At 41.3% G+C, this 144179-nt stretch overlaps 2 protein-coding genes, 1 long non-coding RNA gene and 2 pseudogenes across 8 annotated transcripts; all 5 read left to right on the top strand.

The window, feature by feature from the left end:
* Positions 1 to 3998: 3998 nt before the first annotated feature.
* Positions 3999 to 5232, top strand: LOC102912757 (POU domain, class 5, transcription factor 1 pseudogene; annotated as a pseudogene).
* Positions 5233 to 41674: 36442 nt separating this feature from the next.
* On the top strand, positions 41675 to 43220 carry LOC143271020 (uncharacterized). Its single transcript, XR_013048279.1, has 4 exons — positions 41675 to 41812; positions 42341 to 42429; positions 42953 to 43056; positions 43187 to 43220. It is a non-coding gene; the product is annotated as an uncharacterized LOC143271020 (long non-coding RNA).
* Positions 43221 to 44636: 1416 nt separating this feature from the next.
* On the top strand, positions 44637 to 85368 carry Gprasp3 (G protein-coupled receptor associated sorting protein family member 3). 6 transcript variants are annotated; one of them, XM_076562809.1, is made up of 7 exons: positions 44637 to 44698; positions 48974 to 49072; positions 49925 to 50010; positions 78302 to 80354; positions 81515 to 81613; positions 82641 to 82760; positions 83045 to 85368. In XM_076562809.1, the coding sequence occupies exon 7, from the start codon at positions 83327 to 83329 to the stop codon at positions 84947 to 84949; it is 1623 nt and encodes a 540-aa protein (XP_076418924.1). In that variant the 5' UTR covers positions 44637 to 44698; positions 48974 to 49072; positions 49925 to 50010; positions 78302 to 80354; positions 81515 to 81613; positions 82641 to 82760; positions 83045 to 83326; the 3' UTR covers positions 84950 to 85368. The 6 variants fall into 6 exon arrangements, with proteins under 6 accessions (XP_076418924.1, XP_076418923.1, XP_006997983.1 ...); XM_076562808.1 differs by having other exon boundaries at positions 81498 to 81613; XM_006997921.4 differs by lacking the exon at positions 78302 to 80354.
* Positions 44694 to 47814, top strand: Gprasp2 (G protein-coupled receptor associated sorting protein 2). Its single transcript, XM_015990876.3, has one exon. It carries the CDS (start codon positions 44961 to 44963, stop codon positions 47457 to 47459), a length of 2499 nt encoding a protein of 832 aa, XP_015846362.1. The 5' UTR covers positions 44694 to 44960; the 3' UTR covers positions 47460 to 47814.
* Positions 85369 to 138832: 53464 nt separating the features above from the next.
* On the top strand, positions 138833 to 139298 carry LOC102914631 (small ribosomal subunit protein uS13 pseudogene; annotated as a pseudogene).
* The last annotated feature ends 4881 nt before the right edge of the window (positions 139299 to 144179 follow it).

Below are 144179 nucleotides of genomic sequence, written 5' to 3'. Positions count from 1 at the left end.
GCCACATTGGAAACAGCCAGGCATGGTGACTCACATCTTTAATCCCAGAAAGTGAGCCTTTAATCACAGGGAGTGATGTCAAAAAGCAGAAAGATATATAAGGCATGAGGACCATAAACTAGAAGGTTTTGGCTGGTTAAGCATTCAGGCTTTTGAGCAACAGTTCAGCTGAGAGCCATTGGGATGAGGATACAGAAGCTTCCAGTCTGAGGGAACAGGATCAGCTGAGGAACTGTCAAGGTGAGGAAGCTGTGGCTTGTTCTGCTCTCTGATCTTCCAGCATTCACCCCAATACCTGGCTCAGGTTGGATTTTATTAATAAGACCTTTTAAGATTCCTGCTACAATACATCATCCAATTATTTATAGACATATCTCTGAAATTTCTAATGTAGTCATTTGTAGCCATAAACTTTTCTTTTACTGCTGCTTTGTTGTACACTCTGGGTTTTGGTGTGTTGTATTTTAATTTAATTCCTGGAATTTATTTTTTTTTATTCTTGACATTTTTTGTGACTCTTCATCTCTACAAGTGTGTATATTTGCTATAGTTTCAGTTGTGGTTGGGTTCTAGTCATATTCCATTGTGGTTAAATACAGTATACAGAATTATTTCAATACTCTATAGTTGCTAAGACTTGGTTTGTGTCCTATTATATGATCTATGCTAGAAAAAGTTCCATGGAATCCTGAGAAGAATGTATATTCTGTAGTGTTTGGATGGATGTTCTACAGATGTCTTCCAGGTCCAATTTGTATATGGTGTCTTTTAATTTGGGAGTTTCTCTGTTTATTTTTGTCAGTATGACTGGTTAAGAATGAGGTGTTGCAATTACCCACTAGTGGTGTGTTAAGAGTTATTCTGCTTTTACTTTCAGTGGTGCTTTTCCTTTTCATGAAATTTTCTTGCACTAGTGTTTAGTACATATATGTTGAGAACTGGAATCCTTTTTATGAACTGTTCCCTTATTCAATAGTAAGTGTCCTTTTTAAAAATAAATCTCTTCAGACTAATTTTCCATTGAAGTCTGTTTTGTCCCACAATGTTTTTATTGATCTGTTTGCTTTCTAATGCTATTTGCTTGGAATGCATTTTACACATTCATTTACCCTAACATTGCATTTTTCTTTGATGGTAAAATGTATCTCCTAGATCAACAAATTGATGGATCCTGTTCTTAAGCTTATCTGCTAGTTGTGTTTTAATTTGAGAATTTAGTCCATTAATATTTGAAGTTTTGTTAAATAGTATATGTGAATTCCTGTTGTTTTATTGATTTTGTGGTGCTCACTTACTTAACTACTTATCTAACATATTCATTCTTTATTATCTTTATCTTTATCTTCAGTCTTAATGACTCTTTCTAGTAACATCTGTAGTGCTGATTTTGTGGTCTTGAATTGCTTCAGTTTGTTTTTTGTTTTGGAACATTTTTCTTTGCTTTGAAATTAAAACAGATTGTGTCTTTGTTACTTTCTTCTTGCTGTATAAAATACCCTGACAAAAACGCCTTAAAGGAGAAAGAGTTTACTTCTGTTTGTAGTTCCAAAAGCAAACAGTTCAACCATGGTGAAGATGATATAGCTGGGTGGTTGTGGTGCACACCTTTAATCCCAGCACTCAGGAGGCAGAGCCAGGTGGATCTCTGTGAGTTCGAGGCCAGCCTGGGCTACCAAGTGAGTTCCAGGAAAGGTGCAAAGCTACACAGAGAAACCCTGTCTTGAAAAACCAAAAGAAGAAGGAGAAGAAGAAGAAGAAGAAGAAGAAGAAGAAGAAGAAGAAGAAGAAGAAGAAGAAATAACAGCAAGCAAGGGATACACGATGACAAAAATAGGAGGCTAGTTGGTTACATTGCATCCACATAAGAAAGCAGAGAGAGAAGTAGGGCCTGGTGTAGCTGGAGTTATCTGGTCTTATGGTGGGGCCAGCAGCCACTCAGACCCAAATAAACACACAGACACTTATATTATTTAAACTGTATGGCCTAATGGCTCAGGCTTCTTGCTATCTAGTTCTTCTATCTTAAATTAACCCATTTCTATTAATCTATACCTTGCCACATGGCTCCAGGCTTACCAGTATCTTACATCTTGCTTCTCATGGTGGTGGATGGCAGCGTCTCCTGACTCAGCCTTGCACTTCCCAGCGTTCTCCTCTCTCTTTGTTCCACCTATACTTCCTGCCTGGCTACTGGTCAATCAGCACTTTATTTATTAACCAATCAGAGCAACACATTCACAGCATAGAGAACATCTCACAGCACTTCCCCTTTTCTTTTTTTTTTCCAAAAAGGAAGGTTTTAATGTTAACATAGTATAATTTCATATAACAAAACAATTATCAAGCAAGAATTACACCTACAATATTTAGTCAATCTATAATATCTAGTCTATTTGTATTTGGCAAAATTAAAGAAGATATCCTATCTATCCTATATTTGTGAGTCTAAGGTTTCCTATCTAACTTATCTTTTATCATAACTAAGAAAATTATAACTATCTATTCTTCAATGACATCAAAGACCTCAGAAGGATATAATATTATCTGAGAAACAGGAAAAGGATGCAAGCAACTTTCAGTAGTCTTGCAAGAGTAGACAGAGACAGCTGGCAGCCTGGACAGTCATCCAAAGTTCCTTTGTAAAGTTGGGGCATCTGTCTTCATCCCATAGGCCTAGAGTCTCTCAGTCACTTCTTTCTGTGTCCTGTAGAATGTCTGGCAGTTTCCTCTGTGAAGCAGGAACCGGAAGAACCATTTTGCCAAGCAAAGTTCAATGGTTACCTTCCTATGGGTCCTGCATGTCCAGTTGATACATTTTTTTCAAGCAGTCCAGACAAGAGCAATTTCTTGCCCAAATGGCTATTTTTGCCAAGAAGAAGATAAACTCCATATAGAATGTTTTTGATGTCCATCCTCCTCTCTGAAGTAAATCAGTGTTACCAGGAGCAGGCATGTCTCACTGTCCAGAAAGTCTAAATTTTTAAAACATTTTAAATGCTATATTCTCTAAGTCTTTGAAGTGTTTGAAGATTACCTACCTAATTGATTTATATGTATACCTAGAAAACTTAACATGACTATAAGTTTGAATATCATAGAAGACTAATTGTTAATCTGTATTTCTTAATTATCCACTACAATTTCAAATGAGTTACATAAACATAACACTTCAAATGAGAGTAGAAATATATATACAGTATAACAAAATTAAGTTTAAACTTTTATCAATAAACTAAAATCCATAGCAATGTAAAACATTTCTAAACAAGTTGTTGCTCTTTAAAAGTAGGTACATTAATCTACCCTTTTATTCTATGATATCTATACTATCCCCCTTTCTTCTTTAGAAAGAGATTGCATTTATAATCAACCTGTTTTAAATAAAAATATTTGTTTTTCTCTGTCCCACACCAGAGGGCTCTTTTGATATAGGACAGAAGAATCTTTCAACCTTTTGTGTGTGTGTGTGTGTGTGCGATATGCTTGGGTTTAGAGGAGTGAGCCAATTCCACCTCCAAAGCCAGCTTGGTATATTTGGGAATTTGGGCTTAGTTTCTAATACTACTTCCTGCTGGATGAGGGCACTGTATTCTTATGGGGAAATAAAGAAAATTTTAGGATTATGGAGTAGTCCGTGAGGCTGTATTGTCTGAGCCAGTTGCCTTGAAACTGTTCTGGATGTTGGATCATCTGGGCCATGGTGTCATCGGAGACCTTTCAGGGGGTCTTGGCTGGTCAAACCCAATGTATTTTAATCTGGAGCAAATCCATAGCCTCTTGCTTTCTGTGGAAACAAAAGCAGAGCCTCCTTTCCAAAGCAACATATCCTTACAGCCAAATTTTGAATACTTTAAAAATACATATTTGTTTACCTGAGCAGTCTTTACAATCAAATGTTCTTCTGCAATTAAAAATATCAAAGACGGGAGAGGTGTTAAGCAGTCCCTGGGTGAGCCCTCCTTCCGTCAGGCCCCCGACTTGGGGTGCCCGCCTTCCCCATGGCTGGACACCTGGCTTCAGACTTTGCCTTCTCGCCCCCACCTGGTGGGGGTGATGGGTCAGGAGGGCTGGAGCCAGGCTGGGTGGACCCTTGGACCTGGCTAAGCTTCCAAAGGGCTTCCAGCTGGGCCTGGGATCGGGCCCAGGGTCGGGCCAGGCTCAGAGGTGTTGGGGCTCTCCCCTTGCCCGCCGCCGTATGAGTTCTGTGGAGGGGTGGCATACTGTGGACCTCAGGTTGGACTAGGTCTAGTGCCCCAAGTTGGCCTGGAGACGTCGCAGCCTGAGGGCCAGGCAGGCGCAGGAATGGAGAGCAACTCAGAGCGGAACTCCCCTGCGCCCTGTACCGCCCACCCCAGTGCCGTGGTGAAGGTGGAGAAGGTGGAACCAGCTCTCGAGGAGTCCCAGGACCTGAAAGCCCTGCAGGAGGACCTAGAGCAGTTTGCCAAGCTGCTGAAGCAGAAGAGGATCACCTTGGGGTACACCCAGGCCGACATAGGGCTCACCCTGGGCGTTCTCTTTGGAAAGGTGTTCAGCCAGACCACCATCTGCCGCTTTGAGGCCCAGCAGCTCCGCCTCAAGAACATGTGTAAGCTGCGACCCCTACTGGAGAAGTGGGTGGAGGAAGCCGATAACAATGAGAACCTACCAGAGATTTGCAAAGCAGAGACCCTGATGCAGGCTGGCAAGAGAAAGCAGAGGAGCATTGAGAACCGCGTGCGGGGGAACCTGGAGAACATGTTTCTGCAGTGCCCCAAGCCCACCCTGCAGCAGATTAGCGTCATTGCCAAGCAGCTTGGGCTGGAGAAGGATGTGGTCCGAGTGTGGTTTTGTAACCGGCGCCAGAAGGGCAAACGGTCAAGCATCGAATATTCCCAACGAGAAGAGTATGAGGCGGCCGGGTCTCCTTTCCCAGGGGGGCCTGTATCCTTTCCACGGCCCCCAGGGCCCCATTTTGGTGCCCCAGGCTATGGGAGCCCACACTTCACCACACTCTACTCTTCAGTCCCTTTTCCCGAGGGTGAGGCCTTCCCCTCTGTTCCTGTCACTGCTCTGGGCTCTCCCATGCATTCAAACTGAGGTGCCAGCCCTGCTGGGGATGAGGTGAGCTGAGGCGAGGGGAAAAAAGATAGAGAACCCGGAGCCACCACAGCTTTGGGGTTAAGTTCCTTTACTGAGGAGGGATCAGAACCACAAAAAGGGCGGGGGGGAGATGAAGTTCAGTGATGCTGTTGATCGTGAGCTCATCACACTCATCATTTTGTTTTTAAATAAAAAACCTTGGGACACATGAGCTAGCTAAACTGTCTTCCTTTAGTTGCTAGAGAGCCTGGGGATAGAGAAACCCAGTAATGGATCCTCATACCCAGACGGTCCTCAAACAGAGGTGCCATTTAAACAGTTGGAGCTTACAAAGTGCCCAAGGGATCGTTGGGATTGGAACCTAACCTACAGAGGAAGACATTACCTGCTGGCCGAGGCTTTACTTGATCGAATCTGCCAGCAGATGGAATAGTCTCATCTCATAGCCACCGCTCACCAGTAGTGTGCTTCCCCGCGTCACTCTGGAAGTCCTAGTGGGCTCGAGCTAAGAAAAACCAAGTCCTCAGAAAAATTGTTTTTGTTTTTCTTTCTTCAAAGCAAGGTTTCTTTGTGTAGCCCTGGCTGTCCTGGACTGGAAGTCACTGGCTGGCCTTACACTCAGAGATCAGCCTGCTGCTGACCTCCTGAGTGCTGGGATTAAAGGTCTCATCATGCCCAGCTTAAAATTTTTTTTAAAAAATTCTATCTGTATGGGTGTCTTTGGGGCTTTTTTTGTTTTTTTTCTACATGTATGTCTGTGCACTGTGTGTAAAGGGACAGAGGAGGACATTGAGTTCCCCTGGAGTTACAGGTTGTGAGCAGCCATGTGGGTTCTGGGAACCAAACCTGGGTCCTCTGCAAAAGCAGCCATTGCTTTTTTTTATGCCCCCTAGACAAGGTTTCTCTTGTGTAGCCTGGCTATCCTGGAACTCTGTAGACCAGGACAACCTCTGCCTTTAGAGTGCTGGGATTAAAGGCTACATCCATTGCTCTTAACTGCTAAGCCATCTCTCCCACCTAGAAATCAAGTCTTGAAGTGTGTGTTGCTGCATGTCAGCCCCACCAGAACTCTACCCTTTGTATGTGGTGTTTTGTTTTGAAGACAGGACCTCCTGTAGACCAAGCTGGCCTGGAACACACAGTAGTATGCCACCACACTCAACTTTAAAACAGTATGTATGTGTGTGTGAATACTTGAGCGAGTGTCACAACATGAAGACAACTTGGGAACGTTGTTTCTCTCCTTTCGTAATGTGGGCCCTGTGGATTAATTAAGCACAGGTCATCAAGCGTGGCAGCAAGTGCCTCTACACACAGCCGTTTCACGTTTCACTCCCAACCCTGTGCTTTCTCAACACCAAGGTCCATTTGGTTCCCACAGGGGCTTCTGCTGTGGGGAATTCCATCTGCAGACCACACCAAGCCTAGGCTTCCCACCATTTGGAAAGCAGACTTAGACTCATAAGAATAAATACCCCTATGTGGATGAAAAAAAATATATCAAAGACAACACAATCCACATTCTCTGTGTGATATCCATCTTTATATGGCTTATTTTTATATTACTTTTACTTTCTCTTTAAATACTTTATTTTTTAAAAGTATCTGTTTCTTTATATAATTGCATATATTCCTTTTTCTCTCTCTTCCAAGCCTACATACATTTTTACACACATTGTAAACTATTTTATCTGAATCTGCCTTATTGTCAACCTACTGCTTTAAACTGTAGCATGACTAAGGCAGATTTGGCTGCTGACTCTGCCCAATTCAGCTTTTCAACATAGCAGTGGTATGTTTACCCCCATCTTTGTGTCTGGAAGCCATGTGTACCATCAATTCTCAGAAGCAGTGGGTCTATGTTTCTATCAAAACAGTGTGTAGCCCAGAAACCTCTTTTTTTTGTTTAGTCTATACTAGCAAAGGCTAAATCCACCATGCAGCATAATGTGCAGCTTGCAGATGCCTCATTTCTGCTGCAGGTCAAGCCCACATGTCACAAACCTGCCATAGAGTAGAGCAAATATGCAGGCTGCAGCTAACTTGAGAGAGACAAATAGGAAGCCTTTTTAGCTCCATTTTAGAACTTTTTTAAAAAGCTTTTTCATGTTTTAGGTGGAAACTGTTGCCCTATGTTCTGGCACCATTTGTAGCTGGATTTATCTTCAGTCCCGCTGGGGCTGGCAGCCACTCAGACCCAAATAAACACACAGACACTTATATTATTTAAACTATATGGCCTAATGGCTCAGGCTTCTTGCTATCTAGTTCTTCTATCTTAAATTAACCCATTTCTATTAATCTATACCTTGCCACATGGCTCCAGGCTTACCAGTATCTTACATCTTGCTTCTCATGGTGGTGGATGGCAGCGTCTCCTGACTCAGCCTTGCACTTCCCTGCGTTCTCCTCTCTCTTTGTTCCACCTATACTTCCTGCCTGGCTACTGGTCAATCAGCACTTTATTTATTAACCAATCAGAGCAACACATTCACAGCATACAGATATCTACAGCAGCCAGGCTATAGAGTCTTAAGGTCAGCTCCCTGTGACCCAATTTCTCCAGTGAGGCTCTACCTTGGAAAGGTTCCACAGCCTTCCCAAAGAGCACTACCAACTGGGAAACAATTGTTAAAACACATGCATCTATCTGTAAGAAGCATTTCTCATCAAACTGCAACAAATAATTTTGCTAAATAAAGTAATCTGTGTAAACAGAAGTGGAGCTTTTGTCCCACATTTTCCCAGCAGCCACTTCCCAAATTACCACACAGAGGCTTATATTAATTATAAGTGCTTAGCCAATTGCTCAGGCTTATTACTAACTAGCTCTTACATTTAAATTAACCCTTTTCTATTAATCTATGCATCACCACATGGCCTGTGGCTTACTGGTCTTCTAGCATCTTGTTCCTTGTGCAGCTGGTTTGTGTCTGCCAACTCTGCCCCTCTTCTTCCAAGTCCTCAGTTTGATTGAACTGCCTAACCTTATCCTGCCTTGCCATAGGTCAAAACAGCTTTATTATCAACCACTGAGAGCAACACACATTCACTGTGTACAGAAGAACCGTCCTACAGTAAATCTGCGTGGCAGTTATTATCTTCCAATGCTTGGAATACATTGTTCTGGGATCTCCTGGACTTTAGGATTTCTGTTACAGGATCTACTGTAGTTCTGATGGTTTTGTTTTTATATATGCAACTATGCTTCTTTCTTGTAGCTTTCAATATTTCTCTTTGTTCTTTCTGTTTAATGTTGTAAGTGAAGCATAACATAGGGAGGTTTTTCTCCGGTCTTGTTCATTTTATGTTCTAAATACGTTCTGATTCTGCATGGTCATTTCTTTATCTGATTTACAAAATTTTTATGCTATAGTTTTATTGAGTACACACACATTGTTTATTACTTTAGCCTGAAGTTCTTACATTTCTTCAATTCCCATGATTTATAAATTTGATCTTTTAGTGGTGTCACATAGAGCTTCTGTTATCTTCATATTTTTTATTATTTTATCTTGGTTGGTATCTAAATGCCCTAATTTATTAATTTTATCTACCTGATATCTTTGTCTTCTGCTTGATCCATTCTATTAGTGAAGCTTTCGATTTTTTAACTGTTTTACTTTTATGAAATTTCAAATGAATTTTTTAATTTAATTTTTTTCTTTCTCTCTCATGACAGGGTATCATATAATTCAGGCCAACCTCATACTCACTGAAGGGGACTCCCACACAGGAGGGGCTTCCTCCTGTACCCTGGATTAGGCACAAACCACATCCAAACACCTATTTTCACAGAGAAATCCTTTATTAAGCAGGCAAGAAAAGTTAACTTCTTTCTGACTCTGGCAGAAAAACAGCAGCAAATGACCTTACAGGTGTAATTTTTAAAAATTTTTATTGATTCTTTGTGGATTTTACATCATGCATTACAATCCCACTTGTTTCCTGTCTCCTTGCAGCGGCCCTCTGCCCTTGCAACTTCCCCCTCCCAATCAAAACCAAATTTAAAAGAAAAACCTAGCCAGGCGTGGTGGCGCACGCCTTTAATCCCAGCACTTGGGAGGCAGAGGCAGGCGGATCTCTGTGAGTTCGAGGCCAGCCTGGGCTACCAAGTGAGCTCCAGGAAAGGCGCAAAGCTACACAGAGAAACCCTGTCTCGAAAAAACCAAAAAAAAAAAAAAAAAAAAAAAAAAAAAGAAAAACCAAACCAAACCAAAACAAACAACAAGCAACAAAACAAAACAAAAGGAGGAGAATCTTGTCGTGGAAGCTGTAGTGTGGCCCACTGAGTCACACAGTCTCTTCATCTTTACTTGCAAGTGTTCATTGCCTTGAGTCATTGGTTTGCAAGTGTAACTTTTAAGAGGAGAAGAAGGGGATGTCTGTGTTAGAATGGGCTAGGATGCAGTGGTAAAGGAGATAGGGGACAGGGAGAACAGGGAGGGAACAAAGGAAAGAGTGGGGTTTTTTTGTCCCAGAGGAAAAAGGAACTGCCTCTGTATAGAGGGGAGGCAGATTTGGCAATAGGCAAATGGTGGTTTATAAAGGTAAAGGGGGAAACCTCATGTTAGTATGAGGTGTTTCATTTTAATTGGGCATGTTAATTAGGTGAGCCAAAGGGGGCTTCTTATTGCTGGACTTTGGTAGTCAGCCTCAGGAGGAAGAAGTGGCCAAATAAGGGGAATAGACCTTGGTGGCTAGGGTTAAGAATGTAATTTAACTTTAGCAAGGCAGAGGGAATGGGTGAAAAGGGCAAGGCCTGCCAGAGCCACATGTTCAAGTGGGCTAGTGTCCTTTCACTCACTGTGTAATTGAGGTTGGCCTTAAACTCCTGATCCTCCTCCTTCTACCTTCTAAATGCTGGGATTACAGACTTATGCCACCATGCCTAGCACTATCTTTTTCATATGTTACATTGACTTCCTTTATTTTCTTTTTTATTATATTTTTATTATTTAAAACAATTTAAATTTAAATATATTTTGATCATATTCCTATTATTATTATTATTATTATTATTCAGGATTATTTTAGCTATCATCAGTTTTTTGTGTTTCCATATGAAGCTGAGAATTGTCCTTTCAAGATCTGTGAAGAATTGTGTTGGAATTTTGATGACAATTACATTGAATCTGTAGACTGCTTTTGGTAGGATGGCTGTTTTTACTGTCTATTGTACAGATCCATGAGCATGGGAGATCTTTCCATTTTCTGATATCTTCTTCAATTATTTCTTCAGTGTCCTAAGGCTTTTAATCATATAAGTCTTTCACTGGCTTGGTTTGAGTTAACACAAGATACTTATATTACTTGAGGCTATTGTGAAAGGTATTATTTCTCTGATTTCTTTCTTAGCCCATTTGACATTTGTGTATAGGAGAGCTACTGATTTTTTGTGTATTAATTTTGTATTCAGCTACCTTGCTGAAAGTGTTTAGCAGTTGTAAGAGGTTCCTGGTGGAGTTTTTCGGGTCACTATGTATATTATCATATCATCTGCAAATAGCGAAAGTTTGACTTCTTCCTTTCCAATTTGTATCTACTTGATCTCCTTCAGTTGTCTTATTGCTCTAGCTAGATCTTCAAGTACTATGTTGAATAAATATGGAAAGAAAGAAGGGCAACCTTGTCTTGTTCCTGATTTTAGTGGAATTGCTTTGAGTTTCTCTCCATTTAAGTTGATGTTGACTATGGCCTTGCTGTAAATTGTTTAGGTATATCCATTGTATTCCAAATCTCTCCAGGACTTTTATCATGAAGGGGTGTTGGATTTTGTCAAAGGCCTTTTCTGCATCTAATGAGATGATCATGTGGTTTTTTTGTCTGTCAGTTTGTTTCAGTGGTGGATTACATTTATCGATTTATGTGTGTTGAACCATTCCTGCATCTCTGAGATGAAGCCTACTTGATCATGGTAGATGATCTTTTTGATGTGTTCTTGGATTCAGTTTGTAAGTATCTTATTGGCTATTATCTATGTTCATAAGAAAAATTGATCTATAATTCTCTTTCTTTGTTGTATCTTTATCAGGGTAACTGTGCCCTTGTAAAATGAATTAGGTAACATTACTTCTGTTTCTATGTGGTGGCATAAGAGGAGTATTGGTATTAATGATTCTTTGAAAATCTGATAGAATTCAGCACTAAAATCACCAAGCCCTGGGCTTTTTGTTGTTGTTGGGAGACTTTTAATGACTGATTCTATTTCACTAGGGATTATAGGCCTGTTTAATTGCTTGTCTTATCTTGATTTAACACTGGCAAGTGTATCTATAGAGATAATTATACATTTCATTTAGATTTTCCAAATTGGTGGAGTACAGGTCTATAAATCATGACATAATGATTCTTTGGATTCCTTCAGTGTCTGTTATTATATCTCCCTTTTCATTTCTGATTTTGTTAATTTGGATATTCTCTCTCTGTGTCTCTTAGTTAGTTTGGATAAGGTTTTATCTAACTTGTTGATTTTCTCAAAGAACCAACTCTTTGTTTCATTGATTCTTTGACTTGTTCTCTTTGTTTCTATTTTACTGATTTGAACCCCTAGTTTGATTATTTCTTGCAGTCTACTCCTCTTGGGCATGACTACTTGTTTTTGTTCTAGAGCTCTCAGATAAGCTGTGAAGTTGCTATTATGAGATCTCTCTGGGTTTTTGTTTTGTTTTGTTTTGTTTTGTTTTTTATGTAGGCACTCAGTACACTGAACTTTCCTCTTAGCACTGCTTTCATAGTGTCCTATAAGTTTGGGTATGTTATGTATTTATCTTCATTGATTTCTGAGAAGTCTTTGAATTCTTTCTTTATTTCTGTCTTGACTTATTTTTCTTTTTTCTTCATTTCTTTTGAGACAGGGTTTCTCTGTGAAGCAGTCCTGGATGCCATGGAACTTACTCTGTAGACCAGGCTGGCCTCAAACTCACAGAGATCCACTGGCCTCTGCCTCCTAAATTCTGGGATTAAGGGCATGTGCCACCACCACCTGGCTTGACCTATTTTTCATTCAGTAGAGAGTTGTTCAGTTTCCATGAGTTTGTAGGCTTTCTGTTACCTCTGTTGTTGTTGATATCCAGCTTTAATTTGTGGTGGTATGATGTAATGCTGGGCATTATTTCTATTTTCTTGTATCTGTTGAGACTTGCTTTGTGTCCAAGTATAAGGTCAATTTTGGAAATCATTCCATGAGATGCTGAGTAGAAGGTATATTCTTTTGTGTTTGAGTGAAATGTCCTGTAAATATCTGTCCAGTCTATTTGGTTTATAACTTCAGCTAGCTCCTGAATTTCTTTTTTTTTTAAATTTATTTTATTTTTTATTTTACAATACTATTCGGTTCTACATAATAGCCACAGATTCCCTTGTTCTCTCCCTTCCTGGCCCCCTCCCCTTCCCCCAGCCCACCCCCCATTCCCTCCTCCTCCAGATCAAGGTCTCCCCTGAGGACTGGGATCGACCTGATAGACTCAGTCCAGGCAAGTCCAGTTCCCTCCTCCCAGACTGAGCCAAGCGTCCCTGCATAAGTCCCAGTTTTCAAACAGCCATCTCATGCAATGAGCACAGGACCCGGTACCACTGCCTAGATGCCTCCCAAACAGATCAAGCCAATCAACTGTCTCACCTATTCAGAGGGTCTGATCCAGTTGGGGGCCCCTCAGCCTTTGGTTCATAGTTCATGTGTTTCCATTTGTTTGGTTATTTGTCCCTGTGCTTTATCCAACCTTGGTTTCAACAATTCTTGCTCACATAAACCCTCCTCTTTCTTACTAATTAGACTCCCAGCGCTCCACCCGGGGCCTAGCCGTGAATGTCTGCATCCAGATTCCTCAGTCCTTGGATGGGGTTTCTGGCCCAACTATTAGGGTGTTTGGCCATCCCATCACCAGAGTAGGTCAGTCCCAGCTGTCTCTCAGCCATTGCCAGCAGTCTTTTGTGGGGGTATCTTTGTGGATTTCTGTGGGCCTCTTTAGCACTTTGTTTCTTCCTTTTCTCATGTGGTCTTCCTGAATTTCTCTGTTTAGTTTTTGTCTGGATGACCTGTCTATTGATGAGAACAAGGTACTAAAGTCTCCCACTACCAGTGTGTAACATATGATTTTGTCTGTAGTGGTGTTTCTACTACAAACGTGTGTGTAGGTGTATTTGGAGTTTGAGTTCACAGAAGGGAGGAGAGCAGAGTGTTCAACCAGAATCTACTTAGTTATTTTCCTTGGAATGGGGGTAGAACAGTGAAGAGAGTTCACCTGAGAACATCTGCTACCGGGTTGGGAATGAGACTGGGTTATCGACACTGGAAGAACAGAAGAGAGGGGAAGCTCTACAGTCAGTCTCCCTGCTTCCCTGGTATGAATGGCCTGTGGGTTAGCAGGGAGTGCCTGCCAAAGTTGGGGACTGAGATAGGGCAGTATTGGGTGGGGAGATCTGTGGGATTCACAGGAGCTGTGGGCAGAGGGGAAAGGAAGGCTGAAGAAGGTGTTGCAGAGCTGGGGATGAGTTTGGGGGATTTGATTTGTAGGATCAGGAGAGATGAAGGTCTGTAGTTAGCACCTGCTTCCCTGGTTGGAGTGTTGTGTTGATTTTCTTATTTCATTTGGCTGTTTAGTTGGATTGTCTTTAACTCATTTGGGAGTTTATTTGTATCTTTTTTGGGCTTCATTAGCAATTTTTAAATCATTATTTAAAAGTTCTCAGCTCTAAAGATGAATGTAATCACAAAAAAAAATTTTTAGGAAAAGGGATGGGCTTAAGAATATGTATTATGATCCTGCCCCTGGACTTCCCTTCTGGACCAGAGGTGAGTGTCCGGGCTCAGCCTAGACCCCATCCCTGGGCACCAGCCACTCCAGGGAAGACCTGCCCAACTTGGCCCCAGGTTCTGGCCACCGGGCAGGTTCCCTTCTAGCCCTACCAGGAAGGCTCCCCTTCTCTAAGACCCTGGCAGACTCTGCAGTCTCCACACCCTGCCCCCATGCCCATCCGCCTGAGACACCAGCCACTTCCTGAGACTTAGAGACCGGCCCCCAGCTCCCATCCTGCCCCTGGACTTCCTGTCTGGACAAGAGCTCCCATCCTGCCCTGGAGTTCCCATTTGGACAAGAGAGCTCCCATCTGGACAAGAGAGAGAGACTTCCTGAATCTGTCGGCTCTGTCTGAACTGAGTGCGCTGATAAGACCAAGAAGGAACCACAAGGAGATGGGCACACGTCAAGGCAGAAGTACATACAACAAAATGAAGAGCAATACAGCATCACCAGAACCTAGCCCGCCTCCAACATCTAGACCTGAACATCAAAAATTGGAAGAAGCAGAAGAAAACAGCCTTATGAATAACATCATGAAGAAGGTAGAGGCTTATATAGAGGAAAAGACAAAAAAAATGGGAAGAACGCTATAAAAAAAACTAGAGGAAAGGACAAATAAAGTAGAAGAAAACAATAAAGCACTGAAAGAAAATCATGAAAAAGCAAAGAAACAAATGAAGGAAACAGTCCAAGACTTGAAAAGGGAAATAGAAAAAAATAAAGAAGACACAAACAGAGGGAATGCTGGAAATAGAAAATCTGAGTAAACAATCAGGAACTTCAGATGCAAGTATAACCAACAGAATGCAATAGATGGAAGAGATGATCTCTGGAATTGAAGATACAGTAGAAGAAATAGTTTCATCAGTTGAAGGAAACACTAAAGCCAACAAAGTCATGAACCAAAATGTCCAAGAAATTTGGGACACCATGAAAAGACCAAACCTATGAATAATAGGGATAGAAGAAGGAGAAGAATACCAACTCAAAGGCACAGAAAATATATTCAACAAAATTATAGAAGAAAACTTTCCCAACTTAAAGAAGGAAATGCCTATGAAGATACAAGAAGCCTATAGAACACCAAACAGACTAGACCCCCCCAAAAAGTCCCCTCGCCACATAATAATTAAACAACTAAATGTACAGAATGAAGAAAGAATATTAAGAGCAGCTAAGAAAAAAGGCCAAGTGACTTATAAAGGCAAACCCATCAGAACAACACCTGAATTCTCAACGGAGACTTTGAAAGCCAGAAGGACCTGGACAGACGTAATGCAGACACTAAGAGAACATGGATGTCAGCCTAGACGAATATACCCAGCAAAACTTTCAATCACCATAGATGGAATGAACAAGACATTCCAAGACAAAGCCAGATTTAAAAAATACTTATCCACAAACCCAGCCCTACAGAAAGCACTAGAAGGAAAATTCCAACCGAAGGAAGTCAGATACATCCTCGAAAACACAGGCAATAGATAAAGCCACAGCAGTAAACCCCAAAGAAGAGAAGTACACACACACTACCACCAAAGAAAAACAGGAATGAACAATCACTGGTTATTAATATCCCTTAATATCAATGGACTTAAGTCACCTATAAAAAGACATAGGCTTACAGAATGGATATGAAAGCAAGACCCATCTTTCTGTTGCATACAAGAAACAAATCTCAATTTCAAAGACAGATAGTACCTAAGAATAAAAGGCTGGGAAAAGACTTTCCAAACAAATGGTCTTAAGAAAGAAGCAGGTGTAGCCATCCTGATATCCAGCAAAATAGACTTCAAACTAAAATCAATCAAAAGAGATCAAGTAGGGCATTATATCCTCATCACAGGAAAAATCCACCAAGATGAAGTTTCAATTCTGAACATTTATGCCCCAAACACAAGGACACCCACATATGTAAAAGAAACATTACTAAAGCTTAAACCACATATAAAACCCCACACATTAATACTGGGAGACTTCAACACCACACTTTCACCAATGGACAGATCTCTCAAATCGAAACTTAACAGAGAAATAAAGGACTTAACTGATGTCATGACTCAAATGGACTTAATCGATATCTACAGAACAGGAGTCTAATTAGTGAGAAAGTGGAGGGTTTATATGAGTGAGAATTGTTGAGACCAAGGTTGGATAAAGCACAGGGACAAATAGCCAAATGAATGGAAACACATGAACTATGAAGCAATGGCTGAGGGGCCCCCAACTGGATCAGGCCCTCTGAATGGGTGAGACAGTTGATTGGCTTGATCTGTTTGGGAGGCATCCAGGCAGTGGGACCGGGTCCTGTGCTCATTGCATGAGTTGGTTGTTTGAAACCTGGGACTTATGCCGGGTCACTTGGCTTGGCCTGGGAGGAGGGGACTGGACTTGCCTGAACTGAGTCTACCAGGTTGATCTCAGTCCTTGGGGGAGGCTTTGCCCTGGAGAAGGTAGGAATGGAGGGTAGGCTGGGGGGAAGGAGAGGGGTGTGGGAGGGGGGAGAACAAGGGAATCCATGGCTGATATGTAGAACTGAATTGTATTGTAAAATAAAATAAAATTAAATTAAAAAAGAATATGTATTATTAAGCAAGGTCCTACAGTTTCAAGAAGAAAAATTCCACATTCTCTCTCATATGCAGATTCTAACCAATAGTGTGTGCATATATGTAAATAAATGTACATGTGGGTACAGTATAATATATAGAAAAGAGAACAGGAAAGGCTATATATTAAAGGATGAAGAAAGACTAAGTGCAGGTAATGGACACAAGTTATAAAAGAGGAGAGAAAACTGGTTTTCTAGTTTTTTTTTTTTTTTTTTTTTTTTTGGTTTTTCGAGACAGGGTTTCTCTGTGTAGCTTTGCGCCTTTCCTGGAACTCACTTGGTAGCCCAGGCTGGCCTCGAACTCACAGAGATCCGCCTGGCTTTGCCTCCCGAGTGCTGGGATTAAAGGCGTGCGCCACCACCGCCCGGCATGGTTTTCTAGTTTTAAATGTCAGGAATTTTTTTGTTTTGATAGTGAGTTAGTGCATTAGAATATATTTCATGATGGTGAAAGTTTAAAATTCATGATGGAGCTCCACAGCTTCCCTTCCGAATGACTACTATAACTAAAATAATTTATTGAGGTGTATTTTGGTTCTGGTTAATAATTTAAGTTTGCAAATTTTTTGCATTTTTTTACAATAAATAATATGTATACACACACATACACATATATATATATGTGCACACACACATTTACTGTAAACTTGATATTTTTCAAGGAGAATGTTGTACTTCCTTGATTTCTCACCTTTTTAAAATATTACTGCACTGGCTATATATTATTATTTTGTACATTGGGTTTTATCAGCTGTATTCTTTCAGTTGAAGTATTAACAATATTCAATTAGGGTTAGATTGTGATGAAGTTAAAATCTCATTTTATGTGCTCATTCCTGACTCCTATATTACTCCTAGAGTATAAAAGTAACTGCAGAACCAACCGTAACTACTAAATGAGCCCACTGTACAAATGTAATATTAGTCAGGTAAAAACTGCCATCACCTTAACTTTAACAAGAATTAGAGGATAAACAAAGATGTATATTAGGATATTAGTTACTAAGGTTAGTATGGGCAAGATTAAACTTTGGTATCAGATAAATTGAGAAAAGCAATTGAGCAGGAAAGGTAGCATACAGTGAGGATACTGTTATGGTCTACATAATTTCAATTATGAAATCTATGGAAGATTATAGTTAAGAAAGAGCAAGAATGGCATTAGGAAGAGAGAAAAGGAAAAGAGGTATGAATGAGAGAGAATGCAAATGAGTTGTGTGTAGAAAGACTTTCAGAGAGTATGCAAGAGTAAAGTGTGTGGATAAACATACAATCATAAACCATAACTCAGCAACATATAGACTAAAGCAAGAGCATTATGAAATATTTATGCAAGTAAAAGATTAAAAATAGCAAAAATTTTTATAACAAAAGATAAACTGTAACATGAATATACTAAATTACAAATACTACATCAATTAGTATTTCTTCCTGGGTGGAATAGGTTTTGAATTCTTTCACTCCTGTGATGTTTCATGTAGTAAAGTATGCTGATCTAGGATGTGCAATTTGCAATTCCAGTTCAAATTCATAAAACTAGGATATATATTTTTCTAGAGAAGTTCAGAAGGATTACCTTTGGGATTGAGCTTCTCGTCGAACTGCAAACTATAGTACTCGGTTCTCTCCTTGATCCTCTCTAGCTGGGCAGCACCATGTGTAAGAGAGTAGGGTATTATTTCTTGCTGCCACTTCCCACCAATCTCAGTGGCAGCCTCAGGTTGTTAATGTCACACTTGAACAATGGCCTTCACAGCTAGGAGCGATTCAGGCCTCTATGCCATGGAGGTTTGTAGAAACCTTAGTTCTATCTGTCATCCTTGGGCTCTGCAGCAGTCGCTTCCCTTATGATCATACGTGACATTGGCACATTGGGGGGAGAAGGGAAGAAGCCTTTCTGGAGGGTTCCCAGCGAGCTGCTGCAACTTTGATAAGGATTCAGCTTCATTCTCGCAGTGTCACACTTCATCCCTACTTCCACAGCCATGATTGGTCATAAGGAGATTCAGAGGGCTCTTGGGCCAGCTCAATTCCTGACTCTGCTGCCGTTCTTCCCTCAGGATGTTTCATAGAGTTAGTGTGTGTGTGGCGAGGGTGTGGGGTGGTGGATGCTGATGAGCCACTGTCTAGTAGTTCCAACTGATCTCTGCTGGAGTACCATGCATTGAAACTGAGGCTTAACTTTAATGTCTTCAGTTGCTAGGCCTCACTGGCAGCTGTGTATCCAATCCTTGATCATCTAGCTAACTTTTCCTGCAGTGTTTGTGTGTGGGCAAAGTGTTCCCCTGGGACTTTTCATTGACCTTGCCAGAACCACTTGATGTGGCTAGATACAGGTTTGGAGCCTCCCCTGCCTGATTCTCCATGGAGGTCTCACCTGGCTTGGAAAATTTGTTTATGGCTATTGTCTTTTTAAGGAATGGATATTATTGTGCATTATTCTGTTTTCCTTCATGGAGTCACATAAACATACCTTCTAATCTGCCATCTTGCCCCAAAGTCTCTAGAGATAGCCTCATTGAGCAGTACACTGTTGAGAACTTAATTCTCAGTACCATTAAGTGAGGAGAAAACAGTTGTTGTAGCAACAACTGAAACTTCGCAAGATATAGAAGTACATTAAATTTGGTTAGAACCCGATAATACATCACCAATGTACTACAACGAACCCACAAATGCGAGTGTGCTCTGAAATTAAATATTTTTTAGGATAAATATAGACATAGTGAATGGAATACATAAAGAAAGGGGATAAGGAAGGGAGAAAAATGTAAGTGATGCAAGTGATCAGTCCAAAAAAAAGTAAGAAGAGGAAGACAAAAGGAGGTGGAAGGGAATGATAGATTCACAACACGCCCCCACAGTTGGGCATGTCCAGCGGACCTAGACACTTCCACCTAGCCAGTTCTGGGTCAAAATAGCCATTTCCAGGTCAAGGCGTCTCGCGTGACCAGGACCCCATGGCTTTGCATGGTTGCATAAGAGTGTGCAACACAACCATGTGATCTATGCACATGAGTGGAGTAGTCACATGGACCTGTGTATACATGCGACCCAGCCTTTATAAGCCAGCGCCATATTCCTGGCTTCCTTCTTCTTCTTCATGTACATGTCTCTTTAACAGGCCGGAGCACACCTGTCTTTCTCTCTTATCTTAATAAAACTCTTGTTAGTGGATTCTGTTGTGTTTTGTGACATTTCCTTGCAGGGTAAGAACTCTGCCAAATAACTAACATCTGGTGTTGTGACTAAGTGGGCGCTTCTGGGCACCCTGCACCTGGAAACCCATGAACCCGGGACTGCTCCACACAAACTGGGGACTCTGCTCCGAACACGACAGACCACTGTCCATTCGTCTGGCCGCACGAAAAATCCATCCAACACTGCTTCTCTGATTGGTGAGTCCTCCATTTTTCGGCCAGTGTAAACAGTTTCCTGAATCTGTGAGAACGACCGTTGAGTGTCCGGCACCTCACTGAGGATTCTTGAAACCGGGGAACCTCCCGGCCACGGTCTTTATTGGCTACGGTCGGCCCCTATCTCAGGCCTAAATTTCTAGCCATCTCCCACATCTGCAGCCTGAGATATTCCTTGTGGTTGGACCACCGCCATTAGGTGCGTCCTGGGGGCTCCCACCCTACTCCTAGGGCGACTGTTCCTTCAGCTCCTCTTTCTGATTCTTCTTCCTCTAAAGCCGATCCTTCCTCAGCAGCAGCCATTTCCAAAGTCCCTGCTCTGGCTCCAACTTTCACTCCTCTGACTACCTGTTCAGGCATCCAAACCCTTCCACTGTTCTCCCTTTGCGAGAATTGACTGGTGTGGATGGACTGATTAAAATTCATGTTCCATTCTCTCTCACAGAACTCTCTCAGATAGAAACTAAGCTGGGTTCTTATACTTCTGCTTCCTTTATTAAACAGTTTCAATATATAACTCAATCTCATAGTCTCACCTTTCATAATATATACATGATACTTTCTAATAATTTACTTCCTGATGAGTGCAGGTGATTGTGGGAACAGGCTAGGACCCATGCAGACGAGGTTCACCAGACTAACCCCTCACATCCTCCAGAAGCTGAGGCGGTTCCTGACCAAGATACTACACTGGGACTGTAACACCCAGATTGGCTGTCTAGCCAGAGATAGGTTTATTACCTGTCTCCTGACAGGCCTCCGTAAGGCTGCCCTAAAACCAGTAAACTATGAAAAACTAAAAATGGTAATTCAGGATAAGGACGAAAATCCGTCTCACTTCTTAGAGCGGCTCACCGAGGCCCTACTTTAGTTCACTAGCTTAGACCCAGAGAGCCCTGAGGGCAGGCAGCTCCTAATGACCCACTTTGTCTCACAGAGCTTCCCTGACATTAGGGATAAACTTAAACGTTTGGAAAACGGCCCTCTGACCCCACAGGCAGATGTGCTGGCGATAGCATTTCAGGTGTACCATGGGAGAGATGAGAAGGCCCAAAAAAGGAACTGCCAGATGCTGGCAAACACCATCCAACCGGCTCCCCAAAAGCTGTCTGGTCCCTGTTTCAAGGGCGGGAAAGAAGACCATTGGGCCCGGGCTTGCACCACCGCCCCACGAAGAGCACCAACAAGGCCTTGTCCAAAATGTTGCCAAAAGGGTCACTGGTCAGCTGACTGACCTAATGTCCCAAGCGACACAGGAATGCCAGACGAAGACCACCCTCCGGCTGACTTTCTAAGTTTGGGCTACAGCAAGGACTGACACTGCCTGATTCCCACCCTGGCCACTCCCATCACACACAGGAACCAAGGGTAATAATAAAAGTAAATGGGCGCCCCATCTTGTTCCTTTTGAACACCAGAACTACCTACTCTGTCCTGAGAGAGTTTTGGGGGCCTACCTCTCCTGCTTGTCTCCCTATTGTCAGGCTTGGGGTACAGCCTTACCTGCCTCATCAGACACCACCACTTAATTGCATTTTCAGAGGCATCCCTCTCACACACACATTCTTAGTGGTACCAACCTGCCCTGTACCTTTAATGGGGAGGGATCTTCTAGCTAAGGTAGGAGCGTCCATTTCTTTCACTCCACACATTCCCTCATCCCAGACGCTCCAGCATCTCCCCTCCTCCTTCTCCTAGCCACTCACTCTACTGACTCTAACAATTCTTTTCCCTTTCCAGTTTCTCAGGTAGACCCAAAAGTCTGGGACACCCAGAACCCTTCTATCGCTAGGCACCATCAGCCTATTACTATCTAGTTACAGGACCCTACCAGATATATCACCCAAGCTCAGTACCCTCTCTCAGTCCAGAGCCTAAGAGGACTTAAGCCTATCATTTCTGACCTTCTCAGGAAAAAGCTGCTCCGCCCAACCTCTTCACCTTTTAACACCCCCATACTTGCAGTTAAAAAGTCTAATGGAGCCGGGTGGTGGTGGCACATGCCTTTAATCCCAGCGCTCGGGAGGCAGAGCCAGGCGGATCTCTGTGAGTTCGAGGCCAGCCTGGACTACCAAGTGAGTTCCAGGAAAGGCGCAAAGCTACACAGAGAAACCCTGTCTCGAAAAACCAAAAAAAAAAACAAAAAAACAAAAACAAACAAACAAAGAAAAAAGTCTAATGGAACCTACCGCCTGGTTCAAGACCTCCAGCTCGTTAACTCTGCAGTGGTCCCCCTCCATCCTGTAGTGCCTAACCCTTATACTCTCCTGTCCACTATCCCTTCAGGAACCTCTCACTTCTCAGTTCTCGATATCAAAGACCCTGACACTCACCTGTCCACACAGCTAACCTGGACTGTTCTGCCACAGGGATTCAGAGACAGTCCACACCTATTTGGTCAGGCTCTGGCCTCTGACCTGCTTTCTCTGTCTCTCCTGGCCTCTAAACTAATACAGTATGTAGATGATATTTTACTCCATAGCCCGTCCTTACAGGTTAGCCAAACTAACACCTCTGCTCTCCTAAATTTCTTATCCAGCCGAGGTTACAGGGTATCTCCTTCTAAAGTCCAGCTGTCAACTCCCCAGGTCACCTAGATGGGTCTAACCATTACTCCAACCCACAAGGTTATTACTGTAGACAAAAAGCGTCTAATCCAGTCTCTTACAGTCCCTTCTACTAAGCAGGAGATTCTGCCTTTCCTAGGAATAGCTGACTTCTTATGGTCTTGGGTTCCATCCTTTTCTCTCCTTGCTCATCCCTTATACGAGGCAGCTCAGGGCTCGCCACATGAGCCCCTCCCCCATCCTGTCACTAAACCTTTCCAAAAGCTCCAACAGGCCCTTCTTCATGCCCCAGCACTTCATCTCCCAGACTTAACCCATCCCTTCTCCCTCTATGTAGCAGAGAAGGAGGGATTTTCCCTGGGGATTCTAGGGCATCAGCTGGGACCCTCCTTTGCACCTGTAGCCTATCTGTCAAAGAAGCTAGACCTTACCAGTCAGGGCTGGGCACCTTGCATCCGTGCCTTAGCAGCTGCAGAGCTCCTTATTTGGGAATCAAAAAAGCTAAGCTTTGGGTCACCCATTATTGTGTTTTCTCATTATAATCTGTTCCACCTCTTAACTTATAAAGGCTTACAAACTTTGACTTCTTCCTGGGTTCTTTCTCTCCAGGTGGCATTACTAGAGGATGCCACACTTACTTTCTGGACTTGTCCACCTCCTAATATTTCAAGCCTCCTCCCTCAACCTAACGCTGACTATTCTCCTCCTCATTCCTGCACTGAAACCTTAGAGGAACTGTTACCTCACCCTTCACACATACAGGAGGGCACATTGCCTCAGGCTACTTATACCTGGTACACAGATGGCAGCTCCTTTTTATATGAAGGGACCCGTAAAGCGGTTTATGCCATAGTGTCAGATACTGAGATAATAGAGGCACAGGCATTACCCACACAAACCACTAACCAATAGGCTGAGCTGATAGCTCTCATCCGTGCCTTCCAGTTGGCACAGGGGCAATCCCTAAATGTTTACACAGACTCCAAATATGCTTTTCATATCCTCCTGTCCCACACTGCTATTTGGAAGGAGCATGGCCTTCTCACAGCAAAAGGGGATCCATATCTAACTCAGGCCAAATAATGGCCATGCTGGAGGCTTCCCACCTCCCAGGGCTATAGGAATTGTCCACTGCCAGTCTCATCAGACTGACAGCTCCATCATCTTTAGGGGAAACCAGGCTGACCAGGCAGCCAGGACAGTGGCCCTCCAGGGCCAAGTCTCACCTCACCCACCACAGGGAATCCATACAGTACAGCCTACACCCTCACAGGGAACCCCAGACTCTAGACAAATTCTTTCCTATCTACATCAGCTCTTTCACCTTAGTAGTCTTGCTCTATCTCAATTCGTAAAAACTCACCTGCAGCCCACCTCTGAGGACTTACAGTTCTTAAGAACTATCACTGCCTCTTGTGAGGTCTGCCAAAAAACAGATCCCAATACCAAGTATGGAAGTCAGCCTTTTCCCACAAACCATGCTAGAGGTTCCCTTCCAGGGACTGACTGGCAGCTCAATTTTACCCATATGCCCAGCGTCAGGAAAGTTAAATATCTCCTCATGATGGTGGACTCAGTTTCAAATTGGGTGGAGGCATACCCGGTTTCTAATAAGCGGGCTCAGACAGTCGCAGACCTCCTTCTCCGACAAATTATTCCTCAGATTGGGGTTCCTGCTTGTCTTCAGTCTGACAATGGCCCGGAATTCACCTCTCAGATTTCTCAGACACTAGCTAAGGCTCTTAACATTCCTTGGCATTTTCATATCCCCTACCATCCTCAATCCTCAGGAAAAGTGGAGAGTACCAACTGGTCTTTAAAAACTATTCTTTTTTTTTTTTTTTTTTTTGTTTTTCGAGACAGGGTTTCTCTGTGTAGCTTTGCGCCTTTTCCTGGAACTCGCTTTGGAGATCAGGCTGGCCTCAAACTCACAGAGATCCGCCTGGCTCTGCCTCCTGAGTGCTGGGATTAAAGGCGTGAGCCACCACCGCCCGGCTTAAAAACTATTCTTACTAAGATGTCACAGGAACTTCATCTAGACTGGGTAAGATTATTGCCTCTAGCTATTCTCAGGCTCAGGGCTCTTCCTAAAAAGCCTCTTTCAATCTCTCCATTTGAACTAATGTATGGAAGGCCAGTTCTAACACCAGGTCTTTTATCCAACCCTCCAACTGTTCCAGATAGCCCGTTAACTCCCCTTTTATGTCACCTAAGGTCTATTCTATGGAGCTACACAGACTGTTCATTACCTCAGCCGTGTGACAATAATTGTCCACCACCAATCCACATCAGGGATCAGGTTCTTCTCTTTCCTCCAGGCCAGCGTCCTTCACCCCTTTCCCCTAAGTGGCAGGGACCCTTCAAGGTAATTCTTGTGACTCCTACAGCTGCTAAACTCGAGGACTTTCCTCACTGGGTCCATCTGTCTCATCTAAAACCTTTTATCTCACCTCCATCCCAGAAAAATCTCTCTTCATACACAGTAAAACAAACAGGGCCTTGTACTCTCAAGCTCCAGAGGACATTAGGATCCACTGCCTTGTCACCAATTCCAGAGTAATAAGTATCACCCCTTCCTTTCCCAACTAGGGCCACACAGAACCAGAGGCAAAAAGGACCATCAGAAATATCCAAGCAGTAAGGAAAAATATAATACAACAGTCTATCTTTGTTCAATACTGAGCAACTGATCGCCTGCATTTCCTAAATACTAAACTAATGAAGGAAACAGGTGCCTTAAACAAACTACCTCTAATAAAGCTTGTCTCAGATGAAAATTAAGCAGAGTAATAATGCCAGATCTACCTCAGATAAATGCCAACTCCAAAAATAAAATAAAAATGATTCTTTTTTCTCTAAGCTTTTTCTATGTCAACAGTATCTTGTCAGACAAAAGGTTCCTAGCCACAGCACAAAGCATGGACAGCTGCAGAACAAGGGGATGGCAGAACGTCATTCCAGGACCCCCCCCCCCATCATCTCAGGACTTCACAAGCTACCCTCCCCATTTCCCCCAAGAGCCAGAAGCAGTCTTTGAGAGAAACGTCACCTCATACCCACTGAACGACATTTTTTTTTCTTTTTTAAAAAAGAAGAGCCAGCCGGGCGGTGGTGGTGCAAGACTTTAATCCCAGCACTTGGGAGGCAGAGCCAGGCGGATCTCTGTGAGTTCAAGGCCAGCCTGGGCTACCAAGTAAGTTCCAGGAGAGGCGCAAAGCTACACAGAGAAACCCTGTCTCAAAAAACCAAAAAAAAAAAAAAAAAAAAGAAGAGCCAGGGATGATGGATTCACAACTGGCCCCCATGGTTGGGCATGTCCAGCAGACCTAGACACTTCCACCTAGCCAGTTCTGGGTCAAAATAGCCATTTCCCGGTCAAGGCATCTAGCGTGACCAGGACCCCCATGGCTTTGCATGGTTGCGTAAGAGTGCGCAACACAACCATGTGATCTATGCACATGAGTGGAGTAGCCACATGGACCTGTGTACACGTGCACGACCCAGCCTTTATAAGCCGGCGCCATATTCCCGGCTTCCTTCTTCTTCATGTACATGTCTCTTTAACAGGTCGGAGCACACCTGTCTTTCTCTCTTAATAAAACTCTTGTTAGTGGATTCTGTCGTGCTTCATGACATTTCCTCGCAGGGTAAGAGCGCCGCCAAATAACTAACAGGGAAGAGAAAAGAGCAACAGGTTAGAAAAGATAAAGGCAAAGAAAACAACTCAGACAGTTCCTATAATTACAAAATTCGAAACAAAATTAGACAAAACTAAGAAGTGGGCAGAGAGATGGCTCAGTGAGTAAAGGCACTTTCTGCCAAGCCTGGTGATCTGAGTTCAAATCCATTTCAGGACCTACCTACATGGTGGAAGGAGATAACCAACTCCCTCAGGTTGTCTCTTGAGTATGAGAAATAAAAATTTGGAGGTTCATCTTTAAATATGTCTTAAGCCAACTTAGGTCCAAACAGATGGACAGAAAACACTAGACCCTTGCTAGAATCTGCTAATCTAGCTATCCACCCTCCTAAGATATACCCCCACCCAAAACAACGCGTTTATAATAAAGCTACTAACAGCAATACATAATGCCTGAATGTGCGGTCCTTCACCCAATAAACTTTAAAATAAACAAGATGTGGGGCTATAAGTATTGCTTAATTGTTAGGAGTGCTTCCTGCTCTTCCACACAGGACCCCAGCTCAGCTTCCAGCATCCACATCATGGAATTCACAACTTCTTGTAACTCCAGCTCTAGGGAACTAAACACCATCCTCTGGCCTCTGTGATATGCTCACATGCATATACATATAATTGAGAGTAAATATTTAGATAAATAAATAAAAATAAACAACATGTAAAATATACAGATGAAACCATGCATGGTTTTGGTTGAGAAAATGACAAATGTAAAGACAGAGGGAAAGACAGACCTAGATGACATGTAAGATTTTACCTTCCTGATTCCTGATTACTCAGTGTCATAGTTACTATTCTTTTGCTATGAAGAGACACTATGCCTAAGGTAACATAAAGCAAAGCGTTTAATTGGGGGCTTTCTTACAGTTTCATAATTGAAGGGAGTATGGCACCAGGCAAGTAGGTATAAGTAGAACAATACTTGAGAGCTTACATCTTATCCAAAAGTAAAAGTCAGAGAGAGGGACACTGGATTTAGTATGGGCTTTTATAACCTCAAAGCCCAGCCCCCAGCGATACACCTTCTTCATCAAGGTCACACTTCCTAATCCTTCCCAAGATAGTTCCACCAACTGAGGACCAAACATTCAAAAATATGAGCCTATGAGGTCCATTCTCATTCAAACCACCACACTCTATCAATGAGGGAAGGAAGGAAGAGTCATGGGTTCGGGATTATAAAGCTAGCTCTCTGCTTAAGTTATAATATTCTGAGATGATGTCTGTGTGGCTTGAGTGAAAATGGCCCCCATAGGCCCATAGGGGATGGCACTATTAGGAGGTGTGGCATTGTTGGAGGAAATGTGTCACTTAGGGTGGGCTTTGAGGTCTCAGATGTTCAAGCCAGGTCCAGTGGCTCACTCTCTCTTCCTGCTGCCTCCAAATCCTGATGTACAACTCTGAGTGACTTCTCCAGCACCATGTCTGCCTGCATGCTGTCATGTTTCCCACAATGATGGCAATGGACTAAACCTCTGAAACTGTAAGCTGGCCCCTAATTAAATGTTTTCCTTTATAAGAGTTGCTGTGATCATGGTGTCTTTTCACAGCAATAGAAATCCTAAGATAGAAATTGGTACCAGGGACTGGGGTACTGCTGATAGGTCAGACCATGCTTTTGTTTGGAGAAATATGGAACATTTTGTAACTTTGGACTAGAAAAGTTATTGGACACTTTCAGCAGGCATTAATGGGGCATACTAATAGGAGAACGGGAGACAATGGTGGGGAGGGTGATTTGAACTGTGGGGACCTGGCATAAGAGGTTTCAGGGGGAGAAGAATCCTAATATGTGGTCTAGAGACCATTCTTGTGATAATTTGGTGAAGAATGTGGCTGCATTCTGCCCTTGTATAAAAAGTCTGCCTGAGGCTAAAGCGAAGAGTTGTAGATTAATAGCTTTGTCAGAGGACATTTCCAAACAACCTAGAATTGATTGTACTGTGTGGCTATTATTGGCCAGTTTTATGCAGATCTGTAATGAAAAGGAAAATTCAAATTGTACAGTTGAAGGAGAAAAAGAACACCAGGAAATGTAAACAGATTAAAAGAAACAGAAAAGACTGATGCTAAGTGGGATAAAGGGAGTGGTGACCTCAGAGCAAGACCCCACGCAGCTAATATTCCAACTTGTGTAAAGGATTTAAGGGAAAATGAAAAGGAATTAAGGAAAAGCTTAGGCCCAGGCATGATGGTGCACACCTTTAATCCCAGCACTCAAAAGACAGAGGCTGACAGATCTCTGAGTTCAAGGCCAGCCTAGTCTAGAGAGTGAGTTCCAGAACAAACAAGTTTAGGCAGTGAAGGAAACCATAAAAACAGAAAGCTGGTCAAAATGTATTTGAACAAGGGGGCCAAATTCCAGCCCTAGCAAGCAGCAGAACTTGGCAGCTTTGGCCACATGGTTGTGGCTTTGGAGTCGAGGATACAAGAAAGGGGCTATGGAATCTCCCTCTGCGACTAAGGAAAGCCGCTGAGGCCAGGCATATGTCAAGGATATCCCTGCATAGAGGCCTAGAGAGGCCATGTGTGAACTGTGAAAGTGAAGCCTGGATTAGCTTGGAGAACCCAAGATGTTAGAGATGGCAGAACCATGGGATACCTGCCGAGCAGAGCTGCTAACAGGGAGTGGAACCTGCCAAAGAGAAATAAGTGTGTTGCAGTCAACAAAGCTGAACAGAGTTGGAGATCTGAGGAGTGTTTTGACATCAGAAATGGAGATGCAGAGTTTGGAGTTTGCATAGCTGGTTTTCAGTCTTGCTTTGGTCCAGTATTTCCTCAATATTCTTCCTTTCCACCCTTTTGGAATGGTAATATATGTGCTGTACCATTATATGTTGGAAGTATGTGATCTATTTTTTCATTTTGATTTTACAGGGGATTACAGTTCAGAGATTGTATAAGTCTCAGAAGAGACTTTGAACTTTTGATTTTTAAACAATGCTGATACTGTGATAGACTATGGGAACTTTTGAACTTGGACTAAATTCATTTTGTATTATGATATGGCTACAAGCCTATGGGGGCCAGGAAATAGAATGTGGTGGTGTGAATGAAAATGGCACCCATAGGCTCATAGGGAGTGTCACTATTAGGAGGTGTGGCATTGTTGGAGTTGATGTGGCTTTGTTAGAAGGACTATATCACTAGGGGTGGGCTTTAAGGTCTCAGAAGCTCAAGCTAGGCCCAGTGGCTCACTCTTCCTGCTACCTGTGGATCCAGAGGTAGAGCTCTCATGTACTTCTCTAGCACGACGTCTACCTGCACACCACCATGCTTCCTGTCATGATGACAATATACCTCTGAACTATAAGCCAGCCACCTGGATGAAAAAAAAGAAAGAAAAAGGAAAGGACATGACTGCTCCTCAGTATTATGAAAGAGAAAGTTAAATATAGATAAAAGGGAAAGTGTAAGTAGAGGCAGGACATCTAGGAAAATCCAGAATGGACATGACCAGACTGAGCTGGGGCATGTGGGGAAAGGGGGTGGGGGAAGGGAGAAGGTAAAGAGCGAAACCAGGTGCAGCTGCCAGGAGGCCAGAGACACTAAATGGGGCCGGTAACCAAAGTGTGTGGATTATATATGGAAGAGCCTCTGTGGACAGGGCAGCCCAGTCCCTGGACTGGAGAGTTCAGGGTAGAGGGCATGGTATGCCAGCCATATCCTGTGACAGGTAAGGACTGAGGAACGCAGGGAGAACCTGGTGGCCAAGTCCATATGTTAAGTAGGCACCTAAGCCATTTGTTCTGGGTTTGAACCTTAACACCTCATCCTTTTTGTTGATAATAAATGAATGGTAAGTGGCAATGTAATCATCTAGAACTACCTTCTGCTAGCATTGGGGCATCTTTGTGGGGAACCCAAAAGCTGGAATGTTGGCCAAGTCCAGGAAGACCAGGCTGTTTCATTCACTGTCCAAGCTGTGCAGGACTCATCTGGGGCTAGGTACATGAAGGCAGCAGTTGGAGCAGTTGGCAGTCTTTAATTGATTGATAATCTGTTCCAGCAGTATACACACACACACACCACACACACACACACACACACACACACACACACACACACACACACACCACACACACACACACACACACACACACCACACACACATACACACACACACACACACACACACATACACACACCACACACACACACACACACACACACACACACACACACACACACACACACATATATGACAGAAGGTAAAGTTAAGGAGTTTAGGGGGAAATTTTTTCTTAGGTGTACATTTGAAACTTTTAATCTCATGGTCATGGTAATTGGGGGAGGGAATTCCCAAGACCAGGGAAGAGAGCCCACCTTCAGAACAGGCAGGTAGCGAAACAGGCTGTTGATCAACGGTACTTATCTGGAGTCCATTTGACCTGTGAGAGGCGGATCCAAGTTGATTCCCTGAGGTTTACGAGAATGTTTTCGGTTTATAAAGAGGCAAATGTTTTAGCTATGTTAGCTATGTCATCGCTGCTTGTAATCTCTACTGAAATCCACACTGTAGAAAAAGGCAGTAGACGCATGCATGCCTTTGAGTCATAGTAGAAGCTTGCAAACCCCAAAATGATTTTGGTTAAAAGGATTAACATTCTTTCCTCTATCCAGAAGACTGGCTGTATATAGATTAGACAGACATTTTTAGCACAGTAAGAACCACTTTTAAGTCTATACAAGTACTTTTAAGTCTATAGAAAACACCCAAAGGTGTTTAAATTTAAAATCTCGAGCTTGTGACTATGATAATAGTAGTATTTGCAAAAATCTAGATTAATATCAGAATTCCAGTGACTGATGTTAAAACTCTGAACTTTTGAAGTCTTAATGTAACAATAGCATAGCAAGGGAAAGAAATCGGAAACATTTTTCTTTTCTTTTTAACCTTAAGTCACTTTCTTATCACAACTCAAGCTTTCACTTCCTCAGACCTTTATCACTCCCGTTTACATGCCTTAAAACACCTCTTTGAGACCCTAAAGCATTTTTAGATACTCATAACTTAAGCTCTCATATCTTCAGACCTTACATGAGATACAGGTGGTGATTACTGAGAGCAGTCATTGTACAGTAAGTTTCTTTAAATAAAGGAAGAGTAAAAAGTTACATTGAATTCTGTTTTGTGAGTTTATCTCTTTTTAGAGTCTGATAAGGTATAAACTGTGTCTAGACCTAGCAGTAGCCGTAGGAAGTAAGGCCTGAGGACTGATTTTTACATGATGAGGACTGAGAAAGCAGCTGAAGCCTTGCTTGCTGCTGTTAAACTGGCAAAGAGATCCTTAGCCTAGTCATCAACACCAACTGAGATCTGAGAAAGATGAATTTTACCAGAGTAAACAGGAAGTACAGACCAAGCAGCTTCTGAATATATTAAAAATGACAGAGACTTACTGGCTAACTGGACAGTCACCTACCTTCCTCCATTGATTGTTGGGGGCAGAAGTCTCAGGACAGTGTCAGTCTTTGGCCACCAGGTCCAGAAGATCTGACAGACTTTCCTGTGGAGTAGGAACTTGGAAAGACTGGTGAACGTTGTCTAGGCCAAGTGGGGTAATCAACTCCCCAGTGCCCTGCTTGTCCACAGTTTAGACAAGGTCATGGCAGCAGGTGAGATGAAGGGCAGTTTTTCACCGAGTGGCCAGCTTTGCCGCATTTCAAGCAAGCTCTAGGTGGAGTTCTTCTGTGCCCATCTTCTTTGCGGGAGATTAGGAGTGCTGCCAGAAGATAACATGTCTCTCTATCATGAAAAGCTTTTCTATTAAACATTTTAAATGCCGTATTCAGCAGATCTCTAAAGAGTTTGAGGATCATCTCTCTTTTAAGTATACCTGAATTTAGTTACTTGCTTTAGGCTTAACTTTGAAAACATGTGCAGGAGGCGAAATAAAGCTTATCCCTATAATTATTGCATTAGTAATTAGTATGTCTGCTGTGGAATAATTATCTTGCACACTGTAAATTGGTTTAATAAAATGCTGATTGGCCAGTAGCCAGGCAGGAAGAGTAGGCAGGGCAACCAGACTAGGAGAATTCTGTGAAGAGGAGAAGCAGAGTCAGGAGTCCCCAGCCAGATGCAGAGGAAGCAAGTTGAGAATGCTTCCCTGAGAAAAGGTACCAAGCCACGTGGTTAAACACAGATAACTTTAATGAGTTAATCTAAGTGTAATAGCTAGTTAGTAATAAGCTTGAGCTATTGGTAGAACATTTATAAGTAATATTAAGCCTCCAAGTCAGTTCTTTGGGAAGCAGCTGCGAGGTATTTGGGAACAGGCAGGCGGGAGAGAAATGACCGGGCAGGAGGCAGAAAAGCCTCTGGCTGCATATTTCTGCAAAGTATAGTTCTGAACACATTAAAGAATCTGATCATTTATAAGGTGACTGACTATTAACTTGAATGTCTTAATTATCCTTAACAATTTACAATAGTTAGTAGCTTTTTATAAGATTAGGACTTTACATTCCATCCCTGTTAGGTTTAGCCTTAAAAAATAAGAATTTTTTAACTAAAGCTCTTCGAGTATCGAAACAAAACTTTTCAATCATGCAGTCCACAGAGAGACTGGCAACTTTAGCAATCATTATAGAATATTGCACTTTTTGTATGGCTTAGTTTATCCAAATGGCTAAAGCTTAAATTGAACAAATACAGAAAAGCTAGACAAATATTACTGTGAACCTGAGTAGATATTAGGGATTTATAAATCCTGATTATCAATATACCTTATTTATCAAACATATGTTGTTTCTAGAAGCTTGGAGTTAAACAATTAGCAAAGACATAAGTACTTAGGTTTAAAACTCACCTAAGTCAGCTTTTGTTAATCTGAATAGACCTTTATAACCTTAAATTTTTATCACCATATAGAGCATATTGCAAACCAGAGTTGACTCACATATATTGTATCAAATATAACCATAATTTATTTTTGAGACAGGGTTTCTGTGTATAACAGCCTTGGCTGTCCTGGAACTCACTCTGTAGACCAGGCTGCCCTCAAACTCACAGACTCACAGAGATCCTCCTACTTCTACCTCCCACGTGCTGGGATTAAAGATGTGCAACACCAAACCCAGCCAATTAAATATTTTTATTAAACCCCCCAACTAAATGTTTTTCTTTATATGAGTTGCCATGGTCACAGTGTTTCTTCACAGCAAGAGAACCCCTAACAAAGACAATGTCTGACTTTGTAAAGTCAGAAAATAAATTCCCTCACTTTTACTAATGTAAGATTCCAGTGCTTTTGTTACAAAGTGATCTTTATTTCTCACACGACATCCACAGGCTCACTATGGTGCTCTGTATTGTATGCATGCATGAGTGCGCGCATGCACACACACACACACACACACACACACACACACACACACACACTAATAATAAATATAATGTAAAACTATAAAGAGAAAAGGAGTGAAAAGAAAAATTTGGCTAGGAAAAATAACAAAAGTACTGCTAAATTATGGCAGAGAAGGAGAAAATAGGTAAACTTGGGGAAAAAAAGATCACAATCTAAAAAATATAATTAAGCTAGTTAAACATATGAAAGGGAATAAAAAAGTAACTTCTTAATTAAAAAATTTTAAACATTGGACTGAAGAGATGGGTCAGCATTTAAGAGCACTTTCTGCTTTTGCAAAGGACTCGGGTTCCTTTCTCAGAAACAATGGAAGCTCACAACCATCCGTAACTCCAGCATCAGGGGATCCAATGCCCTCTTTTGGTGTCCTCTGGGATCAGGTACACCCACTACACTTACATACATACAGGCAAAACATAAAGTAAAAATAAATTTCACATCATTAAAAGTTTTTAATTAAATATATTTTACGTGTTGTTTAAGAATTCAATACATGGCTGGGCGTTGGTGGCGCACACCTTTAATCCCAGCACTCGGGAGGCAGAGGCAGGTGGATCTCTGTGAGTTCGAGGCCAGCCTGGGCTACCAAGTGAGCTCCAGGAAAGGCGCAAAGCTACACAGAGAAACCCTGTCTCGAAAAACCAAAAAAAAAAAAAAAAAAAAAAAGGATTCAATACAAGTATGCAATGTGTTTTGGTCAAATCCATGCCACCCCACTCCACTTTCATTCCTCCCACACTTCCCCACCACTTCTTCTCACACATACTCAGTTGTTTTAAGTTGCAGATTTTTATTTTACTTTTTTTTATTTAAAAAAGGGTTTTTTACATACTAATCCCAGTTCCCCCTCTCTCCCCTTCTCTCCCCCCCCCCCACCTCCCACCATCCCACCCCTCATCCACTCCTCAGAGAGGTTAGGGCCTCCCTTGAGGAGTCAGCAAAGTCTGGCATACTCAGTTGAGGCAGGACCAAGCCCCTCCCCCCTGTGCCAATGCTGAGCAAAGTATCCCACCCTAGGGAATGCGTTCCAAAAAACCATTTCATGCACCCAGGATAAGTCTTGTTCTTACTGCCAGGGGCTCCCCAAACAGATCTAGCCACATAACTGTCACCCACATTCAGAGGACCTAGTTCGGTCCCATGCATGTTCCCCAGCTGACAGGCCAGAGTCCATGAGCTCCCACTAGCTTGGGTCAGCTGTCTTTTCTTCTTTATTGTTTGAAAATTTCATACATGTATATAATGACCACATCTATTCTCACTTCCTTCCTTAAACTCCCCTTAGGGCCTCTCAACATATCTCTCTCCCAACAAGGAAGCTTCACCTATAAGTTCTTCATGTCCTCTTCTTTATTTTATTTTATTATTGTACGTGTACAGATGTTTTGTTTGTATGTATATCTGTGCATCACATATATGTCTGATGCCTGTGGAGGCCAGAAAAGAGCATCTGGTACCCTGGAACTGGATTTAAAGATGGTTGTTAGTCACTGTGTGGGTGCTGGGAATTGAACCTCTTCCTCTGGAAGAGCAATCAGTGCTCTTAACTGCTGAACCATCATCTCTCCATCCTTATGTCCTTTTCTTTTTCTTTTTATCTGTTTTATTTTTCTTCAATAGTTATTGTTATATATACATATATAAATACAATCTGCTAAGTTAATTTATTGTTGCTCACATGTATATGTTTTGGGGGCTGACTACTTACTATTAGGTAATTAATTAGGGAGCTCTTTCCTGGGGAGGAATTATTCTTTCTCTCAGCAGTCATTAATTGTCTGTAGCTCTTCACCTAGGGTAGCACTTTGTGAGATTTCACCCATCTGGATACATTGGCATGTCAGCTGGCATTATCATTGATCAGGCTACTACACACTGCTGAGAACTTATAGGTGAAGCATCCTTGTTCTGTATAGAAGACAATCTCATGGCAGACTTCTCGATTGTCTGGCTCTTACAGTCTTTCCAGACCCTTCCTATCATGTTCCCCAAATGTACATCCTTAGATGTAGTGGTTGTGTTGTAGACGTACCGGAAGAGGCTGGGCACCCTGCAGCCAGTTGTTCTTTGTATTTTAACCAACTGGTACCTTTCTGTAATGGTGTCTGTTTTGCTGTTGCTGCTGCTGCTGCTGCAAAAAGTTTTCTTTGATGATAGGTAAAAGTTATACTTATCTGTGTGTATAAAGGTAATTATTAGGATGCATTTAGAAATTATACTGGTTTTAAAAAGTGGTGGTAGTATGCTCTCCTGTAGGAGTCCTGACATCACCAGCCAAGGGTAGTTGATAGATTTATAGTACCAGACATGATTCCCTGTTATTGAGCAGACCTTAAGTCCATTAGACAGCTGTTGGTTACCCTCAAGGTACAAGTGTCACTATTCCACCTTTGGGGATATTTTCCCTTGCTGGTCATTGGTATTGATAGGTCTCATAGCTGGGTTAAGACTTGAATTTGTTTTTCCTTTGGAAGATTACATATTTCCTTCTTGTACTGTGAAAGCTGATCCTCAGGGAGAAGGATTCCAGGTCATTTCCAGCTTGATTCCTCCAAGTTCTGTGTTCAAAGTGTGTGGTGTCTTCAGCAAGTGAGTGTCACCTTCAAATTCTGGGAGGCAACCAAATGCAATGACAGTTGCCTAGAATGTTTGGGGGGGGAATCTCATGGGCTCCCCAGACCAACAACTTTAAACGAGGTTTCTCGTGGTTGGTATTGGGATTTTTGTTAGATAGACTATGGAACATGTGAGTATGTGTGTGTTTATGCACACATACACACTTGTATATGTTATATGTAGCTTTAGGTAAGTATGAAATATATACTTCCCTATTGATTTTTCAAGCATCTTTAGTGTTACTTATCTCTCCCCTCTCCCTTTGTGTTGCTGAAGAGGGAACAAGGCTGGGATCAGCTAAGTCTTGAAGCAAGGGAGACAGGTTGAAAGGGGAGGAAGGGGTTATTCCTGGCAAGCAGCTGCAGGCTAGGATAACCCGAAGGGAAAAGGAGGGGAGGCAAAGCACTGGTATGGACAGAAAGAGCATAGAATAAACCTCTTCTCAGGTCAAAAAAATGCTTGTCACACATAGTCCATGTCTCTAAATAAATTCACAACACATTTTCCAACAGGTTTTCCAGTCTGGCACCAAAACTTGTCAGCTTTTGGTAAAAGCATTCCTCTGTAGGTAAATATCACAACAATATGCCAGTGCCCCCCTCCCCACCCCAAAATGGGAAGAATTGGTGCTGACATCATTTTCAAATGCCTTTGAATTTATAGGTTTGGGGATTGAAATGAAAAGTACTAGTGGCTTTAAGTCACCTGTGGCAGTAAGGAGAACAGTTAGGAGAATACAGATTCTCTCTCTCTCTCTCTCTCTCTCTCTCTCTCTCTCTCTCTCTCTCTCTCTCTCTCTGTCTCTTTCCTTCAGAACTTTGCCCCCCATCTCTCAAGTGTTATTCACCAACGAGATTATACTGTGGCTGGAGTTTTCTCCAGTCCAGCCCAGCCCCACGGACCTCACAACCACTTATAAAATAATTACTCAGAAGCTCATATTAATTAAACTGCTCAGCCATTAGCTCAGGCCTACCACTGTCTAGCTCTTACACTTTTAAACTTAGACCATTTCTATTAATCTATACCTTGCCACATGGCTCCTGGCTTACCAGTAACTTACATCTTGCTATTCATCTCAGCGGCTGGCAGCATCTCCTGACTCAGGCTTCTTCCACCCAGCATTCTCCTCTCTCCTTGTCCTGCCTACACTATCCTTCCTACCTGGCTACTGGCCAATCAGCGTTTTTATTTATCAATCAATCATAGCAACATATATTCACAGCATACAGGACATCCATACTGTGGAGAAAAAGAAAAGTATACCATGGAAGACCATTTACTTACTGTTTTAAAGATTTATTGTTTTGTTTATGTGAACATGTCCATGGAGGCCCAAAGGGGGAGTCAGATTCCCAGGAGCTAGAGTGACAGGTGGCTCACAGAGGTGGGTCCTCTGGTAATGCAATGTGCTTTTAACCACAAAGCCATCTCTCCAGCCTCAGGTAAGACCATTTAAATAGCAGAACTGGTCTTTTTCTAACAGACGGCACCCATACACCTCGAGATATATTATAGAAATTACTCTCAGGGACTCTTTTCTTCCTTCCTTTCTTCCCCAACTCCTCCCAGATCCTCCCAATTTCCACACCCATCCAAATCCACACCCCTTTTATTCTCACTCATTAGAATACAAACAGATATCTAAGAAAGTGGACACAAGCCCATAAACTAGAATAGGACAAAACAAACAGAAAAAGAAGTAAAGAAAAAGCACAAGAAACATATATGGATGCAGAAACACAGACCGAAAACCCATAAAAAATATAAAACCAGCAATCATTATATGCAAGGGACCTGCATGGGAAAAAAAAAAACCTAACAAAATTTTATGAGACCAAGAACCTCTAAAAATGTCATTGAACTAGTTTTTGTTGGCCATCTATTGTGGAGCACGGGGACAAGCTTTATATGTAAACTCAGGGAGACTCGATTGTGTGAGGGATGTGGGCTTGTGTCCACTTCCCATCTCAGTACTGGGACCCCATCAGTCGCAGACCTGTGCAGGCCCTCTGCAAGTTGCCACAGTCTCTGTGAGTTCATCCGTGCATTGCCTCTGCTGTGGTTAGTGGGCCTTGTTCCCCTGGTGCTCTCCATCCCCTCTGGCCCTTAAACTTTCCTGCCTCCTCCTCTGCAGAGTTCACTGAGCCCTGAGAGGATGACTTTGATGGAGACGCCCCATTTAAGATTGAGTGTTCCTTGCCAGGCGGCGGCGGCGGCGGCGGCGGCGGCGGCGGCGGCAGCGCATGCCTTTAATCCCAGAACTCGGGAGGCAGAGGCAGGCCGATCTCTGTGAGTTCGAGGCCAGCCTGGGCTACCAAGTGAGTCCCAGGAAAAGCGCAAAGCTACACAAGAGAAACCCTGTCTTGAAAAACCAAAAAAAAAAAAAAAAAAAAAAGATTGAGTGTTCCAAAGTCTCTCACTCTGCACTGTCCAGCTGTGGGTCACTGTATTTATTACCATCTACTTCAGGAAAGAGTTTCTCTGATAAGGGTTGAGCAAGACACTGATCTATGAGTACAGACAAGCAAGCAGTTTCAGGTATAGGTTCCATCTCCCAGGGTGGGGGCTTAAATCCCATCAGATACTGACTGGTTACTCCCACAAGCTTTGTGCCACTGTTGCCATTGGTTCATCTTATAGACAGGACAGCATTGTGGATTGAAGGGTCTGTATGCCTTTCTCCTTTGGTAGTGTGCAGAGCAATTTCCAGTAGCATGAACACTAGTCAGTAGGGGTGAAGACTCTGTGTAGGCACAGGCTTGACTTCTCCATGTTCAATGAGTTGTGTAGATATTGTCTTCAGCAACAGGGCCTTCCCATCATTTTGCGGAGAGCAACAACTAGCCTTGGCAATAGCCTGGGTCGTTTGGGGGTTACTTTTTCCTTAACATATAAACAATGTGAGTAAAACATCTGTTCACAAATAAATACTGATATGGAAATACAGAAAACCTCACGATGAAAACAGGGTTCTCCTTTCATATCAGTGATTTTTTTGCCAAAAAAAAAAAAAAAGGTAGTAGTCTCCAAGTTGAGCTTTAAGGACCATCACAAAAATATTTCTTCTTTAGGACAAAGAGAGAAAAGAGATAGGGGTAGTAGTAGCAGTGTTGAGAAATGATTGCAACACAGATTCTCCTAGAGACAGAAACACAGTGAAAGATAGTGAGTGTAGGACTTGCCAGGATGGGAAAGGAGTTTCTTAATACTGTTATAACAAATTACAGCGACGCTCTCAGTATCCACAGCAGAGTGCTTCTAGAATCCCCTCGGACCAAAGCGTGGGGGAACTCAAGGTGCTTGCACACAACACCACAAAATTTCCATATAACGTATGCACTTTTCCCAATATACCTTCGCCTGCTTTGGATTGCTTAAAATACTAAAACAGGGGGCTAGAGAGATTGCTCAGCTGTTAAGAGCCCTTACTACTCTTGAAGACCTGAGTTTGATTCCCAGATATTGGCCCACAAACATCTGTAACTCCAGTTACAAGGGATCCCATGCTCCTTTTGACCCCTTCAGGGACGAAGCACTCATGTGGTGCACAGACATGCTTGTATGCAAAAACAGCTATGTACATAAAATGATAAATTGTTTGCGTTAAAAGGCTTAAAATACTGAATACTATAAACAGACTGTGAAACTCATTAAACTCCATTGCTTGGAGAATGTTAGCAAGAAAAAGTTTGCTTAGCACAGGAACATATTTTGGAAAAAAATTCCCATCCAGGGTTCCTTGAACATACAGAGGTGGGATAGGGGCTAGACAGAGGCAACTGTACTACAAATGTAGTAGCTTAAGATAATGCATATTTATTATTTTACACTTATGGAGGTTAAAAATTACTTTAAAAGATGACCGAGGCAAAGGTGTTCTGAAGGTTCCTTTCCTGGTACATCACTATGGGAGAATCTTTGGTTTTCTGCCCAGCTTCCGGAGACAGATTGTGGCTACTGTATTCCTTCCATCTTCAAAGCTAACAATGGACTTTCCAGCTCCTCTTTCCCTGTGCTGCTTTCTTCAAACACAGAACCTCATGCCACACCTAAGTACTCTTGCAGTCATATTGGGAGAATAATCCAGCACAATTGTGTGTTAACTGCTGCAATTAATAACCATAGTTCCACCTGCAACTTCAATTTTCCTTGGTCAAATAACTTATATTCACATATCCTGGGTATGGACTTGCAGTTGTTATTTTGCTAAACACTGAGTAGGTGCTTAAATGAATTTCTAAATGGGCAAGGCCAACTGCTTCAGTGTGGGCTTCATGTCACTGCTGATTTTCCCACAGAGCAAGCACAGAAAAGAGAGGACGAAGAGCAGAGGGAATTTTGTGGGTGAGGCCAAAGGAAAGATTCAAAATCAGCCAGGAGTGGGTCTTAAGGGAAAAGATGCATGGAGGGTCCTTTCCCTGACACATACAGTGAACCTAGGCAGTTAGCTAGGGCTGAGATCCAAGCTAGTAAATCCCTCCTGCGTTCGCCAGCTGTCAAATATGAAGCCTTGGACATGACTGGCCAGAGAAGATTTCAGAGAACCAGTTGGCAAGGAAAACTGAACAGGCCCAAGCTGGGTCCCAACACTTGGCTGTGGGACAGCTGAGAGGCAGGCCTCTATGACACCCTGCAAATACTGACAGGGAAAGAGCATTGTGGGACGGGCAATACATGGCCAAAGGTATTGCTGCTTAGAGATCTCTCTCTCTCTCTCTCTCTCTCTCTCTCTCTCTCTCTCTCTCTCTCTCTCTCTCTCTCTCTCTCTCTCTCTCTCTCTCTCTCTCTCTCTCTCTCTCTCTCCTTCCCTCCTTTCCTCTCTGCCTCTGTCTCCCCTTTGGAATAGGGGCAGTGGTGGGGATGCAATGGAAGGCCCCATTTCAGAAATGCCCTCCTCCTCTTCATGGTTGCATGAACCAAAGAAAACATGGGAGAAACAACAGGAACCTACTGGCTGGCTGTTGCTAGGTCACCTGTCCCCTCTCAGGCTGCAGTACTGACAGTCCCCCTCCCCTTCCATTGGCGTCAAAAAAGGGCGGAAAATGGGAGGGGGAGTAGAGAGGGAGCACTAGGATGAGTAGGCACTGTCCAGCCTCGTTCTGAGGTGCAGATGTACCAAAGGGCCCACTCAGTATCCATCCGCTGCTCCCTCCTGCTCCCCAACTCCAGACACCCCCCTTCATATAGTCCGTCCCCCCCCAAACCCAAAGCCCTCCAAGACCCCAGCTCTCAGCCATCCCCCACACTGTAGTGGCTCCAGAAAAGTGGTGGTGGTCTCTGGTTAGGGCCGACAGGGGTCTGCAGAAGCCCACGGGCGCGACCCACCCCTCCGAGTGGAGGGGGCTGCCTCCGGCCCCGCCCACTCGGAGTCGGAACTAGGGTGGGCCCGGGAGGGGGCGTCGAGCCCAGTGCGCCATATCCCTCCGCCCCTTCCCGACACCCTCGAGGCGAGCTGCTCCTGCCGCATCCTGCGCAGCAGCCCCTGCCCGTTTGGTGCAGAGGCGTGGGGGCGGGACGCGGCTCTGCCATTGCACTCGCGCGCAAAGCGGCGGCCAGAGCACAGGGAGAGGAGCTGCGGAGGACGGAGCACAGGCAGGAGCAGACGGGGACGCGGGGCAGCCCGGGGACCTGGGCCGTGCGCCTGGCCAGGCAAGTGGGGGTGTGTCGGGGGCTGGGGCGGCCGCGCACCGCGGACCACCGCCCGGCCCTGACAGTGCGGTGGAGGCGAGCGGGTCGTGGGGGCTCCCTGGAGTGGTAGCGGATCCCGGAGACCCTAGGCGGTGAGGAGGAACCGGGAGCCCGGGTCGGGCCGCAGGCACGGGGGTGGGGGAAGGGCGGCTGGGTGTGATGGTCTGGAGTCTGGCGCACCAGACACCTTGACAGCCTCCCTTCAGGTGTCAATCTGGACCGTGGAAAAGATTATGGGGTAGGCAGTTGCGGGAGAAATGGCGGTGCGGGAATTGGGAGGGGGTCGCCGGGAGCCCACGGGCGTGTGTATGTGGGGGGTGCAAGGCGGATGTCCAGTTCTGGGGCCAGATCAGCTGGTGGGTGGTGAGTCGCCTTGGCTACTAGGGCTCTGATCTGTTTACGGAGAGGGGCCCTTGTACCCTGCGCCCTGGGTGCTGTCCCTTCCCACAGGCTCCTGCTTGATGGCAAAGTCTCCTCTCTGCGCGGTAGGTCTGGCGTATTCTGACAGGCCACAGTGAGCATCTGTAGACCAGAGGCTTGAGGAAAGAGGAACAGGAAAATGACCTGGATTTCTGGAGGTGTGTGGCAATGGGAGTGGGCGCCAGACAGTGATTGGAGATGTGAAAAGGGTGGGGGTGACAGACCAGAACAGGTGGGGTATCCATTGGTATCTCCTAATTTCATTTCTCACAGCCTTTCAGGTATTTTCCCCAATGCCCTTCCCCTCCCTCCCAAATTTGGGGTCTGAAAAGATGGTTTGGGGATGATGACGGAGTCATAAATCCAAGGACCACTTCAGAACCTGCCTTCTAGAATGTGCTGCGCCCTTCCCCCATTTTTTGCTGCGCAAGGCGAGGAAATGTGGCCACCTAGAGGCGCATCCTCAGAATTGCAGAAGGACTAATAAGTATGACATCAAGAAGTGGGTGTTACCACAGAAACCCTGCAGCCAGGCAAAATGGAACTAGAATGTTCCAGCAGTAGGACCCTAAATGCTGAAAGACATTATCTGGTTCTTATCCTTGGTGGTGTTCTTCTCAGCTGGATCAGCTGCTGCCATCATTTCCTGATTGTCTTTCATTTTCATCTTTTTGTCCACAGGCCTGCTTTAAGGCTGGTAGTTCTTCAAGAAAGAAAGAAGGCGTTGAGGAGACTGTCTCAGATCTCTGGAGGTTGGTGAGGATCAGGGGCAGTGCAGGAGCCAGGTACTGAGGAGATAAATGCAGATTGCTGTAACCCAAGAGGGTGCATGATGTCTTTACTGCCCCCTAAATTTGCCTAGAGATGCTGGCATCATTTCTAGATTGTCTTACATCTTCATCTTTTTGTCCACAGGCCTGCTTTAAGGCTGGTAGTTCTTCAAGGAAGGAAAGAAGACATCGAGGAGACTGTCTCAAGATCTCTTGAGATTGGTGAGGATCAGGGGCATTGCAGGAGCCAGGTACTGAGGAGACAAATGCAGATTGCTGTAACCCAAGAGGGTGCATGATGTCTTTACTGCCCCCTAAATTTGCCTAGAGATGCTGGCATCATTTCTGGATTGTCTTACATTTTCATCTCTTTGTCCACAGGCCTGCTTTAAGGCTGGTAGTTCTTCAAGAAAGAAAGAAGGCGTTGAGGAGACTGTCTCAGATCTCTGGAGGTTGGTGAGGATCAGGGGCAGTGCAGGAGCCAGGTACTGAGGAGACAAATGCAGATTGCTGTAACCCAAGAGGGTGCATGATGTCTTTACTGCCCCCTAAATTTGCCTAGAGATGATGGCATCATTTCTAGATTGTCTTACATCTTCATCTCTTTGTCCACAGGCCTGCTTTAAGGCTGGTAGTTCTTCAAGAAAGGAAAGAAGACATCGAGGAGACTGTCTCAGATCTCTGGAGGTTGGTGAGGATCAGGGGCAGTGCAGGAGCCAGGTACTGAGGAGACAAATGCAGATTGCTGTAACCCAAGAGGGTGCATGATGTCTTTACTGCCCCCTAAATTTGCCTAGAGATGCTGGCATCATTTCTGGATTGTCTTACATCTTCATCTCTTTGTCCACAGGCCTGCTTTAAGGCTGGTAGTTTTGCAAGCAAGCAAGAAGACATCGAGGAGAGTGTCTCAGCTCTCTCAGGTTGGTGAGACCCAGGGGCAGTGCAGGAGCCAGGTACTGAGGAGACAAATGCAGACTGCTGTAACCCAAGAGGGTGCATGATGTCTTTACTGCCCCCTAAATTTGCTCACTGCCAGGGCATCCTTTATTTCCTTTCAGAGATACTAGGAATGTTGAGGTAAATGTGAGTTAGTGTGTGATCCATAAGACAAGACCTGAGAGCTGAGACCAGGGAACATAAACTTTAGATAGAAAGCAGGTGTGGTTTTGTTATTGTCTGTTTGGGCTCAGAGATGTGTGCCTATATACCAAGCATCGAGACTCCATTTTCTTTTATGCATTTGTAGGACTCCGTGCCCTTATCTGTTGGTCTTAACACCACCTGAACATAGAAAAGAGGAGGGGATCGCACCACATCGGTGAAGGTTGGTATGGGAGAGGGTTCACTTTTAGAGGGGGGTAGTAGAGATCACCCAAGAGTGACTACTGTGAGATTTGGGGGCTCCCCGCTGTCTTCATTTCTAGCGTGTGTCCTGTTTCCTCAACCCCGTCCCCGTTTTCCAGCAGGCAAAGGGAACACTGAGGTTTTCTCATAGCTGAGCTGTTCCGCTCAGCATCCTGCACCAGTGTCTCTGTGTAAGTTTCAACAGGAGGCAACAGGGTTGTAGAGACTGATTTCCTCTTTTTTTCTCTTCCTAGATCAGCTGCAGTGGCTGCTTGGTGGTGCCGGGGTTGCTGCTGACCAGCGCAGTCAACAGGTCTGCGCCCACCTAGGACCTGTCCATCCTCCTCTGGCTTGGTTTCACCTCTTCTGCACTGTATCTGTGTTATTGACTGAGATTGTGCTTGGGTAGGAATCTTATTGGTGCCAGATTGGTGGTTTATCCCTGCTATTCACTCTGTCTCTTGGATCATCCAAAGATCAGTGTGTGAAGATACAGTACTTTGGCAGATCTACTGTTGAGACTGAGGCTTTGGTAGGCATTCTTAATTGAGCCTTCTCTCTCTCTAATTTTTACCATGACTGGGGCAGAAATTGAGACTGGGTCTCAGGCCAAACCTGATAAGAAGCCTCAGGAAGAGGTTATGGGTGGGGCTGATCGAGAAAGTGAAGTCCCTATGGTGGTCAGACCCAAAGTCAGGCCCCAGGCTCCCGCAACAAGTGGAGCACGGCCCAAAACTGAATCGAAATCTTCATCTCGGGCAAGGCCTAAAACTGAGCCCCATTCAGGGTCTGGAACCAGACCTAAAAATGGTGCCCAGGCACTGCCTGGAGCAAGGCCTAGATCTGAGGCCCAGGTAATGACTGGTGCCAGGCCCAAAACTGATACCAGGGCAGTAGGTGGTGCTCGCCCTAAGACTGAGGCCAAGCCAATCCCGGGAGCAAGGCCTAAGGATGATGCCCAAGCATGGGCCCAGAGAGAGGCAATGTCACGGGCTGGGAGAGCACCATTATCTAATGCTGTCACATGGCCACTGGTCAATGCTGAGTCTGACTCTTCATCAGTTACTAAATCTAAGAGTCTGTCTATGGATAGAGAACTGGTCAATATGAACAGGGAACCCTTTCCTGGGACCCAGGGTCAGGCTGGAATCCAGCCCTGGTTTGGACCAGGAGAGGGGGCTAATTCGGGTTCTTGGTGCTATCCCAGGCCCAGAGCCAGGGAGGAGACTTCTAATGAGTCTGGGTTTTGGTCAGCAGATGAAACCTCTACAATGTCTTCTTTCTGGACTGGAGAGGAGACCAATATCAGATCATGGCCCAGGGAAGAGACAAACACTAGGTCCAGACACAGGGCTAAACATCAGACTAATGCCAGGTCCAGGCCCAGGTCCAAACAAGAGCCCTATATTGATTCTTGGTCTGGGTCTGAGGATGAGGCGGGGAACCCATTCTGCTTTTGGGCTGGAGAAAACACCAATGACTTGTTTAGGCCCAGAGGCAGGGAAGAGGCAAACGTGAGACCTAAGATCAGGACAAAGAGGGAGGACTATTTTGAATCTGAATCTGAAGATGAGTTCTATAAAGAGTCCTGGTTTTTGCCTGGGGAAGAAGCTAATAGATTCAGGCGCAGAGACAAGGAAGAGTCTAATAACATCTTAAAAAACAGGAACCAAAACGATGTTGAAAACAGTGACAGGGCCAAACAAGAATCCAGGTTTGAGGAGGAAGTGATTATTGGGTCCTGGTTCTGGGCAGAACAAGAGACTGGTTTGGAGGCTGGAGCTTCAGCAATCTGTGAATCTGAACCAGGGGCTGAAGAGGGAGCCATTGGTGGATCTTTGTTCTGGACCGAAGAAAAGCCCACTTTGGGGGCTGCGGCCAGAGAGGAGGTCAGGCCCGAGCCTGAAGAAGAGGCCATATTTGGGTCCTGGTTCTGGGATAGAGATGAGGCCTGCTTTGACCTAAATCCCACCCCTGTGTACAAGGCTAAGAGCAGGTTCAGAAATTCAGCTGAGGAGCTTAATGTAGCATCTAGGCCCAAAACCTGGGATGAAGTTACTGTTGAATTCAAACCTGGTATTTGCCGTGGGCTTGGCTTCCCCTTTAGAATCCCGGAAGGGGATTCTGAAAACACTGAGGCAAAAGCCAAGAATGCGGAGCTTGGTGCAGAAGGGGAAGAGCAGGAATCTGGGCCTCAGCCTGATCTGCCTGAACCTGAGTTCCCATTTCAGTATGATCCCTCTTACCGATCAGTCCAGGAAATAAGAGCACATCTTAAGGCCAAGGAAAGTGCAGACCCTGCAAATTGGTCTTGCACCTGCATCCAGTGTGAGCTTAAAATTGGCTCTGCAGAGTTTGAAGAGCTCCTTCTGCTAATGGACAAAATTCGTGATCCTTTTATCCACGAAATATCTAAAATTGCAATGGGTATGAGAACTGCTTCTCAGTTTACCCGAGATTTCATTCGAGATTCTGGTGTGGTCTCACTTATTGAAACCCTGATGAATTATCCTTCCTCCCGAGTTAGGACTAACTTTTTGGAGAATATGATCCACATGGCTCCACCTTATCCGAATCTAAACATGATTGAGACATTTATATGCCAAGTGTGTGAGGAAACCCTTGCACATGGTGTGAATTCACTTGAGCAGCTAACTGGAATAAGGATGCTTAGACATCTCACTATAACTACTGATTATCACACACTGATTGCCAATTATGTGTCTGGGTTTCTCACCTTACTGACCACAGGCAATGCAAGAACAAAGTTTCATGTTCTGAAAATGCTGTTGAACTTGTCTGAGAATCCTATGGTGGCAAAGAAACTATTCAGTGCCAAAGCTCTGTCAATATTTGTTGGTCTCTTCAACATAGAGGAGACAAACGATAACATTCAGATTGTTATCAAAATGTTTCAGAATATCAGTAATATTGTAAAAAGTGGAGCAATGTCTTTAATCGATGACGATTTCAGTCTTGAGCCGCTTGTTTCTGCATTCCATGAGTTTGAAGAGCTGGCTAAACGGCTGCAAATCCAAATAGACAATCAAAATGATCCCGAGGAGGGACAGTGAAGGCGGTGTGATTAACCACCTGCCACTGATCGGCCTTATGTTCCCAAAGAGCCCCAAATAGTGCTTCGGTGTTCCCAGTCTGGTTCTGTGTTGTAACTTATATTTTTAGTGCTAATGTTAAACTTGTCAAACTCTTGTTGTGAGCTGCATCATTTGTGGATGCCAAAATGAATATCAGAACTGAAAACACATTTGTTGCTATTTGTCTTACTGTCCAGATTGTGGTATTTTTAGTGTTGAGCTCCCAGTGAACCAAGTCATATGAGTAAGCTATCCTGCTATGTGTTCTTTAAACATGTGGTTCTCTACTCGAGTCTGTGTTTTCAATAAAGTTCAATGTTGAAATTGCCATAAATGACCCTTCTTCACTTTCAAAACCAGGTGCAGATACATCATACACATTCCAAAAAAAAATGATTAGTATTAGAACAAACACATGCTTACTAGAAAATCCTATTTTAGGAAGGGAGATTACTGTGGGCTTTGGCACTCAAGAAATGCTTCAAAGAAGTGGGACCTAGAAAGTCACTGAACAGTAAGCATTCTTGGAAATGAACCATGGTGATGTGGAGAAAAGTGTATGGTAGGAAAATCTGTTCCAGTAACATGGGTGAAATAAGTGAGAGGAGATTAAAAAGTAATACAGTTGGAAAATTAGGATAAGGTAAGTTTTGAGGAACTGCGTAATCCAAATAGTTAACAGTTCCAAGTATTGGTTTTGCTTCAATACTACCTAAAGGGTGAATGAAAAGGACTCTAACTCAGTGGTTCTCAGTCTATACATTGTGACCCCCTTCGACAAACTGCTGTAGCCAAAAAAATACTTACAGTTTATAACAGTAGCAAAATTATAGTTGTGAAGTAGCAACAGAAATAACTTTCTGGTTGTAGGTCACCACAACATGAGGAAATATATTAAAGGGTCACAGCATTAGGAAGGTTGAGGACCACCGTGTCTAATTAAATGGGCTCAGAAGTAATATTTCTTGTATGATGATAGTCCAAGGAAAGTATTAACTATCGAAATAACTATGCATGGATTAACTTATTGACATGAAACAACATTAGTAATTTTATATATAGTAACTAGAGAAGAATTGGGCATCATATTTGAAAAATTAGCTATTACTTTAAAATTTGTGTATAAATAAAATGTCAGCTCATTGTGACTAAAGCAGCTCCATATAGCCCTTATCTGAATTAAAATATACAAAGTTAAATTCTTAGAGACAGGCATTTAAGAAACACAAAATTTAGTGTAACATACAAAATTCGTTGATATGTTCCCATCTAATGTGACTCTGGTTGTAGACGGGCATGGTGGGAAAGGGTATGTTTGTATAAATGATGAGCCTAAAGTGTTAAAAACAAGTTAAAGTGATTTAGAAAAGATATAGACTAATGAGACTCCAGAACCAAGATTACTAAGTTTGTATTAAGCTGTTGATGGTACAAAAAATGAAATTTCTCATGTAATTATTACACTCAAACAATCATGACATTTCCTTTTTTAGGTGGCAACAAAACTCTGCAACTAGACAGTGGGGATGGTTGCAGCACCCTTGAGAATTTACTTATGTCACTGAATTGTACACTTTAAACTGATTAAAATGGTAAGTCTTATGCCCTGCATATTTTGCCACAACCAAAAAGTCACAGGCTACAACAAGCCTTCATACGGGAGTATTTCACAAGTCAGGAAATAGAAAAATTGTGGGAAACGGGAAAGGTTTCGTCATTTTTAGACGGGAGATAAATATTTATTTTCTTTGGTCTGAGAATGCTATATATTTTCAAACAGATAAAATTGTGACTTGTATTAATAAAATGGGAGCATGGTGCAAGAATTTTACCAACCCAATGAACAACTGCTAAGATCAAAAAACAGTCAAAGGGGATAGATGTGTATTCCATATACACAATATAAAGTTAAAAATTATATATCAGGGAATCAAATGATAGGATAATATCACAGAATTATATAAAAGCTGATTACCATCTTACATGCAATACCTTGGAACATTTAATGTTATCCATACTATTGGACAATTTTTTTTCTATATCTAGTAAGCATAATATCTACAAATGAATATCAGGCCTAATCAAGGATTAAAAAGTAACTCAGTCAATAGAATATGGAGTCCCATGGTGTACTGAAATAGTATCTAGTAACCTGTGTTGATTTTGCCTGAACATTGTAGAATGTACCTGGCAGTGAAACATTTTCCCATTTGATTTTAGTATATGAAATTTAGAAATAGGACAAAGTGGCAATTTAGTCTCCCTTTACAAACCACAAACCTTAATAGGAATAGTCTTCATGGTAGGAACTAGAATTTAAAAGTTCATTTTGTTGATATATTTCAAGGTTTTCTGTGTATGATCTCACATGTTTGAACATTATACAAATTACTGCTAAAGAATCATTTCATGACCCAACTCCTCAGGGAACCTTTTTCTTTTAGGCCAAGCACTCTTAGAGAGCAAGCCCCCAGGCTTCAGGCTTGAAGCTTTGACTACTAATCCAGCTAGCCTTCTGACAATTTTCAAGGTAAGGAGGTTCAGGTTCTTCTGGTAAGGAGCTCAACTCCAGAGGCAAGATATTGTTCTGTTCCTTGTACTTCAGAGCTACTACAGATGCTCTGTAGTCTTGCTGGTCTGATGTGGAGTTGTCTATGTGTATGTTTATGTGGAGATGAGGCTTTTGCTTGGACACAGAGAGAGGTATGTTTACTGTCATGGAGAAGGACAGGAAAGGCATATACCTGACAATTGGGATAGGGTAGAACAAGGGGCAAGAGGTTAAGGTGGTTGAGCTGGTGTCCATGCTGTGTTAGCTTGAAAGCCATTTTTTTATGTGTCCAGAATGATAGTATTGATTGGATGGAAGAAATAAGCCCGCAGTCAGTCAAAGGTATGTTTGCCAGATCAGGAGCTCAAGAAGCTGGTACAAGTCATCCTGGAGGATGGATTCCTGTGGAGAAACAGCAGTTACTACTGAAGTATGTGGGAGCTGAGAAATGGCATCCTTTGGGTGGTAGTGATTCAGACTAGATGACAGTGCTTGAAATGCCTCAGACCATCTCACTCTCCTGTTTTCTGAATACCATTTCATTCCATCTCTAGGCTCCTACCCCATGCTATATCTGTATCTCCTCTCTCTGTCTCTGTCTCTCTCTCCCTGTGTGTGTGTGTGGGGGGGAGGTGATGACCTTACCGGTAGAATTGGCTTTAGGAACCCAGAGGGGGAAACAGTGCAGTAACAGGGGTTATACTGCCACTCTGCTTCCCGTGATGTGGCCTCTTCTCTTATTGTCTACTTTCTGTCTGAGTTCCTTAATGGCAGCATCCAGCCACTGGAGATGTCTCAGGGCAGCTAACAGTTGTGGAGAGGAAAAGAGCAAACATGGTATCTGCCTTTCCCTCCAGGGTTCCAGGGGACCAGGGATAGACTAGAGAAAAATCTAGGGATGAAGATAGGAGTGAAAGGGAGACAATCTAGGTGCTTTTTGCTTTTCCATGGGATTTCTCATTGGGATTCTCTAATCTTCTTAACCTCTAAAAGCTTAAGTCCTGGATCTCAGTCCCAGGCAGCAGCTCCTTCCTATGTAGAAAAACACGCTGCTAACTCTTGTGAGACTCCCTTTCTCTGCTGTCCTGCATCTGAGATACTTGTCTTTGGGGGTCCTATACAAATTACTTCCTAAAAAACCTCATAGGTTTTATTCTGTACACTCTTTTCTATCTTCCTTGTATTTTGCTCCTTGTTCATTTCTGAGGATGCGTTCCTTTGTTTCCATCCTAGACAGCAGCCAGTTGGTACATTCCTGTGTTTTCTGAGTACTCGTTCACATTCTCTGAGTACCAAGTTAAAAAAAAAAAGTTTCTCAGTTCGCATGACAATAAATGTGTGTGTGCTTTTTTAAAAAAAAACAAAAACAAAACAAAACAACAACAAGTAGTTTTTCCAGTTCTCTGAAAACACTATGTACATGGCCTACAATTTCATTCCAGTACAATGCTAACTAAAGCTAGTAAAGGCTGCACGGTTTAAGGGCTCAGTGTCACAAGATTGCCTCCACTGTCCGATTACAATCACACATGCTGAATCTTTAGGTTACTAACACTTCTCTCTGACTTGGCTGCTAGTCACTGGTTTCTACAACCATTTTCATGTTGAGAAATATGTCACAAATACTCAAAAGGAGCCATGGAAACCCTTTTATCTTTTCTTTCTTTCTTTCTTTCTTTCTTTCTTTCTTTCTTTCTTTCTTTCTTTCTTTCTTTCTTTCTTTCTTTCTTTCTTTCTTTCTTTCTCTCTCTCTCTCTCTCTCTCTCTCTCTCTCTCTCTCTCTCTCTCTCTCTTTCTTTCTTTCTTTCTTTTTTGATTTTTTGGTTTTTTGAGACAGGGTTTCTCTGTGTAGTTTTGGTGTCTGTCCTGGATCTCTCTCTGTAGACCAGGCTGGCCTCAAACTCACAGAGATCCACCTGGCTCTGCCTCCCGAGTGCTGGGATTTAAGGCGTGCGCCACTGCCACCCGGCGCCATGGAAGCTCTTTAGTGTTACTAGTTTATAATAAAATATCCTAAGCCTGTGAGTGACATGGTAGATGAGGTGGTACTCAGGGCAGTGTCTAGAAGGGTAGAAGATAGAGGAGATGCTGTCCCTAAGGAGTTGCTGTGCCCTACCATTCAAGTACATGAGTGCATTCGCCAATCAGGAAACGTTCAGTTTCTATTAATTAAAATCATTAAAGCAGTTCAGTTATATAGACTAGATTAATTAAATAACTGACCTCTGGTGATTAACTCAATCTCCAATTCCCATTGCTGTCCCTGAGAATTAGGGGATGTGGCTCGAAGTTCCAGCTCTCTAAGCATATCTTGTTTGTTTGCTTGTTTGTTTTTGTTTTTGCTGGTGACCAGCCCTATCTTAATGCTACCTAGGAGTCACCATCATCTCATCAACATGCAAGTTTGAATACTTGAAAGATTCCAAGGCTCTTTTACTCTTAGAATCTCATTTATTATGGAGCAAGGAACTAAGGCCAAGTTAAAACATGCTCATATTGTATCTGTTACTGAGGAAACTAAGACTTTATGAGTTCGGTGCCAGGAGCTAAGGCTGAAGATCCCTGCCTCCTCTCTTTATTTTTGACAGATCATAGTTGTCCATATTTAGAGGGTACACTGTGATAATTCAGTATATGTATACAATGTGTCACGCTGAAATCAGAATAATTAACATTCCGATCTGCCCAAGCATTTGTTGTTATTCTCTGCCTTCTGTTCAGCAGAATTCTTGTAATACTAGTGTTCATTCAGTGTTGAGGTTTTCCTCTCAAGACCTGTTTTTCCTTGTCCATGTCAATGTGTTCTTCTTAGAGAAGGTTGCAAGCATGGTGTGGAATAGTAAAGACTATCTGATCTCCATCCCTGGTTCTTGACACAGAGCTTAAAAAGCCTTAAAATTTCCTGACATATAAGAGTAATAAGATGTCTTTGTTGTGCTGTAGGATGTGGACAGTCACCAGAAGGAAAGATCCTATTATTAGAAGTTTGGAATTTGGGGCTATCTCAAGGTCCAAGGAGGAAAGTGGGACTAAGTATTTAATTCAATCACAGTGACACTCAATAATGCTCATATAATGAATCCCTTCCCAAATACTTTACTTTGTTAGGGAGTTTGCTTATTGGACTTGCTATACAAGTATGAGAATTTGAGTCGATATTCCTAACATCCATGTAAAAAGCAGGGTATGTATGGGGGCACACACTTGTAAACCCAGAGCTGAGAGCCTGAAAGCAGGAGGCCAAGACAGAAGGAACCCCAAGGCTTTCTGGCCAATCTGTTTAGCCAATTGGTGAGTCACAGTTTTAGTGAGATATCATCTCTCCAGAAATAAGGTGGAGAGCAATAGAGGAAGATTCTCCATGCTGGCCTATTGTCAAACATACTTGAAAATGATACATGTAAACATACTTACCATAACCCCCACACACATACACATACTAAAAGTAAATTAAAAATTCTTCTTTTCAAGGCTAAGTAGAGGTCACTGGTTCATAAATATACTGTTATGTAGGAAAGGGAGATACACTCCATATGGAGTGGGCATAAAAGCTGTGGTTAAAACCCTTCCACACCTTGTCCTATGTGAATTATTCCAGCAAATTATGAAACCCAATGTTGGAACCCCTACATTTGTAACTTGTCAGTAGGAAGTATGGATGACTCTGAGATTTATGACCGGCATCTATCTCATTGAGTGATGGTGATCACTTTGGTGACTGTGCTCTTCAATATCTGGGGTCTGACTCCAACTCTAGGTGATTGATTTTGAAGAGTTCATGTAAGAACAACTGTGTCCCTATCTACAGTTTTAGAAGGCACTTCCAATAAAGCCAACATTTGATCCTATACACCTCAGATTAAGTTACAATGGAGGAAGAGCCTACCTGTATAGTATATATAACATTACAATATATGACTTTGTGCCATTCACTTAGAATTTGGGTAATTTCTAAAGTTATCAATCTTATATTTTATCAACACACATTCAGTCTGGAAATCTTGTCACTGTTATATTAGTGTTTGTGGAACTTAAAATTTTAGACTGGCAGGTTATGTCTAGGTTCCATAGCTACTGCCAAGCAAATATTTAACCCATTCATGCCTGTCAAATTTTTAATTACAGCTACATAACAGATGTGTGTATGCACATAAGTGCATGTGCTAATAGGGAAAAATAACAATCATGATTTTTTTAATCACTCCTTAGGTATTTGGAGAGGGAAGGATAATCTCCCAAGTTTTTTCCAGTTATGAACATTTTTAAACTTTTAATCTCTAGTCCTATCTTTTTTTTTTTTTTTTTTTTTTTTTTGGTTTTTTGAGGCAGGGTTTCTCTGTGTAGCTTTGTGCCTTTCCTGGAACTCGCTTTGGAGACTAGGCTGGCCTCGAACTCACAGAGATCCACCTGCCTCTGCCTCCCGAGTGCTGGGATTAAAGGCGTGTGCCACCACTGCCCGGCTAAAGGAAGGTTTTAACTTTTTATTTTTAAAGATTTATTTATTATGTAAGAGTGTTCTGCCTGCATGTATGCCTGCAGGCCAGAGGAGAGTGCCAGAACTCACTACAGATGGTTGTAAGCCACCATGTGGTTACTGGGAATTGAACTTAGAACCTTTGGAAGAGCAGCCAGTGCTCTTAACCTCTGAGCCATCTCTCCAGCCTCTAGTCCTATCTTTTAACTTGGAAGATAGTGTTACAATTTGGAAATTGAAAGATTGAGCTTTAAGAAAGGCTGGTGAACCTTAAAAACCTTGATAGAAAATTAGTTGATATTTTATAAATGAGATCTCACTGAAGATTGTTCTTTTGAAATTGATGCAGAGTCAAGGACTGTCACCTGTGCTGCAAGAAGACACACATTTCTTTTTTTTTGTTTTGTGTTGTTTTTATTTATTTCACTTATTTCATTCATAACTAGAAAGATGACAAATCTCCTTTGATGATAACATTTTAGGGCAGGTAATATCTGAACTGGTCCTGATGTTACATAAAATAGCCTATAATATTTATCCAAAAGGGTAAGAGAAGATAACTATATGAATGATGAGATTTTTATTCTTATCTAAGGGGAAGGATTTGATGGAGACATCTCATTTAGGGCTAAGTGTTCCAAGGTTTCTCACTCTGCATAATGTTGGGTTGTGGGTCTCTGTATTTGTCTTCATCTATTGTAGGACAAAGCTTCTCTGATGGTGGCTGAGCAAGGCACTGTTTTATGAGTATAGCAGAATGTCATTAGGAGTCATTTTATCACTATATTTTTTTCTTGTTTTGGACTAGTATTATTTGGTTTTGCCCTATGTCCCTGGGCTATCTAGTCTCTGGTTCTTGGTCATCCAAGTCATTTCAGGTATGGGTTCCATCTTGTGGAGTAGGCCTTAGGTCAAATCACTTATTGCTTGGTTACTCCCACAGACTTTGTGACACCTTTGCCCTAGCATATCTTAAGGGAAGGACACCATTGTAGATTAAAGGGTTTGTAGCTGGCTTGGTGTCTATGTTTCTCTTTTGATAGCATGCAAAGTACGTACCTTCCTGTACCAAAGACCAGCTTGACATCTCCAGGTTCCATAAGTTGTGTAGCTATTGTCTTCAGCAATGGGGCCTTGCTGTCAGGTTGTGGAGAGCAACCTATAGTCTTGGCAACAGCCTTTGTTTAGGGATATCCATGGTGACCATTTGGATAACTCAATTAGATATAACCCAATTCCAGTACTGGAAGCTTTGTTTGGTGACAAAAGATGGCCAGTTGGGACTCTGTCCTCCCCATGATTTGGCAATTTCATTTAGATCACCTTCATATATGTATATATTTCCAGGAAGTTTACTATATTAGGTTTCCATACTACCCCTTAAATGCCTCTTAATTTTAGCTCTTTTCCTGCATTTCCTCCCACAATCCTCTGTATCCTCGCTGTCCCTACTTGATCTTCCCGGTCCTGCGCCCACTTTCATCCATATCTAGCTATTCTATTTCCCTTTCCTAAAGACAGATATCTGTTCCTTCTACTCCATTACTCTATACCTACCCTCTGCAATTCTATTGATAAAGATCCTCAAATATGGCCCACTAACTCAACTAAGCAGGGCTCATATGGACTCACAGAGACTAAAACAGCAAGCATGGGGCCTGCATGGATCTACACCAGGTCCTCTGTGTATATGTTATGGTTGTGTATCTTGGTCTTCTTGTGGGACTCATAACAGTGGGAGCAGATGTGTCTCTGAGTCTTTTGCCTGCTCTTGGGACTCTTTTCCTTCTATTGAGTTGCTTTCCCCAGTCTTATGAGGGTTTTTACTTTGTCTTATTGTATCTTGTTTTGTCCAGTTTGACTGTTGTCTCTTGGAGGCCTGCTGTTTTATGAAGAGGAAACAGAGGGGGAGTAGATCTGGGGGAAAGCAGAGGTAGTAGAGAGCTGGGAAGAGCAGAGAGAAGGGAAACTGTGGTTGGGATGTATTGTATGAGAGAAGAATCTATTATCAATAATAAAAAAGATTCTGCATATGAATGAGATCATGTATTTCTGTGCTTTGTTTTTCTTAATATAGTGGGTACTATGTTCTTTTAAGGTGTTATAATAGAATTTCATCATTTTAAACACTGAATATTATTTCTTTCTGTACATACGATATTTTCCTTATCCAGTTATGTAGATGCAACCAATCGTCTTATTAAATAAGAAACACAGAACCAATGCAAAGAAGAAAGCCAAGAGGTCAGAGCTAAGAGCTAAAACCTTACCCTTCCGCCTGCGGTGGTCCTACCTCTCCAAACCAGAGCTCATTCCTGTGTGTCTGTCTTTTTATAGTGTTTCTGTTCTGCCTTCTCGTTGGTTGTAAACCCAACCACATGACCACCTCGTCACAGCCTGTCTGTATAGACCTCCAGGTTTTCTATTGATTGGTATTGAGATTAAAGGCAGGTGTATCCAATACTGGCTGTATCCCTGAACACACAGAGACTTACCTAGCTCTGCCTACCAAGTGCTGGATTACAAGCTTACACCACCACTGCCCTGCTTTCCTGTGGCTTGCTAATAGCTCTGACCCCCGGGCAACTTTATTTATTAACATACAAATAACATTTGAATACAAATAAAATATCACCATATAGTTATCCATTGATGGCCATGTACTTTGATATGTTGTATTAGCTCTTGTAAATAATACTACTCAATAAACAATTAACTTAACAGACTTAGATGTATACCAGAGGTGGGATTGTTGGGTCACATGGTATTTTCTTAAGCTACCCTTTTCACATAATTAATCACACTTATTTGTAGCTAGAGTTTTCTCCAGTCCTGCCTGGCCCATGGTCAGGACAAATCTCTCTCACCTGCCAGTCCTGTAGCCACTTAAACCCAACTGAGTAAACACACAGAGACTTATATTGCTTACAAACTGTATGGCCACAACAGGCTTCTTGTTATCTAGTTCTTATATCTTAAATTAACCCATATCCATTAGTCTACAAGTTGCCACATGGCTCATGGTGGCTGGAAGCGTTTCTCTGACCCAGCCTTCCACTTCCCAGAATTCTCCTCTCTCCTTGTCCCGCCTGTACTTCCTGCATGGCTACTGGCCAATCAGTGTTTTATTTATTAACCAACCAGAGCAACACATTTAACATACAGAACATCCCACAGCACTTATTATCTTTTTTCATTTTGATAATAGCCATTCTGACTAGAATCATGATGTGCTGGTTGAATTTTGTCAACTTGACACAAGCATTGACATATTTGGGGAGAGGAAACTCAATTGAGAAAATACCTCCATTAGATTGTCTGTAGATCATTTCATGGTTAGTGACTGATATAGTCTATTTTAATCTATTTTAAGTTGATTTTGTTTTGTATATGGCAAGAAATGAGGATCTAGTTTTCTTTCTTTTTTTTTTTTTTTTAATTTTCTGCAGGTGGGGTATCTGATTTTCCCAGCACCAAAATTGAAAAGATTGTCATTTCTTTTTTTAAAGAAATTTTAATTGCATTTTTTCAGTGTGTGTGTGTGTGTGTGTGTGTGTGTGTGTGTGTGCATGTATGTATGCGTGCACACACACATACAAATATATAAATACATCTCACTGGTTATGTTTTTGTTTGTTGTGTGTATATGGCTTCAGGGCTGACCACTTTTTATTACTTAGCTCATCTCAGGGAGAGGCTAATTATCCCTCTCTCAGCAGTCATCATCATGTCAGTAGTTCCTTGTACCATGATGTGATCCTGTGAGATTTTTCCCCCATCTGCCCTAGCATGTCTGTTGATATTGCCGTTCTTCAGATCTTGTTCATGCATCCATTTCTGTTGGAGACTTTCTGATACTCTGGTTTTAAAAATCTTTCATCTCCCTCTTCTGTGATGTTTCCTGAACCATAGATGAAGGAACTGTGATGTGTATGCGCACACACGTACACACTGAGGTGAAACTCCCCAGGATTCATTGATCTCTGCATGTGTCCAGTTGTGGCTTTCTGTGATAGTTTCCATTTGTTGAAAAGAGAAGCTTCTTTGATGAGGGATGGTAGCTCCACTTATTTAGTTTCTGTGGTTACTCCATGTTATATACTCATTCACGAAAATTGGAAGATAGAAACTGCAGATGAGAAAGAATGTGTGACATTTGTCTTTCTGGGTCTGAGTTACTTCATTGAATACAATCTTTTCTAGCTCTATGCATTTACCCACAAATTTCATTTTTCTTTATAGCTGTATAGTGTTCCATTGTATGCACATCTTCATTATCCATTGATCTATTGAAGTACATTTAGGTTGCTTCCATTTCCTAGTTATTTGATTAGGGTGGCAATAAGCATGGCTGAGCAATTATCTGTGGAGTGAGATTTTGAGTCTTTTTTTTTTTTTTTTTTTTTTTTTTTTTTTTTTGGTTTTTCGAGACAGGGTTTCTTTGTGTAGCTTTGCGCCTTTCCTGAAACTCACTTGGTAGACCAGGCTGGCCTAGAACTCACAGAGATCCGCCTGCCTCTGCCTCCCGAGTGCTGGGATTAAAGGCGTGCGCCACCACCGCCCGGCGAGATTTTGAGTCTTTTGGACGTATGCCAAGGAATGATACAGCTAGGTCATAAGGTAGATTTATTTTTAGTTTTTTGCGAATACTGGTTTCCAGAGTGGCTGTGCCAATATGCATTCCCACCAACAATGAATGAGGTTCCCTTTTCTTACAACTGTGCCAACATTTGTTGTCATTTCTATTGTTTATCTTAGCCATTCTGACTGGGGTAAAATTAAACATCAAAGTTGATTTAATTTGCATTTCCCTAATTTCTAAGGATGATGAACAATTTTGAGGTATTTTTTAGCCCTTATTTTATTTCTTCTTCTTTGTTTAGATCCTTAGCCCATTTTTAATCAAGTCATTTATTTCATTGACATTTTTTGAGTTCTTTGTATACTCTGGATATTAGTCCTTGGTCAGATGTATAGCTGGGAAAGATTATCTCACATTCTGTGTGTTTCTTCTTCAGTCTGTTGATTGTTTCCTTATTAGTTTTCCACTTCTCAATTGTTAGCCTTAATCCCTTGGCAAATGGAGTCCTGTTCAGAAAGTCTCTTTCTAACTTAAATCTTGTAGGAGACTGCCTGTATTCTCTTCTAGCAGTTTTAGCATTTCAGGTTTCAGATTGAGGTCTTTCATTCACTTGGAGGTAATTTTTGTGCAGGGTAATAGATATGGGTCTAATTTTATTTTCTACCTGTGCACATCCAGTTTTCCCTGCATCATTTGTTGAAGATGACAGCTTTTCTTTAGTGTACATTTTATTGCCTCTTTGTCAAATATCAGGTACCTGTAGGTTTAGTACTCATGTTTGGGTCTTCTGTTTTGTTTCATTGCTTTACAACTCGGTTTTTTTGCCCACATCATGTTGTGTTTATTGCTACAGCTCTATATTATATCTTGAAGTCTGGAATAGCGATCTTTCCAATACTGATCTTTTTGTTAAAGATTGTTTTGGTTATCCAGAGTCTTTTGTGATTCAATATAAATTTTAGCATAGATTTTTTTTCTATTTCAGTGAAGACTGAGATGGGGATTGTTACTGGAATCGCATTGACTTTTAAATGCCTTTTGTTTGAATGTTCATTTTCACATTTTCTGCCCTCCCTGTTCTCCCCTCTTGCTAGTTTTCTTCCTTTTCCCAGTCTCACTTCCACTTTTATATATCATATATAAAAATGGCTTTATCAGCACTTGGTCTTCATTGATGTTAGGTAGCATGACTCTATTGCAGCCCTAACTCCTGGTGACTGTTTTATGTAGGGAGCAAACCTGCATTTTGACCTAGGCTCTAGTTTGACATTTGAGGTTAGGGAATACACCTCGTACTTAAGCCCAGCTGTGGTACACCATTTGATATTAGGACCTGTGCCCATAGTCAGGTCCCAACTCCCCATTACCATTTGAGGTTTGGTGGCCCCCATTTGAGGCATGATGTGCCTCAACCCCACATCATCCTATGAGGTCACAGGGTCATTCAAGAATCTGACCCCCAAACCAGTCTTTACCCAGTGCTTCCTTATTTATGTAATACCCAAGGTCAATGTTGCAACCTATGGCTGGTCCCTCACCATCCATGCTTCCCCATTCCGTATCCTATTATCTTTATATCCTTCAAAGCATACAAGATATCCTACTTTACAGTCTCTAGCACTCAACCTCCCAAGAGATGAGATGGCTTTACATTATGCAAATGCAAATCTTTGCTTCTTTCTTTGCAGTGTACCTTTAAACAGAACTCTCATATATTCCCCCTATGTGTTTTTAATTCGTTTCTATCATTGTTCCTAAGTATGTCCCCTTCCTTTGTATCCTGTCAAGCAATCTAATACTAATCACTAATCCCACTATGATTTCTTTCTTCTTTCCCTGAGTTTTCTCCACTCATATCCACAATAACTAATATACTACTACAAATTATTGGTGTAATATATATGTGTAATATATATATATATATATATATATATACACTATTATATATATATATTACTACACACTGTTGGTGTCCTTTTATTTTCCCAATTAAGACTTAATAAAGAACCTTTTTGTAGTCAGCTGATTCTCAATGTTCATGGTTCATTTTCTGCTGGTCAATGAATATAGTTACAAAAAGTACTCAAGTCACAGTGGGGATCTGAGGATACAACCTGGTTCCCTGAATAGCAGTCTAAAAGAGGAAACATCACCTCAACCCTACTACAATCTAGTCTCTCCTGAACACTTCAGACACTTCCACTAAAAATAAAAGGTGACCTGAATTAAGCAACAACAAAATGCTCTGCTCTAATGCTGACCAATGCTCTAATCCCAGATGGGCAGGTCTCAGTGCATAAACTTAAGACAACTCGTCTCCTCCAAAAATAACTAATCCTACAGTAATGGCTCTAGTGAAAATAATCTAAACAAAAATTCCAGACACACAGTTTAAAGAGGCAATAAGAAATATTTTCAAACAACTCAATGAGGAAACTAAATATATTCCAAGAGAACATAAACAAATAGCTAGATGAGAAGAGGAAATCAATTTGGGATGTAGATATAAATCTAATAAAGAGATAGAAATGATGAAGAAAAAACTAAACTGGATTGATGTTAGAAATGAAAAATATAGTAGGGAAAATGTGAGGATCTGGAGGAGGTGGAGATGAGAAACAGGGGTGGTGGTGGTAGATATGATCTAAATACACTTCATTCATGTATGAAATTATCAAATAATAAGTAAAATTTAAATGTTCAATAGAGAGCCTGATGAATATAATGGGTCATAAAAAGGATAGAATTGTGGGGGTGAAGACACAGTAGTGGGGTTGGAATTAGGCTCAGTCAAAGTCAGTGATATATGAATGGAACATGCAAGATCTCTAGGATACCATGAAATGACAAAAGTTATTAATTATAGGCGTACAAGAAGGGGAAGAATTTCAAGTCAAAGAAACAAGAAATATTCTCAGTAAAATCATAGAAGTTGCCGGGCGGTGGTGGCGCACGCCTTTAATCCCAGCACTCGGGAGGCAGAGCCAGGCGGATCTCCGTGAGTTCGAGGCCAGCCTGGGCTACCAAGTGAGCTCCAGGAAAGGCGCAAAGCTACGCAGAGAAACCCTGTCTCGAAAAACCAAAAAAAAAAAAAAATCATAGAAGTTAATTCCCCAAATCTAGAGAAAGATGCCCATCCAGATACAAAAGTTTTATAGAATGCCAAATAGATAGGACCAGAAAGAAAATACCCATGCCATATCTAAATCCTTATACCAATTAAATATACAGAACAAAGTAAGTGTATTGAAAGCTACAAGAGAGAAGACCCAAGTCACATATAAAGACAGGCCCATAAGATTAATTGCTGACTTTTCAATGGAAACCTTAAAAGCCAGAAGGGCTTGGAAAGATATATTTCAATCTCTGAAAAATCAGAACTGCCAATCTAGTCTTATATGCCTGGCAAAACTGTCTACTGTAATTGATGGAGAAAGAAAAATTTCTGTGAAAGTGCAGGCTAAAGGATTTTATGACCAACAAGCCAGCCCTGTAGAGGATACTCAAAAGAATATTTCCAAATTAAGAGGAAAATAAACACACCTAAAAGGCTACAGAGAAGCTAGTAAACAGATTAAGAAATGGTTAAACAAAAGATGACTGACTGGAGAGATGGCTCGGCAGGTAAGGGCATGTAGTTCTCTCCCAAAGGACTGGGATTCAGTTCCCAGCACCCGAATCAGGTGGCTCACAACTATCTCTAACTCCAGATTCAGGGGATCCTATGCATTTTCTGGCTTTTGAAGGCATACATATACACAAATTAAAAATATGAAACACCCAAAACTTCAAAATTAACAAAATGACAGGAATCAATATATACCTTTAAATAATGACTGAATATTAATGGTCCTAATTCACTCCATCAAAAGACACAGGCTAGCAAATTGTGTTACAAAATAAGATCTGTCCTTTTTCAGTCTTGTTCCTCTGGGCATAAGGATAAGTATTTAGAATGCAGTTAAAGGCTATCCTAAAGAAAGGAGTTTTTGTCAGTTGGTTAAATACTTCTTTGGTGTTTTCATACATTTAAACAGATATAATCGCTCTTCCCTCATGTTCCTATAGAATGTGGGCATAGTTTTGGTATAGTATTTACTATGCAGTATTGCTGTTTGTAAAATGTGTTGGTTTCTCTCAGGAGACCATGAGCTCTTGAAGGTAGGGACTTTACTGGTTCTAATTCAGCTAGTCAGTGTATGATATGGAAGAGTAAATTAAACTTCTTTTATTTAAAAAATAAGAAAAGTTATACTGGGTTTAAAAGTGATCTTCGCCGGGCGGTGGTGGCGCACGCCTTTAATCCCAGCACTCGGGAGGCAGAGCCAGGCGGATCTCTGTGAGTTCGAGGCCAGCCTGGGCTACCAAGTGAGTCCCAGGAAAGGTGCAAAGCTACACAGAGAAACCCTGTCTCGAAAAACCAAAAAAAAAAAAAAAAAAAAAAAAAAAGTGATCTTCGTAGGTTGCTACGGGCCACAGGAATATATTGTAAGAACTCAGCTGGTTATGGCAAAGCCATTACCTGAAGGAATCAAGGAATTCCTCCAGAGGAGGCCAAATTCCAAGGAGCTTTTGGTGTTATTTGGCTTGTTATATATCAGCTGTCTTTTGTTATGAAAATCATGTGTGCCTTCATAGCTTTCCCAATTGATTTTTTCCTAAGAATTTCTAACAGTGTGAACTGATCACTATTTGAAAATATATGTTCAAGGTATTTGGAGAACAACCTCAGGAAAGACTTCCTTCCCTCCAGCCCATCCGTTTCTTCTCCTTATAGCGCTGGAATCAGATATCTCCCTTAGCCACATTCAAGGACTAACAGGAATAACAGTCCAAACCACCACATAATAAGTCTCCTGACATTAAAGTAAATTCCACATGGAGACACCGCTTAGGTCAGGTGGACCTTAAGTAATAGCTTTGCACAATTTAGCTCGGACCCTCCTTTTCTTACAGCCTTACTAACTTTGTAGACCTCTAACTCCTTACCTAACCACTTCTAGGAATATTTGGATAACCTTCTGCACTGACAGCTATGCTCAGCCAGAATCCCAGCTCAAGCCTCCCTGTAATTATCATCATTGGCAGCATCCAGCCAGGTCCATCCCCAGATGGAGGAAAGTACCTCATCAGAGATACCTCTGTACTCTCTAAGAACAGACTTAAGTGTCCAGACTACCCATTTGAGAAGGCCTGGTGGATGTGCCAATTAAGCTTAACTTTCTCCTTTCCAAAGTCTTATCTCTAGCTTTAGACCCACCCTTAACAATTAACTCAGAACTAAGGGCTCCAACTTACAGGTACATCTAGCTGTGATGGAAGTTGCCAGAGCAAATAGCCTAATGATGGAGCACACTTACCAGAAACGGCAGGAGCAGAGATAGCTTGGAGAGATAAGGGTCAAAGGGATAAAAAGACAGTTTTATTTTCAGAGAAGGACTTAGAGGTATAAGAAGACAGAGAAGAAGAGAGGAGTGGAGAACTTGAGGACGGAGAACTGAGAGATATGAGGAGGATTTTGACCAGAGAGAATGTGTGGATGAGATGGAAGATGAGGAAAATCCAGATGGGGAAGTACTAGCTGGGTAAGAACAAGATAAGAAGGACCTAGCTGAGGCAGAATTAAGATGAGAGAATTAAGATAGAACTTAGAGGGAGCAGTAGATAAAGCTAGAGAGAAATCAGGCAAGAAAAGAGCTAGGCATGAGGACAGAACTGAAGCTGTGTAGATAGGATTTTATCTCAGAGGAATAAAGTAGACGGACAAAGAGCTTGGTGTACTTAGATTTATTTCCTGAAAATAATTCTCACCATTCATAGTTTTCTCTTCTGGGAAGTATAATATTACGGCTGGAAGTATAATATTAAGGAAGCCCCTGGGAAGTATAATATTAAGGCTGGTCCTTCTAATATTATACAAGAGTAGGTTCTTCTCTAGGCTCCATGATCTCACCAGTGACAGGTTTACACTACCAGGCACGAGATTCTTTCTCTTAAGCAGTCCTTACTAAGTTCAATTAGAAAGTTGTTGGCTATCCTTCAAGATATATGTTCCACTATTACACACTTGGGGATATCTTGGTCTTCTGGTAATTGTGGTTCCTAGGCATTACAACTCAGTAGGGCTATTGATTGTTGTCCTTTGTTGGCATTGGCAGTGCACAGCACCTTTGGAGACTATGCAAGCTAGTCTTCAGGAAGGAAGCTGTTGCTGGAGGGCTTCTCTCCAGGTTCCACCAAGCCCCGCAGTCCCACAATCCATGTATAAAATAATCACTCAGATGCTTATAATACTTATAAACTGTATGGCCATGGCAGGCTTCTTGCTAACTGTTCTTTTATCTTAAATTAACCCATTTTTATAAAGCTATACCTTGCCACATGGCTGGTGGCTTACCAGCGTCTTTACATGCTGCTTGTCCTGGCAGTGGCTGCAGTGTCTCTCTTTCCTTCTTCCTGTTTCCCCAATTTTCCTCTCTCCTTGTCCCACCTATACTTCCTGTCTGGTCACTGGCCATCAGTGTTTTATTTATATAGAGCAATATCCACAGCAGGAAGCCTCCAGGTCAGATACAGCTCAGTTCCCCCAAGTCCTGTTTGAAGTGTGTGGTGTCTTCAGAAATGGGGTTTTATCTTCAGGTTCAGAGCAATTGCAATAGCCTCTGTTGCTTGGGAATCTCATGAACCCCCCTGACTAACAACTCGAAGGAAAGTTTTCCATGCCTAGCAGTGGGGTTTTTGTTAGATGGTCTATGGTTTTTTAGGGGAAGCCTTATCCCTCCCAACTGTCATAACTGCATGCAAACTATGTGTGTACACTTAAATATTACACATATATTAAGTAAATATATATCCTTGGTATTATTTATCTCTTACTTCCTCTCCCTCTGTATTGCCCTCCCTCCCTTCTCCCCAGTTAAAGCCCCCTCATTTTTCCCATTTACCCATTCATAGTACCTGAGCCTACCCCTCTCTCTAGAGTACCCCTCCCCATGGTCCCTTTTCACTTTCCTGGTTTCTGTAGTTACTCCAGGTTATATATTGATGTCTAAAGATGCTGAGTTAGGATCCCTAAATAAGAGACAACATGTGAGCCGGGCGGTGGTGGCGCACGCCTTTAATCCCAGCACTGGGGAGGCAGAGCCAGGTGGATCTCTGTGAGTTCGAGGCCAGCCTGGTCTACCAAGTGAGTGTCAGGAAAGGCGCAAAGCTACACAGAGAAACCCTGTCTCGAAAAACCAAAAAAAAAAAAAAAAAAAAAAAGAGAGACAACATGTGATGTTTGTCTTTCTTTGTCTGAGTAACCTCACCCAATTGAATATTTTCTAGTTCCATCTACTTATCTATGAATTTTATGATTTCATTTTTCTATATAGATGACTAGAATTCCATTGTGTATGTGTGCCATATTTTCTACTTCTACCAGTTTCAGTGTTTCTGGTTTTACTTTGGAGACTTTTGTCCATTTGGAGTTTATGTTTGTACAGGTTGAAAAATATGGTTCTATTTTATTTCTTCTACATATGGACATCTAATGTCCCTAGTACTGTTTGTTGCTGTCTTTCTTCCAGGGTATATATTGGTATCTTTTGAAATATCAGAGGACTATAGTTACATATACTCGTTTGACACTTTTATTCTATTCCACTGATCTCTATCTGTTTTATGCTAGTATCAGGATGTTTTTATAGCTCTGTAACATGTCTTCAAATGTAGCATGGTAATCTTTACAGCATTGTTCTTTTTGCTCAGGACTGCTTTTGCTATCCAGGGTCTTTTGCAGTTGTATATAAATTTTAGATTTTTTTTTCTATTTATGTGAAGAATGTTGATGGGAATTTTGATTTGGGGTTGCATGAATATGTAAATTGCTTTTGGTAGGATAGTCATGCTCACAGTATTAATTCTACAAATTCATGAACAGGGGAGGTTTTTTCATCCTCTCATGGCCTTTTCAATCTCTTTCTTCAAATATTTAAAGTTTTCAATGTAGCCGTCTCCTACCCCTTGTTTAGGACTCTTTTTTAAAGTCAATTTTGAGTGGCAAGTTTCTATGCTCTCTTTCTCATCACATTTGTTATTGGCATATAGAAAAGCTACTGAATTTTAAAGTTTATTTTGTAATCTGCCCACATTTCTGAAGTGTTGATCATTTCTAAAGTTTTCTGGTAGAATTTTTGTTATATCATGTATTAGGACATATCATCTGCAAATAGGGATGATATTTTCCTATTTGTATGTCTTTAATTTCCTTCTGTTGTCTTATGGCTCCAGCCAATGCTGCTTTGTAGCTGGAGTTTTCTCCAGTCTTGCCCAGGCCCGCAGCCACTCAGACTCAAATAAACACACAGAGGCTTATATTAATTAAAACTGTATGGCTTAAAGGCTCAGACTTGTTAGCTAGATCTTACATCTTAAATTTTTATAAATTTTTATAAATCTATACCTTGCCTGCCACATGGCTCATGGCTTACAGGTATCTTTATGTCTTGTTTTTTATGGTGGTGGCCGGCAGTGTCTCTCTGGTTTTTGTTTATTTGTTTGTTTGTTTGTTTTTTTAGTTAGACTGTCCCACCTATACTATACTTCCTGTCTGGCTACTGGCCAATCAGCATTTTATTTATCAACCTGCTTCATTCACTGTATTGAAAAGGAGTGATGATAATGGACAGCCATATCTCACTTCTGATTTTAATGGGATTTCTTTGAGTTTTTTTTCATTAAGGATAAATGTTGGCTTTGGGTTTGTTGTATCTGGCCCATTTGTATGTTTTATTTCATTTAATGACTTATGTATGTTGAACCATCCTTGCATCTCTGAGATAAAGCCAATTTGATCTTGGTAGATGAACTTTTTAATATATTTTTCTAATCAATTTGCAAGTATTTTATTGAGGATTTTTGTATATATGTTCATCAAGGATATTGGCTTTAGCATTGTTGTTATGTCTTTACTGGATTTAGTATTATACTAATACTGGCTTTATAGAAGGAACTTTGAAAAATACCTTCTATTCCTAATTTTTTGAATAATTTAAGAAGTATTAATCTTGCAGTGAGTCCCTTTGGCCTGGATTTTGTTTTGTTTGTTTGTTTTGAGTTTCTTTGTTTTTGTTTTTTGGAAGGCATTTAAATTACTGTTTCAATTTTCTCATTCCTTGTGTCTGTTTAAGTTCTTTCTTTTTTAGACTTTTTTTTTTTAATCGATTCTAAACAAGCTAACTAACATACAAAAAGAAAAGGGAAAAAAGTCTGGGCATGGAAGCTGTAGTGTGACACTGTAAGTCACATAGTATATGCTTTAGTCCAAATATCTTTACTTAACTGTTTGTTGCAATGAGTCATTGGTCTGGTTCAAAATCTCTGGCTTCTACTATGTCCTCCATACTGGGCCCTCATTGGGACTCTTCTTTGATATCCTGTTGTTTCCCTGTGTTGTGGAGATCCTACAGCTTTGGATCTGCAGGTCTGGTCCCTTTAAGTGCTCCAGCAGTTCATAGATGAGATGGATGTTGGGGTGGGCCAACTCATAGCCCTGGTTCTGGCCCTGGGTGGTAGCTGGGTTGGTCAGCCTGCCAGCTTTCCCTCATCATCACCACCAGTACAAGCTCTCCATCATTGTCCCAGATAGCTGACCCACTGTAACAGACAGCAAGGAGAAGGGCCAGTTCTCCTTCTCTCATGCTCTGGGGGCTGGCTCACCCACACCCATACCACCAGGGCCAGCTCTATTGTTTTGCCCAGGCAAAGTGAAGGGCTGCTGCAGTTGGTGAGGTGCAGAGCCAGCTCTCTGGCTCCTGTACCCCCAAGGCCAGCTCTCCTGCCTGCCGCAGGTGGCAAAGAGTGTGTGTGTGGTGGGGGCATCTTTCTCTTACCCATGCTACCGCCTGGTAGATGAGGGGGAGTGGGGTCATCTCTCCTGCTCTCACACCTTCAGGGCCAACTCACCTGCACCTGGGCCAACAAGGTCAGCTCTATGGTGTTGCCCAGGTGAGGTGTAGGGCCCACTCTCCCAAGTACTGCAGCCAGTGAGAGGCAGGGCCAGCTCTCCCACTCACCACAGATGGTGAGAGGCAGGGGATGGAGGAGGGCAGATGAGGGGTGGAGTTAGATCTCTCACACACTTAGGGCCAGATCTCCTGTGCCCCTGTCCACAGGGTCAATTCTAGTGTATTACTCAAGCGAGGTGCAAGGCCTGTTCTCCCAAGTGCTGCATCTGGTGAGGAGCAGGGTCAACTCTCCCACTCTTGTTTTCTCAGGATCAGCTTTCCTGCCTGCAGTAGGTGTTGAGAGGCAAGGGGTGGCACTGTTTAAGTTCTTGATCTCTTCTTGGTTTAACCTCAGTGGTTTGGATAAATCTAGGAATTCATCCATTTCTTTTGGATTTTCTAACTTAATGAGTATAGTTTTTTAAAAAGTATTCCCTTGTAATATTCTAAATTTATCTGGTGCCTGTTATACTGTTTTCTGGTTTATCTCTGATTCTGTTAATTTGGGTCATTTCTTTCTTTTGGTTAATAGGGCCAGTGATCTGTCAATCTTGTTTATCTTCTCAGAGATTCAGCTCTTAGATTCGTTATTTCTCTGTATTGTTTTCTTTTATTTTTCATTATTCCTTATCCTCTACTGGATTTGGATTTGGTTTATTTTCTTTTCATTTTTCCAAATTCTTGAAGGTTTGTCATTAAGGCATTTGTGCTATTTCTGATTTTTTAATATAGGTGCTTAGAACTATAAATTTCCTCCTTAGGAATGCTTTTTTTTGTTTGTTTGTTTGTTTTTCGAGACAGGGTTTCTCTGTGTAGCTTTGCGCCTTTCCTGGAACTCACTTGGTAGCCCAGGCTGGCCTCAAACTCACAGAGATCCGTCTGGCTCTGCCTCCCGAGTGCTGGGATTAAAGGCGTGCGCCACCACCGCCCGGCTTTAGGATTGCTTTTAATGTGTCCCAGAGGTTTTGTTGTGTTGTGTTGTCATTTTCATTTAATCTCAGCCTATCCTAGAGAGTAAGTTCAATTTCTTGTATGTGGCAAAAGCTTGAGTTTCTTGTAGACAACAAGATGATTTTGTTTGTTAATTCATTTAAGTAACCTGTGTACTTTGATTGGCGAGTTGAGGCCACTAATATTTTAAAAATTATTATTGAAAAGTGCGTGTTAATTGCAGTCATGTTTTAAAAATTTTTGTAGTTGTTTCTTGTTTGTGTTCTTAGTCATACTTTGTGTCTCAGTACTTAGGACTAAGTTTATTTTCTTCCTATAGTTTCTTGGCTATGTTTATTTCTGTCTTCAGTCTGAAGCATTGCTTCTAGCATTCTCTATAGGGCTAGTTTGGTGGACATATTTTTAGCATATTTACATCATGGAAAGATTGTCTCTGTCCTTCGACTACAGTAGAAAGTTTTGCTTCGTGAAGTAGTCTAAGTTGACATCATTGGCCTTTTAGAACTTGGAGTACATTGCTCCAAGCTCCTCTGGCTGTAAAATTTTCCATTGAGAAATAAGCTATTTTTTGAATGGATTTTCCTTCATATGTGACTATGGCTCATCTCTTGCAGCTCTCATAGCCTCTAATTATATATTCTGTATTAGTGTTTTAACTATAATATGCCACTGGAATTTATTACCTGGTCCTGTCTAGTTGGTGCTCTGTGTGCTTCTTGTATCTATTTGGGTATGTCCTTAATTTGGGGATTTTTATTCTATGAGCCTTTTGAAGATCTGGTCTATGCCTTTGACCCAGGATTCTTCTCCTTCTATGCTCACAATTCAGAAATCTTGTCTTTTCCTGGTTTCCTATAGTTCCTGGGTGTTTTCCCTCTGTGATTTGTTTGTTTGTTTGTTTTATTTTATTTGCTTGATTCGCTCAATTCCTCTACTTCTTCTTCAAGGCTTGATAGTCTTTTTGTGTATTATCTATTTACTTTTCATAACAATAGTTTTAGGTAAGCCTATTCCCCCACATACCAAAAAATAAAAATAAAATAAAATAAAGATGCAAAATTTTATGCATAGCTAGTTAATGACAAAAACTGAATTTGACAATGGTAGTCTTATGAGAGTAAAAAAAATATATTGTACGAGCCATGAATTCTTAATTTTTTTAATTTATTCTTCTCTCATATATTATATCCCCACTGAAGTTTCTCCTCTCCTCTCTCTTCCAAGCCCCACCCACCTCCCCTCTCCTCCTGATCTACTTATCCTCCTCCTTTCTCTTCAGAAAAGGGCAGGCTTCCCCAGGAATATCAACCAAACGTGGCATGTCAATCTATAATAAAACTAGACACATCCCTTTATATCAAGGCTGGAGGAGGCAACTCAGTAGGAGGAAAAGGGTCCCAAAAGCAGGCAGAAGAATCAGAGACAGCCCCTGCAAGCACTGTTAGGAGTCCTACAGGAACACCAAGCTGCACAACCATAACACATATGCAGAAGATGTAGGTCAGACTCGGGCGGGCTCCCTGATTGTTGGTTGAGTCTCTGTGAAACCCCTATGAGTCCTGGTTAGTTGATTCTGTAGACTGTTTTTTTTTTTGTAGTGTCCTTGACCCCTATGGCTCCTACAATCCTTCCTCTTCCTCAGTTTCCCTGAGCTCTATCTAATTGTTGGCTGTGGGTCTCTGCATCTGCTCCCATCAGTTGCTGGATGAAGCCTCTCTGATGATGATTATGCTAGGCTCGGGTCTACGAGGATAACAGAATATCATTAAGAATCATTTCATTGATTTTTTTTTTCTGTTCCTGTTTGGTTCTATACTTGGTCTCTGGGTTATCCAGACACTGGTTTCTGGCCCTCCAGGCAGTGTCTGGCATGGGCTCCCTCTTGTGGCATGGGTCTCAATTTGGACCAATCATTGCTTGGCTGCTTCCACAAGTACTGTGCCACCTTTACCCCAGCATATCTTGCAGGCAGGACTAATTGTAGGCCAATGGTTTTGTGGCTGGGTTGGTGTCCCAAACCCTCCACTGGAAGACTTGCCTGGTTATAGAAGATGGACATTTCAGGCTCCATATACCCAATTACTAGGAGTCTTCTCTAAGGTCACCCTCGTGGCTTCCTAGGAGTTTCCATTGCTCTAGGTTTCTACCTTGCCTCTGAAATGTCCCCCAATTCCAGTCATCTCCCTAGTACTCTCTCCCTCCACCCCCTACTTAATTCATCCTCTTCCTATTCCCACCTGACCCCAGTTTCCCCTACCCAGAGAGATCCATGTGTTCCCACTTGAGCCATCCTTGTTACCTAGTTAGTCTCTGAGTCTGTGGATTGTAGCATAGTTATCCTTTATTTTATAGCTAATGTCACTTATGAGTGAGTACATACCATGTTTATCTTTCTGGGTCTGTGTTACCTCACTCAGGATAATATTTTTCCAGTTCCATCCATTTGCCTCCAAATTTCATGATTTTATTTTTTCTTTTTTAAAACATTTTTATTATTAAGGAATTTTATATTCATTTTACATACCAACCACAGATTCCCCCCTCTTTCTTCCCACTCCTAAGCCTTCTCCCCCAATGCACCCCCCATTCCCACCTCCTCCTGGGGAGTCAGCAGAGACTGGTACATTCAGATGAGGTAGGCCCAAGCTCCTCCCCCCTGCACCAAGGCTGCACAAGGTGTCACACCTTAGGCACTAGGCTCCAAAAAGCCAGCTCATGCACCAGAGACAGATCCTGATCCCCCTGCCTGGGGGCCCCTTAAACAGTTCAAGCTAAGCAACAGTCTCACATCTCCAGACGGCCTAGTCTAGTCTCATGGGGGCTCCTCAGCTATTGGTCTACAGTTCACGGGTTTCCACTAGTTTGGCTGGCTGTCTCTGTACGTTTTCCCATCATGATCTCAATGTCTCTTGCTTATAGAATCCCTCCTCTCTCATTGATTGGACTCCTGGAGCTTGGCCTGGCACCTGGCTGTAGATCTCTGTATCTGCTTCCATCAGTTACTGGATGAAGGCTCTTTGATAACTGTTAGGGTATTCACTAATCTGGTTACTGGAGTAGACCAGTTCAGGCACCCTCTCAACTATTGCTAGCAGTCTAAGGTGGAGTCATCCTTATGGATTCCTGGGAACTTCCCTAGCACCCTGTTTATCCCTGTTTCCATGATGTCTTCATTTATCATGGTATCTCTTTCCTTGCTCTCCCACTTTGTCCCCGTACTAGCTCAAACCTCCCATTTCCTTATGTTCTCATCCTCCATTCATTGCTCTCTATTACCTTCCCCCTCACTCCCGGTTTGTTTATGTAGATCTCATCTATTTCTCCTTCACTGGGCTATCTATGTGTTCCTCTTAGGGTCCTCCTAGTTAGCAAGCTTCTCTGGAGCTGTGGGTTGCAGTCTGGTTATCTTTTGCGTTACCTCTAGTATCCACTTATGAGTGAGTACATACCATGTTTGTCCTTCTGAGTTTTGGTTACCTCACTCAAGATGATATTTTCTAGTTCCATCCTTTTGCCTGCAAATATCATGATATCATTGTTTTTTTACTGCTGAGTGTATATGCCATTGTGTATATGTGCCACATTTTCTTTATCCATTCTTTGGTTGAGTGGCATCTAGGTTGTTTCCAGGTTCTGGCTATTTTGAATAATGCTGCTATGAACATGACTGAGCAAGTGTCCATGTGGTATGATTGAGCATTCCTTGGGTATATGCCCAAGAGTGGTATCATTTGAACTCAAGATAGATTGATTCCAAATTTTCTGAAAAACCATGGTACTGATTTCCAAAGTGGCTTTAGAAATTTGTATTCCCACCAAGAGTGGAGGAGTGTTCCCCTTGCTCCGCATCCTGTCCAACATAAGCTGTCTTCAGTGTTTTTGATTATAGCCATTCTGACAGGTATAAGATGGTATCTCACAATCATTTAGATTTTCATTTTGCTGATGATTAAGGATGTTGAGCAATTTCTTAAATGCCTTTCAGCCATTTGATATTCTTCTTTTGAGAATTATCTGTTTAGCTCTGTAGCCCATTTTTAAATTGGATTGTTAAGTATTTTGATGTCTAGTTTTTTGAATTCTTTATATATTTTGGAGATCATCCCTCTGTCAGATGTGGGGTTGGTGAAGATCTTTTCCCATTTTGTAGGCTGTTGTTTTGTCTTTTTTGCTTGTTTTTATTATTTTTTTTAATTTAATTTAATTTTTTTTTTGAGACAGGGTTTCTCTGTGTAGCTTTGCGCCTTTCCTGGGCCTCACTTGGTAGCCCAGGCTGGCCTCGAACTCACAGAGATCCGCCTGCCTCTGCCTCCCAAGTGCTGGGATTAAAGGCGTGCGCCACCACCGCCTGGTGTTGTTTAGTCTTTTTAACAGCTGAGTAATTCTCCCTTATGTACATCCTCCCCCCTCCTTTCTTACCACATTTTATTTATCCATTCTTTAGTTGAAGGACATGTAGGTTGTTTCCAGTTTCTGGCTATTGTGAATAATTATTCTATGAACATACTTGAGCAAATCTCCTTGTGGTAGGATGGAGCATCCTTTGGGTATATGCTCGGGAGTAGTATAGCTGAGTCTTGAGGTAGATTGATTCCCAATTTTCCGAGGAATCTCCATATTGATTCCCATAGTGGCTGTACAAGTTTTCACTCCCATCAGCAATGGAGAGATATTCCCCTTGCTTTACATCCTTGCCAGCATGAGCTGTCACTTGTGGTTTTGATCTTAGCTATTTGACAGGTGCAAGACGGAATCTCAGAGTTGTTTTGATATTCTATCTTCTACTTGAACCATTCTTCTTGTAAGGCTTTTCCCTGTGCTTTGTAATTGGGTTATTGAGTTTTTCAAGCCCATCTTCATTTCAGCTTGAATTCTCATCAATATTTCTATCTCTTTACTGAATTCAGTTTTCAAATCTTGGAGTTTCTTCATCAGTTCATTCAGCTGTATGTTTGTATTTTTAGACATCATTTAAGCATTTATTTCTGTACTCTATATGTTCACTGGGGCTTTTGTTCATGTCTTCTTTAAACACTTTGAATTCCTGATGAAATTTATGACAGTTCTTTTAAATTATGTGTTCTGATATTTATTGGGGTAATTTTCAGTGGAGAACATTTCTATAAGACTAGTAGCTTATAGAAGGGGAGGGGAGGAGTGCATACAATTTTCATTTTGTTTGTGTTTTTGTGATGTGCCTGGGTATGTGGACTCATTTCATTGGTTGTGTGTCGGTATCAGGTTCTAGCTTACCTGAGACTGGGTTGGTGCAGAAGCTGCATATCTGTAACTAGGCAGGAGAGTATGGGGATGACATTGGCAGGTGAGGTTCCAAGGAGCTCACCAGGCAAGGCAGGTGCAGGAACTGCATTTCTAGAGCTAGAGCCTGGCTCAGGAAAGCACAGATAGCTCAGGTGGTGTTCATTCTTGGAGAATTCAACAGGAAATACTAGTTCAGAAGCTGCACAGTTAGAGTTAAGTGTGAGAGTGTGGGAATGGTGCTGGAGGGAGGGTTCTGGAGAGCTCACCAGGCAAAGTGGGTGTGTGACATGTGCATCCAGGATTAGGCCTGAGTGTATGGAGATGATGTGGGCACTCTTGGTTTTCTATTGAACTTTAACTGTCTTAATCTTGTACAGATATTGTGCAGAAACCACAGGTGCTATGTCCTTGAGTCCATGTCACATCCAGAAGACAGATAGCATTTCCCAGTGTCCCTTCCCTTCCTTCACCTCCGACATTGTATCTGTCCCCTCTTCTGCAATGCTCCCATAGCCTTCTGTTGGGGGAGGATTGATACAGATACTCATTTAGGGTTGAGCATTTACACTTATCCTGAGCACTTAACCAGTTATGATTCTCTGCATTAACCACTGCTCATTTCCAAATGAAGCTTCTCTGACCAAGAGCAGCACAAATATATGAGTATAAACATAAATATTTAAGAGGGCAAGTTTGGCCAGCCCGGTGGTGGTGCACACCTTTAGTCCCAGCACTCAGGAGGCAGAGTCAGGCGGATCTCTGTGAGTTCGAGGCCAGTATGGTCTACAGAGTGAGATCCAGGACAGACACCAAAACTACACAGAGAAATCCTGTCTCGTAAAATCAACAACAACAACAACAACAACAAAAAAAAAAACCCAGAGGGCAGTTCGACTTCATAATCATTTATTAAAATAGTGATAGCAGGTTCTATCCTAGAATCTATGATCTCCTTGACATGGATTTTTCATTAGGTTCACAGTACCAGGCATGAAATCACTCCTGTGGAGTAAACTGTGAATGCAACCAGAAATCAATTGGTTAGCCCTATAGCTGTCCTGCCACTATTGCACCAGTGGATACATCTTGCCTGGTGTATCAGTCCTGTAGCATGTAGGGTTCAGCACTGGATATGACCATTGATGTCTTTCTTCCCCCAGCAGCCTGCATAGCACCTTCTAACACTATGAAATATATTCAATAGAGAGTTTCCTGGTCAGTTCAGGACTGATTTACCTAATTGAGTCAATGTGACAAATGTACTCAGGGACCAGTTATGTCTAATTCCTAGTACAATAATTGTTAATGGAATAAAAAGAAAGCTTAACACTTTTACAATCACTGCCTTAAAGGAAAAACACATGTTAGATTCTTTTGGAATGCAAAATAGTTTTTGCTACTTCAATATGCAAAAAGTTGAATTTACATATCCACTAAAGTATCAGGGACTAAGGGGGACCAGCCCCTCGATAGTCCCCTACCAGGGTCTGGGGAGGATTTACAACCAGCTGATAATTTAATCTTTGATGATATGAAATGAATCCATATACATGAAACTCTTTAGTCCATACACTTTATTCTTCTGAGACAGTTTTTTCTCTACACTGCTTCTATTCTGCTCTCATGCCTAGCTCCTTTCTTGCCTGCTTTTTTGCTACATTTATCTGCTGTCCCCTCTGAGTTCTATCTTAATTCTCTCATCTTAGTTCTGCTCCATTTAGGTTCTCATCCATCTAGTTCTTTCCCATCTTAGCTCCTCCCTCATCTCCTTCTTTCTCATCTCATTCTTCCTCATCTTGTTCTTCCCCCATCTGGCTCTTCCTCATCTTCCATCTTGTTCCTCTAGTCCTCTCTTCTAGTCCTCCCATCTAGTCCTCCACATCTCAGTTCATTCCTCTCCAGTTCTTACCCATCTGGTTTTTCCATTCTCTTTTCTCTTCTCCATCTAGTGCTTCTCTGAAAATAAAACTTTTTATCCCTTTGACTCTTATCTCTCCAAGCTATCTCTGCTCCCGCCATTTCTGGTGAGTGTGCTCCTATGCTAGGCAACTTGGCTAGGCAACTTCCATCACAGCTGGATGTATCTGTAAGTTGGACCCTTAGTTCTGAGTTAATTGTTAAGGGTGGATCTAAAACTAGAGATAAGACTTTGGAAAGGAGAAAGTTAAGCTTAATTGGCATATCCACCAGGCCTTCTCAAACAGGTAGTCTGGACACTTAAGTCTGTTCTTAGAGAGTACAGAGGTATCTCTGATGAGGTACTTTCCTCCATCTGGGGATGGACCTGGCTGGATGCTGCCAATGATGATAATTACAGGGAGGCTTGAACTGGGGTTCTGGCTGTTCATAGCTGTCAGCACAGAAGGTTATCTAAATATTCCATTAATAGAGGGTAAATGGTGCCCAATAAATGATGGAAAATCTACAACAACACATGAAGAAATCACAGTAGGGAATGGCTGATAATCAAAAGCCAATATCACCAAGGCTCCTTGAGCCTCAGCTTGACCTCTGGAAGGCCCTTGGCTTCTTCCAGGTATTAGCTTGTTATAATCAGCTGAAATCCTACTTCATATATTTTTGTGGCTTGCAGCACTAAAGTTGGGGGGGGGTGACTATGATGGAGCTGAATAGCTTTGTATCGTCTTTCATGACTCATATGTCCTTTTGCCTAGTTTCTGTCTCTCCTCATTAACTAAAACTACCCTCTCTTTGTCTCTTTTATAAATTTTTGGGTTTTACCCACACTTTATATGTTTGAGAGGGGTTATGTAACCTGATTGTTTTCTCATTTACTCTGTTTAAAGCTATATCAAATTACTGTATTATAGTGTTTGCTAATAATTAATTTGTATTATTCTATATAAAATAAAGTATGTTTTTTCTTTCTTTATTTCTTCTTCTTTAATTTTTTTTTTTCTTTCTTTTACATACCAAACCCTGTTCTGCCTCCCTCCTCTTCTCCTGCTCCCTCCCACCTACCCCCATCCCACTCCCATCCCCACTTCATAGGTGGTAAGGCCTCCCTTGGGTGGTCAACAAAGACTGACATACCAAGTTGGGGCCAGACCTATCCCCTCCTCCTTGCTTCAAGGCTGAATGAGGCATTGCACCATAGGGAATGGGCTCTAAAAAGCCAGTTCCTGTACCCAGGATAAGTCCTGGTCCCATTGCCAGGGGCCCCACAAACACATCAAGCTACGCAACTTTCACCCACATTCAGAGGGCCTAGTGTGGTCCCATGTAGGCTCCCCAGCTGTCAGTCCAGAGTCCATGGGCTCCCATTAACTTGGGTCAGCTATCTCTGTGGTTTTCCCCATCGTGATTCTGACCCCCCTTGCTCTTATCATCCTTCTTCCCTCTCTTGAACTGAACTCCAGGATCTTTGCCAAGTGCTTGGCTATGGGTCTCTGCATCTGCTTCCATCAGTCACTGGATGTAGGTTCTATGATGACAATTAGGGTAGTCACCAATATGAGTGCAGGGGAAGGCCAGTTCAAGTGCCCTCTCCACCATTGCTATGAGTTAAAAGTGTGGGTTTTTAAAAAGAAAGAACAAATTGAAGTTTTTTTTAAAAGATTGATTTTCTGTCCTACAAAAATAAAATGTGTGGTTCTTCAGCAATAGAGGCTTAATAGCTAGTTATGGTATGCAACCAAGAACACGGCAAAAGCTTATGTTCTTTTGGGTGCCTCTGGGACAGTGCTTCTCAATCTTCCTGATGCTGTGAGCCTTTAATACAGTTCCTCATGTTATGATGACCCCCAACCATAAAATTATTTCATTCTTATTTCATAACTAATTTTGCTATTGTTCTGATTCATAATGTAAATATCTGATATTCAAGATATCTGACATATGACCCCATGAAAGAGTCGTTTGACCCCTCAAAGGGATCGCAACCCACAGGTTGAGAAATGCTGCTCTGGGGTCTCTGACCAACAACACATAGTGCTTGGCAGTGGGAATTTTATATAATAACTCATTCTTCCAAGAACAGCAGCAGTGTCCACCCATGCAGAGCACCTCTGTTCAAACGACTTTGTTTTTAAATTATATTTTAAAATTGCTTGCACACTGGTAGTTTTCCTTAAGGTTTCTTCATACATCCTTAGTTTGGATTGACCTGTTACCTAAGGCCTCCCATCATCCACTCCTACCCAACCCCAATTCTTTTATGTCATATGTGACCAAGTGAGTTTTTATTACAAGTTAGAAAAAAAAAAAAGTAAAATGACTTGGCTCAGACCTCTGGTTAGTTTCCCAGGGATAGGAGTATGCTTTAGCCTGGGGCAGTGGTGAGGCCTGTAAAAGGTGCTCTCATCTCTGTTCCCCCAGGAACTCCGTGAAGCATTGAGAGAAAAACATCGGAGAGGCACCAAGAGCCCTCTTGGCAGGCTGTTGCTAGGCTACCTGTCCCCTCTCCAGCTGCAGTACTAGAACTCCTCCTCCCTTTCCACAGCCTTCAGAAAAGGAGGGGGAACTGAAGCTTAGCAGAGGTGGAGTGCAGGGAGGGACAGGCACTGTCCAACTTCCTCCTGGTGTTATTGAGCACTCAGTATCCCTCCGCTGCTCCCTCCTGCTTCCCAACTACAGACCTCCTCTCTATAGCTTCCCACTCCAAAGCCCTCCTAGACCCCAGCTCTCAGCCATCCCCCCCACTCTAGTGGCGCCAGAAAAGTGGTGGTGGTCTCCGGTTAGGGCCGACAGGGGTCTGCAGAAGCCCACGGGCGCGACCCACCCCTCCGAGTGGAGGGGGCTGCCTCCGGCCCCGCCCACTCGGAGTCGGAACTAGGGTGGGCCCGGGAGGGGGCGTCGAGCCCAGTGCGCCATATCCCTCCGCCCCTTCCCGACACCCTCGAGGCGAGCTGCTCCTGCCGCATCCTGCGCAGCAGCCCCTGCCCGTTTGGTGCAGAGGCGTGGGGGCGGGACGCGGCTCTGCCATTGCACTCGCGCGCAAAGCGGCGGCCAGAGCACAGGGAGAGGAGCTGCGGAGGACGGAGCACAGGCAGGAGCAGACGGGGACGCGGGGCAGCCCGGGGACCTGGGCCGTGCGCCTGGCCAGGCAAGTGGGGGTGTGTCGGGGGCTGGGGCGGCCGCGCACCGCGGACCACCGCCCGGCCCTGACAGTGCGGTGGAGGCGAGCGGGTCGTGGGGGCTCCCTGGAGTGGTGGCGGATCCCGGAGACCCTAGGCGGTGAGGAGGAAGCGGGAGCCCGGGTCGGGCCGCAGGCACGGGGGTGGGGGGAGGGCGGCTGGGTGTGATGGTCTGGAGGCCTGCGGAGCAGATGTCCAGGCAGCAGGCTTTTCCCCACCCTTTTTGGTGTCTGGGCCCTGCGAGGGTTGTAGGGGAGGCGCCTATGGGAGAAATGGCGGCGCGGGAGCAGGGAGTCTGTGTCCCTTGGAGGTCGCTGGGGAGTGTGGTGTCCCTTGGAGGTCTCTGTCGGTGGGTTGGGGGCGGGTGTCCTGCTCTGGGCCTAGTTAGCTCTGGGTGGTGAGTTGCCTTGCTACTTGGGCCTTACTCCAGGAGGCCCTTGTGTCCTGTCTCTTCCCACAGGCTTCTGCATGGTGGCAAAGTCTCCTGTCTGAGTGGTAGGAATGGTGCATTCTGGGGAAGGGGAAACATAATTAGAGGGGTACCAGAACTTAAGAATGAAATGTTCATCTATCTGCCTTCCATACAGGATTGGTTGTTTTATTCCCTTCTATATTTAGAATCTTGTGCTTAATTTACTGCAAGCAAATAGTCATGATAAGGAGTTGGTCATATTATGATATTATATGTTATGATTTTATTATATGACATTATGATATTATATTCAAGATACATTTTTTCAATATTCTGTTTCACTTTGACCATTTTTTTTATATGTTTGAATGGGAGTTAAAGGAGAAGTTTTTGTGCAGGTGGGTGTTCAATTTAGAATATGTGAAATAACTATAGGATTTAAGTATCTGTTTATGGGACCCCATATATCATCTCCAGCCACTCTTCCTAGTCCCTCATATTTTTGTATAGAAGCAGTGTCCAAGAAAATGTGCTATTTCTGAAGGTGGCCGTCTGGGTCACAGATGAGAGTTGACAGAGTTCATTTACTTGGTTTCTGATTCTCTAAAAGGGGGTGTTTGAACTTGGGTTCTGGAAATCTGCATATAAACCTAATAATTTTATACCATGGTCAACATACTTTCTTGTATGTTTTTCTCAGAATCTTGGTTTCTATAGGTTGACTGTTCTCCAGCCAGAGGACTCTTCTTTAGTGGGAAGGAGAGCATCTCCTGAGCATCCTGCTTTGTGATGAGTCTGGCATTGATAGCACATAAGGTAAGATCGAGTTATACATGGGGAGTCTGGTATTTCAAAACGTGGTCCTGAAATTATTGTACTCATTAGCCCCCCTGTCTTCTTCCCAAATACTGTTGCATATGTTCCACTGTCTATTTCTACGTCTTGTATTTTCCTTCAGGGAAAGAAATTTAGTCCCTGCATGGGAAAATTCCTTACTTTAGGGTTAGGAGGATGCATATTCAGGAGGATTGCAGGTCATGAGCATGTCTGAGGCATAATTGGGGCGGAGCTGACATGTAGGAGACATTTAAGAACCTTGAGTATACAAGAGCATGTGCTATAAACCTTTTCAGGGGTGTTCTGTCATCTCAGTCCCTTTACTGTTTTTTGGTTGTTTCTGATGTTGCCTTTTTATCCATAAGCTGTTTCTTTCCAGGTTCCTGTAGAGCAGTGTTTCTCTAACTGTGGGTTGCGACCCTTTTGGGGGTGGAATGACCCTTCCCACAGGGGTCACATATTAGATACCCTGCATATCAGATATTTGCATTAAGATTTATGACAGTAGCAAAATTATGAAGTAGCAATTTTTATGTACTTTTATGGTTGGGGTTGAGCACACCATGAGGAACTGTATTAAAGGGTCTCAGCATTAGGAAGGTTGAGAGCCACTGCTGTAGAGACCTGTAGGTAGCTGTTCACTTAGAAGTTAAGAAAGACCAAAACTTCATTGGGATTTGAGGTGAGTGTGAAGGTGAGCATGAGCACACCTGGCAGTCGCTGGTAGAGGTGGCTGTTGGCAAGTGGGTGAAAGCAGATCTTACCTTGGACCCATTGTTTTCTACCTTTCCAGACGCCACTGCCCCCATAGTCGGTACAGATAGTGGGAGAACAGGGAGCCAGGCTTGAGTCCATAGGCATTTAGCAGATACTGGCTCAGAAAATGGGGAGAGAATCCCTAGGAGAGAACAGGGGATGAGGGAGCGTTAAGATACCTGGAGATACAAGTGTGGGTCAGTCTGTCAGATTCTCAAAATTCTAACCCCACGTGTGTTTTTCTCTATAGATCTGCCTGTGACGTCAGTTGGACGACCTTCAACAGTGAAAGCGAGGAAGGAGGAAACAGTCACAGCACATCAGTGCAAGTTGGTGGGAGGCCTTTTTAAAGACATACACGTTCCTGATGGTATGTACCAGTGTGGACCAAAGGGCCTGGATGCTCGATGCTCTTTAGCCTCTCCTACTCTAAGCAATCTTACCTCCTCTCACTGTTGTGTTTGATGGGGACAAAAGACTGTTAGTACTTGGCCTGGGTACAACTCTGAAAGAAATGAAATGAGCTAGCAGTTTTCTACTCATCCCCATCTCCTACCACAGTTCAAATCTCTGTTTATGTCCTTCTGCATAGCTGTCTGTATAAAGACCAAAGGTTGGGGGACACTCAAAGTCTATTTCTTTCTCCCACCTTAGGTGTCTCTCCAGTGCTAGCCTTGGACTGGCAGAAGACTGCTTTCAACGGGTCTGCCTTTGGAAATCATCTTCCCCTAACCCGAGTGTCTTTCCTCCGTCCCTGCCGTTGATAGAGGCTGTATGTCAAAAAAGGGAATTTTGTAATTACTAAACTGACAGTGGTCTTTAAGTCTTTCTGCCAAGTTCATCTCTGACCAAGTAAAACAGTGCAAAGATATTAGCCTGGACTGACCAGAGAACTAAGGTTAAGACTGGACAGGTGTCTATAGCTGTGCTTCAACCATGACTGGTTCAAAGAATAAGGCTAGAGCACAGGCTAAACTAGAAAAAAGGGCAAATGCACAAGCCAGAGCTGTAGCAGAGAGGGAGGCTGCCAATGCATGCAGAGCTGCAGGCAAAAACCGCGACAAAGGAAAAACGAAGGCAGGAACTAGAACAGATGCAGTGGCGGAGATGAAGTCGGGGTCTAAGAACAAGGCAGGTGCTGAGATGAGAGAAGGGGCGAGGTCAGACTCTAAGGCCCCAGGAAGAGGCACATGGGATTACTACCATAAGGCTGAGAACAAGGTTACTAGACCTACACGTAAAGATAAGGCTAGTGACGCCTGGTTCTGGACTGGGGAAGAGTCTGGTATCAATTCTTGGTTCTGGAAGGGAGAAGAGGTTAGTAATAATTCTGTTGCTAAGTGTGAAAATAAAACTAATACTGGTACTCAGGGTCGCACTGAGGAGTCAGAGCCTACACCAAGGGCCAGCCACAAGTCTAGGTCAGGGGCCGAGGAGGAGGAGGAAGAGAACGTTATTGGGAACTGGTTTTGGGAAGGAGATGATGCTGGCTTTGATCCTGATCCTACACCTGTGTTCAGAATAGTTAAACCTCAGCCAGTGGATGAAATTAATGAAAAAAACAGGCCAAAGGACTGGTCTGAGGTTACCATTTGGCCCAAAGCTCCTGCTGTGACTCCAGCAGTGTTAGGTTATAGATCTCAGGACTCATCTGAGGGAAGGCCCTCTTCCTATATCGTGCTGGCCTCAAACGAAGAAGAAACTCCAGCAACAGCCTCCACTAAGAATACTCGATCAAGCCTACAGTCTATACCCGAGTATCCATTTGGTTCTGAACCTTGCATCCAGACCTTAGATGAAATTAGACAACAAATCAAGATCAGAGAAATGAATGGCATCAAGCCCTTTGCTTGCCCTTGCAAAATGGAGTGCTATTTGGATTCTCCAGAATTTGAAAAGCTTGTTAACATACTTAAGTCAACTACTGATCCCCTCATTCATAAAATAGCACAGATAGCAATGGGTATACATAAAGTTCATCCGTTTGCCCAGGAATTCATTAATGAGGTGGGTGTGGTGACACTTATTGAAAGCTTGCTCAGTTTTTCTTCCCCTGAAGGTATAAAAAAGACTGTTATTACTCTAAATTCTTCTGGGGATGAAAGACAACACAAAGTTGAATTTCATGTTAAGCATATGTGTAAAGAAACTGTATCTTTCCCCTTGAACTCGCCCGGCCAGCAATCTGGATTAAAAATACTAGGGCAGCTAACTACTGAGTCTGTTCATCACTACATTGTCGTGAGTTACTTTTCAGAGCTTTTCCATTTACTGTCCCAGGGAAATCGTAAGACTAGAAATCTTGTTTTGAAAGTATTTTTGAATATGTCCGAAAATCCAAGGGCAGCCAGAGATATGATCAATATGAAGGCATTAGCAGCATTAAAACTCATCTTTAACCAAAAAGAGGCAAAAGCAAATCTTGTTAGTGCTGTGGCCATCTTTATTAACATAAAGGAACATATTAGAAAGGGGTCAATTGTCGTAGTCGATCACTTGAGTTACAGTACTCTTACTGCCATATTCCGTGAAGTTAAGGGGATTATTGAAAGAATGTAAAATGACCCAGAAATGGAAGATAACACTGAACTGTGCCCAAATTCTGATTGGCTATACATTCCCAAAGAGTTTTGCATACTATTTTGGTAATAACTGTACACACATTTTGTCTTAACATCTTTTACAAATTATTACCTGTGACAGGGTCTAGCTCAAATCTAAAACATTTTTGGTGTATCAAATGAATATTAAATCTTGAGATAAACAAGTCTGTTGATTTCTATCTTATCTAGATTAGCAGATTTTTAACATTTTACTTAAAGAAATTGTGATCCAGATATCAGAAGTACAGTGTCTTGGTGATTGTTATCTGCTTAGATCTATTTGTGGCTCCAGATAGCAAAAAAGAAACTACTGGTCTTGTAATCTAGTTACAGAAATAAGGCGTATGCAAATAAAGATAACTGATGGTACCTACACTGTGTGTTTGTATATATGGTATATACATATATATGCATATTTCCAATCCTCCCTTATTCAAACTACATCAGACACTCATTACAGAACACGAAATGGCCCAGAATTATACAAAATCTAGAGTGTATTTATAATTCTAAACTTTTAGACTATTTCATCTGTGCCAGTCATCTCAGAAGAAAAAGGTAGGCATGAAAATGAAGTATTTTTTTTATTATTAGTTGCCCACTCTTTTCAGATGCTTAGATTGGCATACTATTTTTCAAGTTTATTCCTTTTATGGTGATCCTGTCAGCTAGTTAACTCATTTTTGTTAGATCTCATCCTGAGCACTCCCCATCAGAATTCTAACCAATACTTACTCCGAGTTCTTCACAGCTGGCAGGTGGCACTGGTGATTTTTCTCCTACTAGAACCCAGCTCACTATACTACGTTAACACTCATTCCCCTTTTTAGGTGACAGTCTTCACAGCACAGAGATTATTTGGGGTTTAGGAGTAGTTTAATTTCATGATGGATAATGTTTCCTACCAGGTTAACAAGTTTTAGCTTTCTCCAAATGCATGTCCACTAGGCATTTGGCAATACCTGACTAGATGTCAGGAGGAGAGTCTGAGGTGCATATATGTATTTTAACAGGCAGTATGTGGGTAATTGATACCCAAAACTTTGGTGTGTGAATAAGATTAGGCCAGCCTGGTCTACAGAGTAAGATCCAGGAAAGGCTCCAAAGCTACACAGAGAAACTCTGTCTCAAAAAACTGAAGGAAAAAAAGAAAGAAAGTATATGTAGGAGTCACAAAGAAGCTTGATCCTATCTTTCTGTGTGTACTTTTTTCCCCCCAAAAAGCCAGAATCATTCTATACACCAGTGGTTCTCAATCTTCCTAATGCTATAACCTTCTAATACAGTTCCTTATGTTGTGGTGACCCCCAACCATATAATTATTTTCATTGCTACTTAACTAATTTTGCTAATGTTACAAATCATAATGTAAATATATAATATGCAGGATATCTGATATGGGACCCCTGTGAAAGTTTTCCATGTTAATATCCCACATAATAATTTAAATCATTTTATGTTTTTCTTTTCTATATAGTGTGTTATCTTCCACTGCATATTGTTATGTAGTGTACAAATTTAAATCATTTTGTTTTTCTTTTCTATATAGTGTGTTATCTTCCACTGCATATTCTTATGTAGTGTACAAATTTAAATCATTTTATGTTTTTCTTTTCTATATATAGTGTGATCTTCTATTGCATATTCTTACATAGTATACAAATTTATTCATTTCAAAAATTGGAGTACAGTATTCAATTTTCCTTTTCCACTGGTCAGTTATCTTTACAGATTAGTATATAAATCTGCCACATACTTTTATGTTAACTTTATTGAAATATAGCTCATGTACATTAAACTGAATAAAGTGCACAATTTTTATGACCCAGCCTTGAATACTTTCCCTACACAATACTATAAAAGTTCTGTTAGACATAGAAATGCAAGCCATGAATAACTCACCCTGTTTCTCAAACCATCCAGATATTTGCTCAAAAGCAAAAAAAACTCATATTAACAATTTGTTCCCTGTACTTGAGGGAACCTTAGTTCAGACTTCAAAAACTGTCATAAAGTGCACCATTTGATAAGTTTGGACATATATGGAACCATAACCATATAAAAATACACATAGCCATCACCAAGATGCCTCATTGCGATGCCTTATTCCTATCCTGAGAGAACTTCTGATTTGCTTTCTAGCAACACAATCTAATTCTCTAACATATAAAAGAAAGCATGGAACATTTACTCATGGGAGGGATATTGGCTTATTATCACTCAACATAATTATTTCAGTTTCATCCATGTTGTATGTCTTATTAGTTCATCACATTTTAATGTCAAGTAATAGTTCACTGTGTCTTTACCATAGTTGGTTTTTCCCTTCAGTTGTCAATTGGCATTGGATTCTGATTTGAATTATAGAAAATAAAGCTAATATGAGAATTGATGTGCAAGTGTTTCTTTGGATATATACTTCTATTGAATCTGGATTTAAGAAGTGGGAATGGGTTATTGGAATTATACAGTATGTTCTAACTTTTATTTTTCCCAGAGCGGTACCAGTTTACACTGCAAAAACAGTATGTAAAAGGTTGTTTCTCGCTGGGCACGGTGGCACACACCTTTAATCCCAGCACTCGGGAGGCAGAGGCAGGCGGATCTCTGTGAGTTCCAGGACAGCATGGTCTAAAGAGTGAGTTACAGGAAAGGAGCCAAAACTACATAGAGAAACCCTGTCTCGAAAAAACAAAACAAAAAAAAAAATAGTTCCTCTCCACCTTTGCTAGTACTTGTTATGGCCACTCATTTAATTTTTTTTCTAGACCTCATAGTATTTCGAATTTACACTTGCCTAATAATTAAAGATGTTAAGTATTTTTTCATATGTATATTTGCCACCCATATATCTTCAGTGAAGTATTTGTAAATCTTGTAAGTCTTGTTTAAAAAAATTATTGTTGGTGTTAAAAGGTATTGGAATCTAGGCTAACTTCAAACTTGCAGCCCACTTCAGCCTCTGAAGTATTGGGACTACAAGCATGGGCCACTCCACCCAGTTTTGTAAGAGATTTTAGGGTTTTTTTTTTCAGGGGGGAGGAAGGGGGTTTCGAAACAGGGTTTCTCTGTGTAGCTTTGCGCCTTTCCTGGAACTCATTCTGTAGCCCAGGCTGGCCTCGAACTCACAGAGATCCGCCTGCCTCTGCCTCCCGAGTGCTGGGATTAAAGGCGTGCGCCGCCGCCGCCGCCGCCGCCGCCGCCGCCGCCGCCGCCGCCGCCGCCGCCGCCCGGCTTTTTTTTTTTTTTTTTTTTTAATATAATAGCAGAATGTTGATAGAGAAATGTATTGATAATATTTTAACATATTCTCTTACAAATGTTTTGATAAGCAATATTTGATTTTATCTATTTCTTTGTTATTTGACATGTCTTGCATTTCTGTACTAAATTGTGTCATTTTCGGCGCCCACTTCCTCTCTCATGCCCCTCCCTCTCCCACTGGAGCACTTCTCAGCAAGTCTCCCTCCTACATTCATGTCGTCTTTAGTTTTTATAAACAATAATTATTTCAGTAGGAAAAATTATTTTTATTATTAATGACTTTACCAGTTGGGATTTGTGTTATATATAAGAATTTTTTGTCTAGCCAAAACACAAAAGTTGTATATTTTCTTTTCTTTTTTTTTTTGTTGTTTTTTCGAGACAGGGTTTCTCTCTGTAGCTTTGCACCTTTCCTGGATCTCACTTGGTAGCCCAGGCTGGCCTCGAACTCACAGAGATCCGCCTGCCTCTGCCTCCCGAGTGCTGGGATTAAAGGCGTGTGCCACCACCACCCGGCTAAAAGTTATATGTTTTCTATCTTTGAAAATTTTATAGTTTTAGGTTTAACAACTGATATCATTTGAGTTTTTATAATATAGTGCAAGTTACAGGTGAAAGTAATTTTTTTTTTGGTCAGGACAACATCCAGAAGTTCCATTATTATTTATTGACAAGGTTCTTCTTTCTCTACCTTTATATATTTGTCAAAAATCAGTTGTCCCATATTTCATTTAAGAATCTCCTATTTGACTGTAAGCACCAAAAAATTAAAAGCTATAACTTTTGAGTATTTTATACCCATATTATTGTTTCTGTATAAATTTAATATGTAACCCAAACAGTATCTATCTCTATCTCTCTCTCTCTCTCTCTCTCTCTCTCTCTCTCTCTCTCTCTCTCTCTCTCTCTCTCTCTCTCTCTCTGTGTCTATTTCTGGAATCTACCATGTTCCATTGATCCACTTGTATATCTTAATCTTGATGCCATGTTGTCTTATAATTACTGTAGCTTTTTGTTCTTTATGGTTTTTCTTTTTCTGTTGTATGTATGTGCATGCCATGTGCACATGTTTGTATATGTATGTTTGTTTATGTGCGGGCATGTATGTGTGGGAGCATGCATGTACAATGGTGTGCATTCATGTGCTGACCCTGGGTTGGTGTTGGAAATCATCCTCAATTGCTCTTCCACTTTGTTCAGTGAGTCATGGTCTCTTCATCATGGCAGAATTTGCTGGTAGGGCTAGTTGTCTTAGCTCTGGGAATTCCCTACCTCCACATTCCAAGGCTGGAATTACAGGTGGGATGCTGTGCCTAACTGGCATTTAAGTGGGTTCGGAGGGTCCAAACTCTGATCTTCATAATTGAGCAGTGAGTGCTTTAACCACTGTTTCATTTCCCAGCTCTCAAAGACTGTAGCTTGATGTTGTCATGAGATCAAGCAATGTGATTCTTCTAGCACTCTTTTTCAAAGTTGTTTTATTCTTAGTCTTGATTTCTCATATGAATTTTAGACTCATCAATTTATGCAGAAGCTCCAGCCATTATTCAATTGGTATAGCTTTGAATCAGTAGGTAAATTTGACAGGAGTTGACATCTAAGGATAGTAAATATTCTGGCCCATAAACAGAATACTGCTGTCTGATTCCTTAGGTTTAATTTCTTTCAGCAGTGTTTTGAAGTTTTTATACAAAATGCTTTTTAGCAGCTCCAAACATTTTTTTCCATATAGTTTATATCACATGTTATTTAATCAATCACTTGGTGATGAACATTTGTAGGATTTTTTTTCTATGAGAATTGCACACACAGCATCCTTGTCCATATCTTAACATCTCAGAGTATTTGTGTAAGGCAAATTCTTTGCAGTAGAACTGTGTTGCTCTACTTGATCATGAGTGGCAGTTTGGAGCCGAAGAGCACCAAGAGCATGCCTGTGTCTGAACCAGCACCCAGGAATAGCACACATCATGGAGACTCATGGGGTTCTTCAGAAAGAGGGTTTCAAAAGTGACTTATTTTCAGGTTTTGGGATATATTAGGTGATTTAGAGGAGGGTTTAAGGAAGTGAGGTTTTGTGTTAGACCAAATGGTGTCAGAAAACCTGAGTAATTCTCCAATTTAGTATCTAAATAAATTTTGTTTTAGAAATGGGAAAGACTGGATTAAGACTAAAATTGATAAACAAGCAAGCATTACTGCTATTAGGGAGAATGGATATTTTGTCATATTTGTGATTTGAGCAATGTTTTGTATGTTCATAAATGAGTACAGAGTGGCCTTGTTTTTATCTTGATATATCACAGGCAGAGCAGCCTTCCCCGATGATAATGTTTTACAAACATATTAATCAAAAGAATGCCAAGGAGGACTGGATGTGAGTGCCAGACCAGTTCTTTGATCTCTGAAGCTGTTTTTAGTCTTGACTTGAAATTAGTTTACAGAGGGGTATGTTTCTGTTTGGGTTTTTCATATAACCTTTGATTATGTTAGCCCTCCCAATGTCTCCTCTATTCCCTTACCCACATCCTGACTTAAGCTTTCCACCCTCTGTATTCCCTCTAACTACTTTCATATCACTTATGATCTAGTATCCCTCTCCCTAAAGGTCTTTCTAGCCTCAGTAGTCCCTTTCTAACAGGAAAGTATCTGGTCTTTGCAGATACTCCACGTTAAACACACACTTCTAAAGATTTGAAGCTAGGATCCACATATGAGGAAGAATGTGCAGCATTTGTCTCCCAAGATGATAAAAGCTAGTTGCTCTTGGCTACGCACAAGAGCTAGCTGATAAGTTCCTACTGCTGAAGAAAACACGCCTTGAATGCAAGATACAGAAAAACAAAGCTGGACTGAGATTGGAGCTTCCTCCCTGTTGGCTAATTTTCATAGTACCAGTGCCATGCAGTCTTTGCAAAAAGTAAAAGAAACAGTGGTCTTACCCACTGGTGAACTGTGTGAGTTACAATGCCAACCTTCCAGTAAGAGGTGCTCGTTGGTGCAACAGAGTCATGACTATTATGGGGGTAACTTAACTGCTCCCTGATTAGATTGGAGGCCTGCTTCACAAGAGGAAATCCGTGCCTAGTACTGTTCATCTAGTCCAAAATTTGTCACTGAGGAGGTCTTAGGCTCTGGGGGCTACTTAATACTTCTGCTCAGCTAAACTGAAAAGCACCAACCTGCTTTCTAAATATGTATTTTCCTACCCATGGGCAAAGGTCACTCATATGCTTAGTCAAAGAAACCTCTCTTTTCAGTGATTATTCCCAAAACTCATGACTATACGAAATGCTGATAATAAATGATGGCAAGAGGCCTATGACATGCCATCTTCTACGTATGACACAGCCATGGCCATCATGAACTCAGGAGCTGTGTCTACTGGCACGAGACCCTCACAAGTCAGGCCCTCCTATATGGGTGGGGTGAGTGCTCATGGGGCCCTACAGATTCTGGAAGAGAAACAATATACAGTTGTGTACCCATGAGTGAGCCTACCAGACTCTACTGGATGATTCCAAACCCATGATCACACAGATGGTTTCAGTAAAATCTGTGGGGCATCAACCAAAAGTTATGAATATGGAAAAGGGGTTTATAAAGAAAGGGGCTAGCATGGGTGGGGAGAAATATGAGTGGTGGTAGGGAAGAAAAACTAGAAATTGTCAAAGAGTAAAACTTAGTAATTGACCAAAAGAAACAGTGTGTCTTGTTAAACAATGACTTGAGCTAGGGCCACCTGTATGACCATGGGGTCAGGGAGGGCACAAAACCAAACCAAAGGACATGAATGTGGAAAATGGATGGAGGAATGGAGAAGTTGCCAGGACTGAGAGGGAGATAAGAGAGTTGGGGTTAAGAGATAAGACTGCATTGTACACATACATTCAACTGTCAAAGAACAAATTTCATTAACAAAATGTAAGTGAGGTGCCAGATTGAGTAGCCAACTGTGCTTATATCCCTGAGGTTCCCTGAGGTTTCCTTACCGAGGCAAAAATATTGGCTCAAATATTTTAAAACATTTTCAACAGATACCAAGAAAGTTATGAAATCCAGTAACGAAATCTAGAATACCGGCTTTCTGTAGACTAAGACTGCAATCAGAATTGTTCTGGAAAGAAGTCAGTTGAATAACTGACTAATGTATATTCACTGAGGCAATCAGACTGTTTCATTGAACTTGCAATGGGCTGCACATCACTGTGACTTCTCCAGAAACCCAGGGAAGCCCCGTGGTAAAGCAGTTACTCACGGCAATAAGCTGGTAGGAGTTGTTCATCATGGCAATGAGCATGTTCAGCAGCACTACCAGGGAGATCATGTTGTATGTCCCAAACATAGTAGCTCCCACAAACTCGGTGAACTCGTGTCTGGCCTTCACATTAGTGACATAGAGATTTAAAAGGCCAAATACAGACCGGAAGAGTGACTGAAGGGTTTCAAAGAGAAAGGGGGATAGGATCCTAGAGTCTTTTTCAAGGGCATACTCCCCATGACCTAACTTCCCATTAGGCCCCACCTACGAAAGGTTTCATTACTCCCCAGTAGCACCATGGGCTGGAGATGAAACTTCTAACACATGGGCCTTGGTGGGTACATTTTAGATCTAAGCTATAGCACGCCCTGTGCAAATATATTCCAGTGCTGTTTATGGATAGAAAGTCCTATAAAATAAATAATTCAAAGATCTCTTCCTATGACATATACTCATTACTGTTTGGTTCTCTCCCTAGTGGAAATGAATATGTTCATTATTACCTACAATATTTGAGAAATGTGGACAGTCTGTGTGTGAGCACATATATCACATATATATGCATATGTAGCCAATAATTTAAGCTCAGATAGGCTAAATGACTCCTCATGACAAACCATACCAGAGAATAGCATATAGGAGGCAGAAAAGACTTAGGCTTTATCTTTGTTTGCCTTCTGCATGATAGCAACAGACTGACTCATACATAGAGGACAATCTAGCAACTAAATGTCCAAATCCAGAGCAGAAGTAAAAAGAGGTGGTCCTGGTGGGTGGAAGACACACCAGGGCCTGCCTGCCCATTGCCTCCTAGCACAGGCAAGCGAGTATGTAGTGGTGAGAAGGGAGACGGAGAGGAGTGGTGGAAGTGATGGAGAGAGGGGCAGAACTGGAGATGGGTAGACTGGCATGTTTGTGCATTTTAGTCTCTTAACACAACAGCATAGCCAGGACATTTCATTCTCAGTTACACAGTGAATTTAAGGCCAACTTTGGATACTATGAGACATTGTATAAAAAACAAAACAGAAGTGCACTATAATGCTCAGTTTATACGAGAAGCTATTTTTTTTTTTTTTTTTTTTTTTGTATAGACCAGGCTGAGTTCACGGTGAAATCCAGATGTGTGCTGCTGCACAAGGGCCATATCTGGGGCCAAGGTCCTGCTGCAGCAGCGTCTGTATTGGTGTCCATGGCCCGTGTTGCCACCTGAAGCCATGTTGATGTCCATAGGCTGTGCTGCCCCCAGGGGCCATATTGATGCTAAAGTAGAGATGAGTAACTGTGCTCTACCACCAGATCTTCTTAGACTGAGCTCATTATTATTTTGATTTGTTTTTAGCTTATTGTTTTTAAGACCATGGACTGGGCTCCCCCCGAGGGCCTTGCCTGGATCAGTGGTCCTACTGTAGTCAGGGAGCTGTGTTCGAGGTCTGGAACCTGTTGCCAGAAAACGTGTAAGCACATAATCAGTGCTCCTGCTGACTGTAAAGAGCAAGGCAACTACTTTTGCAGTGATATTGATGACTGTAGGTGCACAGTTGAGAAAGAGGGACACTGAAGGCTTCTGTGACAACCCCTACCCCCCAAACCTCCCCCAAAGGAAAAGTAATGGCCTAGACAGGAAGCCATTGAGAATAACTCTTTTTTTAATTTAATAATTTTTAAAATTCATTTTACATACCAACCACAGATCCCCCTCTCCCCTCTCCTCCTGCTCCCCTCCAGCCTTCCCTCCTCCCAACCCACCCCTCATCCCCTCTTCCAAAAGGGTAAGGCCTCCCCTGGGGAGACAGCAAAGCCTTATACATTTAGTTGAGGAAGGACCAAGCCCCTCCCTGCTGCATCAAGGCTGTGCAAGACATTCCACCATAGGTAATGGGCTCCAGAAAGCCAGCTCATGCACCAGGGATAGATCCTGATCCCACCCACTTCCAGGGGGGCCCTCAAACAGACCCAGCTATACAACTGTTTCCCATATGCAGAAGGCCTAGTCTGGTCCCATGCAGGTTCCACAGCTGTTGGTTTAAAGTTCGTGAGTTCCTATGAGCTTGGTTCAGTTATCTCTGTAGATTTCCCCATCATGATCTTGATGCCCCTTGCTCATTAAATCCCTCTTCCCTCTCTTCGACTGGACTCCTAGAGCTCAGCCTGGTGTTTGGCTGTGGATCTCTGCATCTGCTTCCATCAGTTACTGGATGAAGGCTCTATGATGATAATTAGGGTAATAAGCAATCTGATTACCGGGGTAGGCTAGATCAGGCACCCTCTCCAACTATTGCTAGTCGTCTAATCTGGGGTCGTCTGCGTGGATCCCTGGGAATTTCCCTCTCACCAGGTTTTCCCCTAACTCCATAATGTCTCCCTCTATTAAGATATCTCTTTCATTTTATGGGATGGTTGAGCTGGCGGAGCAACAGAGTAGGAGAGCAATGAAAGAGATATCATGAGAGAAGAACTCTTAAAACTGTGATAAGGATGCTGAATGCTCTCCACAATTGATGACTTCTGACAGGTGTTCAAGAGGGGAAGCACTCAGTTCTATTTAAGGGGCAGGCCACCGAGAGTTTGACCATGGTCCAGTGAGTATATAGATAACACAAATTGGACATTAAAATGAATTTTTTTTAATTTTTTTGATGGAGGAGATCACAAGGGTGGGGGTGGATATGGAAGGACTTGGAAATGAGTGTGATCAGGGGGCATGATGTGTAATTCCCAAAGAATTAATAAAAAAGAATAGAATTTAAAATACGATTTTTAAAAACAGAAAGGTGATATCCTGCATGGCTGCATGGTTCCTAAAATCCAACTTTATTAAACAAAGCTCCCAATGCTGGGTATGGGATATTTCCTTTTGAGTTGCTGTTGAGGAAGACCCCACAGGCCCCCAAAACAATGTAAGTTTTTTTGTGATTTCTCTTGGTTGCTAACAGGAACAAGCTGATAAGACCCTATTGCTGCCGGGTGACAGTGGTGCATTCCTTTAATCCCAGCACTCAGGAGGCAGATGCAGGCAGATCTCTGGGAGTTCAAGGCCAGCCTGAGCTACAGAGTGAGATCCAGAACAGGCACAAAAACTACACAGAGAAACCCTGTCTCAAAAAACAAAACAAAAAAACAAAACAAAACAAAACAAAAGACCCCATTGCTGGAGACATCATACATCATTGTGGCAAGACATAGAGAAATCAAGCTGGAATGACAGAAGGTTCTATTCAGGCTGCTTGGGGAAAAGGGCACCAATGGTCTTACTCAGCTGTGAGCCATATAAAGTTCAATGCCAACCTGCATGGAAGCATGTGCCCATGGATACAATAGCGACACAAGTACAAAGAAAGAAATCAGCTGCTCTCTGATTGAATTGGAGGCCTGCTCCACAGGAAAGAATTAATTCCTGCTACTATAAACCCAGTAAAATTCTATAGCTGAGGAGGCCTTCGACTTTTCAGGGGGCGGGGGTGGGGGGACCTTACTATTGTTGTAAAGCTAAATTGACATGCTTCAAATTACCTTCTAAATAGTTCTGTTTATACCCAGAGACAAATGCTATTCTCAGCCTTAATCAGAGATGCTACTCTTTGCAGTATGGCAGTGAATGCAGTCTCATAACTGCTCAAAGTGATGAGAATAAGTAACAGTTGAGTGCTCTGCCTGAAATGAGATATTTGTATCACCTCTTCTAATGCTCAGAGAATTGTATGGAAGAGGCACCAAAAAAATGTAATAGCCAGAAGACAGGAAGAAGGGCTATGAAATGGTATCTTCTGGGCATGACAAACCTAAAAATGGGGCTCTCAGTAATCAATCATGTGTTGTCAGGGAGGGGCTCATGGGGCTAGATTTCACGCTGCTGAACTATTGGCTACTAGTTGATTCTGGGGGAAGGGCAACATTGTCCTCAGTTGGATACTCATAGATGTATCCATTAAGCTCTAATGGATAGTTCCAAACCCATGTTCACGCAGACAGTTCTGGTTAAACTCAGTGAGTGACAAAACAAAATGGCATGAAGGGGAATTGCTGAGGGGAGGACAGAGATAGGATGTGAAGGAAAGAGGAACTAGAATTTATTATATACATGTATGAAATCGTCAAGAAAAAATTAATAAAAATACAATTTAAACGACACAATTGTGAGTTGACTAAATGGCTGAGGGAGTAAAAACACTTTTCATGAAAGCCTGGTGACCGAAGCTGAATCTCTGGAACCTACTGGGGAAGGACAGAACGGACTCTCCAAAGTTGTCCTCACATACCTGGCACACGTGTGTCCCCACTTACAAGCACATCTCATCACATCACACAAACACACACCAATAATAATAATATTATTTAGAAAGAGAAACTGCCTTTTCACAGTAATAGGAACATGTAACTTTCATTATTATAAGCATTTAAAAATGTTTTGATCAAAAGATAAAGAACTCGGCCTCAAAGAGAACAAGTGATATGGTCAAAGCCACAAAGAGCCATCTTCTAAATAAAACAAATATTTTTCTCTCTTTGGGCTTTATATTCTATCTCATTAAATTGTATATTATTCTATAGGTTTTAATTATTCTGCGCTTGCAGCTTGTTTTAGTACAAAACAAATCTTCATCATGCTTCTGACTGTTTCTGATGGAAGTTTCTGATGGCTGTTACTATATATGTCATACAGTTAAACTGTAGTGGATAATCCTGTTTGTTCTTGACATTGAACCTAAAAGGTTAAATTGATAATCATTTGTTTTAGTACATACAAAATTTCTTTTTAGCAAATATGACAATACCACATTGTGTGGATGTTGTATGGTCTATTTATCAAGTTCCCAGGTGTTCTGCATTTGTTTTGCATTATTTTCAATGAAATTTGTGCTCAGTTAACATCTGATTACATCTATTTTTAGAGAAATGTAAGAATATTTCTAAGTGAAAAAAATTGCAAAGTGTAATTAATTGTGTTTTCAAATAGATTGTCTATTATATATTAATAATTGTTACTCGTTTGAACATTAAATGATTAACACTATATGAAAGAGTCCAGACTTTGGGCAGGGAAGTGGTAGGCTAACTGCAGATCTTTGGCTTTCCCTCCTCTCCTCCAAATACAATCCACCAATCTCACTGCCAACTCTGAAATAGATTACCTGCTACAGCCTCCTCCTCCTCTCTGTCCCCATCCCCAGCAGATCACACAGATTTCCTCCAAACTTCCTCTCCACTCATCCTGTTATCTCACCCCCCACTCCAGCAAGCACACCCAGGAAACCACCAGGCAAGTCTGCCAGAGAAGCAAGTAGGCCATTGAAGCAGATAAGTGAGCTTCAAATCTTCACTTTCTCTCCTCTTCTCCAAATTCAATCCCCCAGTCTCATCCTCAACTCTGTAGCAGACTACCTCTTGTGGCCTCTCCTCACTCTCTGATCCAATTCCTAGGGTACTAAGCAGAGCCTGGTGGCACATCCTGCTTTCCTCCCTCCTGTGGACCCCCTCAATCCTCCTCCCCTCAGCCCATCCCCACCCCTAAGTGTCAGCTCCCAATACCTAAAAACACATTCTACCCAGAACCCTCAGTGGCCACATCTGGCAGGATCCCAGAAGCATTCCCTACTAGGCAACACACAACCACTACTACACACTTCTAAGAACCAAAGAGCACAATAGAAACCAAGGAACAAAACACCCACCCAACAAATGTATGACCAGAGATCAGTACCTGTTAGAACAGTCCCAAACTTAGATACCTAGAGGCCAGCAGAAAAACACAATCAATAACAGCCAGGACAATATGTCCCTACTAGAGTCCAGCAACCCTACCACAGCAGGCCCTGAGAAACACAACATCACTGAAGCACAAGACAAAGGCCTTAAAATAGCCTTTATGAAGATGACAGAAGTCCTTAAAGAGGAAACAAGTAAATCCCTTAAAGAAATCTATGAAAACACGTAAAAACAGTGGAAGGAAATGACTGAAACCGTTCAAGACTTCAAAGTGGGAACAGAATCTATAAAGAAAACCCAAACTGAGGGAAATCGGGAAGTGACAAACTTAGGAATTTTAATAGGAACCTCAGAGGCAAGCCTCACCAACAGAATAGAAGAAATGGAAGAGAATCTGAGGCAATGAAGAGACTATAGAAGAAATGAATACCTCAGTCCATTAAAATGTTAAATCTAAAAAAAAAATACTGACACAAAACAACCAGGAAATCTGGGACACAATGAAAAGACCAAATCTAAGAATAATAGGAATAGAAGAAGGAGAAGAAACCCAGGTCAAAGCCACAGAAAATATTTTCAATAAAATATAGAAGAAAATTTCCCTAACCAATGGAAGGAGTTGCCTATCAGAGTATAAGAAGCATACAGACTACCAAATACACTGGACCAGAAAAGAAATTACCCTTGGCACATAATAATCAAAATACTACTTATACAGAACAAATAAATAATATTAAATGCTTCAAGGGAAAAAGACCAAGTAACGTATAAAGGCAGACCTATTAGAATAACACTTGACTTCTCAATGAAGACTTTAAAAGCTAGAAGATCATATGTGCTACAAACTCTAAGAGACCACAGATGCCAGCCCAATCTACTACACCTAACAAAACCTTCAATCACAATAGATGGAGAAAATAAGACATTCCATGTTAAAACCAAATTTAAACAATGTTTATCTATAAATCTAACCCCACAGAAGATGCTAGAAGGAAAACTTCAACCTAAAGAGGATAACCATGTTCAAGAAAACACAAAAAATAAATAATCCCAGACCAGCAAATCAAAAGAGGGGAAACACACACACACACACACACACACACACACACACACACACACACACACACACACCACATGCAGACACCACAACAACAAAATAACAGGAATCAATAAACACAGCTCATTGATAACTTTCAACATCAAGATCCAGCTATACATACACTCTTGGGGGCACCCAAAGAGTGCTTCATCCTACCACAGAGACACCTCCTCAACCATGTTCATTGTTACTCTATTCATAATAGTCAGAAATTGGAAACAACCTCTATGTCCTTCAACAGATGAATGGATAAAGAAAATGTGGTACATTTATACAATGGAGTATTATTCAGCCATTAAAAATGAAATCATGAACTCACAAGTAAATGGATGATACTAGAAAAAAATCATCCTGAGTAGGGTAGCTCGGACCCAGAAAGATAAACATAGAATATATTCACTTATATGTGGATACTAGCTTCTAAGTCAATGATAATAGAGCCTTCACCCCTATAGGTTAGCATCTTAGGTACAAGAAGCCACTCTGCATTCTACCAAAGGAGAAATGTAAACACCAGCCCAGCTATGAACCCTGCAAACTACAATACCGTCCTGCCTGCAAGATATGCTAGTGCAATATTGGCACAAATCTTGTGATAGTAACCAACCTATGTCTGATTTGACATAAGGTCCACTCCAGGTGTAACTCATACCCCCATGCTGCTTGAGTGACTAAGAACCTGAAACTAGATTTGGTTAGGTAAAACCAAATACTACTGTTCTTTAAAATAATGTAGCAATAAAATGACTCCTAATGACATTCTGCTATACTCATAGACAGTGCTTTGCTCAGTCATCATCAAAGAAGTTTTCTCCTGCAGCAGATGGGATCAAATACAGAGACCCACAGCCAGACATTATGCAGGGAGAAAGACCTTGGAACAATCTACTGTAAATGCGATGTCTCCACAAAATCCCTCCCCTCAGGGCTCAGGACACCCTGCAGAAGAGGAAGTGGAAAGAGTTTAAGATCCAGAGGGGCTAGAGGGCACCAAGAAAACAAAGCCATTTAAATCAATGTGATTGACACATGGATGAAGGCACAGAGACGGAGACAGCATGCACAGGGCCTGCAAGAGGTCTGCACCGGATCCTCTGCATATATTTATGGCTTCCAGTTTATGCCAATAAACTAAAAAGTAAATATTGAGCTTTTATGCCAATTAAGTCAGGCATACAGGGCCCTATATTATGATTCTATTTATCTGAATTATTCAGAATAGTCAAATCCATAAAGATAGAGTAGAGGAAGGATTGCTGGAGGATGAAGAACATGGAAAAATTGGGGTACCTGCTTAACTTAAATGGAATTTTTCTTTAGGGTCATGACTAATTTTGGAACTAACAGTATAAAAAGACTCTTAAAACAACTCTGGAGAAAAAAATGACCCCAAAGAATTAAAACTTCTAGAAGAAATCCCATGCTAAGGGTGTGTGATAATTAGTATTTATTGTCAACTTGACTGCATTTAGAATTACCTAGGGGGTAACACTTCTGGATAGGTCTTCTAGAACGTTTTCATAGAGGAGGGAAACCCCATTCAGAATGGGGGTAATATCATCTCATGGCTATGGGTTCATACTGAATAAAAGGGGAGAAGAAAGTGATTCAGTCTTCTTATGTAGGATACTTGTGTGCTGTTCATATCAGTATGGTTATATGGCCATCTTATTATTGTGCTGAGGAACACTTTTTATAATGTCAATTATTTTTCTCTTGGAACTGGCTATCTATGTAAAATGGCATGGGTCATTAAGTGTCAAACTCCATGTGGTCTGAGTCTATTCACTAAAATTTGGAATTCTCTATAGAAGTGTTCTGACACCCTAAAACAAACTGTAGCAAAGGCACGCTGTGATTAAATCTCTCAGGCCCTGCTTAGAAGCAATAGCAATTTTGCTCATAATGTATCCCTTCCAGAACAGCATCCCCCCTGCACCCTGGCCACACACACACACACACACACACACACACACACACACACACACACACACACACACACACCAGCAAGTTAGAATCACTGACAAAAGACAAAAATCCCTTTTCTTTTGGAGTTGCTTCAGAGCTGATTAGTGGCCAGGCCAAAGTCAGGGGCTGATTGGAGCTGCTGATGGGTCATAGGGTCATGGGATTACAGGACATAAAAGGTTCACAGGGCATTTTGTGGAAGGGAGGGAGCAGCTTTCACAAGGGACCAGAGATCAGATGATAACATCCCATCAAAAAAAATTTTTGGTGATGGGGAACAGCCATTGGTATCAAAGGTAATGGTTAATGTCCCTGAGACAATACCTAATCTGGTACTTAAAGTCTGGAATTGGGATGAACAGAATTGAAAACAAGAAAGGGGATATGGGATCTGAAAGTGGTGAAAGCCATCTGGAAAAGCCACCTAGGGCTTGTTGCCACCAAGAAGCCTACTTGGTTAAGAATCTCAAATATTTTGTCAGTCTTTTATTTTTGGTTTCAAACATACTTATTAGTTTTTAGGAGGGCATCACACACATGTAGAAGTTAAAGACCAACCTGCAGAAGTTACTTCTCGCTTTCTGTCACGTGGGTCCCCAGTGGTCTAACTCAGGTCAACAGGCTTGGTAGTAGGCACCTTCATACATTAAGCCATCTTGATGGCCCAAGACCTCCTTTTAAAGAAAAGATCTAAGGATCTTAGATTCAGGAAGGCACTGGAACACGGGAAATCTGAAGCACTAATAACCTGGGCTTTTGTGATGGCAGGCAGCCACCATTGTACAGCCCACCACATAACGATGCTAAGTACAACTTGTTTTTGTATTAAAAATAGTAGCCTGTATCCTTAAGGCTTATGTAAATCATTGAACCTGCATCGAAACATATCAATGGCTTGTGTGTAGGCTGTAGTGTGTTAGGATAAAGGGTCCAAAAGGGATCAATTTTTTAAAACTGATGCAAAGGAGTCACTTATCTATAATCAGAATTGTTCATTAATGGAATTATTTGAAGGGCCTGGCAAGGGCAGATTCCAACAGTCAAAGTGAGAAGGGGAAAGTGATTGCAGATGGAATTGGAGTTAGTTATGGTTATCAGAATGCCAGTGTCCTTTTTTTTGGTTTTTCGAGACAGTGTTTCTCTGTGTAGTTTTAGTGCCTGTCCTGGATCTCGATCTATAGACCAGGCTGGGCTTGAACTCACAGAGATCCATCTGGCTCTGCCTTCTGAGTGCTGGGATTAAAGGTTGCACCAACATTGCTCGGCTCAGAATGCCAGTGTTCTTATTGTTACATATTTGCCTTTGGGGTCCTTTAGAGAGGAAAATGAGTCACTAAGAAGTTCAGTATATTGTTAACATTATTTCCTGTAGCTGGAGAGTTTCTCTCCAGGTCCCACCAAGCCTCCACAGTCCCGCAGCCCATTTATAAAATAATCACTCAGAAGCTTATATTACTTATAAACTGTATGGCTGTGGCAGGCTTCTCACTATCTAGTTCTTATATCTTAAATTAACCCATTTCTATTCATCTAAAAGTTGCCATGTGGCTCGTGGCTTACCAGTATCTTAATATCTGCTTCTCATGGAGGCGGCTGGCAGTGTCTCCTGACTCAGCCTTCATGTTCTCAGAATTCTCCTCTCTCTTTGTCCCACCTATACTTCCTGCCTGGCTACTGACCAATCAGCACTTTATTAACCAATCAGAGCAACACATTCACAGCATAGAGAACATTCCACAGCAATTTCTTCATTGTAAATTGATAGAAACCATATAGAAAGTCTATTTATCCTGTTTTTCCTGTTTATCATACAGCGTCTATCTAGGACATCAACAAGAAGAACATTTGATCATGTAAAATGGGACCATTCTTTTTTATATAATGGTAACAAAATTGCCCTTTGTTAACTCTACTTTTTCTTTGGGAATTGGACATTGCCTTTGGACCTTATGGACTGAGGGCCTCCCCTATCCCATTGTTTTTAACTGTGGAGAAGGCAGTATAAGATAATCTTGAGGGGCTTGGGAGATGATTAAATGGGTAAGAGTGCTTGCTGTGCAAGCATGAGGACTTGAGTTCAGATTCCTAGCACTCAACACTAAAAAAGTTGGACATGGACACATGTGACTCTAGCCCTACCAATGTATATTTGTTTGGTGGTGGGTGGAGACAACAGGATCACTGTTTTAAGAGATTGGGTGGACAGTAATAGAACAGCACACCTGATATCTTCCTCTAGCCTCTGTGTGTGTGTGTGTGTGTGTGTGTGTGTGTGTGTGTGTGCGCGCTAAAAAGATCCATACACATAAATTAAAGCAATAAAATGAAAGCAAAAATCCTATGCTTTTATTTTAACTGCCACACAATTTATATTTTTGATGTAAAAAAATGTATATTTTAGTATTGTGTGCCTCCTAACAAATTATTCCAAATATCATTATTTAATTTTATTATTAAAGATGTAAGTATGGCTGGGCGGTGGTGGCGCACACCTTTAATCCCAGCACTCGGGAGGCAGAGCCAGGCGGATCTCTGTGAGTTCGAGGCCAGCCTGGGCTACCAAGTGAGTTCCAGGAAAGGCGCAAAGCTACATAGAGAAACCCTGTCTCAAAAAAAAAAAATGTAAGTGATTTATTTAACCCCACCATAGCAATATCACAAAGTTCTGATTAAGTATATATAATTAATGTTACCAATGACTTTTATCTTTTTATTTTATAAGTTAATGGGTTTTGTTTTCAAGTTGGGTGAACTTCAGTATTTCTTACAAATTGGGTTAAACAGCAATTAACTTCATAAGCTTTTGTTTGTCCAAGAATCTGTCTCTTCTTTATGACTGAAATTGACCCTTGCTAGATAAAAAAAAATATGGCTGATTTATCTCCTTTCAAAAGTTTGAGTATATTATCACACTTGTTCCAGACCTATCATTTACTGAAGTCCACTAATTGTTTTATTTTAACTTCCTCATATATGATATACTTCTTTCTCTTGATCTTTTAATGTTTCTCACTTTGTCTTAGCTTTTGATTGTTTGATTATCATCTAGCCTCTAGTTCTTTGTGAATCTGATTAGAGAAGTTTGACTTCCCTGTACCTGAATAATTATTTTCATGGGTGTTATTTCCCTTATTAGACTGTAGATTTTTTTTATCTTTCTCCTGTTTTAGCTTCTTTAACTTAAATATTAGCAATATCATAACTTTAGTAGGCTTTCCTTATTTCTTTTCATTCTTTTATTGTCCACTGTGTATTTTCAGATAACTTGCTTTCAACTTCATATATTCTTTCTTCTGCTTGATGAATTCCAGTGCCAATCCTCACCATAGAAATTTGTAGTTCACTAATTGTGTTCCTTAGCTCCAGGATTTTTGTTTGTGCCATAACTTCAGTCTTTGTTAAATTCTCTGTCAAGTAATTTATAGTTGTTTATTTATTTGAGGTCATCTACTGGGGAATTATTTGTTTGATGATATGTATCTTTGGCTTTTCATGTTTCTTATCGTGTGCCAATGTGAATTTCTTAGGACAGTTACACCTTCCAATGTATTTATAAGCTGGTTTTGGTTGGAGAATACCTTACTTTCCCCATGTAGGGTGCAGTTGTGCTGGCTAGGTGGTATACAGTGGTTGTGATACTGTGTAGGCACAGGAGTAAAGGCTCCATGTAGTTGGGTAGCTGAGGTTGGTGTTGATAAAAGCTATAGAGATACTCAATAACAAACACTAAAGATGCCCATAGCAGTGGTAGAAGCCACTAAAGCCTTAGGGTTTCTGATTTTGTGTATTTGATTCTAATGTGGAAGTGGTAGCTGATGTGATCCTGGCTTGTGAACTCACTAAGGGGGAAAGGGGCACTGATGTCTGGTAAGTAATATCCATGAAGTAGATACAGACCTGGGACTTGAAGACTAAGCTAATGCGGCTCTGGGATATACGGAAATGCTGACAGTAGTATCTGGAATACAGCCAGACAACTATATGTGAGCTTCAGGTGTTTATAAAGCAGTAAGGCTGTTGAGGATATGAACACTAGAATGTACACAGCTATAATGCCTCTAGGCTATCTCAAAATTGCACAGAGAAAACTGAGCTGTGGGGCCATACATATGAGCTAGTTAATTCTAGTTTTGGCTTTCATGTGGTGCATGCACTATAACCTTACAGTCAATCTTGAATGTGGGCTGGCTCTCAGTGGCAACTGAGATAATGTTTGGAACATGAGCATATATTGAGTCTTGGCTCCAGGAACATGAATAGCTGTGTCAGTAGCTGTAATGTCTTTGGTGTTAACTCAAGTATAATTGTCTTGGAGCCATGGTCCAGAGTATTGACTAACTTTTGATGATGCTCTAGAGTATCTCAAGTGAAGGCACACACAGAGATGCCTGAGCTCCAGGGCCTAAGGTGTGAATATACTCACTGTGGTGATGGCTGTAGTGCATGGCATGTGAAAGAACACAGTGTAGTCTCAGGGATGGATACTACAGTGTGGGATCTCACACAGAAGCTCATCTGGGAGGTCAAAAGAAGATGTGATGTTGGAAGTGGCAGCAGCTGTCATTCTGATGCAGCATAACAGTGTATGCTTTTTGAGAAGGGCTGGGTTGCAGCTACATTTCCTTTGAGTTTCCCTGACAGGAATTGCTAGTGGTTATCAAAAGATGCCTTGTATTCTGCAAAGCAGACTCCTAGGGAATATGGTAACTCTCATCTCCTGGATGGTATTGATAGCTTGTACTTTTCTTTTGTTCTTTAACCATTCCTTGGTGTCTCATGCATGAAAATCTTATCAGCCATCTTTTATTTTTCTGGATAGTCTCTTTTTGTTTTTTTCTGCTGTGTTGATGCAGATTCTCAAATGGGCCTTTGAGTCTTTCAGAGTTATTTTGATCTTCAGATAATTGTCTATTATGGAATACTAGTTTAACTATGTAAAGATGTGCTACATTTGTTTATGTTGTGGAAGATTAGCTTAACTATGTAAAGATATATTTGTTTATGCTGCATTTGCTTAACTATGAAAAGATGTGCTGCTGTTTTACCTTACCTGCCCAAGGCACCTGGTTGGCCTAATAAAAAGCTGAATGGTCAATAGCTAGGCAAGGGAGGGATGGGTGAGGCTGGCAGGCAGAGAGAAAAGGGGAGTCAGCCAGCCAAGAACCAGCTAAGAGCCAGCCAGCCAGGGGCCAGCCAGTCAGACACAGAGGAAGCAGGAAAGCAGGATGAACAGTACATAGATGAAGTAAACAAGCCTTGGGGCAGGACATAGGTTAATAGAAATGGGTTAATTTAAGTTAAAAAAAAAACTAGCTAGGCCGGGCGTTGGTGGCGCACGCCTTTAATCCCAGCACTCGGGAGGCAGAGCCAGGCGGATCTCTGTGAGTTCGAGGCCAGCCTGGGCTACCAAGTGAGCTCCAGGAAAGGCGCAAAGCTACACAGAGAAACCCTGTCTCGAAAAACCAAAAAAAAAAAAGAAAAAAAAAACTAGCTAAAAACAAGCCTAAGTTGAGGCTGACCATTCATAATTAATAAATTTCTATGTCATGATTTTGGGACTGACAGTTCAAGAAAACCTGCTACTATTGTCTCTATGTTTCTTTTTGGGAGAACAAAGTTTGATATGTCCTCTATAACCATGATCTTTCAGTAAATAGTTTTCCTTGCTTTAATTATACTTAGTCATATCCACTAAAATACATAGACTTAAATTTCATTATTATTGTTTTACAGACATGACATCTCCATTCTGTTTTACTGGCCTAACTATTTCTGCCATTCGTCTCAAAATGAAAGAAAGGAAGAAAGGTGGGGGCAAAGTGTATGGAATGAAAGAAAGAAAGAAGGAAAAAAGGAAGGAAGGAAGGGAGAAGGAATGAATAAATACAGAAAGAGAGAGAGAGAGAGAGAGAGAGAGAGAGAAAGAAAGAAAGAAAGAAAGAAAGAAAGAAAGAAAGAAAGAAAGAAAGAAAGAAAGAAAGAAAGAAAGAAAAAGACTATTTCCTCTAATTTCCTTCCTCTCTTCATATTCACGTGAACTGGTTTATCTAAAATGAAAAAGCAGATACTGGTCCCCAAATGTCAAATCCAGGTGGACTTTCAAGAAGAGAAAAAGAACATGGTGCTCTAAAACAGAAAGTCTCCACCCAGTCCTGGGATGTGTGGCCACTGTCACCCTAAAATCCCCAAACCTCCTTCCAACTCCCTGAACCCTCTTGTCTCTGTCTAGCCCCACTACCCTCGTATCAGCTACTCTCATTTTCTCTGTGACTGCAAGAACCAGCTTAAGGGATCACTTACTCTGACTCCTGGGATCAAAGGGGTCATCTCACAGTCACATGGCCCCATTTACTTGGGAAGAATAGCATGGTGGTAGGAACACACCACAGAAAATTCTTTACCTTGTGACACAAAAATGGGTCAACAAAATGTCAAGGATCCTACACCCCAAAATTTCCATGCCCAGATTTCTCCCAGTCAAGTCTTTACATTTTCTCAATAATATTTTTGCAATATCTGACATTTTAGAGTTTGGAGCATTCCAACTTATTAATTTTTATTTTTATTTAGTTTTATGTTCCTGGGTGTTTTGCCTGCATATATATTTGCACCACGTGTGTGCACTGTCTATGGAGGCCATTGGTGAGTGTTGGATCCCCTGGGGTTGAAGACTGTTGTGCTCCATCATGTGGATACTGGGAACTGAATCAGGGTACTCTGGAAGAGCAGCCAGTGCTCTTAATCACTGAACCATCTCTCCACCACCCCAATTTATTAATTTATTTGTTTATAAGTTTACAATTGGATTCAATTATGAATTTTGGTATCTCATTTATAAGTTGTCACCTAACTGAAAAATTATAGGCATTTTCTGTTATGTTTTATGCTAGAAGTTTTACAGACTTAGGTTTTATATTTACAACTAGGATCCATTTTAAGTTGACTTTTGCATATATATTATAATAGATGGATTAGAGTTTCTATTTGTGTGCATAAATATTGAGCCCTGGCATAATGTATGGAAATGACTATCCTTTATCACTGAACTTTGTTTCCACCTTTGTTAAAAACCCTGTTATTTTCCTGTTTTGAGCCCGCCCTCCCTCCGGATTGTTTGTTCTGTACTTAGATCTACTGTCCAGGTTGTTGTAGGTTGTAAGGAGGCTTGATGTCAGATATTCATTGCCCTTCAACTTAGCTCTTTTTCAAAGTTAGCCTTATAGTTCAGGCCCTTTGTATTTTTCACATGAATCTTACCACAAACCTGTCAGTTTCTGTTATAAATAACCATAAATAGTAATTGGAATCGAATTGAATAGATCAATCAGTCTGAAGAGACCACATCATGATGAAACTGAGTCTTCCAAAGCATGACAATACTTTGCACATTTATTTACTCAGGTCTTCTTTAAATGCCATTAGCAAACTTTTGTGGTGTTTAATGGATAAATATTGTTCATTTGAGGAAGGATTATTTCTAAATATTCCACACGTCTTGGGATTTATAAATGTCAGTATTTTGGAATAACATTTCTGCATTTTCATTGAGCTCTTAACAAATGTTTAGCAATGGTTGATGACTGATCCTTTCAGGCTGAAACCTTACTCTAAGATGGAAAAGGTATGTGATAGCTCATTTTGTGTGTGTGTGTCTGTTTTTAAAAAGGTGATTTAATGTATTATTATTTGTGTGTGTGTGTGTGTGTGTGTGTGTGTGTGTGTGTGTGTGTGTGTGTGTGTAGGTGGGGGAGAGAGAGAGCAAGAAAGAGAGGGGGCATATGTATGTTGTCTTAGCGTTACTATTACTGTGATTAAAAAAACCATGACCACAGACAACTTGGGGAGGAAAGAATTTATTTGGCTTACATTCCCACGCTGTAGTCCATCACTGAAGGAAGTCAGGACAGGAACTCAAACAAGGCTGGAACTGATGCAGAGACCACAGGGGTTGCTGTTTACTGGCTTGTTTCCCCTGGCTTGCTCAGCCTGCTTTCTTATAGAACCCAGGACCACCAGCCCAGGGATGGCACCACCCACAATGGGCTGAGCCCTCCCGCATCAATCACTAATTAAGAAAATTCTCTACAGTCCCATCTTATGGATGTATTTTTTTCAGTTGAGGTTCCCTCCTTTCAGATGACTCTAGCTTGTGTCAAGTTGACATAAAACTAGCCAGTACATATGTGCTATATAACACATGCTTGGAGGTCAGAAGACAACTTTGAGGATCCCATGGGATCTGGGACTCATACTTACGTGAGTAGGTTTATGCAGCAAGTACTTTTATCTGCTGAGTCACCTCATTTGTCTGCTTTTTCAGATTTGTGGAAGTGATAGGGAAATATACTGGAACAAGGGGAAAGTATACTAGAGACAAATGTGCAGATCATCTCCAGAAAAAAAAAAAGCATCAGTAAAACAGTTGAGTAGTTTTAAATTTAAATGTCTCCCATTTTTATTTGGATTGTTTGGTTTGTTTATGTCTAGTTTCTTGAGTTCTTTATATATTTTGGATATTAGCCCTTCATCAGATGTGGAATTGGTGAAAGTCTTTTCCCATTCCGTAGGTTGCCGTTTTGTCATTTTTACGATGTCCTTTGTCTTGCAGGAGCTTTTCAGTTTCATGAGGTCCCATTTATTCATTGTCGTTCTTAGTGTCCATGCTATTGGTGTTCTGTTTAGAAAGTTCTCCTGTGCCAATGTGATCAAGGCTGTTTCCCACTTTCTCTTCAGTGTGTCTGGTTTTGTATTGAGGTCTTTGATCCACTTGGACTTGTGTTTTGTGCAGGGCGATAGATATGGATCTATTTGCACTCTTTTACATGCTGACATCCACCATTTGTTGAAGATGCTTTCTTTTTTCCATTGTGTATTTCTGGCTTCTTTATAAAACATCAAGTGTTCATAGTTGTGTGGATTTATATCAGGATCCTTAATTCGATTCCACTGATCGACCTGTCTGTTTTTATGATAATACCATGCTGATTTTATTACTATAGCTCTGTAGTACAGCTTGAAATTGGGGATGACGGTACCTCTGGGAGTTCTTTTATTGTTCAAGATTGTTTTAACTATCCTGGGTTTTTGTTTTTCCATATGAACTTGGGCATTTTCCTTTAAATGTCTGTAAAGGACTGTGTTGGAATTTTGATGGGGATTACATTGAATCTGTAGGTTGCTTTTGGTAGGATAGCCAGTATTTACTATGTTAATTCTACTGACCCTTGAGCATCAGGGATCTTTCCATCTTATGCAGATCTAAACAGTGTGGTGGTAATCTAATTATACTGAAATATGATTTTGATTGTATGTTAATAAATAAAGTTATCCGGGGGTCAGAGCTATTAGAGCCATAGCAAGAGTGTGGCGGTGGTGGCCAGCCTTTAATCCCAGGGAGTGGTGGTAGAAAGCAAAAAGATATATAAGGCGTGAGGACCAGAAACTAGAGGCATTTGGCTGGTTAAGCTTTCAGGCTTTGGAGCAACACAGTTCAGCTGAGAGCTATTGGGATGAGGACACAGAAGCTTCCAGTCTGAGGAAACAAGACCAGCTGAGGAACTGGTGAGGTGAGATAGCTGTGGCTTGTTCTGTCTCTTTAAATAGACTAACAGACAGGAGAAGAGGCCCTCATTCGGGAAGCTGGGACACCGCAGGCGGAAGGGTGAGATTTTGGCTCTGAGCTCTGACCTCTCGGCTTTCTCTTTTGCATTATTTCTGTGTTTCTTATTTAATAAAACAGTTGGTTACATCCATATCTGGCGCCCAACGTGACAAGAATCCATTGAAAACCACTTGGCTTGGCGGCGGGTCCGCTTTCCCGCAAGGGCGGCAGACCGGGTGGCCGGTTACCTAGTCCGAGCTGCCGGCTTCCTCTTTCGAGCGGCAGCTTCTGGCCCGGGCCTAGGTCTGTGAGCAACTTGCTTAAAGCCGGTGCTACAAACAACTCAGACCTGCCCTGCCGAACAGGGCCCTGCCTGTAAAGTCAACGCAAGTGGTCAAAGTTTAAGAAAGCCAGACCCAAGCCTTGACTCGGCACAAGAGGGAAAACGTGGCTGCATTTAAACTTTAGCCAGCTACGCCTTCTTGTTCTCTCTCTCTCTCTCTCTCTCTCTCTCTCTCTCTCTCTCTCTCTCTCTTTCTCTTTGGATTTACACCTGGGACACTAGGTGGTTGTTTTGAATATCCCCTCGGATTTCTACTGTTCTACGCAGATTTAATTCACTGGGATTTCTACTGTTCTACGCAGATTTGGTAAGTCATAAAGGAAACTATTTAAAGGACAATTTTTTTCCACATTTAAAAAAAAAATGGGCTTTATGTGTACATTGGAAGAAAATTGGTTTTTGTTCGAAATATTAGGCAGTCTGACAATGGAACAACTATATAATATTAGTATTGGTGGAATTATGCACCTTATGACTATGCTAATCCACATTTTAATATTTAAAAAGATAGTCAATTTAAGTGCCAGGATAACAGCTTTAGAAGATGTTGTTTCAAGTCGCGATCATAAGGTTGTAGAAAGAAAGCCTGTTTTCACACAGACACCCTTAATTTCTCCAATTAACAGTGAAGTTGTTTCAAATTGGGATCATAAGGATGTAGAAAGAAAGCCTGTTTTCACACAGACACCCTTAATTTATCCAATTAACAGTGAAGTTGTTTCAAATTGGGATCATAACGTTGTAGAAAGAAAGCCTGTTTTCACACAGTCACCCTTAATTTATCCTGTAACTGTACAGCAGGTGCCTGATCAAATGATGGCTACACAAAATAATTGGGCTCCAATTGAAATGTTGGATTTAAAAAGGTTTAAGGAGGCAATAGTATCTTATGGCATGCATTCCCCATATGTAAAGCAAATGTTAAACACTTGGTCAACATATAATAGGATAATACCACAGGACTGGCGGGACCTTGCACAAGGTGTTCTGGAACCCAGCCAGAGACTTCAATTTCTGACTTGGTTTAAGGAGGAGGCTAAAAATATAGAAAAACAATGGAGGGATAAAGGAATACAAGTTTGCCAGGATCAGCTTATGGGAGAAGGTCAATATGCTTCAGTACAAACACAATGTTTATATGATGTCCAAACCCTAATTTTATGTCGAACGGCAGCTTTGAATGCATGGGACAGAGTTGAGGAACCAGGAAAAAAATCTGAGTCATTTACAAAGGTGAGGCAAGGCCCAAAAGAGTCTTTTACAGATTTTTTACAAAGACTGGCTTCAGCGGTAAAGAGAACGGTCTCGGATTCAGAAGCTGGTAAGGCAATAATTGAATCTTTGGCCTTTGAGAATGCGAATGCAGCATGCAAAAGAATAATCAGGCCATTAAGGGCAAGATCTGCACCTATGGAAGATTGGATTAGAGAAACAATTAATGTTGAGGTTGATGAGCATGATGATACGTGGGTAGGAGAAGTAATTTCAAAAGGTTTGAGGAATGTTAGATGTTTTGGGTGTGGAAAGCAAGGACATTTGAAAAGGGACTGTAAACAGGTCATTTCTAGAAGTAATGTTTATTCAAGGAACAAGGGCAACAGAATGCCCCTTCCTTCTGGAGTATGCAGAAGGTGTGGTAAGGGAAAACACTGGACCAACGAATGTAGATCAACAAAGGACAGACAGGGTAATCCTTTGCCTCAGTCTTCGGGAAACTCCCAGAGGGGCCTCGCGCAGGCCCCCAGTGCAAATCCAGTTCAAACCTTTCCTGCAGCTATAGAGGAAATGCCTGCTCTGGAGAGCGATTAAATAATCAAATGCCTATTGGAATAAATCATGCTGGTCAGGTTGAAACAGAGAGAATAGAAAATTCAGGAGAAAACATAAAGAAAATTTTTTGGCAAACTTCTATTAATGAACAAAGACCAAAATTAATGATAAAAATAAATGGTGTTTTGTTGTCTGGTCTGGTAGACACAGGTGCGGACGTTACCATAATTGCACCAGAATTTTGGCAACAGAGAAACTCCAGGCTTTAGAAGAGCTAGTAGAAGAACAGTTAAATGCTCAGCATATTGAAAAATCAAGTAGCCCCTGGAATTCTCCTGTCTTTGTTGTTAAAAAGAAATCTGGCAAATGGAGAATGGTAACAGACCTTAGAGCGGTTAACAAAGTAATTCAGCCAATGGGCTCTCTACAATCAGGGATGCCGTTGCCTACTCTGTTACCAAAAGGATGGCCTCTCATAGTTATTGATTTAAAAGACTGTTTCTTTTCAATACCCTTACAAGAAAAAGACAGAGAAAGATTTGCTTTTACAGTGCCTACTTATAATAATTCTCAACCGGTTAAAAGATTTCAATGGAGGGTCCTCCCACAGGGAATGTTGAATAGCCCAACTCTGTGCCAATACTTTGTACAACAGCCATTGGAAGTGATACGTAAAAAATTTCCTAAATCTATAATTTATCATTATATGGACGATATTTTACTAGCTAACTCAAATACAGATACTTTAGAAATAATATTTGAAGAAGTAAAGAAAATTTTGCCTTGCTGGGGATTACAAATTGCTCCTGAAAAGATACAAAGAGGAGATTCTATTAATTATTTAGGATATAAAATAGAGCTACAAAAAATTAGACCCCAAAAGGTGCAAATTCGGAGAGATAGACTACAGACTCTTAATGACTTTCAAAGATTATTTGGAGATATTTCTCATTTACGAACTATTGTTGGGGTAAAAAATGATGAACTGACTAATTTGTTTAAAACTTTAGAAGGTGACAAGGACTTAAATAGTCCAAGAAAATTATCACCTGAAGCTGAGAAAGAATTAGCCTTGGTAGAAAAGAAAGTGCATTGAAGGACACGTGGATCGTATTGATCCAAAGCTGGATTGCATTTTGGTTATTTTACCTTCTAGGCGTTCTCCTACTGGAATATTAATGCAGAGGGAAGATATTATATTGGAATGGATATTTTTACCAAATAAACCAAATAAAAAATTAAAAACTTATGTGGAAAAAATCTCTGACTTGATTTACAAAGGAAAATTGAGACTTCGTCAATTAGCAGGCATAGACCCAGCAGAAATTGTCGTACCATTAACTAAGGAGGACATTGAAAAATTATGGATAGAAAGTGAACCATGGCAAAGAGCTTGCAGTAATTTTTTGGGAGAAATTAACAGCAAATATCCCAAAAGCAATAGAATTGATCTTATAAAGAGAGCTGATTGGATTTTGCCTCGAATTGTACGGCAAAAACCCATATCTGGAGTTCGTACATTTTATACAGATGCCAACAAAGAAGGAAAGGCAGGATACAAATCAGAAAATTTAAGTAAAGTGGTTGAAAGTCCATATAATTCAGTTCAAAAATCAGAATTGTATGCTATTCTGTTGGTATTAATAGATTTTTCAGAACCCCTAAACATAGTAACTGACTCTCAGTATGCTGAAAGAGTGGTGTTACATATTGAGACTGCAGAATTTATCCCTGATACTTCAGAATTAACTTCATTATTTATTCAATTACAAGATACAATCAGGAAAAGGAATCATCCTTTATATATAACTCACATTCGATCCCATACTGGTCTGCCAGGCCCTCTAGCACAAGGCAATGATGAGATTGATAAATTATTGATAGGAAATGTGCTGGAGGCCTCAGAATTTCATAAAAAACATCACGTTAATAGTAAAGGTTTAAAAAAGGATTTTTCCATAACCTGGCAACAAGCCAAAGAAATAGTAAAGAAATGTCCTACTTGTTCCTTCTATAATCAGACGCCATTACCAGCAGGATGTAACCCAAAGGGTACTCAGAGAAATGAAATCTGGCAGATGGACGTGTTTCACTTTGCAGAATTTGGAAAACTGAAATATGTACACCACACTATCGATACTTATTCAGGATTTCAATGGGCAACTGCTTTGAGTTCTGAAAAAGCTGATTCTGTAATCACTCATTTGCTAGAAGTTATGGCCATCATGGGTATACCTGCACAAATCAAAACTGATAATGCTCCATCATATGTCTCTGTTAAAATGAAACAGTTTTTTGCTTATTACAATATAAAACATATTACAGGCATACCACATAATCCTACAGGTCAAGCAGTTATAGAAAGATCAAACAGAACTCTAAAGGACATGCTAAATAAACAGAAATGGGTAACAAAAACCCCCAGAAATAGACTGCATAATGCTCTTCTAACTTTGAATTTTCTGAATGCCAATGAGAAAGGAACAACAGCTGCAGAGAGACATTGGATAATAGAAAAAACTACAGAATTAAATCAGCCTATATACTTTAAGGATGTGCTGACCTCAGAATGGAAACCAGGGTATGTATTACATTGGGGACGTGGTTTTGCTTTTGTTTCTACAGGAGAAGATAAGCTGTGGGTACCATCAAAATTGATAAAGGTTCGATTTGAACAAGAGAGACCTCTTAATTAGAGGAGGTGATAGTTCATCAACCAGCATGAACATCCAATTTAAACTAACTTGTATCAATAAAACATGCCTGTTCATTTCATCAGATAATAACTTGCCAAAAAGGAATATCCCCAAAATTAGTCTTGGGGAAAGGTTTTTGTTTTTGTCTTTTAGGAGAATGAAGGTTAAGGAATCTGAAGAACACTGGACAAATGAGACAACTGAAGAAAAGGGACAAATCATCTATCCCAAGAAACAGAGTGAAACGGTGTATGGGTATATATTATCTAAAAAATTTTATGTCTTCCTAAATGTTTGTTTCTGCTTTTCTCTAAAGATTTAACACTCTTGGTTTTCTAATAGTCCCAGTTCAATTAAAATTTAAAGCTGACTTTGGAGTTGGAGAATGGCTCTCTCCTTCTTTAAAATCAAGCATGTTGTTAAAAGGAAAATGCAAACTCCCTGTATCATGCCAGAATAAGAGCCATCTTCTGCTATGGTACAGGACAAAAGCAAAATTAATTAAGGGACTATTCTATTACTAATCTCAACTCTTTGATTCTATTCTGATTCTTTAAACTTTTCTCAAAGTATAAATTTTATATCAAAATTTACAAGATTAATATATATATATACATTTTATACTTTGTTAAGATATGAATGGTCACATAGAGTACTAACTAATTCTAGAAAAAAGGCTAGCTGCATATATATGTTTTTGTGTTCGAGTCTCTTATCAGTTTTCTGCAGGAAATCATGGCCAGGCCTAACATCAACTGAAGTCTCCAGAAAGAAGATGGGGCCCCACAACAATAACAATTCCACGTGGACAATAATAATATCATTAAGCTGACAAACATCATCCATAGATCAGCTTTGAACTACAAGGTGCTCAGAGCAAATTTGAGATGACTAGCTGAGATGATCCAGTCTCAAAGACTACTTGAATAAGGACTTGAGATAAACCCTCAACTTTGGCATTATACACAGACTGGATAATGAAGGATATAGTTACCTCTCCTAGAATTTGACAATTAACCTAAAATTTTTCTTTCAGGATAAAGAAAACTTCGCCCATACCCAGCAGGAAGCAATTTTAAGAATACGACGCCCACATTCCCAAAGAGGTGGTGTGGGGCGGGTGGTTTTTTGGTCTTTTTAATGGGTTTTGGGTCTGGGATAATTTTCAGTATTTAGGGGGGTTGGTTACAAGTTATTGTCAAGGGTTAGGAAAAAGGCTAAGCAAAGGAGATTAGATTTAAGGTTCTTGTTTAAAAAAAAAAAAGAGAGAAAGAAAGAAAAGAAAAAGACAATTACTAGTTTTAAATACTTTACATTGGATTGAATTGTTTTATATTGTACACAAATTTGAAACTGATATTGTTAGAAAATGCTATATGTATATTTCTAATTGTATTTATTCCATCCATTTAACAATGTAATGCAAATTTCTGATCCTTGAATGTTATTATTATCAACTATTAGGATATAAAGAAATGAAAGCTAGTAGTTAGACATTATCATAGAACTTGTAGTCATATTAGATATGTTTTAAAATTGAGCAGAGATGTTTTAGACAGGTCATCTTCAAACCCTTCAGAGATCTACAGAATATGGCATTTAAAATGTTTTAATAACTTAGAAAATTTTTCTTTTTTGAGACATGTCGGCTCCTGGCAGTACCAATCTACTTTAGAGAAAATATGGGCATTGAAGAAACTGCATATGGAGTCAACTTTCATTCTGGCAAAAGTTAGCCACTGGACAACAAAGTATCCTCGAATCAACAGGACAAAATGGACAGACAGATCACGAAACAAGGGACTACTGATTCTTGCCAAAACAAGTGTGGTTATGGCTTTATCAAAAGGCATCTTCTGAGGCCAGGACAATATGGCCCCATCCCTGAAGTGGCCTTCGCATCCGGAAAAGGTACGGTGCTCTTTTCTTCGAAGGCAGCTTAACAGGCAGAGGGCCGATGGATTCTGTTGTACAATGGAACAGCAGCTGAAAGCTCATGCCTCTCAAAAGTAGACTGGCATTTAATAGAGGGATGTGGAGAAGAAGAGGATGCTGAGATGAAGCCATATATACACAGCCAAGAAGTATGGACAGCTGAATTAAAAAACTGTCAACAATTTCCAGAAATTAAAATCCTGAATCATGACAGGACACTAGTGGAATTCAGGTGTTTCTGGTACATGGACTGTTCTCACCCAATGTGAGATTGAACTGTTGACCTTGTGTACAACCTACTTCACAAATGAGTCTGTCAGATACACTAAGCCTATAGGCTGAAGATGATGCCCCAACACTGTGGAGAAACCTCAGGTGACTGCCCAGGCAGCTGGCTGTTTCTGTCAACTTACAAATTTTTTGGAAGTTGCTTGTATACACTTCCTGTTTTTTATTTTTGTTAGCTAATATTATTTCCTTCTTGGGTCTCTGAGGGAGTTGAAGATTAGTTAGTTATGGTTGAAGATTAGTTACTTATAGTTGAAAAATTAATTAGGATAGAAAGTGCATTAGATACATCTTGGAATTACCAAAATAGGATAGATAATGGAATTATTTTCTCTGACTTGTCAAATACCTGTTTAGGTATTTATTATTTGTATATATTGTATATAGTTATTGTACTTTTGTGTATAGTTTTTCTTTTGTTAGTCATAACCTTTTGCTTTTTTTTATTAAAATAGAAAAGGGGAAATGTGGTGGTAATCTAATTATACTGAAATATGATTTTGATTGTATGTTAATAAATAAAGTTATCCGGGGGTCAGAGCTATTAGAGCCATAGCAAGAGTGTGGCGGTGGTGGCCAGCCTTTAATCCCAGGGAGTGGTGGTAGAAAGCAAAAAGATATATAAGGCGTGAGGACCAGAAACTAGAGGCATTTGGCTGGTTAAGCTTTCAGGCTTTGGAGCAACACAGTTCAGCTGAGAGCTATTGGGATGAGGACACAGAAGCTTCCAGTCTGAGGAAACAAGACCAGCTGAGGAACTGGTGAGGTGAGATAGCTGTGGCTTGTTCTGTCTCTTTAAATAGACTAACAGACAGGAGAAGAGGCCCTCATTCGGGAAGCTGGGACACCGCAGGCGGAAGGGTGAGATTTTGGCTCTGAGCTCTGACCTCTCGGCTTTCTCTTTTGCATTATTTCTGTGTTTCTTATTTAATAAAACAGTTGGTTACATCCATAAAACAGAGAATTCTCATTACAGGAATCTCAAATGGTTGAGAAACACTTAAAGATGTTCAACATCTTTAGCCATCAAGGAAATGAAAATCAAAACGGCTCTGAGACTTCATCTTACACCTGTAAGAATGGCTAAGATCAATATCACAAATGACAGCTCATGCTGGTGAGGATGTGGAGCAAGAAGAACACTCCATTGCTGGCAGAAATGCAAACTTGTACAGCCACTTTGGAAATCAATATGGTGGTTCCTCAGAAAATTGGAAATTGATCTTCCTCAAGATCCAGCTATGCCACTCTTGGGCATATATCCAAAAGATTCTCCACCCTACCAAAAAGATACTTGCTCAACTATGTTCATAGCAGCTTTATTCGTAATAGCCAGAAACTGGAAATAACCTAGATGTCTCTCAGTCGAATAATAGATAAAGAAAATCTGGTACATTTACACAATGGAGTATTGCTCATGGTTAGAAAAAAATGACATCATAAAATTTGCAGGTGAATTAATGGAACTAGAAAAAAGTCATCCTGAATGAGGCAACCCAGACCCAGAAAGACAAACATGATATTAACTCACTTATAAGTGTATATTAGCTGTTAAGTAAAGGATAATCACACTACAATCTATAGATCCAGAGAAGTTGGATAAAGAGGTGAGGTCTAGGGGGAGCACATGGGTATCCCTGGGAAGGGGTAATAGAGTGGATTTTCTAGATGGACTGGGGATGGTGGGGATGGGAACAGGGGTGATCAGGTAAGGGAGGGAAGGGTGGAGGGAGAAAGTATGGGAAGAGGTGACTGAAATAGGTGGGCATTTAGTGGATGATATGGAAACCTAATGCAGTGGAAACTTCCTGGAACCTATGAGGGCAACTCCAGCAAGGACTCCTAGTAATGGAGGATATGGAGCCTAAACTGGCCATCTTCTGTAACCAGGTTAGGCTCATACTGTGGGACACCAACCCAGTCACAAAACCTGTGACCCACAACCTTTCCTGCCTGCAAGAAAAGCTGAGGCAATGGTGGCTCAGAGCTTGTGGGAGTGGCCAACTCATGACTGACACTGCTTGGATGGCCAGGATCTGGAAGCTGGATGTCTCAAAGACCTAAGGTAGAGCCAAACACGACTGACAAAAACAAAATGAAACAACAGAACAAAACCAAATAATAACAATCAATAAAATGGTTCCTAATGATATATCACTCTACTCATAGATTGGAGCCTAGCCCAATCATCATCAGAGAGGCTTCCTCCAGCAGTTGATGGGACAGACACAGAAACCCACAACCAAACATTAGACAGAGCTCTGGCACCGAAGAGGGAGGAATGATTATAGGACCCAGGGGGGTGAGGACACCAGAAAAACATGGCTCACAGAATCAACTAAGCAGGGCTCATAAAGGGCTCACAGAGACTGAAGCAGCAAGCATGGAGCCCTCATGGGTCTGTGCTAGGTCCTCTGCATACATGCTGTGGTTATTTAGCTTGAGGTTTTTGTGGAATTCCTAACAGTAGGGGGATGTCTCTGACTCTTCTGCCTGCTCTTATGATCTTTTCCCTCCTACTGGGTTGCCTTGTCCAATCTTGATATGAGGGTTTGTGCCTAGTCTTGTTTTATCTTATTATGCCATGCTCTGTTGATATCCCTGGGAGGCCTGCACTTTTCTGAAGGGAAATGGAGGAGGAGTGGATTGTGGGGGAGAGGGCAGTGTAGACTGTGAGGATGGGAAGGAGGAACAGCTGCAGTCCAGATGAATTGTATGAGAGAAGGATAAAAAAATTGAATGTAGCCACATCTAAATCTAAATCTGTTGAATTATTTAATTTAATTATTTTAATTTTCTTTATTAACACACTTCCAACAGTTGATTTCAATGAATTCCTAGGATTTTAGGTGAGAGATGGGGGGGGGATTACAAGATATCACTATGTCTTCATAAAAATGGCTAATTTAAAAAGACTGAGCATAGCAAGCATTTTGAAGGTTGTAGAAGATAAAACTCTCATACCTTGCTTGTGACAAACGTGTGCAGGGGGTGGGTTTGGGGTGTGTGTATATAGTAAGCATAGGTATATTAATGAAGCTTCCAAGAATGTATATTTCTGAGGAATACTTGAATTACTTGAGATTACTTACTGTGGTCAATTCAATTCGATGTAGTGGCTAGCATATATTATAAAAGAAATCAACAGCAATTGTTCCTTTATCCTAGCCTTTCCTGACTAACATGGTTGCCATGGTTACTCTGCTATGGGATTTGGTGCAGAATGAGCATCCATTTCTGTGTCTTGCCTGCATTGCTTATTATATATTATAGTTTTACAGTGCCTTTTTAAATTCTTTTAAGCTTTCTTATCTTTGCTATTTGACTATAGGGTAGAAATTTCCTTTCTGCCTAATTTATTTATAAGTATAATTATTCTTATATTTATATCAGTATGACTCAGAGAATGACATTTTATACCAGAGCGTACCTTCTATAAAATTATACATTGTTCAGTACCAAACAGCCCTGAAAACATAAATACAAGTAACATTATATATGCTCAACAAGTTATATTTGGGAATATTTATGTATATACAAATACATATATGCACACAATAACAATTGCTGGAAAAAGAAAAGGGAAGGGAGAAATATTGAATTTAAATACATTTTCAAAAATAAACAAAAAATACATGACAAATATAAATAAGAATCTGTGTTGTGTGTATGTGTGTCGTGTGTGTGTGTGTGTGTGTGTGTGTGTGTGTGTGTGTGTGTGTGGTTACAAATATTTCTCCCAAACTGGTTAGTGAACACTCTATTCAAGGTGACCTTGGAATCCATTTGATACCTACTTAGAACTTCCTATCAGTCTGAGCCTGATAATGTGCCCACCTGTAGAAAGGAAGCAAAGATGGCTATCTCAGAGTATCCTTTGAGGATTTGAATAATAATAAAAAAGTACAAATAAAAATTTAGTGTATGACTTCTAATAGGCTGCTAGACAATATGAACTTCTCATTCCTGTTCTGCCTCCTTCACTCTATAAACATGATGCCTCTGACATTAACATGACTTCCTACCTACAGAAAGAGTACATAAACAGGTAACAGCAAGCAAGAATAAATCCATATTTCTATTATGTATTTGCAGTCAGTGTCATGTCTAGGTGTTGTGAGCTATGGGATGATATGAGGAAGAAGATGAAAATTATTACACAGCTTCTAATTATACAAGTCTATACAGGCAAGACACCACCATTCGGCTCCTGGTGTTTAATGTGCTTTCTCATCCTATTTTCATCTCCATTCCAAGTGATTTACTTCCCCTTAAGCTTTGAGAAAAAAATAGCAGTAAAAAGTAGGCAGGATCAATGGGGTTCTTTCTTGGAAATGGCATTTGAACTAATTACTAAATAGCAAGATGAAGCCAGAAAGGAACAGACCATTTTGTCAGTGTCCCACCCGTGTGGGGGCTATAAATCAGAGACAAGCTCAGTGGCTGAAGCCTGATGGACAGACAACATGCAGATCAGTGGGGAGTCCTGTCCAAATCCACCCTTTTCTGTGAAGGAGACCCTGAGGTGATTGGAAAGTGTATGTAGGGAGCAGCAAATGGTGCACTTTCCCCAGAGCACAGAGTTCTAAGAACACAGGAGTGCATGGGGCAGGGAGCCTTAGTAAGAAGAGGAAGTGGGCTGCTTTGGGGGCTGACTTGAAAGTATGATTTTATCCACTTTGCTAATAGCACTTGCATCACATGGGGTCACTCTTCTTTGCAGGGGCTCTATTTGGCTCAGAGTCACTGTTGCTATGCGACAGCCTGCCTCTGAGCTCAGAGCATGATTCAGGGAAATTGGTATAAGCATCTGTATCCTGGACACTGAATATCAGAGAGTGGGTGGGGAGAATGTGTGGGAAGCTTTAAGAAGGATGCCATTCTGTTGTATTGGTAGAGAACATCCTGGAAGGGACCTTGTCTGTAGTGCGGACATATCAGTGGACACTATGGTGGAACAAAGTAGGAAAGCAGATGGTCAATAAACAAAATATGTGACACCAATATCAAGTGAAATGTGTTTAATACCTATATAACATTTTGGAAGCAAGACTGGCAGTGTACACACTCCACACTGTTTCATGTATTATTCAAGGAATATGATCTGCTTTCTTTTTCAAAAATTAGGGGCAAACTATTTAAGAAGGGAAAGCCAAAATCATATCTCTAGGAAGTCTCAGGTTGGGACTCAGCAAATAATCCTGGGAGAGAGATGGAGAAATTACTTAATGCTGTCAGCCAGAATTTCTTTAAATTTTCACTCACTGGTAGCAGTCCTATATCCATCACATTTGGGATCTCTAAGCCCAAAGACAAGAGGTCCAGAATCTCTACAATAGATAGAAGAAACTGAACCTATATGTGTATATATGGTAATAAAGTTTAAGACCCAGAAATTATAGTACTAGGACTAAATGCATGTGCCACCATGCCTGGCTGAATTAGTATTACTAATAATTATTCTATACATTATATGTCTAGGCTAATCTTGGATAGCTGTGGTTTTGGACTCTTTAATCACTTTCCTCTTCTGCTACCCTCTATAACATCCTCTCTACAGTATATTGATTTTGACTAATGTATATTATTCTACACAAAAGTGAAGTCACATTGTCTTTACATGATTTATTCAAAGCTGAATGACATTTCATTGTACACATACCACAGTTCATCAATTTGTCTGTCAACAGACATTTAGACCATTTTAATGCCTTAGCTATTGTAAATGGTGCTGTAATAAACATGGGAGTGCAGACATTTCCTTTATTTAGTGATGTAATATCTTTTGGGTAAAGGCACAGTAGAGGAATCAGATTGGTGGTAATTTTATTTTTAAATATGTGTGGAGCTCATGCTGGTGGCCATGACAGAGGAACAGCAGGTGACAATTCAGGGGGATTGGCCCACCAGCATGCAAGGCACTGATGGGTGAATCTTGGATAGGCAAGAACTCAAGAGCTTCATCTCCAGAATGTCTCTTGCTGCTGCTGTGCATGTTTTCTTTAGTATCTGTCATGGTGTGAATGGGTGTGGGGAGATTCCCCACTGCCTTTAATGTAGTAGTATTATCTCATGGAAATATCCTGTTTCACTGGTCATTTCTACCTTTGAATTATTATGAAGATGATTTTCTCCTAAGCTATATTGTTTAATGCATTGTATTTCCCCACCTCTGATCAAACAAGGGCTGCAGAGGATAGAAAAATAGAACAAGGGAATGTCACACAGCTAGTTTCTCTTGAGTGGCCATGTAGACTGTGGCTTAATGATTAAGAAAAACAATTGAGTCCCAGAAGCTAAGTTAGCTTATGTTCTTTTAATTTTAATATTGAGTGATGTGTTCACAGGTTTCAGTATGCCTCATGGCTAAAACAAAACTTTAAATATGACTTAAGGTTAGGCTAAGATGTTTTTGTTGATGGTTTTGAGGTGAAAAACCTTGGGAAACAATCCAAAGTTTAGAAAGGCACATAGTTGAGTGAGGGGCTCATTAAGGTCAAGGAACAAGAACAAAGCAGCCCAATTATCACTCACTAACCTGTCTTTCTTGCTAGAATGTGTTGGTGATCAAAGATGATGATGAATTCCTTGTACCCATTTTTGCCCTCAGCTTCCTGATACAAAAAAAGTTGACAAATGAGTATGCACCCTGAGGATTTAGAGATGACTGATTGTTTTTCATATTTAAAAGTTTAGATTTGTGATTCTTCTAAGATTTCTTTGGGATAAATAATAAAATAATTGGTCCTTTCTTTGTAACTGCAAAATGCAGCATGCCAGTAAAAGAACTGGCTGAGAAAAATACCTTGCTTGCTTGCTTACACTCTGTTAATCTACAACAAGTTGTTTGGATATGAATGTACGTGGGTTCTTGGGACAATTTGTTTTTCACCTATAGTACGTGGGATATTCAATTATGTAAGGGAATTGGGAAATGTGTTTTTCACCTGTATTTATTATAATCATTCATTTGAAAAATAGAATGTAAACACATTGTAATTTTTATATTGCCTGAAAGATTTTGTTGGGTTATATAAGCTGTAAAGGAAAAAATAAAGTTAGTTAGAAGGAAAACATCAGGGAAGAAAAACAGAACAGAAAAGGAACAGGGTAGAACAAGCAACAGTAAGAATAATAAAATGAAGAACTAAGCTTTGGTCCTCAGAAAAGTCCTCGTGTGTTTGTTTGTCTGTCCAGTAGTTCACCTGCTCTTGGTCGTCTCTTCAGTCTCTCTGACCTGCTGAAAGCTTGCCATTCATCAACATCCTAGGTGAGACCCTGACATGTTGGAGATGTGTGTGTGTGTGTGTGTGTGTTTCCCTTTTTCACCAGCCCCAGAGAGTTAAGTTTAGTGCCCCTCGAAAGCCTCAGAGAATTAAATTTCACTCCCTCAGATAGGAAGGTCAAGTTGTATGATTAGTCCACTGAATCCACTGGCTCCCCCTCCAACCCAGAGCTGCTAGAGGTTAGTTCTCATGGCAGTGATAGACTCTGTATTGTTTTACATACTGTGAATACCAATCTGCATTTCCATCAACAATGTGGAAGGGTTCTGTTTTCTCTACATCATTGCAAACATTTATTATATATCATTCTTGATATTACCCATAACAGATGTGAAATGCTATCTTTTTTTAATCTAAATTTTTTTTTCATTTTACATAACCAGTTTCCCCTCCCTCCCTTTCTCCCCCTCCCCCACACCTCCCTCCTATCCCACCCCCCATCCACTCCTCATAGGTGGTAAGGTCTCCCATGGGGAGTCAACACAGACTGGCATACCACATTGGGGCAGGACCAAGCCCCTCCTCCCTACATCAAGGCTGAACAAGGTATCCCACCATAGGGAATGGGCTCCAAAAAGCCAGTTCATACACCTGGCATAAGTCCTGCTCTCACTGCCAGGAGCCCCACAAACAGATCAAGCCACATAACTGTCACCTACCTTCAGAGGGCCTAGTTCAGTCCCATGCAGGTTCCCTAGCTGTCAGTCCAGAATCTGTGAGCTCCCACTAGCTCGGGTCAGCTGTCTCTGTGGTTTTCCCCATCATGATCTTGGCCTCACTTGCTCCTGTGATCCTTCCAGGAGCTTGGCCCAGTGCTTGGCTGTGGATTTCTGCATCTGATTCCATCAGTTACTGGATGAAGGCTCTATGGTGACAGTTAGGGTACTCACCAATCTGATTACCTGGGTAGGCCAGTTCAAGGACCCTCTCCACTCCTGCTAGGAGTCTTAGCTGGGGTCATCCTTGTGGATTCCTGGGGATTTCCCTAACACCAGGTTTCTCCCTAACCCCATAATGGCTCCCCCATTAAGACATCTCTTTCATTGCTCTCCCTCTCTGTCCCTTTCCCAAGTCAGCCATCTCCAGCCCTCATGCTCCCATCTCCCATCCCTCCCCTCTACTCCCACTCCCAGTTTACCCAGGAGATCTTAAGTAGTGAAATGCTATCTTACTTTGATTTTTATTAACATTTTCTTGGCTCCTAGTGATGATGCGTAATTTTTCATGAGCTTGCTGGCCTCAGTCTCTTAAGGTTCTTCGCTTATCTATTTTAAAATCAGATGGTTTGGCTTTTGCTATCTTTTATATGACATAAAATATATATATATATATATCATAATATCAAATGGTATATATAATGTATTATCAAATACAGAAATTACAAGTATAGTCTGTCATTTTAAAGGTTCATTTATATTTTATTGGTTGTTGTCTTTGGTGTGCAGATTTTTCATTGGTATAGTCCTACTTGTGTATGCCAATGTTTTAAATTATCATATACTAATTATTTAAATTATGTGTTTTAAATTATCAGGCATTAAGTTGAAGTCTTCTTTATGTTTTGTGATACCTTCTACATGCTAAGCAAGCAATGTACCATTGAAATATACCCCCTAGAACTTAAATCTTTAGTCTGTTTTGAGAGATTAGGGAAGCAATTTAAGAATTCAATTTCATTATTTTGTATGTAGCTATTCAATTTTCTCAGCAACATTTAGTGAGGAGGCAATTTATCTTCAATTGTGTTCTTAGAAGCCTTGTCTAAAATTAGTGTAACATCATTAGCCGTGAGGTAAAGGCAGATCAAAACCACTTTCAGGTTCTATGCCACACTAGTCAGCTTGGCTGTCATCAAGAAATCAAATAACAGAAAATGGTAGTGGTAAGGATGTGGAGAAAGGGGAACCCTTATTCATGGCTGGTGGGAGTATAAACAGGAACAGCAACTCGAGTGGTTTGCATGAGAATGGCCCATCACAGCCTCCTATGTTGGAATGCTTGGTTCCCAGTTGTTGGAACTGATTGTGAAAGATTAGGAGGTGAACCTTTTTGGAGAGGTGTGTCACGGGGGGTGGGCTTGAACTTTCAGAAGACTCAACGTCATTCCCAGTGGACTCTCCACTTTCTGTTTGGGGGCCTAAATGTGAGCTCTCAGCTGCAGCTCCAGCACCATACCTCCCTGCCTGTCTGCGTGTCTGCTGCCATCGTCCCATGCCATGATGGTGGTGGACTCCTATCCTTTTGGAACTGTAAGGCCCAATTAAGAATTTCCTTCTCTAAGTTGCCTTAGTCGGGATGTTTCATTGCAGCAATAGAGAAGTAACTAATACAGCCAGTATGAAAATCCGTGTGGAGATTGCTCAAAAGTTAGACAGAGAACTACTCTATGACGCAGCTATACCGCTCCTTGACATACACTCAAAGGGCTTGACATCATACTACAGAGATACTCGTTCAAACACGTTCACTAGTACTCTGTTTACACAGCTATGAAATGGAATCTGCCCAGATGCCCATAAAATAATGAATAGACAATGGAAATATGGTACATATACACAATGGAATCCTATTCAGTGGTTCAAAAGTGAATTGCAGGTAAATTGACAGAATTAAAAAATATATATACTGAGTATGAAAACATAGGCCCCAAAGGACAAATACTGCATGTTCTTTCTCATAGGTGGATCCTATCTTTAAAGCTTTAGATTTGCGTGTTTAACTTGGAAATCCTTGAGAAGCCAGGACAGAATAAAAGGGCCATTGGAGTGGGTATGATTTAAGGGGCAGGGGAAGGATATCAGAATATATGTTATATGAGAGCAGGGGAAGATAATGGAGGTGAATAAGTTTAAGCAGGGGTATGGTTGAAGGGGAGGGGAGGTGGGGAGGGTTAATTAACAAGACAGTATATGAGAAGCCATTTGGAAACATACTACTTTATAAGCTACCAAAAAAAAAGTTAAAAAAAAAAAAAAAAGACAAAAGGGCCAGGTGGTGGTGGTGGTGGTGGTGGCGGCGGCGGCGGCGGCGGCGGCGGCGGCGGCGGCGGCGGCGGCGCACGCCTTTAATCCCAGCACTCAGGAGGCAGAGGCAGGCAGATCTCTGTGAGTTTGAGGCCAGCCTGGTTTACAGAGTGAGCTCCAGGACAGGCACCAAAACTACATGGAGAAACCCTGTCTCGAAAAACCAAAAAAAAAAAAAGAAAAGAAAAAAAAAAAACAGATAAAATGGAGATCCTTCAGGGCTAAGTAACACTGTTCGTAAAAGTCATGGGTTATTAAACAAAAATCCCATTGCCAAGTGTGGAATACCTCCTTATGAGTTGTTGGCCAGGGAGGCTGCAGAGGCCACCTCTTGTCTTTCTCCTTGGTTGCCACCAGAAATAGATGATAAAACCCTATTGCTGAAACTATTACATACTTTGCTTACAAGATAACAGAGAAAGCAAGCCAGAACCAAACTGAAAGCATCCTTCCTATTTGCTAGCTTTTGCTACATAGGCTGCTAGGGGAGAAACTTTGTCAGCACTATAACCTACCTGTGAGCCTTCAGAGCTACAGTACCAATCTGCTAGGCAAAATGAACCCACTGGTGTAACAATATCACGTCTGTAATGACTGGGTTTGGGGCAAGCTCAGCAGGAGGGCTTTCAGTCCTGGTACTGTGAATCTGGCCAGAACCCCATGGTGGGGAAGCCATAGACCCTGGGGAGGAACTTAGTCCTGTTGTTTGTGTAAATTGCCAAGGTGACAAACTGCCTTCTAAACATCTATGTTTATACCCCTAGATAAATCCTACCCTCAGCCTTTATCAAAGAAGCTTCTCTTTTCAGTGAACAGTGGGAAATACAGGCAAACAACCAGGTTCCTGTAAATAGCATTAAGTTTATTTTCCCAGAATACAACATTTAATTTCTGTATTCATAGACTCCCGTTGTTCTCCTTCCCAGTTTGACCCCAGGAAGTCACTGGTCTGTGATTACACATTATTTTTCATTTTCTAGAATTCTATATAAATGGAAACACAGAGGCTGAGGTTTTTATTTTATTTTATTTTATTTTATTTTACAATACTATTCAGTTCTACATAATAGCCACATTTTTTATGAGAAACACATTTTATAATAGTTCATACAACTGTAATATTTTAAGTTTTATAAATATATACAATTTATTGGGATTATACTCACTTCTCACTATCCTGTGTCATCCCCTTTGAACTTCCCCTGTGAAGTTCCCCTGAAGTTCCCCTGTGAACTTCTTCCCAACTAGTCTTTTAGGGGTTATGAGACAAGGACACTCCATCCTGAAGCAACCATTAACAGTAATGAGCTCCTCAGGAAGCAGTAGGACCTTGTGTATACTTCCTTTACCTATGACAGAAAGTTGAAGGGCTCAGTCTTGTACAGGTATCTATCAATCGTTGCTATGTATTCCTAATTGCAATGGTCATGTCGTAACTTGGGTGGCAGGATTTCATAGCACTTTTCCCCATCTTCTGGATCTTATATTATTTTATGCCTCTTCTGTGATGTTCCCTGGATTCTTGGGTATATATGATATAGATGTCCCATTTTGGGATCAATGTTTAACAGTCACTATTTTCAGTGTGACTTTTTAACTGGCTTGTCTTCTTTTACTCATCCTATGGAATTTTAGACATCTGTATAGTTGTATATAGACATGTATCAGTTGTTCATTCTTTTTATGGCTGCTTGTTTTCCGGTAAGTTCATAAACTGTTGTCTCTCTGTATCTGAGGGAGATTGAATCTAGAGCTGTTGTTGATGCTAAAATCTGTGGTTTCTCATATGCCTCATAAAAATAGTATGCTATTTGCATAGAACATGTTTAAACTCCCTCATACTTTAAATCATCTCCAGATTACTTATTATATCTGTCATAATGTCAATGCTATGCTAATAATTGTTATATTATGTTGTTTAGTGAATAGTGACAAGAAAAGCCAGTACATGGATCAGCACAGATGGTATGTTCATAAAAATAGTTTTGATTCACAGTTTGTTGAATTCACAGATGTGGAACCTGGACATATGGAGTGTCAACTCTACTACAATTTATTCTACCCATCCATCTGTTGAGGAAATTTTGCCTTATTTTCAATTTATGGTTCTTGTAAATAAAGCTGCTATGAACATTTGGCTATATATCTTTCTATGGACACATGCTTTATTCCTGTGTGGTAAATACTTAGGAGTGCAAAAGCATGATTATGTGTAGCTAAAATATAGACATTATAAGAAAGTGCCAAAATGTTTTCCAAAGTGACTATAAATTTTAATTGCCCATTGGCAGCATATGAGAGTTCTGTCTTCTACAACCTTACCCATCTTTGTTTTCGTCACTCTTTTCACTTGTGACCATTCTCAAGAGAGGGAAGAGGGGATTCCTCTATATTTTTATTCACATTTTCCTGATGACCAATTGTGTAGAACATCTATTCATGTGTTTGCCTGGCATTTGTATACCTTCTTTTACATAGTATATTTTCAAAACTTTTACCCAATTACTTATTGGAGTGTTGCTTCATTGACTTTTATAATGGTAAAAACACTTAAGATTTTCAACACTTTGTAGACATAAAGTGTAATAGTGTTTACTCTAGACACCATATGGGCCAATAGATTTTTCAGAAATATATCATCTTGTAAAATTAAACTTTTTACATATAAAACAATTTCCCTTTTACCCTCCTCCCCTAACTTCACGATAGCCACCATTATACTTTTTGTTTCTACATATTTGAACAGCCTATGTATGTCACATATGTGGAATAATGTAATACTAGTCTTTTGTGACATGCTTATTTCTTATATTAATACCAATTTTCATCCATATTTAATATATTATAGGATTTACTATTAAAGGTTTAATAATTCTTCAGTGTTTGTATACTAGTTAATCATTTAAAAATTATTGGACTATTTTGCACTATATTTATCATATAAAGTTCAAACCACTATGTAAATGCATACACATATAAATACAACCTGTTGAGTGTATTCAATATTGTTTTAATGTAGGTGATTTTAGGGTTGGCCACTTGACACTGGAAGACTAATTATAGGGCTCATCCTTGGGGAAGACTAGTTCTCCCACTCTCAGTAGTTGTCTGTAGTTCTTAATCTAGAGGTAGGAGACCTATGGTATTGTATGATAGTTGTATTTGTGTTGTATTGTATCAGTTGGTGTTGTCATTGTTCAGGTCTTGTTTAGGGAGATGTATTGTTTAGATTTCATGTGTGTGATTTCTCTGTCCTGTATAGAATGCATAACCTCTCATCATATGTCCTGGTCCTCAAGCTCTTACAGTTTTTCTTCTCCTTGAGCCTTAGGTATAGGATTATATTGTAGATGTATCAATTAGTGCTGGACATGCCATAGTAAGTTGTTGTGGTGGTTTGAATAAAATGGTCCCCATATTCCCATAGGGAATGACACTATGAGGAGGTGTGGCCTTGTTGGAGGAGGTGTGGCCTTGTTGGAAGAAGTGTGTTACTGGGGGTGAGTTTTGAAGTCTCAGAGCTCAAGCCTGGCCAGTGTGTCTGTTTCTTCCTGCTGCTTGCAGATCCAAATGTAGAACTCTTGGCTATCTCTCCAGCACCATGTCTGCCTGCATGCAGCTATGCTTCCTGTCATGATGACAATGGACTACATTTCTGAACTGTAAGCCAGCCACAATGAAATATTTTTCTTATTAAGAGTAGCCATGGTCATGGCGTCTCTTCACAGCAATAGAAACTCTATCTAAGACAGTTGTTTTCTGAACTTAGACCAGTTGTAACTTCCTGTAATGGTTTCCATCTGTTCACAAGAAGAGTTTCATTGGTGAGAATCACTTATCTCTGGGTACTAGAATGCAGTTAGGAATTATGCTGATCTTGTTAATTTGTGGTTGTAGGTTCTCTTCTAAGATCCATGAGCTCACTAGCCTAAGTAGGTGGCTAGGTTCCAAAACTAGGCATGATTTCCCTTCTATTGAATATTCATTAAGTATGATTAGAGAACTGTTGGTTACTACCAAGATGTAAGTGCCACTATTGTACTTCTGGGGATATTTTGCCATGCTGGTCATTGGTGTTCATAGGCATCACCAGCTGGGTAAGACAATTGCTTGCTTTTATCCCTTGTCAGTTTGCATAGACCCTTCTAGTACTATGAAAGCTAGGTCTCCAAGAAGAGGTTATTGGGTCAAATCCAGCTTGTATCCTCTGAGTCCTGTGTCTAAAATGTTTGTTGTCTTCAGCAATAGAGATTCATCTTCAAAATCTGGGAGGCAACCAAAGACAATATCTTCATAAAGTTGTTTTTAAGATCATTTTCTTCTGGGTCATCTGCTTTGGAATGTTCAGGTGTTGCTGTTGTAGGACCATTAGGTTCTGGTGGTACCGTATTGCTCTTTATGCTGTTTAATCTGTTCTTACACTGCTGTCTACCCATTTCTTCCTTTAATCAGAACAGGTGGGGCTCCATGTCACTCTTCTTCCAATTGGTACAGGTGGGGCCTCTGGCCCCTGTGGTTGCTCCTCTTCCCAATTGGGCCAGGAGGGGGCATATGGCTCCAGTGGTCACTGGTGCACTGGGGGTTGGTTGGCTGTTCCCAATCCATGCAGGTTGGGCATATCAAGGACAATATCAATAGGGATTTTTTGACTCACCTGACCAAGAACTTGAAAGAATGTTTATTATGCCTGGCACTGGGGTTTTTTGTCAGAAAGTCTATGGCTTTTGGGGGGAGCATTATATATACAAAGTGTTATAACTTCATTTAATCTCTCTCTCTCTCTCTCTCTCTCTCTCTCTCTCTCTCTCTCTCTCTCTCTCTCTCTCTTCCGTAGGGTGCTGCTTTTATGTGTTCTTCCAGAAGTTTCACATCTATGTCTTTTTAGATCCATTTAGCTTTGTGTAAGGTGATAGATAAGCATCTAATTCCATTCTTCTGGATGTGGAAATCCAATTTTCCCATTTATTGAAGATACTTCCTTTTCTCTAGTGTATGTTTTTGGCATCTTTGTCAATTATGAAATGGCTTATGTGTACTCATGTTTGGGTCTTTGATTCTGTTTCACTGTTCTTCATGTCTATTTTGTACCAGTACCAATCTATTTTTATTATTAAGGTTCTGTAATACATCTTGAACTCTGTAATTGCTCCTACAGCATTGTTCTTTTTTGTTTTCAAGATTTTTTTGGCTATTCAAAGTCTTGGTGGTTCCATATAAGTTTTAGAATTATTTTCTATTTCTATGAAGAATCTTGAGGATTATGATTAGGATTACATTGATCCTGATATAGCTTTTTTTTTTTGAACAGTCGTTTTCACAATATTAATTCTACCAATTTAGTTTACAGTGTACTTTGTTAGAGAAGAGGAAGAAAAATATGCTTGTTGAACCCTGTCAGATGTTGGTGATTAATAAGCAAGACCATATATCTGCTATGGGATGTCGTTCTGTATGCTGTGAATTTGTGTTGCACTGATTGGTTGATAAATAAAAAGCTGATTGGCCAGTAGCCAGTGGAAGTATAGGTGGGATAAGCAGGCAAGAATTCTGGGAAGAGGAAGGCTGAGTCAGGAGTTACCAGCCAGACACAGAGGAAGCAAGATGTGAAGGCAGAACTGAGAAAAGGTACCAAGTCATGTGGCTAAACATAAATAAGAATTATGGGTTAAATTAAGTGTAAGAGCTAGTCAGTAATAAGCCTGAGCTAATGGCTGAGCAGTTATAATTAATATAAGCCTCTAAGTGTTACTTGGGGGACATGAGCAGTAAAGATTTGTCCTGACTGCTAGCAGGCCAGCACACAGGAAATCTTCCAACTACATATATCTTTTATGGAAACTACTTATCAGTCTCTCTGTCATGAACTAAATGGTATTTACTTAAGAAAAATAAAAGGACAATTATTATTATTTTAAAGGGGCATTTTAGAGTTTTTGTTGTTGTGCTAATACATTATGACAAAGCAGTTTATGAAATAAAACATTTAATTGGTCTTATGGTTTCAGAGTATAGTATATGGCAGAGCAAAGACATGGCAGCAGGAACAGTTGAGAGCTCATATCTCAAACCTCAAGTATGGGGAGAGAGACCACATTGGGAATGGTAGGAGTCTTTTGAAACCTCAAAGCCCACCCCCCAAGTGAAATACCTCCTTCAACAAAGGCACATCTCCTAATCCTCCCAAATAGTTTCACCAACTAGGGACCAAGTATTCAAATATCCAAGACTATGGGGGATGCATCTCATTCCATTCACCACAGGGAGTAATGATTATTTAAAAGTTAATGATCATGTTTCTGTACATTTGACAACTTAGTGTCTAAGATAATTTTTGATTTTCTATGGTTATTTGTGTTTTCTTTTATGACTAATGGTGCTTTTTCAGATAGGTATCACACTGCTCAATGCTCTAGGCTTGGTGGGTGGGGATACAAATGTGGTCTGATCCCCCACACACACTGATTTTCTGAAGCAGATGAAGTCTGGAAATTTGCCCAAGGTCAACTAGAGTAAGAGGCTTAAGGTGACACTGTGGCCCAAGTATTTCTCCTATTTCTTACTCAGTTGATTGTCAGAGATGGTCCATACAAAAATGTTCTTTTGTGCCTGGTCTTTTTCAATCAGCATAATGTATATAAGAGTTATGTTTGTGTTTCTGTAGTTGAAGAATACTATTCTCATTGGTGTATAGTATTACAATGTGCATATATTTCAAGGTATGTGCATATATTACAAAAATGTACATATTTTTCAAATTTTGGTTTATGAATAATAATATTATGAACATTCCTGTACACATATTTAGGGTGACCATTTGCTTCATCCTCTTAGTGATTACTAATGGTACAGATACTGTTTGTCTTGGAAAGGTTCTTGCTTGTTACTTAATGCATCAGTATTAAAAAACAGGGGGACTTTTAAGATGTGGGGCTTAGTTGGAAATATTTTAGTCAGTGGGAGAGGATTAAAGTAGCTCTTATGGGACTCCTGAGTGCTTGAGAGAGGGCGTTGTTCTCAGAGCAAGCAGCACCCCTGAATTTCTGCCTGTCTTTCCTTTTCAGATGTGATCCCTTCCTCCAACCTGATGTCATTGTGCCATCATCTGCTGCCAAACCCTCACTAGAGACCAGGCCAGTGTGTCACTTCCTTCTCCCCTAGTCTTGGACTTGAACATCCAGAACTGTGAGCAAAATAACTTTTATCTGTTTATAAAGTTGGCCTGCCTGAGGTGTTTATTTCATTGTAGTAACAAAACAGACTAATGCAGGAATGTACCAAAGAGTTACATTTTTGAGTCACTGGCTAGCTATATGTTGAACTCAGTGAATATTGCCAAATCATTTTTTCACAGACTCTTTAGGAAGAATGCAGAGTAGAAGTGAACAATATGTGGAATATCTCTGAAGAGCATTTCACTAAGTGAGGATGGCTTGATGGCAGTCTGGAGTCCCAGGCCTGGCTGTCTTTTATAACTCTGACAGTTCTATTTCCTGTTCCTCTGCAGTCATTCATTAAGCAGAAACTCCATGTCACCCCAGAACACTAAGTGATTAGTGACTAACCTGGTTAATCCTTGCGAGGGCTAAGACAGACTAAAAATTTCTAAAACTACCTTCTGACTCATGAAAAGTCAAATAAAACAAATGTGTACTTCTTGAAAATGAAAAGAAGCAAGACTAAAACCACACAAGGTTGCCTTGTGGTTCCCTTTGGTAAGGAGATATCACCAGAAGGAGTATAGCTTGTACAATAGGAAGAAGGTGCTGAGAGCAAAGTACCTCAGTTTCACCAAGTATAACAGCAACATCTATTTACTTAAGAGGGATCATGTTTTTATTACCAGGACCTGGGAGGAAACTCCAGCTCAATATGAGTAGAATGGAATGTACATGAAAAAATTATTATGTATGGGCCTTAAGATCCATGTTGTACTTGTCTGCATTTTTATTTCTTTCCTGCCTTCCTTCCTTCCTTTCTTTTTCTTTCTCTTTCTTCTTTCTTTCTTTCTAATATTTTTTGTAGATCTAAAGATCAAAAGAGTAAAGGTACCAATATGGAATTGGACTGATGGAGCTGGCACACAGTAAACAGATAACAAATATTAATACATTAATAACATGTATATTTAAGAATTAGCATGAATTGAGAGAATGTGTGTGTGTCCTTTCAATCTTTTTGCAACTATATGAAGTTTTCTTTTAAAAAAATTATTTATTTATTTATTTTTATTTATTTATTTGTTTAACATCCTCACCACAGTTTTCCCTTCCTCCTCACCTGCCAGTCTCTACCCCCATCACCCCCTCTGTTCCCACACCCCATCCTCCTCCTCTGTTTCTATTTAGGAAAGGACAGGCCTCCCATGGATATCAACAAAACACAGCATATCAAGTTTCAGTAAGACTAAGCACCTCCCCATGTATTAAGGCTGGGCAAGGTGACCCAGTATGAGGAGTAGGGTCCCAAAGGCCCATAAAGGAGCCAGAGACAGCCCCTCTTCCCACTGTTAGGAGTCCCACAAGAAGATCAAGCTACACAACTGTCACATATATGCAGAGGGCCTAGGTCAGTCCCATGCAGGCTCCCTGGTTGTCAGTTCAGTCTCTGTGAGCCTGTGTGAGCCCAGGTTAGTTGATTCTGTGAGTTTTCTTGTGAATTCCTTGATCCCTCTGGCTCCTACAATCCTTCCTCCCCCTCTTCTGCAGGATTCCCCGAGCTCTGCCTAATGTTGGCTGTGGGTCTGCATCTGCTTCCATGAGTTATTGGATGAAGCCTCTCTGATGATAACTGGACTAGGTACCAATATGGTGATAGGAGATGGCCAGATCAGGCTACATATCTGCTATTCCTTGGTGTCTAAGCTGGGGCCTTCCTTGTAGATTCCTGGCAGATTCCCTCCTGGCAGGGTTTTACCTGACCCCAAAATGCCCCCCCTTTCCAGTAATCTCCTTCAGCACCCCTCCCCCAACCTGATCACTCATTCCAACAAGCCCTCAGTGAACTCACAAAATCTCTTCTATTTCCACTTCCCAGGGAGATCTGGGTGTCTCCCTACAAACCCTCCTTGTTACCTTGTCTCCCTGGGTCTGTGGATTGTGGCGTGTTTTTCCTTTATTTTACAGCTAATATGCACTTAAGAATGAGTACCATACCATGTTTGTCTTTCTCCGTCTGGGTTACCTCATTCCAGATAATTTTTTTCTAGTTCTATGCGCTTGCCACACATGAAGGTTTCATAAACACAGTGGAATTACGTAATTGTTTCTTCATGAGGAAAAAATTCTCCCTTTATAAAATGCATGCCTTTTGGTTATGAGAAAATAACCTGTTGAAAATCAGATCTAGATGCCACCTAGTGACTAGATTCACAATTGCAGTAATGAATGCCAATGAGATTTGGCAAGACTAGGTTTGTGAGGTACGACAGTGGTACATAGGATCCACTACTCACAACTCCAGGGAGGCTACCTAGAAAACAGGACCCTAAGAAAGACACAGGGATCACCCAACAACAAAGAAGTGGATGAGATCTACATGAACAACCTGGACGTGAATGCGGGTATTGAAGGGCAAGGGTCGAGGGAAAGAGAGCTTGGGGGAGTGGGAGATCCCAGCTGGATCAAGAACAGAGAGAGAACAAGGAAAGAGAGACCATGATAAATGAAGACCACATGAGAATAGGAAGAAGCAAAGTGCTAGAGAAGCCCCCAGAAATCCACAAAGATACCCCCACAATAGACTACTGGCAATGGTTGAGAGAAAGCCCAAACTGACCTACTCTGGTAATAGGATGGCCAAACACCCTAACTATTAGAAATATCATCCAATGATTGAGGGAAGCAGATGCAGAGATCCACAGCCAGGCCCCAGGTGGAGCTCCAGGAGTCCAATTGGCAAGAAAGAGGAGGGATTGTATGAGTGAGAATTGTTGAAACCAAGACTGGACCTGCCTGGACTGAGTCTACCAGGTTGAGCTGAATCCCCAGGGGAGTCCTTACCCTGAAGGAGATGGGAATGGGGAGGGGGGGTAGGCAGGTGGAGCATGAGGGGGGAGGACAGGGGAATCCATGGCTGGTATGTAAAATTAAATTAAATTATAAAATAAAAACCTCCAATTCTAGGGGGTAATCCTGCTATAGTCATGCTGGCCTGGGATCTTCAGTTTTTAGGAGTGGGAGTTGAGTTCTTATTGAACTGAGCAGAAAGCTATCCCACTGAACCTGGAGCTCACCTACTGGCTAGTCAGGGAGAGATCCCAGGGACATCCTATGTGCTGCAGGGATTATAGGCAAATGCCATGGTTGCTGGGATGTTACCTGGGTTCTAGGGACCCAAAGTCAGATCTTCATGCTTACATGACAAGCACGTTAGCCATGAGCCATTTCCCCAGGCCCCAAATAGCTTGTTTTTAATCCTTTGTTGCTCTTGTTCTATTAGTCCTTTGAGAGTTTCATATCCATCTGCCCTGCCAACTCTTCCCAGATCCACACCCCCTTCCCAACCACCCAACACTGTATTCTTTTAAAAAAAATAATCCCTCAAAACCAGTTTTTTTACTCTTCCACAGGAGGCCTACACGCCGCCGATTGCTCTGCTGCCATGTCTCAAGCGATCCCTGAAAAGTTCTAGCATATTTTGCGGGTACTCAGCACCAACATCGATGGGCGGCAGAAAACAGCCTTTGCCATCGCTACCATTTAGGGTGTGGGGTGGAGATATGTTCATATGGTGTTGAGGAAAGCAGACATTGACCTCACCAAGAGGGCTGGAGAACTCACGGACAATGAGGTGGAATGTGTGATCACCATCATGCAGAATCCACAACAGTACAAGATCCCAGACTGATTCTTGAACAGACAGAAGGACATGAAGGACAGAAAGTACAGCCAGGTTCTGGCCAATGGTCTAGACAACAAGTTACGTGAGGACCTGGAGCAACTGAAGAAAATAAGAGCCCATAGGGGGCTATACTGCTTTTGGGGCCTTGGTGTCCGAGAGGTCAGCATACCAAGACCACTGGCCATGAGGGCTGTACTGTGGGTGTTTCCAAGAAGAAATGAGTCCCTGGGCCTTCGCTGTTAATAAATAGTTTATATACCTGTGCGGGGGTGGGGTGGGGTGGGGGATCCAGTTTCTGCTGGCCAAATATTCTCCAATGTGCGGTCTTCCTCTGGAGAGTAGGCCAAACTTACCACGGGCTACAGTCACAAAAGAAAAGAAAAAACTGTCCCTCCTTCCAGCAGCCAACAATTTCTGATAGATCCACACGTAAGGGTGGGACTGTGTGCCCAGCTTCTTTCCTCATGCTGGGATTTGGTCTGGTCTTGGGATTACACAGGGTTTGTGACTGTTGTTGCAACTGCTTTCTTACTCAAGACGAAGCATATTTAAAAACATTCCACCTGCCTCTGCCTCCCGAGTGTCGAGGCCAGCCTGGTCTACAAAGCGAGTCCCAGGAAAGGCTCAAAGCTACACAGAGAAACCCTGTTTCGAAAAAAACAAAAGCAACAACAACAACAACAACAACAAAACATTCCTGAAGCAATGATTACATGAACTTCTTTTTTGTCAGTTTGGGATACTGTTTTCAATTTTTTGACTTTGTTTTTCAGACAAAGTATTTCATAGTTAGCCTGATACTCCTGCCTCAACTGCCTGCATGTTAAGATTATAGACATGTGGGGTTTGGTGAATTTGCTTCGGGGTGAGTTAACATTTGAATCTTTAGCCTGAGTAAAGGCAATTATTCTCCTCATCCAATCAGCTGAAGACCTGATTCAAAGAAAACTGCTACACGTACTGAGTTTTTAGCAACCTACTTCACTTGAGTACTTTAAAGACGGAAGCAAGGGTTTTTTTCCCCCTTTTTAACTAGAACTAAAACATTAGTAATTTCTGGATCATGAGCTGGGTGGTGTTTAGACTGCTACTAATCTATTGGCTTCCTCCGTTGCGATTTCTGAAACCCAAATAGAAGATCTCATCCTGTGATTGGCCAAATTCCAACATAACTTAAATTCTAAGCCCTGTAGGGAATCTACTGTTAAAAGGGGGCTGTTGATTGGAGGGAGTGATATGGAAGTTCTCTTCTACCCACAGTTTTAGTTTTTTAAGTTTTAGTTACCTATGGCCAATTGTAATCTGAGTATTAAATTAAAAAAAAAAACAGAAACAGACAATCCATGAGTTTCACATCCCATTCTATGTTGAGGAACAAGATAGAATCTTAAACCACCTTACTTTGTCCTGCAGAATGTGAATTACCACCATGTCTAATATATCCATATTGTGTGTGTTACCTGTCCATTAATCCAGTTTATTGGATTGATGATTGAAATACTGCAGCAATAATAATGGCACCAAAGCACAGAGGTAGTAAGTCAAAGGGAGCATCTGGCCCTAAAACACAGAAAAGCAGATGAACTCTAATAGATAATTAAAGGGGAAAACAGATTGTATTGATTTAATACTATCTGTAGTTTTAGGGATACAATCTACCATGGAGTAGGGGGATTTTGGAATATATTCTTCATAGCTAGGAAAAGACACACACACACACACACACACACACACACACACACACACAAACAAGCAATACAGGCATGTTATGTCAGCTTTAAAAAAATAATAATAACCTAAATACAAAAAAAATAGTTCCTTGGTTAATTCCCATGTTGGACCAATTTACTGACACACATTTCCTCAAGGAGCCATCCTGGCTCACTGTCAAATTTTATGTCATTGATAAAGACTCACGGGCTTTCATAGGGGTAACTTAAGGAATTGAAATACACAAACCTTTGAAAGAGCCACTGGCTAGTGGTTCTAAACTTACATTGATTCAAGGAGGCCTATCGAGGAGATCTCATGACCAGTGGAGTTTTAGTTCAGGTTCAATCTCACAGTAGCGCGAATGGGTCACCGAACGCATCTGAGTAAACATGCTCAGAATGTGAAATAATTTCTAGTTCATTAGTTGTGCTGCAAGAGGAGCTTGCTGAAGAGTTTGTGGAGTGAGAGATAATATTGTAGGAAACTGCAAGGGAATACACTATAATGACCTTTATCTATAGAGGAAGTACACCAAAAAAAATTGCACTTCCTGGGGGAATTGCAGAGATTAGTGTCACTATGAAGGACACTGTCTTCTGCACTGGTCCCTGAGCCATAGACACAAGAGCTGTGACATAGATGTATCTGTTTTGAGGCTGGGCTCCCCATAATCTATTGATCTCCCCATTGTGTCCAGTTGTGGGTCTCTGAACTTGTCTCCATTTGCTATAAAAACAGACTTCTTCGATGAGGGGCGGTAGTTACACTTACCTGTGGTGGAAAGGATAATAAGATTTAGCATGTGGTAAGAAATTATGCCGGTCTAGCAAAGTGGCAAAGGTGGATTGCTTTCTAAGCTTCTTGAGCTCACCAGCCTCACAGATCCGGCTGTGTTTCCAGTTACCAGCACAGTTTCCTTCCTGCTGAGTAGGCCTTAAGTCCAATTAGACAGCTCGTCGTTGTCACTGTCGCGTGAGAGTCACTTACTTCACCCTATGCATATCTTGTCATGCTGGTAATTGCATCCATAGGTGTTGCGGCTGGGTACATCTGTTTAATTGTTCCCCTCCTTTGGCAGCTTGCAGTATTTTCTGGAACCATGGGTGCTAGACCACAGGAGAGAAGCTCTCAGATCACATCCAGTTCCAGTCATCTGAGTTATGTGTCCTAATTATATGGTGACTTCTGCAATAGGAACCCACCCTCAACCTCTGAGGAACAAGCTAAGGCTGTAAGTATAATGCATATTGTTTTAAGAGTCACCTGAACTACTCTGACCAACCATTTGGAACTGGGATTGCTAGTCCATGGTTCTTGTGCGGCACAATGTCAGATCAAGGGGCTTAACTTTCATTAAAATATAAGGTGTGTGTGTGTGTGTAAATATAAAATAATATGATTCCTTGAAGAGTTATCAAGCAACCTTGGTGTTGTTGTTAAGTCTATTTGTACTTCACATTGTAGAGAGAAATAGGGACCCTTCATATTTTTAGAACACACTTGAACTTCATTCTGTAGAAAGGCAATCTGCACGTACACGCTACAAGCATCTCAGCAATGTGCACTGATAAAGACTTGTTACTTTAAATTTAGACGCCATCCAAAAAATGACTCAGGAGCAACGCAAGACTCAGTGGTTGTGGCGTATGCAGATCCTAACCCACTCCACAGAGCGCTGGTGAGAAGGGAGGCAGAATCCTCCTCGCAACACATGAGAGGCAATGAAAGGAAAAAGGAATCTCTGAGATAAGGCCAACTGCCTGGCCAGAGGGACAAGGCTCAGCTTTGGGATGATTTAGCGGATTAGTTTATTGCTAGCATCCTGGTTGTCTTAGAACACATTAGGGAAGGAAGGCTTAGGGAAGGCAGTTTTCTCTGACTTCCCAGGTTGCCAGCCCTTGGAAGGAAGCACCATTTATAGACTCAGCTACTGGTTTCTGTTTTTGTGTCAGGTAGCAGAGACTGAGGCTTGTTTTCAATGCCAACATTTATCCTCTATGTTACCTTCTAGGACTTTTATTCTTTCAGAAATTACTTGTCAGTCTCTGCTTTACTGCCTTTAGTGAGTGGCATAGGAATCTCATTTTATTCTCTTCCACATGCAAATTCAATTTTTCCAGAACTATTTATTAAAGTGGCAATCCATCCCCAATTATGTGTGCTTGGCAACTCTGTCAAGGTATAGTTTATTATGAGTCAGATCTAGTCGTGTGTGCATTTAAGCTTTGTCTCAGAAGGCAAAAAGGACGGCAAGGTTGAGGCCATCCTGGGATACATAGCAAGGTCCTGTATCAATATAACAGTTGCATAACCCTGGGTCTATGCCTTGGTTCTCTGTTCCAGTTAATTAATCAGTGCATCTGTTTTTATGTGAATACTATACTGTTTTGATCACTATAGGTTGACAATATACATTTTTTTTTTTTTGGTTTTTCGAGACAGGGTTTCTCTGTGTAGCTTTGCGCCTTTTCCTGCAACTCACTTGGTAGCCCAGGCTGGCCTCGAACTCACAGAGATCCGCCTGCCTCTGCCTCCCGAGTGCTGGGATTAAAGGCGTGCGACACCACTGCCCGGCGGCAATATACATTTTTAAGGGAATACTCTGTTCCTATTATTTGTCCTCTCTGTTAGTTGTGTGCATTGTGGTTCATATTACTCTTCAGTTTTACTGAAAAGCATCGTCATGTTGCTTTCTAGAGTGACTGTGCACTGGTCAGTGGCATTTGTCAATTCTTCTTTCCCAAATCATCCATCTAAAGGAAAAAGGATTCTTCCTGGTTAAAGGCATAGGCCTTGAAATTAGGTGAACAAAGATTTGATACTGGCATTCTCTCCACATCTTCTTGAGGTGGAAAAGGAAGTATTGACTTAACCTCAGAGAGCTTCCTGAGGATTCAAATGGAAACCTTGGACCCTAGCACAGTATTTCACACATCTTTCTACAAGGCCAATGCTTGCTTCCTTTCCATCCTGAATGCTCAGACTTTTAATGGAGAAAAATGTCTCTTCCCCTGGAGGCACCAGTGCATTTTAGTGAGTACCAGGAAACAAGAGAAGCACATGCATTCCACATAGGAAACCTACTGCTACCTTTGGGCTATTCAATGTCATAAATCCAGGGTAGAAAAAGTCCTCACATAGTTTCTGTTGAAGAAAATTCTTATCCATTTTTCATGATTCTGGGGATTTCCCCAATCCTGGAGACAGAAGTATTTGCTTCCAGATAGTGGTCCTGACAAGAGGTTGGTTGTATTAGTAGTTTGTTACATTTGGTGAAACACTGTTTCTTTTTCCGTAATTTTGAGATTCCTTTCTTTGTCTTTAGCTCCCCCAAAATTGAAGACTATATTTCTTTTCACAGAGTTTTGAGGATTCATTGTTTTTCTGGTTGACT

Source organism: Peromyscus maniculatus, chromosome X (assembly GCF_049852395.1).
Source record: "Peromyscus maniculatus bairdii isolate BWxNUB_F1_BW_parent chromosome X, HU_Pman_BW_mat_3.1, whole genome shotgun sequence".
NCBI lineage: Eukaryota > Metazoa > Chordata > Mammalia > Rodentia > Cricetidae > Peromyscus > Peromyscus maniculatus.
The sequence above is the reverse complement of the archived record's forward strand: the minus strand, read 5'-3'. Positions and strand labels throughout refer to the sequence as shown.

Coding starts and splice junctions, on each gene's coding strand:
- Gprasp2 (XM_015990876.3), top strand. CDS start 44,961: ATGACTGGGGCAGAAATTGAGACTGGGTCTCAGGCCAAACCTGATAAG.
- Gprasp3 (XM_006997921.4), top strand. CDS start 83,327: ATGACTGGTTCAAAGAATAAGGCTAGAGCACAGGCTAAACTAGAAAAA.